The following is a 143,186-nucleotide window of genomic DNA, read 5'->3' as shown; positions in this document are numbered from 1 at the left end:
TTTTGATTAAGTTGCAGCAGACGATCTGATTTCTCCCGCCAGATAATGAACCGTAAAAGTTCCACCATTTCTACGTTTCAGTTGTATTGACAATTGACACTGACGCGTATTTTATTCTTCCTTCGGTTCATCTAATGTCCGAAATTTTCCAGTCTATCTATCTCAAGATGTTCTTAACTGTAGCTAATTAAAATATTGAATTGATTCTTCAATTCTTTCAAACATACAGTATGGTTTTAATGAATTGCTATTTCAGACGAACAATATGATTTTTTTTAATGATGTACAAAATTATTTTAGAATAGAAATGATTGCAGTAATTAAAATTTAGGCAACAGACGAATTTGAAAATAAGACTTGTGCCCCATCAACAGAAGAGTAAAAAAAAAACCCCTGTTTATATTTTATCATTTCTAAGAGATATTTCGTCTTGCTGTCACATTCTGTAAATTCTTTGAAGTTCCAGTAAAATACAGGTTTGGTATGGAACCTTTCAATTTTGCAAATTTTTCTGTTTTTTCTGTCATACGTTTTAATTATGAATCATAACTCGTGTCAGCTTCATTAACAAGGGGCTAACAAAACTGTTTGACAAAATTACGACTTTTTAATGTTTCAATGTAAGTTTAAAATGTACCCCCGAAAAAACCCCCCAAATCTGCCAGGTAAGTATATACCGCAATAAATAACCATCGAACAAGGTTGACGAACATGGCTGTTGTTGGAGAGTACCGTAGTAGTATCCGGAATAAATCAATGTCACGAGTCTCGTTGTTGTAATCGTCCTGTTTTACACATGTACATTGCGTTGGCAGGTATTGTGTCAGAAATTAGTACTATGTTAACAGACTGGGTCCCATAAATCACGTGAAATATATTTCATTAATATCGTGGGAAATAATTAGGAGTAAATTTACAGGCCTAAAATTTGAATTCTAAATTTTGAATTGCGAACTGCGTTCAAGAACACAGTTCGCTTTTCCATTGCAAATAAGCCAGAATCTCAAAAAGTTGAAATGATTACTTCACCATATTTTCAAGGTGGTAATTAATGGTATATCACCAGTAGATGACCCTGAAAATTTCAGGCCACAAATATGAATTCTAAATTTTGAATTGCGAACTGCGTTCACCATATTTTCAGGGTGGTAATGGTATACCAAGCATATTGATAGATTGAAGACACGTCTTAGTGGTTGACAAAGAAATTATATACATTGCTTTTTCAGATTGTTGTGTCTGAGATTCTACCCAACCTGAAACTAGTACTATGTTGGAACCACATCAAAAGGGATCTTATTTGTACCCTCAATGATCTGATCGTGTATTCTTGCCAGTTGGAACAGCTACTACAAGCAGAGGACGAAAATAAATTTGATGCTATATATACATGTACTCAGAATTTTCTGGAATGTGGAATTTGCCTGTTTTCGTCCATCTCAGCGAAATAAAAGAAGTTCTGAAGACTAGAACCTGTAAATAGGCGCTTAATTTGAAGAGTACGAAATACGTGATCTGTTCTCAGGTACAAACAACATCTGCGAGAGATTTAAACGCCACTACTAAAAGACTTGGAACCATTTTAACAAGACCTTCGACCTTCGGAAGAATGTAACACTCTTTTTATTGCGTCAAAACAAGTCAAATCTTATGCTTATTGACACATGTATTACTATGTTGTATTATAATATTATATATAATTTATTAGACCCTTGACATCACAATTTAATGCAAATATGCAAGTGTACCTCATGTACCATTGTATATGTTAATGGTTTGAGAGAATTGAGATAAATTGAAATTGAGTTGATATTTGTGTGTATGGGGGGGGGGGTATAAAACAATCAGCATGTTGGCGTTCCCACGACCATTGTCACATCTGAGTAAAGATATATGACGTCTACTTATATATAGCATGGAATTGCCTTAACGTGCAAACACAACTTAGGAAATAATGTCTGTTAAAGAAAATTTATGGGAATGTATTCATACAGTGCGTATATCAATTTATTCGCTAGCTTACTTGTATTTGTTGTTCTTTTAGCATGTTGCAATTCAAATATGGAGTTAATTTACGGGAATCTAAGTAGTAAAGCTAGCAAATCCTAATGTCGAAACCCTTGATTAGGTCCATCAGCCTCCTGTTCATTTAGAGACTCATTGAGTGATGTTGTTAAAAATTTTAGGTCATTTTTTAAGGAATAAGGAATCATTTTTTTAGTATTATTAGGTGATAATTTCGGTCGGGGCGTAGTCAAATCCAATAAAGCCCAAATGGCTTTAAGATAGATTTGAAAACGCTCCGACCGAAATTAACACCTCATGATATTCGAAGAATGAGTCCTTATTACTTATATTTATATTATTTCCAGTTCATACACATTATTTTAAACCACTATTTTTTTAATGTAGCACATGCTATGTATTACTACGCGGCGCAGCCAATACCGTTTTTCGGTACCGGTAATGCTATTCTGCTAGACATGCCCATTTTTTGTCACTCATGTTTTATGAAGTTATTAGGTTTTTATGTTTCAAAATTGATTCGTAATGTTATCACAGACAAATACAGTTTAATGTGACTAAAAATCTCAAAGCAAGAAAATAATCGCAAATAATCGAAAGAAAACGCAACCAACACCCTTAAGAATGGAATTTTTACGATCTGTTTTTTTTTTCTTTTTCAGTTGTTGTTCAGGGTATTTATGGCCCAGAATGTTACGGCTAGCTGTTATGCTTTCCATACTGAGGTAGCCTACTGCATTTAAGGTGGCTCACTTCACCCTGAATATTTTCTTAAATCAGCAGAGAAATACTTGATTATTATAGATATCATTATGGAAAAGAAGTATATAAGTCTAATAGGCAAAAAATGTGCAATTTTGGATGAAAAATTACATTTTCAAAACTTTAATTCAGTTAACATGAACAAAAGCTCTAGGCGGATTCGAACTCATGATCTGCGGTTCAGAAGCCCAATACTTTTTTTTTCCGGTACCCCAAAGAAACAACCTGCTTGTATCTTAACCTCTGTACCACCCAGGGTCAATTCTCTCACATATTGATGTTGAAATTTGTTGTGTGCTAATCGTAAACTTTGAACTTGTATGTTGTCTGAACTTTGAATTTGAGCTGCATGTTTGTGTTTGTATGCATATGATTATGGAATTTGGCGGTCCATTGCCCATATTCATTTTTATTTGACTTGATATTTGTTGTTCTTGTACTTCACTGTGCTCACAATATCACTACGTTAACAATTGAAAAAAATATCATATCGACCCTTTGTCTTTGTTACACTTTTCCAAAATAAATGAAATATATTGTAATTAATCTTACGTTGAAAAAAAAAAGATTCCAGGGAATCTAATATTTAATAGACACATGTCTTACTTTAGGGTAGTGAAAGTAAAATGTGTGATATGAAGTGCAAGATTTTGCCTCTGTTAATAAATATATATCATCTACAAAAATATTTACTTATGATGAAATCAACTTTACATTGCAAGTCCATTCTGTTACACTTGTTTACTTTCAGTATATATATATATAGTACTTGTCTTTAAAATGACAGTTGTTATTTATCAACAATACATAATTTCAAGGTGAGGACTTCGCAAGTCGGACATTTTGTTCAAACCTTTTTAATGTCATGTTTATTATAATTTGCAATTATTTATGTTAAAAAAATTAAAAACCAAACAAATAAACATTATTTCGATTTCCTGAAATTGCAATGTGAGAGTAAGGCAGTGAAAAAAGTTGTTTTCAATACATAATGATTATCTTGGAAGAGGCATATACAAGGTAAAAATTCATACGTTTATTCATAGGCATAACAAATGTAAGTAGCAAAGCTTTGTCTATGTATATGCATTTTAAAAAAATGGTTTATTCAAACCTAGACAAGCATTAAAATTTTTATTTTCTTTTTTCCAGCTAGCTAAAATTAGGATTTTCACACCTGAGAGGTCATATGTGTATATCTGTGACTCTTTTCCTCTACAGTATAGGAACAGAATGGATCGTAAACTCTTAGCTAGTAAAGATGGTGTATAGTCTGTTTTAGACTTACTACCTGTAATTATCACCTGAGATGTTTAATTTCATTGTAACACATTTCATGAACATGTAAATGAATACATGTATTTAAAAAAAAAATATTCAGTTTGATATAAAATCGGACCAAGCAGCTATACAGAATATATACTTGTACTCGAATCATTGAGGAAAATGATTCCCCTGGAAAATTTTCTAGATCCGCGCAAAGCATATGATTTGATAAAACATCTCGGTACATGACCAAAATGATTACTATGTGGAAAAATGAACGCTTTTATAATACAATTACAGATTTAAAAAAAAAAATTAAGTTCACAAAACACCACAATTTAACTCGAAGACTAAGAATGAATGATTTCAGTTGAATCAATGATTAATGCAGTTGTAAATCGTAATATACTCCAGAAGCTCCTCTACATTTTTTTCACTGTTAACGGTTTTCAAATATAATTACTCATACGAAATTTAAACAAGTACATTTCCAGTGTCTTTGACTTAATGGACAGGTCTTCCTCCGTGATCAAGTGATACAATGTTTCAGGCAGAGGAGAAATAACGTCAAGAAGGCCATGAAATGCTCCATCTGTGGTCCGGAAGAACTTGGACAGTCAGTTCCTTGACAATACAAAGTCTCTGTAAATATAACATTTTCATTTTAATATCAGAACACACAGTCCGACGTTTTGTGTAACAACAGTGCAGACAGTATTTTTTTTCGTTTTTAAATGAACCTTAAATTAATGAGGAGTATCGATATTTATTTATTGAAGAAATGTTGAAAAAAAAAATTATTTCATGACATTTAAAGGGGCATGATCACGATTTTCGTCAAATTCTATTTTTCTATTTTTATTATTAATAATGCTTTAGAAATGCATGTCTAATGATCAAATGAAATTTGAGTGTCAGTCTTTAAGTTTTAAGCAAGATACAGAGCTCACAATTCAGTACCATGTAAACAAGGCTCGTGCCTTGTTTTTGTTTACAAAGGTTCAAATTACCAATTAAAAACCCTTTTCAAGCTGATTTTTCTATCTTCATCTTCATTTTAAGCATAGATAAACAGTTCCTAACGTTTAACACATTCATTTTAGGTCTAAATTTGAAATTTTTACTTCAACATTCAAAATGTATACAAAAGCTATGTTTTCATGTCATAGAATTGTAAGCTCTGTAACTCGCTTTTAACTCAACCAATGACACTTAAATTTTGTTTGCCTATTATGAATGCCTCACTGAAGCATTGTAGTTATTCAAATCGGAAAAATAATTTTCGACCAAAATCGTGACCATGTCACTTTAATGACATTTTTTCAAGAACAAGTTAAGGGGGGGGGGGTTATAAATGTTTTAAAAGGTGAAGAAACAACAGACATGAATCGAAAATTTAAAGAAAAAAGTCAGTGAACCATCGAAAACAAAATATGCCATATGCCAAGAAGCCAAGAATTTTCAAATTGTGTTAAAATTCTTATTTTTTTAAATTGGTATTTCTTTGTAAAAATGCCATTTTTATGAGTTTATCAATAAAAATAACAACAGTATTAATGTGTTTCTAACATAATACTTGATAAATATTTATAAATTGTTTTACTTGAAATATCTATTTTGAACTACAATAATAAAAAAAAATTCCGAAAAAGTGTTATGAAAATGAGGGTATGCATATTGTGAAGTTTCAGTAAGAAAAAAAAAGTAGTTAAGAAATACTTGTTATGATTTTATTTATAACAATTACAATTGCCTCATCATTTATTTCTGCAAAAGATAGTATTTTTTTAAAAAATGAGATTAAACTGAACACTATATGAATTAGGCAAAAATAATATTTTTGAATTACGTGGATCCTGAGGTGTGTTATATTTTTATTAACCTCCATCAAACAGAAGCACTTGTGTTGCCGGTAATATAATAATATAATAATACATATAGTAATTTAATGATTCGGAATGTACAATGGAATTTTCAATTGGTTTGCTTACCATTGACGTATAAAATACCAGTCTTCTGATCGCATATATAATTGGATTGTCCTTCAGGTGTCAGACTGCAATAGTATTCTCCACCATCCACTTCTGATATATTTCGAATCAACAACATATATGAAATTTTGTTCTCGTTTGTAAGAGTCTGAACATCGTATTTTCCCAGTCCTGCTTTCTCACTTGATAACATCTCTGAATTAAAAAATTCCACCTTATGCCCAGCAGCATATACTCAGTATATATTTTCCATCTTATTTGATAAAATAACAGACTATGTTCAAAATGGTACAAACATAACGGTATAAACAAAACAATTGAACCAACGAGTTTTAACAACTGTATTTAAAAAAGAAATTGCCAGTTTAACGATAATATTAACCCAAGGTTGTAGAATGGACTCTTAACCTGCATAGTTTCTCCACCGAAAAAAGGAACCAGTGTAAATTCTTCCCCTTCGGGAAAAAAAGCTCCAGCAAATCATTTCCATTCAAAATAATAATTAGTATGACTTTCCCCTCGGAAAAATGCACCCTAGTTTATATCTCCGTTCTGTTTCTGGATTGCATCGAAATTTCATATATTTTTACAGCCAGGGTATAAAAAAATTTGAGCTGATAAATAATGCATCTTTTGCTTATACTTGGAAATATATGAAACACCAAAGCGCTATAAAATGTACATTTGCATTGATTATGTATCTGTCTCTTTCAGTCTCCATTGAAATCTCTCTTTTCTCTATAAGATGCGTTTACCGCCTGATTTCCAGTAAAATAGGTGATAATAAGAACGTGCAAAAATACACATGTAGTTATAAATTACGGTTATGCTTTAAACTGTGGAATCATTTAAATTCGTGAGGGTCAATTTTGTGGTTTATGTGTTTTTTGCTTATTCGTGGTGATGTAATTACATGGGACATGCGTCGGTTTTCAGTTTCAGAAAGGAAGATAACTCTTTCTTAATTTGTTTTTGTTGAGAATGTAAATCGGTGGGGCGGAGGAAGGGCTACCCACAAATACAAGGAAAATCAAGTAAGCCACCATGAATTCTTAAGATTTCATAGTATGCCGAAATGTCTCTCAAAGAACTAAGACCATATTGCAAACGTAAAGTTACATGAAGGAACAATCCAAAAGATACGATTTTCTAGTAGAAAAAAAAACTATACGGGGGAAAAGTCTATGCTACAACATCGGCTCAAAATTATTTGTTACATCGGCTGATAAATGCAAACAAATCACACAATAAGAACAGCAACTGAAAAATGATTTAAAAATTTTTTTTCCAGTTAATTATTCATCATAAACAAAGAAGTCAATACTTAAAACACGTAATTTTACAATGTATAATATGTTTAATTTAATACACTAGATGCTTTGCATGTGTTGCCTATTTTGTGATCGCTTGATATCTTTGGCAACGTCAGAAAACGAAAGCAAGGAACTGTATTAGGTTTCCCAATAATGATTAAAAGTTTTAAGCTTTACAATCTACGTGTATTTGTTTTTGTTGCTTTGACTTTTTGAAGCATGATCTTACAGACATTGATCTATAACAATGTTTTAATTGGACAGAAAGATGTTCCTCATTAACCGTTTCATTAATGCAGGACTATTTTAGTTGAAGCATTCTGTATAAGACACAATTTTGACTTGAAGTATTTCAAAGACCATCAATCGAAGAAAAATAAGTTGATCAAACTGATATTATTCAGCACAATTTTGGGATAATACTTTAATTCCTAAGTATATTTTAAACTGTTCATGGATCTATGAGACTTTAAGAAGGAAATACCGACAATTTACCAGGCCATTATATAAATAGTGCCTGTCTGGGAGGATAACAGTTGAAATTGACACCCCGAGGAAACCATTGTCAACCGACGTTTTTGTTATACTGAATCATAGTGAATGTCTTAAATTTAAAGAAAACACCACTGCTTTTATATAGGAATAACGTGAATTCTAAGGCGAACCGTACGCGCATGATTTTCGCCCATGTAACAATTCGTAATGTTACCCGTTGCTAAGTGCGTTGCTAACGCTGAGGGTAATAGAACAGATTATGAACTGCGTCTAAACCATCAGATTTCAGTATTTAACATGAAAGTATAACAGTAATTACTAATGAACGTAGGAGTGACATTTTCTTTTTAATACAATTTATTTTGAGCTTTTGATAGTTAAGTAACAAAAATTTCCTACGTAGCCTTACCTTGATCAATAATCGTTTCATTCTCACTTATCAGTACCGGATTTCCAGTTTCATTTACCCTAGCTTTTGACCATTGCACCTTAAGAAATTATATAATTTGCATTTTATATTTGTAAAAACATTTAAGCTGCATTTAATTATCAATCAAAATATATAAACTGTTACTATTTACATTCATAAGACTTTGTCTTGATTATCAAGCAAACACACACACACACACACACACATACACACACAAACACACACACACACACACACACACACACACACACACACACACACACACACACACACATATATATATATATATATATATATATATATATATATATATATATATATATATATATATATATATATATATATATATATATCTCAGGGATGGGGTCAATCACAATGGAAAGTAATTAATAAATTACAATTACTTCCTTAAATTCTTCAATTAAATAACCATTACCATTACAAGAGTTTTCAAATGTAATTAATTAAATTACAATTACTTTGCAAATGTAATTAATTAAATTACAAATAACATTTTGAACTATGATTTATCTACAATACATAAACATTTAAGGAGGTATGTCTAAAATGTGAATACAATTTTGTCATAATCAAAATACTTTCACTGTTTGAGAATTTTCTAACTACTTTGATAAAAAAAAAAAAAAAACAATTTTTGGAAAGAAAAAACATAAATTTGGTTTTATTGTTTAGTTCAAAACGCAGGTACATTGTACCGGTAGTCACAATATGGAGGGGTCTCATACCACCTTAATATTCAATAAACATTTAAAAGTCATATGCCCTAACCTACACCTACAGTACAGGCAACGCGGATCCCGTATTGGCCCGCGTTACCGTCACGGTATTTTTATCGTTCCCGCGATACACCATCGCGGTTTTTGATCGCGGTATGGATTGCGACCGTGATGACACCACGACGGTGTAATTTACCGTTATTCCTGCTGCTGCTTGTTCTTGTTACTTTACCTGTACTGTACATTACAGGCAATGCGGGTCGCGTAAATCCACGTCAAATATGCGACTTCAGATTTAAGCATAACAGCTGCATTGTAAATAAATTGTGGTTCATATTAATATAAAATTAATAAATAATATTCATGAAATAGAATTTCGTGAAATTGGAAACTACATTTGAATTACAACATAACACAACATTACGCGAATAAATTATGTGATGTGTAAATAAGAACACACATCTTTGTATTTGACGTGCTTATTTCAGTTATTATTTCTATTAGTTGTTAATTCTGTTTTTAGAACACTCTTAAAATTAAATATTTCATCGTATCAATGCAGAGCAATTTCATCTTCTCATTTTATAAGTTGACACGCATAGCGCCGTAAACTGTCAGTACATGTGTATGTTTTAAATTGAGAAATGAACAAATGTCGGGAATCAACTATCAAATATTTTTTTCCATTCAATAATAAAATTATCATTCAAATATAAAGTTGGTGCTGCTTTAAAGCGCCTTGAATAATAACGTGTCAGTATGCGTTCTTGTGTATACATATAAAGTTTAAGTCACGGTCATTTTCTGTGTATACATGTAGTGATTAACAAATTAAAGGGTAGAAGACGACATGCCCTTGAGGGTTTTCACACCTATTCACGACAAAAGAAAAAGTTTAAATCGCGTACGCCTTCGTCTAATCGCTCAACACCTTACAGAAGAGGGGAGAGAGAGAGAGAGAGAGAGAGAGAGAGAGAGAGAGAGAGAGAGAGAGAGAGAGAGAGAGAGAGGTGGGGCGTTTAGGAGTAATTTAACGTACACTTATGTGAAATATAGTAATATTCAATTCTAAATATTCATAAAATTAGTATTCATAAAAGAATATGGTACACTGTGATTGCATCCATCATGCAATTTCAGATTTGAGTCCACGTGCTGCACCTGTCAATCAAATCAGCCCGCTAGTTCTACCACGTGTTCCCTCCATGACAAAGTTTCGTTAGTTTTATTTTTAATAAAGAAAATAAGAAGTATATCTAACAGTTAAGTTTTTACAATGTTCGTGATGCTTGATTTACTGTGTTTAGAAAGTTTAATTCGTTGTGTTTTTTCTCTCTCTCGTTTACTTAATAATGGAGATTTTTTGCGGGAAGGAACATCTTAAACACGTTTAACTGTTAAAGAACGCAGTAAAATGAATCAATTATTTAATATAACTATTAGTAAAATTGTTTGATATACATGTAGAATTCTTCTTGGTCAATCGTTACACAGATTATCTACCTGCCTCATTCCTGTGTATTCTGTGCGTTCAAGCGTAGAGTGATTTCCTGTCAGTGCGATAGTTTCACACCTTTGTGTAAAACAATAGGGACTAAAGTCAAATAAAGTTAACTTTGACAGACATAAAACTTTGAGGTGAGTGGGGGGGGGGGGGGAGAGGTTAGGTTACGAAAACGGGTTTACATATGTGTAGTAGCTTTATATACAATAAAATTACAAGCACACATAAAATGATATCAATAAATTTACTGAAATGTTTAAATGTTTTTTATCGGCATGAAATATCAACAGCAAAACTTTCAAAACATGTTCCTAATTCGTTTGAAATGTGTAAGAACATAGGAATACGGTTTAACAACATTTCATTCTCAAAATAAATTATCTAGTTATTCTGTTTAGAGAGAGAGAGAGAGAGAGAGAGAGAGAGAGAGAGAGAGAGGGGGGGGGGGCTCGGTCGCGAGCGAACGCTAACCTCCGTCACGGCGGGTAGCTGGTACACCATCACGACAACATGACAAGGGATACCCACAATATCTTTCGATTACATAATTTTATGCAACTCTGGGTATCTCTAATGCTCCGTACTCTCTATTTGTTAGAGATACACGTTCATTTGATTTTTCGCATTACGATGGGGCGTATTCGACACGATTTGAAGCTGGAGATAGTTAGAATGCATCGGAGCGGTACTTCTGTAGCTGGGATTCGTGGACGACTTATCTCCATGGGACACATTAAATATTCAAGTCAGACTGAGTATTGAAGAACACACGGCTTCGCACTTGAAGATTGTCGTCGCAAACGTAACGCACTAGAAAGTGGGAATCCTCGCGCAATGACAAACGTCGAGCCAAACTTAAAGTAACGCAACACAAAATCGCTAAAACGTGAATACACAAAAAATGTTCTTTACACGTAGAAGACCTTGAAAGAAATGAACCGAACGTGCTAAAAATACCGGGTTGCTAATCATAGGAAGCCCTGATTTTGAATCACTTGCTCATCATTAGTTGACACGCATGGACTTCAACAACAAACAATACAAATGTAAGCGGACCATTTAATTGTTAAGAAAACACAATCACACTGCGTACACATTCATAATTTTAAAATCATTTCATGATAATTTTTATTTTAACGACCTTCTTGAAATATGATAATGGAATCGAAAATATTTTATTTGCGACTGCTGCACAAGTATTAAATTAAATACTATAAGAATATATTTAATAGATATGGAATAAAAAAAAATTATTAAAAAAGATTACAAGTATTTTGATTATAATCTCTGTCAAAATCTGGTTAAATATCGTCATTAAATATAAATTAACATGTAATTCATTTGTCATTCGGGGAGATAACTCCCGCTTGTATACGATACTTTTTCATCGATAATTTTACCGTGACGGGGACAGGTAGATGATCAGTTCACCGTGATGGGAACGCGGGATACCTGTCTCACCTGGCCGATCACCTCGATGTGTTTATACCGTGACGGGGCGCGGGAAACACGGGATCCGCGTTGCCTGTACTGTATCATGTCAACTCAAGTATTTCCTGCATGCAAAACTATTAAATGAAAACTTTCTCTTTTGCATTTTTATACACTTTTTTTGTTTTCTTTATAAATACAATGCCAAAGTACAGGTTAATCTCAGGCAGAGGGCATACTATAATTGTTATCAAAACACAATTCACACCTATTGTTCTCTACCTAATTATCAAATGTTTGCAAGCAGGGAACACACCCTGTGGACATGTTTGGCATCTTAAACTGAAAACCCATTTGAAGCCATGCGTTTTAGCTCTATGTATTTTAGGCTGCATGACTTGATAGTTTATATACATGTAACACTGATTTTGTTAGTAAATTAAACAATGATGTTTTAATCTAACTCGATGATAATTGACACACTAATTTTTCTAATAAGAAGGAAAATAAGTATTTTTTATAAGAAAAAAGAGATCAAACAAATCATCAAATACATGTACTTAGTTAAATTTGGGAAACTGTTAATTAAATATTGAATCACTGAAAAAATTAATTTGGAAAAATATTTAGTATGATATATATAATAATAGTTTAACTACTCTTCCTAACTTGATCGTGTACCATTGATAGTGTGGGGAACAATGGGTAGTGGACAGCTTCATATTTATATGTACATCAGTGTGTAATTGAAAGTAATTGAAAAGTAATTGGAATTACATGCCTTTTTTGAAAGTAATTGATTAAATTACCTTTACATGTAATTGAAAATTTGGCCAATTACACATTACTTTCAATTACATCAAAATTTGTAATTAATTACACTCAATTACCATTACAAATTACCATTACCCCATCCCTGATATATATATATATATATATATATATATATATATATATATATATATATATATATATATATATATATATATATATATATGCCTGAGTAAGTAAGTGAATGCGTACAAAACACGTAGACCAATTAAGGTAAGATAAATAACTTAATATGGTCTTTACTATAAAAGGAAAGAGTTTCTAATATTTTGATATTAAGATATGCATGAAGTTTCCACACAGTCGAAGTGATAATAATATCACGTGACGATATCAGAATAATCACATTAATCAAATTGGACCATTTTTTCCCGCAGCAACGGAAGCAGGGTCAGGTCTTTTTCCTTCTCTTAAAGACTTAAAAACCATGGCCTTACTCATGTGCCATTGATATTTTTCATGAGATATCAGTTTCAATTCTATGAAATGTGATAAAACACACAAAGTCATTCAATTTATCTACTAAACTGAAGTAAATAAGGACATTAAAATCAAAATTAACATTACCAACACACAATACCTCTAACTTTCTGAAATTCAATTTTTTCTTTATTATATTCTAATCTTCTAGCAATAACACATTCCTGGTTTTAAAATATTATGAAGACTTAACAAATATATACAAAAGGACAAGGGAGTACAAAAGGACAAGGGAGTGTATATATATATATATATATATATATATATATATATATATATATATATATATATATATATATATATATATATATATATATATATATATATATAAAATAAGAGAAAATCCACAGGAGATCATGTTAAGAACAATTTTGAATCTATTTAACCTAAGGATACTTTCACGCAAGTTACATCTTATCTGGCGAATAAGTATTTGAGAAGACTTTAAAAGATTTTGCTCCATACAATCCTATGAAAAATACGACCCAACAATAACTATGGGAAGCATTTGTATAAATTTTAATTTCTCCTACATGAGGATGCTGTTACACAAGGTACAGTGTCTGTGGCCAAATGGTGTAAAAGACCATGTTTGAAAAATACCAAGAAATTTTCAATAATTCTTAATTATCTCCTCTGCAAAAACGACGCAGCTCTTCGTTGAAAACAAACCAATAAACCAATAAAGTTGAAATATACCAAGCAGTTCTAAAAAGTAAGTGAAAGATGTAATAAGTTTACGGATGGACAAACTGACAGAAAGACCGAGGCCGGACAAAAGATGTTTAGGAAAGCTTAATTGAGCTTTCAACTTAGGTAAGGTAAAAAGGTGGTAAAATTGTAATTTGTTTTTAAGGTCATATTTAATATACATTTTCTAAAATCAACGGTTCTTATGTTTATTTACGAAATTATTGTTTAAAAATGCTAAGTAATTTCATACGCCTACAGTTATTTGAAGTATAAAAACTTGATATATTTTCTTACGCCAGTGTTTCACCCAAAATATAATACTTGTTAGATTCTATCTATTCATTCATATTATAATAATGGAAATGTTTTCAAATACACCTTCAGATAATCATTAGTGAAAAAAACAGGTTTTTATTAGATTAGCTACTTACAACGTTACAATATCTATTCTTCAGCACTGTGCAGTTCAAATAGCCGGTTTCACCTTTCTGCTTCATTTCAGGTAAAATTTCATCTATGTATAAAACATTTATTAAAACCTATTTAAACGAATCCCTATACTATCAAAAATATGTTGCCACTTCAGAATACCTGTATCCAAAATCTGAAATGATTATATACAATCATAACTATGAATAATATTTGACACTACTTGAGGTTTAGAGGATATACAGGCATGTTTTCAAAACTATATACTTGACCAATTTACATGTTTGAAATTCAACTCTTCAACTATTCTCTGTAAAGTTGATCACTTTAAACTTAGTCATTTGTATTTCATGACATTACTGTGACTCCTGATGGTCATTGAAATCAGTGGCAATGTTTAGCTGCCATTCGACGGGAAATCGATTCGAATACGTGCAATACCGATTAAAGTAAAGCATCTAGTTTTCATGTACGCTCCTTTTTACGATGATTACAAAGAGTGACGTAATGACTTGTTTGAGGTTTTTTTCTCTATATGCACAAGTGGAAAATATTTATGTATAAAGAAATGATTGCGTGTCTTAAACGTCATTCCAGTCACTGTAGGTAAGCACAAGTTCCAGAAAAAGTTTGTATAGGGACATTAATACTAATGAGAAATAGACTTCTTTCAGACAATCTTATAAATAAATATATTTATAAGAAGTGGAATACGGCTCCTAGTACATTGACAAACAGAAGGCCTTGGGGTCACATCGTCATCTGACCAACAATAGCAAACTGATATTACTCTGATCAAACAGCTTTAATTAATCATATTTAAAAATTTCCCTACAATGAAGCAGATATTTTCTTTTTGGCTCATTTTTCAACATCGTTTTCCCAATAAGGGTGAACAAATGATTTTCCTCTATATATTCTTGTGTAAAATTGTGGCATTGTGGGTCCACCTCACCTCCAAAGTTAATTTTTAAAACAAACTTGATAGCACTAGCTGAGAATGCTTCCTCATAGGTTTTAACTCTACTGGTCAAATGGAAAATAGCATCCCCAACCCTACCTCCAAGGATCATAATTGGAACAAAGTGTGAATCTACACTTAACTAGGAACACTTTCACACAAGTTTTAACTTTTCTGGCCAAATGGTTTTTGAGAGGGAGATTTTAAGAGACGTCTCCAAAATATTTGCATATAAAATGTTCGCCACCATTATGGCGCACTCTCAACCCTGTAATCATTTGAACAAACTTGAATCTACAATCTGGAGATGTTTTAACATAAATTACAACTTTTCTGACCAAATATTTTTTGGGAGGGATATTTTTTTTTTAGAAATTTTCCCTATGCAATAGTATGTCAAAATCCTACCCCATTATGGCCTCACCCTTCTTATGGGGATAATAGTTTGAACAAATTTGAATCTACACTACCTGGAAAGCTTCCACATAAGTTTCAATTTAACTGGCCACTTGGTATTTGAGGAGAAGAGTTTTGGTAAAACGATAATTTTTTTTATTATTTCCCTTATTACATGTATATCCCTTTATAAAGGGCTTGGCCCTTCATTTGAACAAACTTGTATCCTCTTGCCCCGGGGATTCTTTATGTTAAGTTTGTTTTAAACTGGCTTTATGGTTCTGGAGAAAATGAAAATGCGTAATGTTTACAACGACGTCATCGACATAAGACAAAGGACAAATTTTGATCTGAAAAGCTTACTAAAATCAATGTTTGAATTCTTTTTAATTTTTCATGTGTATAATCTACGATATATGTATCCTAATAAAATCCATTTTGCCCAAGATAAAACAAAAATGTTAAAAATATACATATATCATTATTTACAGTACTGTTCTACTGTTAACATTGAATTTCAAAAGGCATATATTGAAAAATTGCAATAATTCTACTTTGTTGTAAGATCTTTCATAGTCGTTATTTATGAAGGGGAATGGATATAGCCATATATATCATTGAAATATATAAATAACGCTAAATTTATGTCACTTCTTTACATGTATGAGATATTATTTGTCTGTTGTGGAGATCAATCAACTCTCAAATTGAGTAAAACACGACTAAGATTTTTCGTGAAATTCAAACGTTAAACACTACATTTCTCATTTTACAAAATTAAACTCAGATATTTGACCTTAGGTATTAACTTCTTAATGTGGTTGCATTAATTAAGATTTTCTGATAGCCTATTTTTGGAATCTGTAGATAAAACATTCTTCAAAATGATAAAAAAAACAGTATTCATCCACACAATTATGGCGTATCTAATTTGACCTCTCTACACTGAAAAGGCATTTTTGGCCTATTGACATTTCTCGCACGTATTTTAAAGTGGTGGAAAAATTACATCAAATATTTTGCTTTTAATAAATACACAATGGTTGTTCTTAATATTAGGAAATAAGAAAAAATTATGTACCCAAGTAAGGACAGTTAAATCCCTGACACTCCATCGTCTCTGAAAAAGGAAAGATATTCATATTATAAGTAAACAAGCTGTAATATATTCTATTAGAAAATTATTATTTAATGAAAGTGTTGTACAACATGTCCATGTCCATGTCTCTAAACTAGCAAAACTTGAAACAGTTAATTCTATAAAACAGATTATACACTGGAATATGTTCAGAAGTTTACTCTAGCTATCAAAACTTTTAATAACATACATTTTAGGTGAAAATCTTCAATTGCCGTAGAATTATTTACTTTGATTAAAAATGTCACTTCTTTTATTTCACAGTTAAAGAATAAAGTTGTAAATACTAAAACCAACAAAATAATGATATAATGATATAATTATATCTGAGTGCATATATTCCTTGGAATCAAGATCTCTCAAAATATCTGCAGTGTGTAACATAATATAAAATTGCAGTCAACATTTTATCATGCTTACCAAATAAGACAATGGTTGTTTTTCCTTCACCATATTCATTGGTACCCACACAATAGTAGTTTGTGTAGTATGTGGCCTGAACGTACTTTACCAAGAGTGTGTATAAAAACTCATAGTTTTGCAGCAGACTGCTAAACTGCTTGGTGATGTCATATTTATCGTCATCATCTATTTCAGTAAGTGTTCCATTCTCTGACTCTTTCATCCATTTCGCACTTGGTTGAGGATAACCTATCAATCATCATGATCTTTAATATCTTCAATGTATTATAAAACAGTCTTAACTCTTACGTAGAAATTATTGGCAAGTGATATATTTTTGCACATATAAACATTTGAGTTAAAATATTTTTTCATACCTGCAACTATACACTCCAGTGTAGCATTAAACGTTCTGTTCTTAGCCTGACCTATCATTGATTGTACAGACCTACATGAGGGCTTCAAAAAGACGATGAGCTCCACTTTGAAGGTGTCTGGGGGTTCTACATTATTGTCAGCTTCACAGATGTAGTTCCCTCTGTCATGTCTCTGAATATCAGTCAGATTTAACTGAAAGTCCATTCAAAGATTGTATAAACAAATCACCACTCAAAGTTGTCGGAGCAGAATTCTTGTGTGGATCTGTGGGGAGTGGGGGGGGGGGGGTGAATGCAAATTCTAAAAATTTTCATAGTAAAAGTACTTGAAATAGTCCCTGGAGCCCTCTGTATTAACACATGTTAGTAATGATCGAAAGTTCAACAAGCATAATATCGAGACTGGACTAAAATCCCCTTCGAAATAACTCTGTTTTTACCCTTGACTGGAACACCCCAGTAGATAATTCCTCCCCGTTTTCTCTCTTCCAGGTTATGTTTGGGTAGGGGTTGCCGTGAGCCTCGCATGTCAACTGCAGAGAAGATCCAATTTCTTTTTCATAAATGGAGGTGATATTGGGCTGGATCTGAGGAGCAGCTGCGTTATAAAGAAAACCATAAAAGCTGTTTGATATCATTTAAAGTTTAAATCCTGCGGGGTTCATATTGGAACAAACGTTTATCTACACTACACTAAGGAAGCTTTCATATAAGTTTCAACATTTCTCTCCGAATAGATTGTGACCGGAAGATTTTTAGAGATTTTTCTAAAGTATTCCTTCGTAAAAATTTGACCTCCATTTTGGCCCCACTATATTTCCTGGAATGGATTTAAACAATACTGAATCTACACTATTTTGAGACACTTTAACATAAATTTTAATATTACTAGCCGAATGGTGTTTGAAAGGCAATTATTCAGAGATCTTCCCTTTACATTTCTAAGTAAATATTCGACCCCATTGTGGCCTCACCCTTCTCTTGGGGATAAGTTTTTTTTTTAAATTGAATCTACACTACCTGGGAAAGCCTCATTATCAGTTTCAAACTTACTGGCCAACCGGTATTTTAGGAAAAGAATTTTTAAAAGGTCAATATTTTTTAAATTAATTTTCCTTATGATGCATTCTTTATGTAGGGCTTATCGTTTCATTCGAACAAACTTGAATTCTCTTGTTCCAGAAATTCTTAGTGCAAAATTGTTTTGAAATTAGCCCAGTGGTTCTGGAGAAATGAAAATGCGAAAAGTTTACGTCAACCAAGCCAACGGCAATACCAATAACAAGAGATAACGGAAAATTTTGATTCAAAAAGCTCATTACATTCTTCGGCACAGGTTAGCTAGAATAATTAGATTTTGGAATTCTATTCAATTTTTCATGTACATAACCTTTGATATATGTACCCTCATGAAATTCATTTTGCCCGAGATAAAACAACATTGTTGGCGATACATATTATTATTTACGATAGCGTTACACTGTCAACATTCAATTTATAAAATAAAATGCATGTGTTGTTATCTAGGTAACATTTTTTTTACTTGAATTTTTTAAAATTGCAATAATTCCACAAGATCTTTAATAATCGTTAATTATGAAGTTTAATAGATCTAGTCTATGGATATTATTAAAACAAATGATGCTGTATCTATGCAACTTTTATACATATATGAGATTTTATTTTTTGTTTTTTAGGTTATAAAAACATATTTTTTCTCAAATTGAGTAAAACAAAAGCAAGATTCTGTGTGAAATATAAAAGTTAAACACTACATTTCTCATATGACAAAAACTCAAATATCTAACTCAGAGATTTGACTTCATGTATTAATTCTTAATGTTGTATTAACTAAAAAAATTGGAATATGTAAGACACTTTTCAAAATTGCAAATAAAAAATGTCAGTATTAACTCGCTCAGTTATAAAGCATCTACATGTAATTTGACCCATTTACTCTGAAAATACAGTTTTGACCAACTGACATATCTAATATGTATTTTTTAAGTGTTGGGAAAATTACATCAAATATTTTTCTTTAAGTTTAATTATACATAACGGTCACTTTGAATTTAAGAAATAAGAAAAAAACTTCTGTACTCAAATAAGGACAGAGAAGTCCCTGGCACTGCCTCGTTTCTGAAAAAAGAAAAAGATTGTTCAATTCATAAATTCATATTATAAGTAAACAAGCTATTTAATATTTTACTATAAAAATATTATTTTGTGAGAGTTGTAGAGTATTTCAAATAATGCGTTGAACTAGCAAAACTTGAAAAAAATCAACTTCTAAAACAAATGGCTAAACACTGGAATATTGAGAGAAGTTCACTTTATAGTCTGTCCCAAGATATATTATGCTGCATATTTGGACGAGTTTTAATTAGAAATAAACATACATGTAAAAGAAGCGTTATTGAAATTGATGAAAGGGAAAATTTCCAAGATAACCTCATTCACATATTATCAATTTGCCCTCGTAAAAATTCACAGGAACAAAAACAGATTTCCTACGTAGATTTATACATGTACATGTAATGGGAAATGAAAACATCTTCCCTCCATTCGAAAGCCACTCGGCATACCTCGCACAATTTTTAACGTTATTAGCTGGATACCGCCATCTCTTTAACAAATGGAAATCTCCGTAGAATTTTTACATTTTTTTTTACTCGTGTATTGAAACCTGACAAGCTAGAGGAAGCTTTTCAAAGGGGAAATTTTGGGAATTTTTCATACTTTTGAGTGAACATCGTCTGAACCAAGAGGTATTTATTAATATCGAATAATGTAAGAAAATTTGCGGCAAAAATCTTAGGGACAGACTATAGCTAACAGAACAAACATTTACTTTATGTACAAACATCAAACTGATCAGGACATAGAAATCATTTACTTTTATCAAAAAATATTACCTTCTTATATTCACAAATATTGAAGGATAAAGTTGTAAATACTATAACCCACAAAATAATGATATAAATGTTTCATGAACAAATACTCCTTAAAAACCTAACAAACATCTGCAGAGTTGCACATAGTACACTTATAGCTTTTTGTTTTCTTATTGCAGTAAAAATTGTATCATGCTAGCCTTACCAAATAAAGAAATGGTTGTTTCTCCGTCACCATATTTATTGGTACCCACACAATAGTAGTTTGTGTAGTCTGTGGCCTGAACGTTCTTCACCAAGAGTGTGTACCAAAACTCATCATTCTGTAGCTGGCTGCTAAACTGCTTGGTGATATCATATTTGTCATCATCATCTATTTCAATGAGTTTTCCATTCTCTGTTTCTTTCATCCATTTCATACTTGGTTGAGGATAACCTGTCAATCACCAAGAAAATCTTTAATATATCTTCAATGTGTACAGAACAGTCTTAACTCTTAGCAATTACTGACAAGTGATATATATTTTGCATATATATATACTATATGAAATAAAATATTTTTTCATACCTGCAACAATACACTCCAGTTTAGCATTAAACCTTCTGTTCTTAGCCTGACCCACCGCTGATTGCACAGGCCTACATGAGGGCTGAAAAAAGACGATGACCTCCACTTTGAAGCTGTCAGGGGGTTTTACATTATTGTCAGCTACACAGATGTAGTTCCCTCTGTCATTTCTCTGAATATCAGTCAGATTTAACGTTGCCCCCTGAAAAGGTTGTATAACCAAAACACCCCTTAAAAACCTGAAAACCTTTACAAGACAAATAAACATCGCGGCAAATTATCAAATCCCTAATTCCTTTCGGGGGGGGGGGGGGATGGGGGTTTTAAGAAGTTTGCATTTATCCTAAAAATCTAACAGTCCAATTTGACCATTAATTTCATTATTTTCACTTTCAGTATTTACATGCTCCGAAATAAGTGGGGACCAAGTATCTGATAATTCAGGTTTTTAATGTGAATCAAAGAAAAAAAATATTTGTTTGCTGCGAGAAAAAGTGGGAGGGGACAGCCCCCCCCCCCTTTTTGCTACGAGCCTGCAATTATTGAGTATACACACGAGCAAGTGTATCTGAGCAGTTAAACCAGTCGGAAATTAACCAATCGAGACAGTATACATGTATCTCAAATCGTTAAAAAATATAATAGTTTTGATAGCATTATAATTGGAGAATTAAAAGATGAATGAAATGGGAAAATCTGATGGTTTGTGTAAATTTGATTATGTGTATTCTTTCATTTATTCAAATATGCTACAAATGTATGTGTTTTTGTATAACTTTTATGACTATATGTATCCATATATGTTAGACGCACCCTGGTCTATATTACTCGGCAAGAAATAATTATTATCATTATTATATATGTGCATTTGTTTAACCAGAGGCTATTGTCAATATTATCAATTATCGATTAGTCGTATTACGGGGATTGGGGCCTATATTTCTATCTTAAATGAGGGTACTTATCACATTCTTGGATTTTATTTGATATCACTTTTACTTACTCATCTTCTCCGTGCCCCGGAGGACTCATGAGGCCGTTTTATTTGATATTGTTTCATATCTTTTACGGTTTGTTTTGTTTTGTTTTGTTTTTGTGTTTTTTTGTTGTTGTGTTTTTGTTTTTGTTTTTTTGCAATGATGTTATTTACACAAAATATATCATTATACTTTCATGTTTAATACTGGAATTTTATTGGTTTTGACGCAGTTTAGAATCCGTTCTATTACCCTCAACGTTAGCAACACATTTTGCAACGGGTAACACAACGAATTGTTACATGCGCGTAAATTATGCTCATACGGTTCGCCGTTGAATTCACGTTATTACTAAAGGATCTTTAAATTTAAGATATTTAGTATTATGAAATAAATAGTGCCTGTTTGGGAGGTTCGCGTCAGTTTACAATGGTTTTCTCCGGGTGTCAATTTCAACTCTTACATCAATACCTGATCAAAAGCTAATAAGCATAATATCGAGACTTGACGAAATTAGAACCCTTTCCCTGGTTTTACCCTTGACTGAAACCCTCCAGTAGGTAGTTCCTGACCGTCCTCTCTCTTCCAGGTTATGTTTGGGTAGGGGTTGCCATGGGACTCGCATGTCAGCTGAAGAGAAGATCCAATTTCTTTTTCATAAATGGAGTTTATACTGGGCTGGATCTGCGGAGCAGCTGGATTAAAAAACATTACAAGCAGTTTAAAATTTATTAAAATTTAAACATAAACAAAATAATTTCAATTTACATTAATATGTACGTGTATACCGATATATTGTTTCCTGGTGAAAGCAGGATTTGTTTATTATCTGTTTTGAACTGTAAATAGCCATGCAAACAAATTTGTGATTAATAAGAATGAAATTTTTGTCACGTTTCTTTAATCGTACTTTATAAAGACTGCCTTCATCTTGCTAAACAGTGTGCATTAATCAATTCAAAATTTCTAAAGTTCATGTATAGACTTACTTTGTACTGTTAATTTTCCGATCTTCTTTGGCCATTCCGGCCACTGTACTCCTTGAATTCTTATCGTGCACAAATAATCGCCAACATCCTCCTCTGTTAAATATCGAATCACCAACATGTACGTGACTCTCCGTCCATTTATACGACTCTCCATATCATATTTACGCAGCCCCGAATCCTCATTTATCACAGTATTACCTGTAAAGAGAATATGATATTGACAGAGCATTAGTGTTGTATGTGTAAACTTGGGTATGATATCGTACATACAAACATTTTCAGAATCAATTTTATTCTTTACAAGCCCCCCCCCCCTCCCCCGAACTGTCAATCCAAGTGTCCTTTACAAAAATTTAGATTATTGATAATCAAAATTTGTACATGTCATGTACAAATTTTGATTATCAATAATCTAAATTTTTGTAAAGGACACAAGGTTAACCTGTAAATCATGCATTTTACATGTAGCTACCGGTACAGCCAGTCCTCGATGAAATTTTTCACAATCTATGCTGCACTGTTTGCATTAATTATGGGGGAAACACTTAGAAATGGTAAAGAATGAACTGCGTGGTAAATTTTCTACCAGTACCATTTATTTTTTAAAAAATGAAAGCATGCTGATTATAAATTTATTATGCATGTGAAAAACATTGATCATGCACAGTTTAAACGTTTAGTTTCCCAATTTATAGACATATTTTATTATTTATGACAGTGGAAGTACATTCAATATATTGCAGTTCCCCCCTGGCCATAGAAAATGAGATACATGACTGTCTGTCCAAAGAAAAATAATACTATAAAGAGACTTCTCTCTCATATGACTCACTTTGTTTGAATATTGCCAGAGCCTTATTCTGATTTTTGAAGTAGAGAATATTATGTCGTTATAACAAACGATAAAATTGATACACACTGATTTTGCTGGATCAGTAAATATCTATCATCAATTAAAGACCTATATAATATACACATAATTCATAAAAAATGTTTTTAGAAATTTTTGCTAAAACTTGGCATGGAAATTGATTATTTGAAGATAATAAACAAATATTTATAGTTGAACTATTATTTATTTATAATTTCAATACAGTATGAAGTTGAACACATGTAGTGGCGATAGTTGACCACATGTAGTGACGATAAAAGTAATATCTAAGTTAAAGTTTGAAAAAGCTTGCTTTACTGGTGGCTTCAAATGCCAGTACATAATGAACACAACAACAGATGTTAAACAATTTTGTAGTAATCAAGTAGGGGTCACATCTGAAAAACTTGAGATTTGGTATGAAATAAGATACTTTTAGGACAAAATTGGAGTTAATTTTTTATTAACTTCTATGATTTACATTAAGCTAAATATGCCAAAATATATTGATAGAAATATGAAAATATTGTTCAAAGATCCTTTTTAGATTATCATGAATATATTGGAATACAAAAACTATCTAGAAGTTTGGTCTACGCTGAAAATTATGAAGCTAAAGTAACAGTACTCTAAAACTTCCGCCACAAAATATAGTTCCTTACTTAACTCTGTAAAAATGTAATTTTTGTTTAAACAATTTTATTCAAAAAAGTTTAATTGGCATTTTAAAATATAAATATACTACAAAAATTATTATGTGATGCAGAATTATCAGACTAGAGGTGACCCAAAATGGCTACCCAAAACCTAAAGAGCGAACCTCTTTTACAGTAAGAATTAAGATAAAATTATTCTTCTATAAATAAAAATCGTATTAAAATGCAAATGATTATTATACAAACAAAACATTCAATATGGGTATACCTTGATTTTCAAGACAATGGTATGATGTAGCAATGAAAAAAACTAATTTCCATTCTATGTAAATTTACTTGCTCATCACAAACTTTTTATGGGCATAAAAATTCGCATTACCTTGATACACAATTTTGTCATCTTCACTGAGCAAAATAGGATTTCCACCATTTACCGTTTCCACTTTGGACCACTGCACCCTTACAATGTAGAAATGATGTAAATATCAGCATTGTTAATGATGCGCAGCAGTTTTTTTTAATAAACCATAAGATTATGGACAATTTTTAAATAGTTACAGGGCTCTATAGACTTTTAACTTTCATTTTATTCATCAAAGGAGAGCAATATTAGCCAAGGCAAGGGTCAATTCATAATTAATTTTTAGAGTTAAATATAATATATTCCTATGTAGATTATGGTCAAAATTTTTTTTATTCTACTGACTGAATCAAAGATGGTCAAGACACAAGTTAAAGACTGTCTAGTCAAAGTCATTTTTTGAATACCTTACTAGAATCTGACGTCACAACATGTACAACTGTAGCATGCAGTTATTGTGATTGATGTCAGCTGTAACATCGTTATTCCACAAGTTTGTATAATAAATAAATAAATACACCGCTTATGTAATAATAATTTATTATTAGGTAAGTGTTGTATTTTCTTTTATTATGAGAAAAATATGTAACGTCAGGTGTACTAACAGGCAAGCGGTGTATTTTTTTTTATATTGAAGAAAAGATATATACTAGTATAACGTCAGGTGCCTGTGCGTTATTTACGTCATCGTGCAGAATCTGACTGTATGATGTTTTGGCTCTGCGCAATACCAGTGTATATTTACATTTTCCAGTGGCTTTGCCTGTGATAACACTACGTATCGATTTTGTACTATAAAACCCAAAATACAAGTGACGCCAAATTGAAGCGCCAGCGGGGTTTGCTTATTTATATTTAAATATCTAATCGCACAATGGCTAAAATTATATAAATATAAGCAATAAGGAATCATTCTTTGAGTATTATGAGGTGATAATTTCGGTCGGGGCGTGATCAAATCTATCTTAAAGCCCTTCGGGCTTTATTGGATTTGATTACGCCCCGACCAAAATTATCACCTCATAATACTCTAAGAATGATTCCTTATTCCTTGTATATTGTCTATAAAATAATAAATACACAGATAAATCTCCAACTTAACATTAGCCAAACCTGTTAAAGAGTTTCAGATTAACTAAAATTATGTGGAGATTATTGTTCTCAGATTAAACACCTTGTGAAATGTTCATTAAAATTCTATTAGGTTCGCGTTTCTAAACTACCCACATGTTAGACGAAAAGTAATACGGTACCACAAGAAGAACTTTAATAACATAACAATTTTTCTTGTTTACACTTAATGTCTCCAATCAGTGCGATAACAAATGTGGTTCAAGGAAGAAACAAATCTATTGCAGTTATTTGCAGCAGTATCCTCGCAGATTCATCTGGAAATTATCATTGCATTTTAGAATATAAACCAGATGCAATTTATATGTTATATTATGCTATATTGTTAATGTCTTATGATTCATTTAGAAACGTATTTTATTTTCAAAATAAACAAAATATTAAGTGAGATTTAAGCAGATTTCCTATACACATAGTTTGAAATATGCTTTGTTTATTTCATTTAAGCAAAAAAGTCTAACATTTTTCTACATTAAACTGACTCTGGAAGACAATACCACCGGTATTGCACAGGCAGGCGCTGGTTATGACACATGAAATGTACATTTTGAAAGGTAAGCTGAGGAATCGAACCCTGGCCCTAAGTGTTTCTAGTTATGGACTTTACCACTGAGCTAAAACCCAGACCAATAGCAATGACCTAAACTATACATGCATACTTAATGTCTAAAACATTTTCAATTCACCAATTCAATATCTTTCACTAATAAACAGCCGTACTCTGGTGTAAATTTTTATGTCGCTAAATCAAATAAATATAATGAAGACAAACCTACCACAGACTCAGAACCTTTGTTCACCACGGTACAGTTCAAATACCCTTTCTGGGTCTTCTGTTTTACCTCGGGTAAAATTTCATCCACAATATCTGGTCGTTGTGCTCCAACTGGAAAAAAAACACAATTATTTTTATAAATGTGAAATGGTATACTATATTTTTAAGTGCCTTATACAATAATGCATGCCATAGTGAAGCGTGTCCTATTTCCCCAAATTCCGATATTTCTTCCTCATTTCGTATTGCTATGTATGTATACAATCTTATGGTCTTTTGACCGTGTAAATGCGATTGAAAAGTTTGTTCTTACATTGATAGCTATGTGTCGGAAAACAGGGAAGCATCATGAAACAAATTTAACTTCATTAAGACGGTTGCGTAGTGGGTCAAAGGTAATAAAAAAATAATTTACATGCATCAGTTTAATTTGTCCCTTCAATATCATCTCTTGAATATACCCGTGATGTTTTACTTCCTGCGTAGTTTTTTTTCCACCGAAAAAAAAGAGCAGTACCGCAGTCGCGAAAGGGTCTCTTGCTTTTTATTTTTGTGTGAAGATTGAAAGTAATTTATTTTTTTTTTAATTTTCTCGTTTTATTTTTTTTTTCTAAAAAATCAGTAAGACTTCTTTTTGATTAAATGATTCTTATTTGATTTTTTTAATTTATTATTTTACAAGGTGTTTTTAACGCATAATTCATTTTAGTGAGCGTTTGTGGATAGAGATGGAAGAGGGGTGGGGTCATGTTTAAAAAAAAAAAACAAGCAAATACTATATATTTACATTTTCCAGTGTCTTTGACTGTGATAACACCACGTATCGATTTTGTACTATATAACCCGTAACTTTAAATGACCAAATTGATCAAATTTACCATAAAGCCCTTCTGGCCTTATTGGGTTTGATCACGCCCCGACCAAAATTATCACCTCATAATACTCAAAGAATGATTCCTTATTCCTTAAATAATTTATAGTTTATCTACACTATGCTTCAATCAGCCCCAAAAAGAAAATAAAAGCAGATATTCTATTCGCATACAGTCAAAACAGGAATAGTTCTGGAGAGGTTGTAGTTAAACAAATTAGTCAACAACAGCGACAACGAATCGACCGATGCTGATGACAACAGACAACGGACAAATTTGGATCAGAAAAGCTTCCTTAAGCCTCTGGCTCCGATAAGCTAATATTGTTGTGCATAAATATTATATTTGACACACACTTCACATTAATGAAAACATTTTGCAGTTGCCTTTAGCAATAGTTCCAAATCAAAAACACTTAAGATTTGAAAAATTATCATTGAGAAAAAAACCCAGAGCCGTTGAAATATTGCTGCCTGAATTGTTATTGCGACAGGTTGTACCTAATTTAAATATTTCAGTCATTTCGTCTTCGAAATTTTTTTTTTGTTGGCGGATAAACAGTTATTTTTACCTGATTATTACTGCTATATGTCTTTCAGAGCATCGTCGTTTCCACTGACAACTAACAACAGTCTGGAAGCACCGAGAAGGGGGAGGGGGTTATAAATCCGGAAATTGTCATGCTGTCAAGCAAAGGCCTAGGTCTCGGGTCGCAACCAGAGGTCAAGATCGCTAAATCGTTCTTAACATTTTGAGAGTGAGATGGAAATGAACAGGTAGTTCACACGGGTACAGTAAAATTACATTTTCGTTTTCTATGATTACTTTGAAAAGAAATTGATTATTTTCATGAACTTATTAAATTTGACTTACCATAAATCAATAATATTCCGATAAAAAATAGTAAGCTTAAAGTACACATCTTGCAGTTGCTTCGCGATTTTGAAAATCGACCAGAGGAAAAAAAATTCGAATATTTTAGTCAAGTCTGATTGAATTACCAGCATTTTTAGGAAGGTCTATTATTTTGTGTTTTTTTAAAGACGCATATTCCAACAACTGCGTCTTAGGTTTGTTTTCCTTTTGTAGTCCTGGTATGCAGTCACCCATAGCAAGAACAGATCTCGAGAAGAAGAAAAAAATAGGGTTCGTATTTAGGAGTAGTTTGGTTTACAATCAAGATGGCTTTAATGAAATGAACTAGTAAATGTGTTACTTTATTATGTACTTCAATTTGATCCCGAGATTAATTATGTTCTTGTTTTAACAAACTGCATACATTTTATCATATATTCTCTCTATCTTGAGTCGATATGGTTTTTAGCTCACCTGAGCTGAAAGCTCAAGTGAGCTGTTCTGATCACATTTTGTCTGTCGTCCGTCTGTCCGTCCGTCCGTCTGTCCGTAAACTTTTCACATTTTCAACATCTTCTCAAGAACTACTGGGCCAATTTCACAAATCATCCTTAGGCAAAGAGGATTCAAAGTTGTGAAAATTAAGGGGCCACACCCGTTTTCAAGGGGAGATAATTAGGTATTAATGAAAAATTTCGAGAAATTTTCAAAAATCTTCTTCTCACGAACCATAAAGCCAGGAAATCTGAAACTTGTGTGGATGCATCCTCAGGTAGTGTAGATTCAAAGTTGTGAAATTCATGACCCCCGGGGGGTAGGGTGGGGCCACAATGGGGGCTCGAAGTTTTACATAGGAATATATAGAGTAAATCTTTAAAAATCTTCTTCTCAGAAACTAATCAGCCAGGAAAGCTGAAACTTGTGTGGAAGCATCCTCAAGAAGTGTAGATTTAAAGTTGTGAAAATCATGAACCCCAGGGGTAGGTTGGGGCCACAATGGGGGGGGGTCAAAGTTTTATATAGGAATATATAGAGTAAATCTTTAAAAATCTTCTTCTCAGAAACTAATCAGCTAGGAAAGCTGAAACTTGTGTGGAAGCATCCTCAGGTAGTGTAGATTCAAAGTTGTGAAAATCATGACCCCCGGGGGTAGGGTGGGGCCACAATTGGGGCTCGAAGTTTTACATAGTAATATATAGAGAGAATCTTTAAAAATCTTCTTCTCAGAAACTAATCAGCCAGGAAAGCTGAAACTTGTGTGAAAGGATCCCCAGGTAGTGTAGATTCAAAGTTGTGAAAATCATGATCCCTGGGGGTAGGGTGGGGCACAATGGAGGGTCGAAGTTTTACATAGGAATATATAGAGTAAATCTTTAAAAATCTTCTTCTCAGAAACTAATCAGCCAGGAAAGCTGAAACTTGTGTGGAAGCATTCCCACGTAATGTAGATTCAAAGTTGTGAAAATCATGACCCCCGGGGATAGGGTGGGGCCACAATGGGGCTCGAAGTTTTACATAGGAATATATAGAGTAAATCTTTAAACTTTATATCCCATACATAAACAATTATTAAGAATCTTTTTGAGAACTGCAATACTCATAATGTGATATGACTATAAAATCAGCCTGTTAGAAAACGGACTAATGATTATAAACATAAGAATATCCAGGGGGTAAAATGGATTTTATTTATACAGGATCTACATGTATTATTGTACATTGTCCAGATAGTTTGTATTATGACTCCATTAAGCTGATTTTATCATACCTATTGTTCCTCAGGTGAGCGATGTGGCCCATGGGCCTCTTGTTTTAATAAACTGTTTTACTGAAAGGCTTGGTGTTTTTTTTCTTCTGTTAATTAAACTGGTCACATATAGCGAATATTGCAGAAAAAAATTACAACTAGTGTAATCCGCTTCACTTTCACATTTCGTATAAAATACTTAATAATGCATTTAACTGTTTATAGTTGCACCCAATTCTCTTATTTTGAAATAGGAGACGCATGACAATTGTCTTCATAGGCAATCGGACTTTTTATACATAGAAGTAGTCTATTCTATCAAGGTGAACACCTTGCACAATTTTTCAACATATTCATCCCGATACTTGCATGTTGTTTGTGATGCAAAAGTCTTGTAGTCATTTATATTTAAAGGAGATACATTTTACAATTATTGCTGTTTTTAAGGTCAATACAATGATTTAGATGATTGGCTCATATCCAACTATGTTGAAAAAACCCAGAACGTTATATTAACCTGCAATAGACCTAGGAGGTCAATATAAAATTTGAATTTCTCTACATATGAGTAAAAATAGATCTTCCAGTGAAATATCGCGTTTCTCAATTTGTCCGGTTATGGCTTCATACTAAAATCTTCGCTTGATAACTATGGAACGCCATAGCTGCCTTAAGGTCAATTTCATATTATATGAACTGGTATTTTATTTATATGCAATAGTAATATCATTATATGCAGTGGTAACATCATTATATGCAGTACTAACATCATTATATGCAGTGCTTACATCATTATATACTATTATTTCACCATTATATTCAGGGGTAAAATCTTTATATGAAGTGGTAACATTATTACGTTATGTCGTAATATCATAATGTGCAGTAGTTTATTCATTATATGCTATGAATAAATCTTTATATGATATGATAAACTCATTTCATACAGAGCTAAACTCATAATGAACTATTGTTCAATCGTTATGTTATATGGTACACTCTTCATGTGCTGTTGCAAAATCCTTTTATGCAGTGCAACTTCTTGACATTAGGTGATAAGTTCATTATATGCAGTACTAACATCATGTTATGGTGTATTAAAACCATTATGTATGGTGGTAAAACCTTTATGTATTGTGGTGAAAGCTTTACATGCAATTGTAAATCCTTTATATGATGTGACAATTTTATAATATGCCGTTGTTGAGTCATTATATTATGAGGTCAGTTCTTTACATGATTTAATCATTTCATTATATGGAGTGGTAACTTCTTTATATGCAGTCGTAACTCTTTATGATGAGGTTGTAAACTGGTTCTCGCTGAAAAGTTTTAATGGGGAAGGGGTCCAGTTTTATTTTGAAAGAGATGCCGCGCGGCGTTCATTGTGACGATGCACATTTCCTGGTCAACTTGTCGTTTGTTTTGAAGAGAGAGAGAGAGAGAGAGAGAGAGAGAGAGAGAGAGAGAGAGTTTATCTGTCCTTTCACATCGATATCATAATATCAATCATTGAACCCATTTTGTGTGAAAAATCGAATGTATTATTAGTAGAGTATGCTTTTAATTTAAGAGTAAAACAAATTACAAAAAATGAAGCAAGCGTTTTAAAATCAAAGCCGAAAGACCTTTGTTTCAATGTACCAGGTAGATGCTACTCATCGCTGATTAATGCCTCCAACACAAAAGGAATAGACAAATTTTTATTCATAGACATAAATAAAAATTATTTTTCATTTTTCTTAAAATTAATTTGATTTTTAAGAAATAATAAAGAAATTGGTTGGTCTTAACCTCTTTTTATGATTGTTTCATCCACTGTATAAAATTTAAGCTCACCGGGCATGTATATTTGTATTTTAAATTCTACAAAGAAGGTGTTGCAGTTCCTGTGCTATTTTCCATAAAGCTGTTGCAGATATCTTCATATCATTTAATAGGACCATTTTATACGCAGATCAATACAAAATTTTCGGTGGGGGGGGGGGGGGGTGCGATGAATACTGAAGTTTGCCGAAGGGGTGGGGGGAGGTGGGTCCGAGGCAAAGGACTATGTGCGGTATGGTCAAATATCTGCTCCCAATTTCAACCAATTTTTAAATAGTACCGTATGAAAATGAAATCTTCACAAATCATTGTAAAAAGGATGCCTATAACTTTAATCTTGGTTTTAGTCATCATTGCTCACTCGCTGTTTATCTATGACGTCACTTAAATGACCTAATTCCCGCAAATTTGCAAACAAATGAAGATATTCTCATTTTTGCTCTATATTTTGCATTCGGAAGTATAGAGCGCAGGTCTGCTCAAGTGCGATTTTAACATATGTTTTTCTTCAGATAGTTATACATATTATACTAAAAAATGGTACTTGAGCAAGCCTGCGCTCGATGTTTCCCAGTCGAAAAACCATCGGAAAACACCCATATTTTGCTACAAAACATCAATTTATCAAAATAATGCAATATTCATGACGTCTTTTCCACATTATGACGTCACTGTGGTGATAATCTTTTACACCTTTATTTCCAATAGGATTTTAACTATCTTTCACCTTATTTTAAAGCTCTTTCTAAAACTTTGATTTTGGGGGGGCAAAAATGGCATAAAACCGCTCTTGGTCCTTTTTGGAAATTTCATGGAAATTTTAATTTTTCTGGGGCGGGGTCCTCCCCGCGATCCACCCCACCCCCGTTCAAGACCCCCATGCATTAAACAAATTGTAAAATGGTTTCACTGAAAAATGTGACTGGTTTCATGGCAAATCCGATTTTTGTTTCAAAGAGGCATATTTTTAAAGATTGAACTTCGAAAGAAAACCTCCGAAGTTAAAGAACGGTGTTTAAATCTTAGCAAACTTCATCGTGTCTAGTATAGCCGAGTGGTTACGCAGGATGTCCGAATGATCACCGAGACTAACTTCTTGGTATTTTTTAAATTAATTTTTGAAAAGGTAATACCCCTATTCCCATTCTTTTGAAAATAAATGATGTCGGGATAAATAAGTTTCAAAACGCTTGTCATTGTAATATTTTACATGTGTGCTGATTTTTTCAACGTTACTGACTTTGTTCACATTATAAACATTTGTAGCTGCAGATCTGTAGCTCTCTGGTTGAAAAAATTCGGATTTCAACCAGAGAGCTACAGATCTGCAGCTAAAACATTTGCTGCTGAACGAGGAAGTAACGCATTAATCGATAAAGTTCATGTATTTTTTTTTTGTAAAATATGTCGTTTTCAAAATATATATACATATTGTTCGACATCGTTAAAAGCAAGCCGTGCAATAATGTATGAATCAGCAAAATACGGATAAGTTTGTTCCAAGCACCACGGTTTATATGGATGCTATTAAAATTATTTTAAATAACATTCAAGAGCAAAGTAACTCCTCAATTTAAACGTTTTTGAAGAGACAGAATTAGATTTATTAATTCAAAAAGTTCCAAAGAATTACATATTTAAAACACGATAGCAAGTAGAAATCAAATTGTTCTATGTTAATATCAAGATACATAAAGTGATCTTCCTAACTGTATGCGCGGATCTAGAAGCAGAGGGGGGTATTAAATTTCTACAAAGTACAACCATTATATTTTTGAAATTTATTTTACTTTTAAAATTAAACGCTTACTCTTCTAAAAATTCATTCGATTTATCACACATCGATGTATCAAGAACAGAGAATATCTCTCTCTCTCTCTCTCTCTCTCTCTCTCTCTCTCTCTCTCTCTCTCTCTCTCCCTCTCTCTCTCTCTCTTCAAAACAAACGACAAGTTGACCAGGAAATGTGCATCGTCACAATGAACGCCGCGCGGCATCTTTTTCAAAATAAAACTGGACCTCTTCCCCATTAAAACTTTTCAGCGAGAACCAGTTTACAACCTCATCATAAAGAGTTACGACTGCATAAGTTACCACTCCATATAATGAAATGATCACATCATGTAAAGAACTGACCTCATAATATTATGACTCAACAACGGCATATTATAAAATTGTCACATCATATAAAGGATTTACAATTGCATGTAAAGCTTTCACCACAATACATAAAGGTTTTACCACCATACATAATGGTTTAAATACACCATAACATGATGTTAGTACTGCATATAATGAACTTATCACCTAATGTCAAGAAGTTGCACTGCATAAAAGGATTTTGCAACAGCACATGAAGAGTGTACCATATAACATAACGATTGAACAATAGTTCATTATGAGTTTAGCTCTGTATGAAATGAGTTTATCATATCATATAAAGATTTATTCATAGCATATAATGGATAAACTACTGCACATTATGATCTTACGACATAACGTAATAATGTTACCACTTCATATAAAGATTTTACCCCTGAATATAATGGTGAAATAACAGTATATAATGATGTTAGCACTGCATATAATGATTTTAGCACTGCATATAATGATATTACTATTGCATATAAAAAATATACCAGTTCATATAATATGAAATTGACCTTAAGGCAGCTATGGCATTCCATAGATAACACTCACTATGATATGTCTGTATCAGTTCGTTGCTGAATCATATAATAAAAAAATCATTGCTGTTTATTCGATCATTGCAATGATTTAGCTACCCGAGAAGTACAATATTCACCGAGCCTATGCTAGGTCAAACTTCACTTGGTACCGACATGATTATCCGGCGCAGTGTTTAATTGTGAATACGAGTGACTATACTATTCTGATAACAACTAGAAGCGGGGTATTGAATGCATTCCGTTTATTTGAAAAGATAAGCATAGGTATAGTTTTTATGCTAAGGTCAAGATCTAGTAAATGATTCCAAACCCCACCGTCACCAACTTTCCTCAGGTCGCCACTCAGTCTTAAGTCTGAGTTTTTACCTCAAATTCATGCACTTTTCATTTAAGAATATGAGTTGTGGACTGAGTTGCATGTTTTGACAATTTTTTTTTCCTATAACTCTTATGACGTCATTACTTTTCGTACTTAACGGCTTTAAAGAAATCACGTAAAAGAATGAAACATTTTCTTGACATTCTATATTTAATTTAAAAACGGAAAAAGAAATCCCGAACCTATATTTAATTTGACATCATTTCAAAGACGTGGCCAGGAAATTGTTAATGCCGATTTGGAGACTCTGTAGGCATTGTACATGTATATTTATTTCATTGGTCAAATTATTTAAAACTATTATTTATTCTATATATTTTATTTAAAATCATTAAAAACATAATTTTTGGCGTTTACCAAAACTTAACGCACTATCAAACAAAGCTATTGTTGAAATAATTTATATACTTCATTAAATTGTAGGCACCTTAAAGTTTCATGACTAGATCTTGACCTTAACGCTAAATATTAGTATAGTTTATTCCTTTCAAAGATAAAACGTATTCAATAGCAAGAATAGTAAGGAGTTGTGTCCCATCGGATCACGGCAGACTCGGGCATCCAGTCCCTTGACAGTCCAATGTTTCTGAAAATCAAAGAATGAGCAGTCAGAAAGTCTAAAGCACTATATTGCCTATTGAATTTTTGAACGTCATCAATATGTTGTAGTTTTATTTTCAGAATGAGTATTCACGTTTGTTGAAGAAACTGATGGCACGAATTGTGTATATTATAAAGGAAATATTATCTTCTGTTGTCAGGGCTTATTACGTTCCTTACACAATGATTATGTTTAAGTAAGACTTATGTTAGCCATTCATTGTAATACAAATACTATGAGAATGACAGAAGAAACATCACTTGCCAATTAATGTGATATTTGCAGATCCAATCCCGTAAACGTTATCTGCTACGCAAATATAGTCTCCGTAATCGTTGGCCTGAACATACTTAACTTTAAGAACTGACCAAAAAGTATTTCTCTCCAACTGAATACCATATTGTTTGGTGATTTCGTATTTATCATATTCTTCAATTTCAAGTCTGCCGTGCTCTGTTTCCATTATCCATTTCACACTTGGTTCGGGGTAACCTGTGGATTAGACAATAACATAAAGATTTTATTAAGAAGTCATCATCTTAAAAAGGAAAATTCACACAAATTAACCATCAGATCTACCTAATATTTAAGATATGATATGTTTAGCTATATAAAGTATTATTTAATAAAAATCCATATAATTTACCTTTCAGATTTAGGTATTTATTTTCCCGTATTTCTATATGGAGCACTTTTTGTAAAGGAGGTCAATACAGTTTAAAAATGGCCACGCCAATCGAGACCTCTTAATCTTTGTGCATTATTTAACGAACATGTACAATAAGAAAGAAAATGTATTTTTATTTTTTTTTTACCTTCAACTACACACACCATTTTAGCATTAAACCTTCTGTTTTGTGCTTGACCGACAACAGAATGCAATGGTGTACAGGAGGGTGGAAAATAAACATTAATGTCCACTTCATGTCTTGCCGACGGACTGATGCCGTTGTCAGCGACACAGGTATATATTCCCCTGTCATTTTTTTGTATATTAGTCAGAGTTAACTGTGTTCCCTAAAAATGAAATTGTATAGGTTGATAAAATTTATAACTTACACTACTTCGTATTCCTTTCCACGGAAAATGGAATGATCAATATTCAACTCGTTAAGTCGCTTTGCAATAGATTGTATTTAAGATCATTACCCTGTGTTTGTACCCAGATGCATATTCCCACGTGATGTTTGGATGCGGGAATCCACTGGCCTCGCATGTTATATTGAGTGAAGATCCCAAGTCAACATTTTGAACAGAAGGCATCTGATTCACTTGTATCTCTGGAGGAGCTATATAAAATAGTCCATATTGAATTCATCACAAAGGGGTAAAATATTATCGAGTTGAGATTAAGAATATGAAAGTCAATGTTATTCGGAGTAATTACTTTGATTCAATTGATCATGTATTTGTCTCACAAATGGGGAGGGGAGGGGTATATTGTATACCCTTTTTGCTGGATTGTACAAATCATAATTGAGATAAACAATCATTTTTTATTTTGCTAATAGTGAAGGTAATATCATAAAATTCCATACTATTTGGCAAACATCCATTTTGTCCTATTCTCTTATATTTTTCACAAATAAATAAATGGTGCATTTTTATAATGCCACTAGACTTTGACCCGTGCATGCACGGGTTGACATTTCATTTCAAATATTTACATAACAAAGCGATAAGCATACAATAATGCTACTTATTTCACTACACTCTCCTTAGTTAGAATAATCTAACTGTGTCTCGGGAAGGCCCTCACCACAGTTATAATGCCTCCCATATACCCGTAATGTAACAGAAAATTGCAGAATCGCTCCAAAACGATTTTGGAGAAAATTAATGAGGTTGCATTGAAAATAACATTCAAATTAATCATAATAACCTTTTTGAGACAGTCACTGTAAATACCTTTCATCTAAAAATTTAATCCATATAATGGAAGAATTCAATACTTTTTCACCGCAGTACACGTATTTTCTTTGCTACAGAGTCAAACGGAACGCATTCAATCGTAAAACCGGGTTCGTAGGACATTTATCATTTTAACTATAAAACCTTCCATCTTCACTCTCCTAAATTTCATGTGAATTTTATGCATGGAATCAAATTTTTTTTTTTTTTTTTTGGTCATCACGATGACAAAAGTAAGTATTAAGTTGATTTGTATATTATGATATTTCATGATATTCTCTCATTACAAATCAAAAATATATATGAACAGAATATTAAACAGATTTCCCATGAACATTTACACGTATTTGTATTATCGTTTCTAAATGTGATATTGTGGAAACATATTAAAATTAAGATCCCGTGAGCGTGAATGTATTGCGCTTGCGCAAGATTGTAAAATCCAAAAAATCCAGATGATTTACGTGATTTTTTTTAAGGAATTTACGTTGATTATTGATAAGCGAAGCTTAATTGAGAAAAAAATATAAACAAACTGGTAACCTTCAAGTACCAATGATGTTTAGAATTTTTAAAACAAAAGACAGTACTTTTCCAATTTATCGGTATTAAAGCCCCAAAATTTGAGTCTATTATTTTAATATAGTAGTATACATGTAGATGTGCATTCCATACCTTTATATAACATAACCCAATATTTCCAATTCATTACTACGCTGAATAATTATAAGGTCATGTTCGTTTTACTTACTTTTCACAGAGAGAAAAGTGGATTTTTCAGGCCAAGCAGAGTTGTCGACTCCATACTTTTTCACAGTACAACTATAAATGCCCATGTCAACTACAGTCAGGTCTCGAATCACCAACATGAATGTAAATCTGGATCCATTGGTATTTACTTGTACACTCAGGTGTGGATCTATAAAACGTAATAACAAATATTATATATATATATATATATATATATATATATATATATATATATATATATATATATATATATATATATATATATAAACACGTGATACTGTTTCATGTATCTAAAGTATGAACGGAAACTATAGTGTTTTAGGCAACAAAAATATTAAACCGATAATAATCATTCAGAATTGGGTTCGTTTGCTTTTTTATTACAGATGTGTTAAGTTAAAAGGGCAGTAAGAAACCAAATAATTTTTGTAATACTTTGTTGCATTTCAGTAAAGATATTATTGATTCTTGTATCAATAGAGTTTAGGAACATTTGTAAAACAAAATTTATGTAACAACGAGAGAATTATTAATGTAACATCGTGACTGTCCAAAATATATGATTGCGCCCACGAGAAAAGGGTGCTTTTGACATTTTTAACAAAACAGAGAAACAACGTCACAAACAAATGACGTTGCGTCATAACGTCGTCTGAAAAGCGTAAAATTTATGAAGCGTCATTTTCATCGCTTATAGTTTTTATACCTTTTTTAAAATTTATTTTCACTTTTTCTCGAATCATCTCTTATTATACTTTATTTGCACACAAATTTGATTGACTACATGTATTTCTATTTTTCCCGATATTAGCTCAATGTTCCAAATTGGCTACATGTATGTTTTTTTGCTATTAATTTGCAATTGATTTTAGGTGTCTGTTTCACCTTTTTACATCACAAATAAAAAAATATAATCTTATTTTAAAGATAGGAAATAATTATTCAGACGACATACTGTAGATTCCTTATTGTACCTAATTCCGCGATTCAGCAGTTTCCACCAAATCGCGAATGCCGAATTTTTATATTAGGAATAAGGAATCATTCTTTGAGTATTATGAGGTGATCATTTTGGTCGAGGCGTGATCAAATCCAATAAAGCCAGAAGGGCTTTATGATAGATTTGATCACGCCCGACCGAAATTATCACTTCATAATATTCCTTATTACTTATATTTATATAATTTTAGGCCATCGTACGATTAAATCTTTAAATATAAATAAGCAAACCCCGCCGCCGCCTCAATTTGACACCATTTGTATTAGTGGTTATATAGTACAAAATCGATACGTAGTGTTATCACAGACAAAGACACTGGATAATGTAAATACATGTATTATAGTTGAATGTAGGTTACAATTGTCAAAAAAAGCCAGATTTTAAAATTCGCGAGATGCGCTTCTCCCGATATTTATTCTTCGTGTTTAAATAGGAATCTACGCTAAAAGTGTGTTCATTAAGAAAGCAAAAAAAGAAAAAAAACCCTAACAAATACATGTACATGTATCGTCTTTATTCAGCAAGTACCGTTGCCAGTATTGTTTTAACGATGTACGACTTTTTAATTTATGCTGCATATACATATTCTATAAACTTTTTTTCCTAAATTATTTTTTGATAGATTATTAAAAATGCAGTAACTAGAAACATGTCTGGTTGAACAAGCTGAAAAGAAGACAGTAAAAAATCTGTTTTTAAAAAAAACCCGATGAAATGTCTGCAGTTCTGCACATATCTCGCCGATCCGGTACATGCGCGGATCCAGAAAATTTTTCCAGGGGGGGGGGGGTCCGAAGGATAATTGTGTTTGCCAGGGGGGGTCCGAGGCATATTTTCGCGATAATTTTACTATGTAAATTTAATAAATTTTCATTTTCCGGGGGGGGGGGGGGTCGGGACCCCCCCGACCCCCCCCTCTAGATCCGCGCATGCGGTAAATACTTGTATTGTTTAATTTGTCCTAAGTTTAAATAGTATGTGCTTGTGTTTCCTCACACAATCTTAATGTTTAGTAAACCGCTGCATTTACATGTACAAAATGAATCTGATATGCCATTAAAAAACCCCACAATTTCTTGTTTTTATTCTATTAGGCCGAGTCTTATTATTTCTACTCCATGTATTTTGATGAAATTTCCTGCATGAAGTTTTACTGTTATATAAATTGTTCTTAGATAAAAAAAAAATTAGTGACCCCGATTTCCTGTGTTGTCTTGAATGTTATCAATTTTTTTTAGAAGGCCCTATTGGAATTTGTTGAAGATGCGCTAAATCTCACTTTTTGCGCATATTTTTTGTATCTTTGTCCATGATTTCTTTTCGACCGATCGATTTAATATTATATAATCAACTTTGTTCTATGCACTCCCTTACCGTCATTAATTATGTTGGCGTCTTCACTTAAATTAATCAAATAATCGCTTTCATCATAGCTTCTCCCGTGTCTTGCCCACATGACCTTTAGAAAAGATATGATTACATGAATTTGATGTTACCAGTGTTATTTATTCCATTATCTTTGCACAAAATACATTTTTAATTGTTCAGAAAATATGCTTTAAAGCTACAACTTTGATTTTATACATAAATTGGATATATATGATAAGGTTTAACTTTTTGTTATACTTGTGACGTTACATGGGAATATTTCATATTTTAAATAAGTTTTTTGTTAGAGAGTTTTGAATTTGTTCGCTTTTAGGAAAAATCATTTTTTTGGATTTCCCAAAAAAAATGGAACAAAAACAAAAGAAATACAATAGTTAACTTTGTTATGGCTTGTAACAGTGTGCGTACAAGTATATCCAATAAGTTAAATGCCGGAAAAAAAACAACAGCAATACGATAAAATTAATTAAAGGGGCAATTAAAATTAATTCCTTGCGTTTAATTTGGTATCCACAGTTTTCCTATGTTAAGATTCGACACCCCCCTTTTCAATTGTTGCCCCACCCTACCACCGATTTGAACAAACTTAAATCTACATTACCCGAGGATGCTTTCATGTACGATAAAACAAACATTGACTACGTTTTGCGACGTGAAATATATGTCTGTAGTCTTTCGAAATCTTAGTACATAATCAAATCTGCCATAAAGTTGTCTAATTTATCTAATGAGATATCCAATGTTTTTAATGCTTAAATTGTTTACTTACGACTGTATCATAACCCTTGTTGGCCACTGTGCAGTTTAAATACGCTGTCTCTCCTTCTTTCTTTATATCAGGTAAAATGTCACCAACAATTTCAGGTAGCGCCGATACTTAATGAAAGTAAATGTTCAATAAACATGTGTCATGAACCGTTAAAAATATGAACGTATTCTGATACATTTCAAATACCTAGAGTAAGTAGAAATCATATCTAGAGGGTTTACGTCGCATGAAATATCACATCTGACAAATTAGATCAAACAATAGAATTCCTTGTCAAATGCATATTGAGGGATTTATATCAGAAGCATTACTTGAATGGCTCCAAAGTACTAGTATGAAGGTTAACTTCGTAAATCTACTTTACTGAAATATCAACTCTTCCAAAGAAAAAGTAGGTTATTGAAATGGTGAAAAAGGCGGGCGGTCGGTTGGCAAAAAGCAACCCCTTTTGAACGGATAACTCCTCCTAGAGTTTTCAAAGAATACATGTATATTTAATCATTTTAATGATGTAAAATTAAAGACCACAATGACTTTTTCTTACCTTCAGTGAAACCTACAATCCCCGGTTTCAGAAGCTCTGTGATAAAAAAGATAATATTTATTTAACATTTCAGTTCATTCTTTGTGGTTTCTTTTATACTGTTTCGTTGCCATTAAATAACTTAAGTTAAAATGGTTCCAAACCCAAAGGTCCCGCCTTTTATTTTTACTTTTACATTGAAGTTTAAGAGCATTCAGAAATATATATTTCTATCAGTAATTTTCAGTACTTTCAATAGCACTTCAAATGTAGAATCATCACTAAATGTGTTCATATAATATAAAAAAATCATGAATGTATAATTTAGAACTTAATTAAAATCCTTAAAATTTTAAATCGTTTTGTATTACAAATTTAATTAAACTAATATCATTTATTAATTAAAGTATATACTAAAATAATAAAAAAAAAACTGATTAAAAATCATAAAAACAAATGATTAAACCTTGGTTGTATCATATTTGTTTTAGTTTTGCATTCGTTTATTTCCAATTCTTTATTCTTTAAACAAACAACAAAACAAATGTATGTACCATGCACATCCCTCATCTGAGCAAAAATGTCAAACTTACTGTTTAATCGGATAGAAGCTTCGGCTCTGCCATGACTGTTATCACCTCTACAAACATAGTTATCGAATCCCACGAATTCTACTTTCTTGACCAGAAGCGTGGACAAAATGAATTCTTTGACGTTGATGTCCTTTTCAGTGATGTCATATTGATCATCGTCCAGGATTTCAATCAGATCTCCATTTTCGGACTCTTTCATCCACTTTATTGCTGGTGGCGGATTTCCTTTAATTAGAAAGAACACCAATTTATTACTTTCTTTTTAAATTAAAGATATCCAGCGGCATTTTTAATTTTATTTTCAAATGTATAAATGTGCTTTTTTCAAGTTTTACAATTGAACATGTGTCTATGAGGCTGATTCATTGATATAAGAAAAGATGATAAGAATATTAAGAATTTACAATCCGTCGAAATAAGAAGAACAAAGAAGATGGGTGGATAAGGCGTGTAAAATGCCCATGCAAGGTCGGACAAGATACTGAAAAATTAAAATATCAAATCCATCTGATATTTCTTAAAGTATCATTTAAAACAATATATATATATATATATATATATATATATATATATATATATATATATATATATATATATATATATATATATAATTTAACATATCATTGATTTTAAACCTATAAATATGTTCAATACCGGGAATATGTTGACTCAAACAGACGTACGAGGGTTGTTCGGAAATTATTGAGACATTTTCTCTTATTCTTTAAGTAAAAAAGACAAACTCTTGAAATTTTACCAAAACGTAAATCAGGATAGAGTTTATCGATATGAAAAATTTCTTGTTCATGGCATGAATAGATCATTCCTAGTAAGCTGACCAACGTGCCTTCGTCCTGTAACCCGGCGCAACCGCAAACTTTTCGCAACGTCATTTTAACGCTTCTTATTGCTCCCGTGTTTTAAACACCTTACAAATGAACTGAAATAAGAATTATTCTTTATTTCTCATCTTTTGTTTTAATTTCAAGAAGTCATCATTTACATTTTCTCTCATTCTTGTTTTTTTTAGAGAAAAAATCGAGTTATTTTTACCCGAAAGTCTAATTACTGTGAATGTCTCCTGCAGTCATTTTTTACATATTTTAGAACTGTTGACAACAGTTAGTGTGTCAAAAGTTGTTAATTAATCCCTTTGGCCTAACTCTAGTTAAACAATCAGTGAAAAAAAATATGATGAACTGAAGTTCTATACCTTGTCTTGTCATCGTATAGTTTTTTTTACGCAATTGCGTGGCTTTAAAAGGTCTTCTTCTGAGATTTCCACCAGTTTAATGGTTTTCGTTGCGCCGCTGTGACGTCAAAATTCAATGTAAAGTCGTTGTCAGATTTTTATTGTTTGGTAAATATATGTGTACCATATCCGTATTTCAACTCAAACATCAGTGAAACTTAATCAACAGTTAGTCGCAAAGAATAGCAAAATGAACATATTTAATTTGATTTCTTTTGTCATTAACTGTAATTCTACGGACACTTATAATGTAGATTGTTTAAGTTGTTTAATCTCCGAGTTCATGGCTGCGCCGGGTACCCCGACCACCGACTTGTTTATCTTCTGTCGTGAACAAAATATTAAATATTCTTTTAATATTACTTTGTTTTATTATTTGTTGGTGTTTCGTCAATGTCTATGCCAATTTTCACCAAAATTCGTCACTTAGAAAAGAAAATAATCGATTTGTCTCAATAATTTCCGAACAACCCTCGTATACGTATCAAGACCTGCAAATAGTGTCATTTTTTTTAGAAATTTAAGGCATTTTCTTATATAGAGTGGGTCTGTGATCCATATTTTTCTCATAGCCTAAATAAGGTTTAATGGAAAACAAACCGATTTCAATCAACAAAAACGTGGAGAGGTGACCCACTATACATTAAAAAAATTATTTTGTATCCCAACATTTGAACGTTTTAAAAAATAATACAAGTCCGTAAATTCGAGGCCAAAGTGATACATAGTATTTAAACAGCTTACTTTGTTGTGTCTGAAATGGCTCAGTGGTTAGAGCACCCGACATAAGTAAACCTTATATATCCAGGGTTTTTATGTTATGGGTTCGATACCAGAGAAATTTAAGACAAAAATTTTTCTTATCTTTTGTTAAATATATTAAAAACTGAATATAGTTAGAAATTGTGCTTTTGCAAATTTGAATTAAAATATATTTCAATAGATTTGTATTGTATTTTACGACTAAACTGAATGGGTATTTGCGCTATCTTATCCCCCCCTCCCCAATCTTCTTTTTATCAGATAGTTTGCTAGGTGACATTTGGGAGAAAACATGAAAAGACAAACCTATAAGAACTCGTAAGACTCAAGAACCTCTCTTATACAACATGTACGCTTTTGGTGTCTACCATGTACTGTATATGTAAACACAAGAAAATTCAACATTGTTGCCAATATATTTTGATAACAATAAAACACACATTTCAAAGAGTTTGGCCAGTTCCATTTCAGGTGGGGGTTTTTGGCCAGATTTGCAAAACTTATAACATTTATATCTATTCTCCGGAAGGGGGGGGGGTCGGACACATACAATGTATATTTTGTGCGGTAATTTTGAATTTATCCAATCTATCAAGTTAATGTTAAAGTAATGATTCACCGTTATTTTCATTTTATTTCAAACAGCGTTTTATCTGATCGAAACCTTTCAAGTAAAAAAGTTATTGCACAAATTACACGTGTTCAAGTCCAATCAAGTCAAAAATTATTATTATCGCAGCCGAGTATTAAATGGATGTAGAAAAACTAAATTCCTATTTTATTTCAAATTTTTTTACATACATTTACTTCCAAAAAATGTTGGATGGATTCCATGATAATTCTTTTTTATATGCAAATGTAAGATGCCAAAAAACAGGTGGGGTGGGGGGGGGGGGGCAGTCCATCTTGCCCCCCCCCCCCCGCCCCCCCCCCCCCCCCCAAATGCTATGTGCCTGTTGTGCATGCAAATTCGACTGATAGTACATGTACATTAACCGTATTTTTTTTACCTGTAATAATACATTGAAGTTTTGCGCTCAGTCCTCTGTATGTAAATTGATCTACTACTGGGTTTATTGGTTTGCAGGTAGGTTCAGGGTCAATTGTTACAGGAACCGCTGTATAATGTTAAAATATCAGCAAGTATAATGAAGAAATTCCAGTATATAACGAAGAAATATTGGCATATAATGAAGAAATGCCAGCATACAATGAAAACTTAATCTCATACTATATAACATGTCAAATCTATCAAAAAGCCCAAAGCCCTCTGGGCTTTGTTGGATTTTCAAGATCATGCCCTGACTATAATGGGGAGATCATAATATCCAAAGAATTATTCCTTACACCTTAAATACTGGCAAAATAATTATTGTCAATTTGTAATTTTTCCTTGGTATTTAACAATGAATATTGCACACATCTTCCTAATTCACAGTTTGGCTGAGTATTTCTTGATTTTCTTACAGCTGCTCTTATAGGAAATTTTATATAGGCCTACATGTAAGTTACTCTTTATCCATCTATTTAACTTTGTCGCTTACTAAAAAATATTTACATTTTCTAGTGTCTTTCTCTGTGATAACACTGCATATCAATTTTGTACTATAGAACTCATGACTTCAAATGACGCCAAATTGACGCCACCGGGGTTTGCTTATTTATATTTAAATATTTAATCATACGATTGTTTAAAATTATATAAATATAAGTAATATGGAATCATTCTTTGAATATTATGAGGTTATAATTTCGGTCGGGGCGTGATCAAATCTATCATAAAGCTCTTCGGGCTTTATTGGATTTGATCACGCCCCGGCAATAATTATCACCTCATAATACTCAAAGAATGATCCATTATTCCTTAAAAAACTCTCTGCACCGTTGTATTTTATGCATGTAAATAAATAATTAAAAACATGTCGCTTTGGCGGTCTCTCTGCTACTTTTAGTGGAACCTTTTAGTAAATTGTAATCAAGCTTATTAATTAAATGTCATAAAACTAAGTCAGATACATGTACTAATATGTTGGCCACTGCCACTTAAATGAATTTCATTAATACTTACACTGCACTGTCAAATTACCAGTCTTTCTAGGGTAGTACTGTTCGAAATTTCTCATTTCAACGATTTCTAAAACGCACATGTATTCGCCAGCATCCGCCTTTTCGAGGTATTTGATCTCCAGCGTGTACGTGCTTTTGTCTCCAACATTGCGTATCTTTACAGCGTATTTATACTCATCTGTGCAATAAAAAAGAAAATAGCATTTGATCCTATACGTTTCAATTGTGAAATGAGAATATATTTCATAATGAGTTTATCGCATGAATTACATTTAAATTCATATTTTAAAAAATCTCCCCTCCCCCTGACTTTTGTGTGGGAGCCTGTAAAAATTATAAAGAAATTAAGAAAACTATCATTACAATAGAAGAGAATCATGTAGGTGTGTCGTGCTACCACCCCCCCCCCCCCCCCCCCCCCCCCCCCCCCCGCCGGTGTTTCATTTTTTTTTCGTCCGACTGCTAAAACATATAAATATATATTAAATCTAAAGAATATATATGAAAAAATGCTGAATAAATCGAAGTTAATATAGATTTGGATTTGTTAGTTTGTGCTTATTTGCTGTTGAATTTTGAACCGGTTTCATGATCAAAATTCCACGATGCTGGTCAATTTTCAACGGATTGGGGTCTTAATTCAACGCCGTTGGTCTCAATATTCAACGATCAAAAATGACCCCCGGGTCAACTTTCAACCCGGGTCACAATTCTTCGTTACGCCGGCAGCTAGTAGTCATTAAGGAAATACAATTTATTTATTTTTTTCAAATGAAGAACATCTGTTTTACTATCTAGAGTGTAACATCAGGTCAAATAAAAAATAACGTTCTAACAGTTTTTACTTAGAATTCATTATATTTAATCATCGCCGTGTGCAACCAGATGTAGATATACTAACTTGATAGACAGGATGAAATTGAATTAAATAAATCGTAATTGCATGATGCATATCAGAGAGATATACGCGTAGATACCGGTCATTATTTTCAATGCCACATGTCAGAACATTAAATGTCATAAATGTGTCTTATTTTCCCCCTCTAGTGTTGCAACCTGTGTGAAATTTTGATGTTTAAATCGCTCTCATAGGTTTAGGATATAGAATGACATTTGGAAGATTTAAGTAAGGAATAACATTTTTATGTCATCGCTTATAATACAAACGTATTATCATATGATGAGCTTTGAATAGAGAACATGTAACAATTTATTTATTGTTACCCGTTGCCAAGTGTGTTGCTAACGCTGAGAGTAATAGAAAACTGCGCCCAAACCAATTAGATTTCAGTATTTAACATGAAAGTATAATAATAAGATTTTTATTACCCCAAATGACAACTTCTTCATCACTGATTATAGACATAGATGGATGAATTGGAATCCTTGTTGGCACTTTTCTCCATTGTACCTAGAAAAAAGTTTGGAACAGAAATTCTTACAAGGCGTTAATCATTTTAATAATAATCAGAATATCTTTTTATAGAATTAGTTTCAATGTTATATGATATAGCCAGCTATACAATCATATGATATGCATTGCTTTATATACTGTATACAGGGTTATTTTCGCTCCCGTTTTATTTTTGCCCCTTTCGCCCTTGTTGTTAGCGGGCGAATTTAAGACTTGGCGAATTCTGATGTCTTCAATTATTTTTCTTTAAACACAAATGTGTCTTGGCGAATTCAAGACGGGGCGAAACCGTTGTAAGTGTAGAAGGGCGAAAATTACACGGGGCGAAAATAACCCTGTACACAGTATTCATGTTTATTTACATTTATTTCTTTATCCATAATTTATTACTATGTAGCATTTTTGACGTGTTTAAACCCAGTAAATAACGAACACAATAAACAATAAAAAAAGAGTAGTCTGATAAGAAACTAGTGAAAATCAAAAGGCCACAGTGCTTACCCTAGAGGTTGGAAAATTTTTTACCACTGTGCAGTTCAAATTAGCTGTTTGAAAAATCTGTTTTACTTCCGGATTGATTTCTTCCACAATGCCCAAGCCCGGAAATTCCTGCTGTGTGTTAACTTAAATAGGAAGGCATATCAAAGTGAGACATGTTACTTTTATTATACTTCATTATAATCATTCTATATAACGCGTTATCTGATTGGTTCTAGACAATCACGTGTCAGGGCAATAAATTTAAACTTTACATTTTCCTGTCAAAGTCATTTTTTTTTTTAGCATATTCCATCCCTTTTGAAAGCCACGTGAATTTTCATTTCATGCGTATGAAGAATCACGAGGGTGAGCATACATGTACGATGTAATCATAAATGAAATGTAATGATTAATTCTAAAAATATCGTTTTAAACCCATTATTAGCAGAAAACTGACATAGAAAGAAAGCGATGATCATTCACTACAGATGTATGTTATTGCTGTGCAATAGCTGAAAACGATTAGAACTCGATGTATTCAAAATTACAACCTGTGGTTTGTTATGATAAACAATTTATTACATGAACGTCCGTGAAATATGGGGATTTATTCCTCCCAAAAATCATATTTCCCGAGGGCAACATGATTTTCCCGGAGGGAACGTGAAAATATGATGCTTAGTTAACAGCATAATTATCTTAAGCAGGCTCACTACACCTCGAAAGAGTTTCCCAAGTCAGTAGAACATTACTTGATGGCGAATTCGCACTCGTGATCTACGCTTCACAAGCCCAATACTTTCACCACTCGGCAGTGATGATATACAACGCACTTTGAAAAATTACGCACTTTGAAAAAAATTTCAAAGTGCGTTAATTTTTGGACCAAGTCAACGCACTTTGAAAAAAAATATTTTTTTTTTCAAAGTGCGTTGATATCGTCGATACTTCATTGCTTAGCAACTGCATTTTCCTTTTTTGAGTATGCAGCAAATTTTACTCTTGTCTGGTACACTGGGCTATGCCTTAACGAATATGATTTATATATATATGAATAATGGAGATCAATGTATAATACATTTCAACTGGCTTATTGCAAATATGGTGTAAAAAAGGATACCTTAGTTCTGTTTATCAAAAACAATATTATCTTTTAGAAGATCAGTGCGAGAAAATTAACACACATCCTAATGCTTGTTTTTTAAGTTTAAAATAATTAAGTGATCGTTAATGTTAATTATATTCTTTTATTGAAGTGATTTATTTGATTAGAATACGAAAAGAGGGTTATTGATGAAACACATAGATTCTTTAACATACTAATAGAGAAATTATTGTTCGGCCAGCCAGTTTTCTCAATAACACTGCATGTACTTATACAGAGCATATTTCTTTTTCCGATCTTAAATGTTTACCCAAAGTTGTTGAATATCACATGTTTTTGAAGGAAAAATGAGGGGTAGGCGACCTTCTTCTTGTAATCAATTAAATGATGCACTGGTATTTGACCTGTATCTTTGGTTAACCTCCACCCCGCCCCCATCCCCGTTCTAAATACGGTAAATTAGATTCACAAGTGTTAATAAATCATCATACTATCAACAAATTAGAAATTCAGTTCCAGAATTTGTGATATAAAAATATTTTTTCAAAGTGCGCTAAGAGTGTTGATACTATAAAATGTTGATGCACCTTCATAAAAAATTTCAAAGTGGGTTAACTTGGTCCAAAACTTAATGCACTTTGCAAAAAATTTTCAAAGTGCGTTGATTTTGTCTAAAAAAAATTTCAAAGTGCGTAATTTTTTCAAAGTACGTTGCCACAAACCAATTCGATTGATGCAAACAATTTAACAAAACATTTAAACCGCCATCCGGTGATGTTGTGTCTTCAGAAGTAGAAAATATTGATGAATAAGCTACCCAAAGTTTCACGATAACATTACAGAATCATAAAGATTATAATTATTAATTATTCTGCAGTATTATATGGTTTGATTGTACAAAGTGTTCATTTCTGTAAGGTTTCCATGAGCTAGATGACGCGAAGTGAATACGGAGAACGGAGTTAGTAAAAAGCTACAGAAAGCAATGGAAATAAACTGTGAACGATTGGAGCAGGCAATAGAATGTTGAAACAAGTAGTAGACGAAAGTTGTATGCAGAAACAATATCGCTTCGTTTACAGTATTTTTGCAGCATATGTAATATGGTAGAAGAGAGCGATCAAGTAAAGTAAATTCACAATAGTGACAAAACCTATGAGGGAAGATGAGATTGAATATTATCACTTCAATCTACAATTCAAGTGAACTAAAAAAAAAAGAGAAAATGGTATGATGAAAATTGCTCATGTAATGGAGGGGGTATCGATAAGAGCAAGCATTGGCAGACAGAAGGGGTAAGTGGTACTTTCATTGAGAAAATGCAGTAAAAGCGTGTGTAAAAGTCATGCACGGATCCAAAAAATTTCCCCCGGGGGTGGGAGGTGGAGATGATAGTTGTGTTTGCAGACAGGGTGGGGGGGGGGGGGGGGGGGTGGTGGTGGTCCAGGCCTAATCTCGGTACCTTTGCTATGATAATTTTAAAAGAAATTTAAATTTCCCCTGGGTGCGACTCCCTTTCCTCCAGATTCGAGCATGAGGAATGATATGGGCAGAAAGAAATATCACAAATTCGAGGTAATTCTTCAGAACATGAATTTTATTCATTCTCAAGATGTATGCAAGAGAAAATAAAATCTAAAACTGTACAGGGTCTCAAAGAACCAAAGAGTACACAAAATGAGTATTTGTAGATAATGAGATGGTCTTCTTGGCAAAATACTTCTTTTACTTTTAGAAAACTAAAATAAAAATATATCAAACTTACCAAGTACAGGAAATAGCGCAATTGCTACAAGAATCAAAGTGCTTATCATCTTCGAGTATCTTCAAGTTCCTTCTGGTTTAGTTTAAAGGATTCTTCAAGGTTTCAGACGCAGGTCAGAACCCATGTACAGAGCTGGGTTGGTCGTTCTCCAAAGCATTAACCAAATCCTATTAATACATGTACAATGCACCACGTGATCAGTTTATCCAATATTACTTCTGCACTGCATGTAAACATATATTTTGTCCATACAATTTTACACATTATAACAACCTTGGTTTATAAAAGCGCATTAAAATACTAGGTCCATCTGCGATTTTTCCTGGAAATGCAAGCCATTACTAAATGTCATCCATTTAATGAGAATTAAATGAAATTGATAATTGCCTATATCCTTGATATTCATCATACACGCGAGCTTTATTACAACCGGCGAAGTATTTAGCAATAAATCAAAAGACCATCTGTTAAAATATGGCTTATTTTCTATAAACTGATACGGTAGTTATTTTATTATCATTTCAAATCACAGAGAACAAAGTAACATCACTTTATGTTATATTGTACAGAGCAACCCAGTTTCATATGTCCTTTCTCTATTTTAGCTCACCTGAGGAAATAGGTCAAATGAGCTTTTTCAGGAAAAAATGGACCATTTTCAATCTTAGCTTGCACTAACAACCTCTTATGGAAAAGGACATTAATTGTTAAAAGAAAATGAGGTGTGGGTGGTTTATTTTACACAGAGAGAGAGAGAGAGAGAGAGAGAGAGAGAGAGAGAGACTCGAATATAACGTACACGAAATAGAATGTAGCGAATAACAGCTATAACGAATTCTTATTCAGATTCCGGCAAAATTCTTAACCTTTAGAAAATTATCGTATACCGGCTATAACATATATGATTTTAAAATCTTCGCTATCAAAGTTTTAACGTATTTTAACGTCTTTTATCATTCATATAACGAATGTTTTCCACAACAAATTACATTCGAGTTACATGAAACTTTAAGATGCATATCTTAAATATTCAAACATAACCATCAACTACACCGGAATTGCTCATATCAACCCCAAAATAATCTTCATTAGGTAATTCCAAATTCTACAACAACAAAAAAACACAAAACAAAAAATGAGCAAACAAAGGTATCGCCCCGTCTTGAATTTGTTACACAATTGTTTTTAAAGTAAAAAAGCTAACAACTAGAGCGAAAGCGGGGCGAAAATGAAACGGGACGAATATTACCTTGTATACAGTGACAGACTGGGGCCAGAGCTTAGCGTTACAGAAATAGTTTATACATTAGAAACACTTGAAACACTTTGCAGCTTCGTTATCATAAGCTCGAAAATTTAAATATGTTTTTGGTAGTTGATTTTAATCAACTCTCCTATGCAGTTACTCTGACAAACCGAAAGTGAAACAGTGTTTGGAATAAAGCACAAATCATCGCCGCTGACAAGAATTAGTTCTTGAGAATAATTGATAAATTCGAAATAATGTATGCTAAAGCATTGTTTTTCAAGGAAACATATTTATAAATACTTTGAAAATAGTCAGATTTTAAATGGTACGAGCAATGTAGATATTTTTTGTAGTTGTATGTATTCTTACGCCAGAGTTCAATATAATCTCGTTCAACTCGACGCTCGGCTGTCTCCGTAAATCTCCGACAAGCAGAGAGTCTCTCTTGCTTGTCGGAGATTAACGGCGATAGTCGAGCGTTTGGTTGAACGAGACGAAAGTTCAATATTGCTTGGATCCATAAATTTTCCAGAAATATTTCTATCACTGATATAGTTTGATTGAATCTATTCTATCTTTAAATATTACTTAACATGATTCATATGGGGTTTTATCAACATTCTTGTGTCGAACAAGTCCGTAAATTCATATTATAAAATTGTGCGTAATTCAAATACAGATTAGAAACTACCTGTACTTGTCATGAAAAATAACATATCATTGATTTTAAAATAAATAACCATTGATAAAATGAACTCTCCGTCAGTTCTTCGGTACTTTGATTTATCTTTAGTGAAGAAATGAATCTTGCATAAAAAGCATTTTGTTTCATTTCCACGAGAACAGGTCGAAAATACTTGGGCTTTATATAAACACGATTCAAAGGCATGTGTAGTGTGACCTATAAAATAACTATTATGATCTTCTTTCAGATACACTATTATGATATAATACTACTTAAATTGATGTCTGCCTGAAATCATTACAGCACTTTGAGCTACAATTCTCATGTCGGAATATTTTATTGTAACATTGTAATTTACCATTTAATCCCCCCCCCCCTCCGGAAAAAAATTTGGTTCATAATCTTTTGATGGTACAAAAGTATATTTTCATGGAAAAGGCTATTTAGAGGCTTTGTTTGAAGCAAAATTACATTGTTGTGGTCCTGTGCAAAACGTCTAGATATACTCTATATTACTGAAACTTTTTCTTCTGATAGATATTGATATTTGTTTTAATACTTTTAGTCATAAAGGTTTAGGTTACGTGCAAAGTCATCACATTTTTTTTTTGGGGGGGGGGGCAAAAAATAAGATTCTGAATTTAAACACAGCTGATATTGCTCTAAATATAATGTAGATAATTTGTTCGTTCATGTTTGTATGGTGTACGGAAAGATCATATAATAAAATTTGTGTGAAAAACTATGGAATTTATTGATTAAAAACAGGTGTTCGATAAATATACACAAATACATCAGAGTCTTAAAATGGAAGAGTCTTATTCCTTATATGGTTAGCTGTTAGATATGTTTAAATTAAACACTGTTGAGAGAAAAATCGCAATGATTCCCAAGATAAAAGCTCTAAAAGATTCTTTTGTTCTGTTGATAATGCGTGGCAAAATGGGAAAATTTCATAACAGGTTTTTAAACTTTTTAAGAGCAAAAGTAAATTAATTGAAACACCAGAATAAAATATGATTCTTTGTCTGTAAATTTACGTTTGCATGCCTTGCGCAGAGCTGAGAAACTTAACATTAACACCAATATTACTTCATATGAATTTTTAATTTATATTTTTTTTTATCATCATACAACCGACCACCTTTTTGCGACCGATGATAAATATTGACTTGTGTTATCTCTTACCCGGCCACAATCGTCATGTCATTGTCATTTTAATCGGACGATGTTTGATAGCCTGTTGTTTTTATTTTGATAGTGATGTTGTTTTTCCATGAAGCTTATCAACTCGGCATAGCTGCTAAATTTTGAAACCTTTGAATCTTGACATAGTCTTAATATATATTTAAACATATATTTCAACGCACATTTCAGATATCTAAGGATTGAGGACCTCTTTGATATAAGCAGTAAAGACTGTAGTCAAAGAAGATTGGTGAATAAGGCGTGTAAAATGCCCATATGAGGAATGGTTAGATACTGCCAAATTAAAATATCATTAAATCTAATAATTTTTTTCAAAAATAATTAAAAACAATGTATAAGTAACGTAACATCGGTTTGTAACCCTTAGATATATTAAATACTTGAAATAGGTTTATTAAAACTGGCGTATGTGTGTCAAAACCTCCAAATTATGTCATTTTTATAACTTTAATGCCTTTTCTTTTGTAGAGTGGGTCTGAGCTCCATATATTTGTCATAGTCTTAATGCGGTTTAAATGGAATTTAAACCGATTTTAATCAACAAAAATGTGGAGAGATGACCCACTATACTTCAAAAATGTCATTTTGTAGCCCAACAATTGAACGTTTTAGAAAAATAATAGAAGTCCGTAAATTTGTGGCCAACGTCTCATTTAGCATTTAAACAACGCAATTTGTTGTGAATGAAATGGCTCAGTGTTTAGAGCAATAGACATTAGGTAACTTTATAGAACTTGGGTTTTTATGTTGTGGGTTCGATACCACCAAAACTTTAGGATATTTTTTTTCTCATCTTTTTTTTTTGAAATATTTCAAACTGAATATAGTTAGAAATTACCGTTTTCTAAACTTGTATTATAACATATCAAATATATTTAATTGAAAAAAATGTTAAATTTGAAATTGTATTTTACGACTAAGCCAAATGGGCAGTTGCGCCATCTTATCCCCCGATCTTCTTTTTTATCACTTGGAAAGGACTTTTCAAAAGACAAAAAAATATTTTGGATTGAGAAGCATATTAGAACCATTTTAACAGGAACTTGGATTTTGAGTAGTTGGTCAAACAGCCTTGGTTCTTTGATATCAACAAGATTTGTCTGGCTTTTGAGCTAAGACTACGCAATCGGTGCATACTAGTATTTCTCTTGAAACCAGCGTCATTTTTATCTTGTTTTGACGCAAGAAATAGATGTTAAATCATACCGAAAGTCCAATGTCTTGTTTAAATGGTTCTAGTATAGCCTTGGATTTGAAGAATTATTTGTTTGCTGAATTCATGGGTATCTATCTAAGTATATGTCATAGCTGAAGAACTGTAAACTGTCGTCGGCAAATTTTTTACATGTATGTCTTTATCTTCTCTTATCACTCATTGTGAAGATAGAAACAAAGTGGCAGGGGAAATCCAGTACTCATTGTCGAAATAACTATAATCGGATCGTGCAAAATACAGCTCTGTTTTGTTTTTGAGTGTTGATTTAGCAAACAATCGGTTTTTCTAACCTATGCATGATCACACTTCTTCTTAGGCCAAATGACCAATACTCCTGATAGGTTTTATAAAGAGTACCTCTTGCATCGGAAAAATAAAAAAAAAATCATCAATTTTGTTTTTCTTTTCATTAACCAAAATGTTTACAGCAAACATGTAACAGTGGATATATGGTACCTTTTGCGTTCTGCTTTGGAACTTATGAACCCGGAAGATTGGTCCTTATGATCTTATCCTCATTTATCACCAAAAATTGATAAAAATGCAAAAATGGTTCGAGAACGGGATACCGCCTTTTAAGATAATCTCGAGTGTTTTCTGCCAAATTCAAGAAATAAATGTTGGAAAAACCAACAATTTCAAGATGACAACGGAACGATGTCTTCGCGCCGATCTCATCTCGACACAAAAAGATTTTACAAGAAGGATACCCGTCATTAGATAACCAGACACTAGGATACACCATGTCGGGCGTTCTCTGGGTTCTGACTTTGGGGGCATTGGTTGCCGGTTGCTGGGCCGTGGATCAGACCCGACAGCCCGGGGCCCTGGGGGCCTCTGTGGTCGAGTCGGTGGTCAGCCTCATTAGGGAGTCCTGTCTTTTCGCAGACGACAAACGTTTTCTCCGACGTCTGGCCTACGTGCAGTCAAGAGACGGGACGGATCCCAAGACCTACGGCAGGAGTAATTATCATGGCGGAATCTGGCAGGTAGGTCCCAACTGAAACATGACTATTCCGGGTACTAGTGTATGACTGTATGTGGCTTCTTCTTTTTTTACTTAAGGTAGTACAAACATTCGTAAAATTGGCTATTTGAAATACATGTACTTTCTCAAATGCATGAAATAGTGGCTCAATATTTTATAAAAGTTAATTTTAATCCAGTATCTTAAGAACGAAATGTAAATCATACCCATCATTTACTGGAAGCATAAAAAAATCGAGGTACAGCGTTTTTTGATAAAATCGATACCTACATTTGAATGATCTTCCTTTGATCTTTGTTCAATTTAGCCTTATATCATATAAAAACGTGTAACTTTTGGGATTTTTTTTTCAAGTAAAAACCTAAAATTTGGACACAGAATTATCACAGGTGTTTATGCTTGATGCACATCAAATTTGTAGGTCATATCAAAAGGTCAAAAGTCAAATATGATGACGTAATCTGGGAGTTTCAATTTTCACCTCTGTCAAATATTTAACTTTAAGTTACCAGTTACAATACATTTCAGTGTCTTTAAGTAACAGAAACCCCTCCTGTATAAAAAGAAGTATTATAATAAACATTAGTAATATCTACAAAAGTAACTTATTGGCATTGCAATAGCTAACAATGACTGTTCCATTTTTAGATCCACTGAAATGAGGTCACAATGGTAGGATTAGGGCGATATGGGCCAAAATTGTTAGGCTAGATCTATTTTACAGTTAACATGGTTAAAATATTTACAGGTTTCACTCCAATAATACATGTAATGATAGGAAAATTTTTGCTTTTCTGTTGTTGTTTTTTTTTTTGCTACCTTAAAACAATTCAGGTAAAACATATATAAAATATATTTCATTGAATCCCTCTTCAAAGTTGACTTTTATAAGAGTGAGATATCCGAGGATTCACAGAGCGAAAAAAAATGAAGGATGGGAGAAATCATATTCTACATCATTGATGCATTACAAATCCTAAAGTAAACTCGTTTGCAATATTTTTTTTATAAATTTGCAAAGCTTTTGAAAATTCGTTATATGTTTATTTCAATACATGTGTACTAGGTGGACCAAGATAAGTTCCGGGAAACCCAAACGACATCTGGACTGCAGAACGAGAAGAACATAATCAGAAACACGTTCGGAATCAACTGGGACTACGTCACGTGGTCGGATCTTCGGAAACCCTTGTACTCGGGTATTGCTGCCGCACTGTATACTAAGCTGCATAGTGTAGTGGCTTGGAGGATAGAGGACCAAGCAAATACCTATGAAAGCTTGTTTCAGTCATCTGGGGGCCACAATTTCACAAATTTGGCTCAGCTTCTCGACCAAGGTATTTTTTGTTCTTATTTCTATTTCTCGCGAGATTTGAAACGTTTTCCATTGTTTGGTAAAATTGAAAAAACAAGAAACTACTGCTTAAGCTTACTCATTAAATTTTAGGTTGCCATGGAAATGAAGCAATCGATTTAGTTTTTGTTGTTGACAGTTCCAATTCCCTATCGAGTGACGATTTCACCAGAGCGAAATATTTCATGAGTAACGTTGTTGACGCTTTCAATATTGCGTCGGACAAAACGCGTGTTTCGGTTATTACATATTCCAATTCGCCCCGGATTGAATTTCACCTGAGTGCACACACATCGAAAACTCCGCTGAAAAACGCAATTCAACACTTGCCTTTCCATCCCGGATCTACAAACACGGCGGCTGCTTTACAATCGGTAATAAACAGCGTTTTTACGTACAGTCGTCCCAATGCAGCAAAAGTTGTCATCGTCATTACAGACGGGCAGTCTGATGACGTCATCAACACCCAACACGCTGCTGATAACGCTAAAAGTGGCGGCGTCATAATGTTTTCTGTCGGCGTAGGTTCAAGGATTGACACCAGTGAGCTCAACTACATGGCCTCCACGCCGTCTTGTACCCATGTGTTCACCGTGTCAGGCTATGACGAAATACGGGCACTCAAAGAAGAACTCATTCAGAGTTCTTGTCGAGGTAATACACGTTAAATCATTAACATTTTAAAATGTCTAAAATCTACTTAGCAAAAGACACGTGAGTAACTGCTGTCATTATAATAATATGCTCTCTATTTTTGAACAGCTCCCGTTTACATAAACAGCACATTTAGCTGTGTCATAGAGAAATGTCCACCACTGGCTGTTTTGACGTCGATTCCGGGAGTCACATTGGAGGTATGTGGCTAGTAATTCTAATACATCAAACACTGGTACTTTGAAAAATGTTTTCAAAGAGCGGTCAATTTGGTACTAAATCAACGTACTTTGAAAAAATAAATTTTAAAATGCGTTAAATGGGACCAAGTTTACGCTATGACTTTACATCCCAATTATTTTTATTATCGAGACTCTTAAGGTGGTATGGGACACATCCATGTTGTGACGTAATATTTATCAAAATTAACAACAAAATCAAGTAAACATTATAAATAAAATAAGAAAAAAAAAAGAAACTCTTTTCTTTGGAAGTTTTTTTAATTGCTTCCCAAAGAGTAATATCGGTTCATTTAATATAAATTACTGTATAATGTAGGCACAAATCCTGGTTTTTAAAGCGTCGAGCTAATCTAGCGATCGTCTGGATTGGCAATCGTCCAAAAATTCATGCACTGCACCGCCTTTTAAATGCGCACAAAAAAATAAGTTCCTTAAAGTATTAAACGTATTACAAGATTTTTATTCCATTTATTCAACTACATTGTGTACAAAAAATCCAACCTTGCCTCCCTGGTTATTGATAACTCTTTGCATAAGTATAAATTTGCCCATTCAAGAATGGCGGATGAATACAAAAGGTGTAAACATTACTAAATATTATTTTAGTTTATCGATTACATTTTAACTGGAGACCGTGCCCGATAGAAATAAAATTTGATATGTAAATTTATTTGTTATCGGGCACGGCCTCCAAAATGAATATAAGCGATAAACGTCTCTAGTGATTTTGTTGCAATAAATAAACACGATAATGCAGTCGGTTTGGTCGAGCAAAAAATAGCACGTGTTGTGGATTTGTTTGTAAACAACCATACCAAAGGGAATTGAAATAAATAAAAGTATGTTTTATTATTATAATTAGAGACACACTGTAATCAATGTATTCACCTTGAAAATTGTTCAAAGACTGTTTAAAGCAGAAAGAAAATACATATATAATTTTTTTTTAACTTTGAAATTTCTTTAATTTTTGTAACTATGATGAGTTATTGTATTATAAACGCATCACAACATATTATATATGGAAATATAGTGATTTTTGTTTTTAAAGAACGCAAAACATAATTCATTTACTTTTTTTATTCTAATATGTATTATTTGATATACGACTATTATACTCTGTCCCAAGATATTTTGGATTCACATTTGGCTTAATTGCTTGATATTTATAAATACCTCAGGATTCAAACGATGTTCATTCAAAAGTATGAAAAATTTCCAAGATTTCTCAGTCAAAACGCCCCTGTTAGCTTAGCAGGTTTCAATACAATGCTAAAAAATGTGATGTCTACGGAGATTTTGTATTGCAGCAAGCCCGGATGATAACGTTGAAATATTGCGCGATGTATTCCGAGTGTATTCCGAATGGAGAAAAGATGTAAACATTCCCCATTATAAATCTCATTAAGGAATCTGTTTTCGTTCCTGTGAATTTTTTCGAGTGAAAGATGATAATGTGTCAATGAAATTATCTTGGAAAATATCCCTTTCAACTATTTTAATTGCACTTCTTTCACAGGTAAGTGTATTTTTATTAAAAATCGTCCAAATGTGCTGCATAAATATCTTGGGACAGACTATGATACAAAAAATCAAATTATTGATATCATTTTATCAATCTATCTAAAAAAGAAAATGTCAGCTCGACGCCTTTGTGGCCGTTCCGCCTTTGATTTTAAGTTGAATGGGTAGCACTAATCTAAGCAATGTTTAAATAAAAAAGTTATACGATTCTTATCGGGGGAGCTAGTGATATTATTCGCTCTGCTTGAATTGCTTATTATCTTTATATTTTTTCAACCACCCTCGCCACTTGCTGCCTTGTGGCTATCAAGATTCATAATAGATGTACTCAGCAGAACAGTATCACGCCTTTAGATAATGCATGTAAATTATGTAATTATTTCATGCTACCGGAAGAGAGATAACTCTATTCTTAACACATATGACTAGAGTAATTAAAACATTCTATGTTGCAATCAAACTATTATTCTAAACTTGGGATTCCAAATTTAGAAGAAACCTTGACTTGTATCCCTTTTTACAACCAAACGTGATTTTGGATACACTCCTCATCCCCCCCCCCCCCCCCACCACACACACACACACACACACACACACACACACACACACACACACTTCCCATATTCGACCAGCGGTATCATTAGTTAAGCATTTTACTTAAATGATGTATCCATAACATTTCCTGTTTAATAAAATATAAAAAGAGATTTTACATTATAGCAAATTTAGAATATGATACCGGTATACAGAAGAGGGATTTAAAAAATCGTTTGAGTTTAAATGGCAGTGAGGTATTTTGTGAATATATATATACATGTTTGTATTTTAAAGAAGAGAGTATATCTTGTAATTCTTAACAGTATTGCAAATTGGCCTGCATATAGAATTAATAACTTTGTTCTAACAGCAAAGTTATGAAAACTCTATGGGTTTATTTTTCATCAGACAAACATGACTTGCGGGGTGGGAAACATCTACACAGCCTTCAACAACGCATACCCCGGGGAGAGCTACTACGAGACCATCAACTCCGTGTCCCCCGGGAACCCCACCTCCGTATTCCACAACTCCTCCGTGGACCAGACCCTGTTCATCAACCTAGTGGACGCCCTCAAGAACCAGGCTACCGACAGCACGGGCTGTACCATCACCATCACCCCCTTCCACGGGGACCACACAGACCACAGTAAGTGGGGGATCGGGTCACTGGGAAAAATGTACTGTATATGTACTTAGGGACTGTGTCATTTAGATCTATTTGGGGGGACAATCTTATTTCTTTTCTTTTTCTTCTTACAGCCGTCAAGTGCTACGTAGATGGAATAAGAATTGAATGCCCGGATAATTGCAAAGGTATGCTTGCTACATGTATTTGATATACTTTTTAGCGCTTGTGGTTTATGGGGCAAAGTGGTACATTTGTAACCATTATTATATGTATTGTATGCATGCTTCACAACTATGACAATCTTATATTTTTACATAGAGAAATGGAACTTCCCCAATCCTTGTACCAAAGATAACCTGGAAAAGGGGGTCTTGAAATTTCCCCATCCCACGGACGTCACAAAATACCTTATGTGTGATTTGTCAGGGAAGCTCTACATCGTACAATGTCCTCAGTTCGAGTCGTACTACCAATCCTGCCAGCAATGTGTCGGCAACACCTCATCGTCTTGTATAGTTGGCAAGAAGAACTCTACGGATTCTTCCCCATGCACGCTCGCAAATCTCCAGGCTGGACGTTTCTTTTTCACCTATCAGGCGGACAACACCAAGTTTATCCATTGTGACGTGTGGGGTAAGGCCTGGCTCATGTCATGTCCGGGGGGTGAGGTCTGGGACCAGAACATTCTTACCTGTCTGACTTCCGGTTCCGGAACTCAGTCGGGGTCGACTCCATTTTCTCCGATCGTCCGTCCGCCATCTTCCACCAACTATGGCGGCGATGAGGTTAACGGTTTCCTCTGCTGTCCGACATGTCCTCGCTTTTCACCTCCTTGTACGCATGACAAAATAAGCGCGGGAAAGCTGTTTCATGGCATCGCTGGAGATCGGCACCATTACATCCAGTGTGACCTCACCGGAAGGATGTATTGTCCAATGAGCTGCGCACCGGAAGCAGATGGGTCTCTTGATTACTTCAACTACTTGTCGCAGACATGCGTGGACGGGGCTTTGTCTGGAATTGTCGGTTGATTAAAACATTTATGCAGGGGGTTTTTTTTCTTGCTCGCCTCAATGACATATATTTTATTATTTTCATGCTTTGTAAAAAAAAAAACACGAATAAATGCTGACGATTGTAAACTTATATGCTAATTAGACGTGAGATTTATAATTCATCGAGTTGTTAACAAATAAACATTTTCTGTGAATTTTTTCCTTATTTTACCGCTACAATTTAAAGTTTGATTTTAATTTTGATCAATTCCAAGATTTAGAATCTTCTTCAAAATTTGGATATTCATATTGTCCCATATGGTTTCTTTTATAGGTTCCTGTGATATTTGTTCAGATAACGATTTAGAAATGAAAATATTTTACGAGTATGTGTAAAATGCAAGAAATAATATTTTTGACTGAAAAAAATTGTAAAATATGACCTTTTGACACGAATGATATCAACAACAATGTTGACAGAATATAACCAAAACTTCAGCCAGTTTAAGTAGAATGTTTTATTTCTGATTAAATAAGAATTATTCTTTAAGATTAAAAGCATTTTAATACTAACGTTTGTTTAACAGTTCTAAAATAAATCGAGTCGTGTTGAGACGCGTACACATACGTATTAATTTTGTAAACATGTGAGAACTTGAATATTATTCATACCTTACGCCAAAATTTGATTTTAACTTTGGAACTCTTTTTATTTCATCGCTCTTGAATACATGTTATTTTCAAAATAAGATTTTGGTGTGTACTGTAAACCCCTTTTTCACGGTGGCTGCGTTACAGCTTTTCTGTAGGGCGAATTGACATGCTTATTTTAGATAACTAAATAAGGAAATATGACGTGAGGCAGGTGATTCGGCAATATTTATCAATTTGCCCTGCAAAAGAACTGTGTCACATTTTGCATTCTGTGTATATAACACATCGTTTCACATTTTAAAAACATATTTTTAACATACTGATATTAATTTTTATCATCATTATGGAAGTGTCATTTTGAAGTCACACGACGCTATGCAAGTGCAACGTTATAAGCAAAAATCGAAAATTACGCTCACATTATTCGGTTTGACGGTTAAACACTTGGAATAATAGTTTATTTTAATTCTTAATCACATTTGCAGACAATGAAAAATATAAATGAATTAATATTTCTGAAACAAGTACCCTCATAAATTCAACGCTGTGTGCAAACAAGTTTTGCTAACACCTAACGCACTTTACTCAAGGATGTTCGATTGTCGTGGCCATATTATGACTGTATTGGTCTCCTAAAGAAGAAGGACTCTATACAAAAATTAAAAAGATAGGAAAACATTCAAATTTAACATCAATCTTCCAAATTTTTTTTTACTAAAAAAAATAGTTTATAGGTAAACAAATCATATCTGAACTGAGGTTTTTGGTGGATCTGATGATTAATTTGTTGACCATTGAGCCTTCTTAATTAATTTGCACACACAGTTGTAATTATGATTTTAAAATGTTTTTAAAAAGATTTATTGCTTTTAAATTTTGAATTTAGATATTTTAAACTATCAATGAAATTATCAATGTATTTTACGGAAGAAATCTACTGTTTTACTATTTAATTGAATAAGAAAAAAGATTACATGGAAGTTTTAAGACTTGCATAAAAAATATTTTCTGTATACTAGTACGTACTTCCGCATTTTGGTATAATATTATCTAACTGATTGAATATCGGGAAGCGAAAAGCATGAATAATTTAATTGGAATTTGAAATCTTAACTCAAAGCTAATTTCTAATTTCGTCTTATACGTAAATCAAAACAAAGACATGTAAACTAATTTAAGAACCTGCTAACGTTATCAAAAAATGCATGTAATTCATAAATCGTATTGCAGTCCTTTATCAAGGAAGTATTTGTATAAATAATTACAAGTATCATATGCCTCGTCTTATCGATTCATAAAACCAGCTAAGTTTTGGAAGCAATTTTTCTCATGAAAAATGTGTTAGACGTTTATCAAAAACAGATTTCCTGCGAAGCGATCTTTAAACTGCTTTTTTTTAGTCCATGCCGCAAATTCATGAGAGTCCATAGAGAATAAAATTGTAAACGTTATTCTAAGCGGAGGATATTATGACGTCATGTGTCTCCTTATTTGCCGCGTTGATATTTGTTTACGTCGTCGCCAAGACATTTCACAAATAATGTAGGAAATATGAGTTTATTTTCCGATGGCGTTGTCCACCAAGATATATCACGGACGTCAAACTGCAGCTTTGAAAATAGAATATCAAGATGGACGTGCATGTTGGAAAAACAACCAGACGGGGACAGCGAATTTATAGGTATTTGTTCTAACCAGCAGTGTAGACCGGAAACAAACTTGAAAACTAAAGTGAACATAAAACAGGATAAAGCTCTCTGTGCGAAATTGCCAATACAATCTGACGATCCTCGCCAATCAATTTGTAAGTATTGTCCGGAAGTTTTAAAAGAGACATCGAAAAGTCGCTTCTATTCGTCGGTTAATGGTCATAACACAGACGTTGATTTGGTGAGCAAACTCAACTCTCAATGGGTGAATCTTGTGAAAATTCCGATAGAATTACGGGGTAGCGTCACTTCCGGTAACGAGATCCAAGGTTTCATCGGGTTGCTGCAGAAACAAATAAAGGGAATAGAATCGTTTTCACCCGTGTTGAGCAAATCAGAACATTCATTAGAGCAGAAGGACGAAGAGATTCGGAGGAAACTCCAGGAAAGAAAGGAGGAGGAAGAAAATCAGAAGAGGATTCAGGAGAAGAAAGAAGAGGAGCTTCAGAGACAAGCAGAAGAGGAAAAGGAGGCGTCTTTGGAATCGATAGAGAGGAGAAAAGCGACAAAAGCGTTGAAATCCAGTAGAGATCTCGAATTACAGAGGGGCCTTACAAAAAGACAGAGAAAGCGGCAACTAGTAAATGAAGACTCTGAAATCGCTGTGGGTCAACAAGGGAGAGTTTCTTTAGAGGTCAACCATACTATCACCGAGTCGCACCAGTTGCTACACGTGAAGACGATCATCGGCCTGCTCCATTCCATCATTGATGTCATTCTCTTCGCCATGTCGGGCTCTTTAGTGTTCGATTTAAACGATGCAGAAATTTGGAAAGGTGTGGAAAAGTTCGACGATGTGCAATCTTGATTTTAATTTAATCAAATTTTTCAATAAATTATATCATATTCTATATATGCATACTTTTTGTTTATGTTATAGGTTTTGCAATAAGATGCAAAGAACTTGAGTCACAACTGGGGATTTTGACGAGTAATTTTCTTGAAAAGAAAATAGCGGAGAAATTGTCAAGAAAACAGAAGCGTGAGGACAACGTTCTCGATTTGATAGCTTCCTTCGAGGAGCGCCCGGTAAGGCTTATATCAATTACACATTGTGATTGTGTTCTTTCCTCTAAAATTTTTTATTTTGATATGAGTGTCTGATTTATATGGATTTTTTTTCTTTTTTCTTCTTTTTTTTTGGGGGGGGGGGGGGGGAGGGGGGGGGGGGGGGAGAGGGGAGGGGATGTTAATTTTTTTTCTGTTTTTATTGTTTGTTTTGACAAATTCTCTTTGAATGTATTTCATTCTGTACAAGATCTTCATCGATGAAATCATATTTTTTTGGGACAAGAACGCAGTTACAAGACCGTTTTGTTTCCTATAAAAAAAAATATATAGGTACAAGTTCATACCACTGAGTACATGTTTTTCAAACAGTTGACATGATGTTAAAGCAACATAATAAGCAACAATAACTTATATAGCTATTCTTAAAAACAATTAAACAAATTTGACAAAAATAATGAACATTTTTTTCTAATAAAAATAAAATAGAATTTACAGGCAATAGTGAATATAGGGTTATTTACATTAAAACTGCTAGAAAAAATATGAATTGGTCACTGCAAGCTTATACATGTTAATGATGTCTTTGTGAAACAAATTTTAAACATGTTACGAATATTAAAAAACAATGAATTCGGGAAATAAACAACTCTCGAGATTATATATTAATGCAAATTTCATTTTTCATAAATATTGTTTGCGAATTCCACAATGCACTCTTCTTTATTTTTTATTTCGATTAGAAAATATTGTTAAGTAAATTGACGGTAATAAATTGTTCACGTTCAACTTTACCAAAAGTAATGTTTCTGCAATCTCTGTATATGCAGGGACAAAGCATCGGAGGTGGGGGTGGTGGGTGGGTGGGAGGGGCGAGGGGACACAACCTGCCCCCCCCCCTTCACTTTTTCTAGCAACAAACTTTTTTTTAAATTTACATATAAAAAAGTAAATTAAAATGGAGTTGCCCCCCCCCCCCCTCCTAATTTTTTGGTTGCATGAAAAGAATTTGAATACAGAGGAAGGAAATAACAGTAAAATTGAGGTAATATTAAATTATAGGTACGCTATGCTCTGACCCCCCCCCCCCCCCCCACCCACGGATTAGGATTTTAATTATTTTGAGGAATTGGGTTTATTATTTTTTTTTTTTTTGCTTGTCAAGATTTTTTGAATGTGTTTACCCCCCCCCCCCACCCTTATTTTAAAAAAGGATGCTACGTGCCTGATATGTATATGTAAATGACTGTACAATATCTGGGGGGTTTATTATATGATTGTTAATTGTTCCTTGCTAACATTAGACCAAGTCCAAAGTAAGGAAATTACGGAAAGCCACGGAAGTCTTGGTGGAAAATGAGCGACAACTCGGCCTGATCCAGGGAGAAATTATTTTCATAAAAGATATCACCTTGATTTCTGAATCCCTCAGAGATCTGTTTAACTTTATGGATGCCGAGTTATCAAAGTAACGTATATTCATGCACCCAAGATTTTTGAATACTTTAGATGAACAATTATATATAATTAAAACAGTGTTTGAAGTGTTAGATTGGTTTATTAACATGTAGATAATTATTGTTCCTGCGTTTTGATTTTGACAGATGTGAAAAGGGATCAAAGTCAACAAGAGTCAAGAGTGGCAGAATAAAAAGAAGTAGAGAGATTCGGGATGAGAGTGCCTCCAACGAGAACCAAGCTGCGGGTAGAAAACGACCGGAACAGGCAGGGCCGTCATCAAAGGGGGTGAAAGCAGGAGAAACCCAGGAAAAACCCCAAGGAGACGATCCCTCTCCCTCAAAATCAAAGGATGAAAAAGCAAAGGATGAAAAACCGAAGGATGAAAAAGCAAAGGAAGAAAAAGCAAAGAATGAAAAACCAAAGGATGAAAAATCAAAAGGTGGACCATCCACAAGTGGAAAATCACCAGAAAAGGGAGACATCAAAGACCAGATGGTTCAAGCCATTCAAGGGAAAGTGGGCGAGATAGGGGAACAGTTAGGAGGGCAGGTCAAGCAAATGGGGGACCGGGTTTTTCAGGGTTTGTTTCAGAAAGCCAAAGACTTGACAAATCTGAATATAAACAATGGAACAGGTGCTATGGACGATGTAGATGATTTGTATCATGAATCTAACAGCCTGTCGTCCACTGACGACGACTCTGATAGTGAGTTAAGTTGTTCTGGGGATTCCAGTGAAAAAACAAACAACGTCAGAGGAACAAACATTCTCAACTTAATGCACACAATGCGAAGACTTTTTAAGCGCAAAGGGAAGCGGAAGGGAGAACTGCCAGCGGGCGGTAAGCCCGAGGAATGCTTGGAATTTTCATCGCAGATAACCAATGAGATCATGATAGATGAAGATTCGTCGGCAGATGATGACGACATCTCGGACATCACAACCAATTCTGAAGAATCGGAGGAGAGAGCAGGAACATCTAAATGGCGCCAAAAACAGCAGACGAAAATGCCAATATCTGAAACTGAGACTGAAAAAAGTGATGATATTTCTAGTGCTAATAATGTAGATCTGTCTACGCATTCCAGGAAAAGAAACCAAAGTACAAAGTACAATAGCAAAAAACACAAAGTTAAGAGTCGGGTATCTTCCGTGTCCGAAAGTTATTCCGATTCGGAGACAAACGCTGAAGTTTCAAAAATAGATGATGCTACATTGCACCCACGGGTAAAACAAACCACCCGTAGCCCCAAGTCAAAATGGCAAGCTGTCACCAGGGATCACAGGAGAGCCTTTTCCCCTTCAAATGATCGCAGAAAACAAACCACCCGTAGTCCCAAGTCAAACTGGCAGGCTGTCACCAGGGATCACAGGAGAGCCTTTTTCCCTTCAAATGATCGCAGAAATGATTATCAATCATCACAGCCAAGAGGACAATCTATACACGTAGGCGGGCCGAGGTTATCATTTAACATAGGGGACGTTGGGGTGAAGTTTTCTCCCGATGGAAAGTACATCGGAAAGGAGCAGGGTTCATCTAAACAAAACAAAACAGAGCAACCATTCTCAAAAGAGAGCAGTCCTGCGGATCAACAGGTTAATACGGCCGGAAGTGGAATGTTTCCGAGGCTGAAACAGTTGTCATTTTATGAAAAGCCGGAAATACAAAATACGATGACTTTTGAAGAAGATGGGTCTGCCTCGAGTTCAAGTGTGGAAGAAGTCATCTTATCTCCTTCCAAAGACGCCGTAGAGTTCGTCACGTCGTCTCTATCTGATTCCAGTATTTACACCAAACCTGTGTTCGAGGAAATTCGGGAAACGGAAAAGGAGGACAAAGCGGAAAAAACAGAAGAAACGGAAGAAAATGTGGCACCAGTTATAGCCGTGGAAGATCCGTTACCGACAAGGGTGGGAAGGGTGGCTAAGAAGGCCGCAATGTACACTTGTACAATGATCTCTCTTGGTCTAGGATCGTGGTCCATTCATCAGTCGTATAAATGTTACTCTGAGTGCAGGCTGGACTGTTTTGATATGTCCGGATTTGACAAGCTTCTGGAATTACGACATTTGTAGATTGTGTTGTTGTTATTTATATAAAGGGTATGGAAACTGACATATGGCAAACTCAGTAGAGAAATGTTGTGTTACATAACAATAGAATTTAGACGTGAACGTGTTGATTGTCCATTATTGTTTCTTAAATATTTCATAATTGTATTCTATCATGTAATTGGAATACCAAATTTTACACAATATACATTAAGTGCAATGATGACATTCTACATAAAACAGTTCTTTTATTGTGTGAACTGCTGAACATGTACATATTGAGAGCAATTCAAACTCGGTATGTCGTAACAGTAGATGGATGTACAAAAAAGTAGACACTTAAGTTTTACTTAACTCAAGTTCTAGTTAAAGAATCTGCTACTGTAACCGTTCTCTTAATTTATGTTTTTAGATTTTAATGTCTTTTGTTGTATGTTTATTAAAACGTTTTTTTTAAAACCAAAAACAGAATGATGTGCTTTGTGACCCGAGTCATTCCGTTCTTGTATAGTTGTTTGATCCATACAAATATTGAAATAATGTTTTAACTGCGTTTGTTCTTTGATCTATTATAGAAAGTATTTTGTTGTTTTTGGGTTTTTTTTTTTTTTTTGATAACTTGGTTTAATTGTTTGAACATAAACAATTAGAAAAATGATCATGCTTATGTTTAACTTTTTAAAATTTATTTTGGAGAAGGGTGGGGCCTGGAGTATTGTTCTTTTAAAAAAAATTTAGTCGTTTTCATTGTTGACATCGTATAAAAGATTAAATAAATAAAACAAGCAGTTCGTGCATTTTGTACTTCCTAAGGGAAGAGTAATTGCCTTAGTGGTTTTAAAACAGTGTGTCACAAGCTAGCATTAGCAACAATCATAAAATATTCATCAATTTACATGAGAATGAGGAATTTCTTGGATTTAATTCAGAATTATTATGTTTGATTTCTTTTCAAAAGTGCAACCCAATGGTGAACAATCTCAGTAGGATTTAATAGTAGTTTAATTTTTTATTTGATTTTAACAATTTACGTAAGAAATCAAGATACAATCGCTAACCCAACAACCCCACCCCAAACTCCATATGTCCTACCATACAATCACATGTGCTGCGAGAGTTAATTAATGTGCACATGCATAATTTATCCTACAATAATCAATATCGAAAAAACAATTATTAAGCACTAACCAATCAATGTTAGATAGCCTAAGCCTAATCTCAATGAATATGCAGAACGACCGAAAGACGGGCCGATATCGTAGTGTCGTCACTTTAAAACAGTGTGAATAAAGTTTCCAGAAACAAGACAAAGGGTCCAACGTCTATTGTTCGTTTTTTCCTGAAGTTAATGGCGGCGGATTTGAGCGCGAAACACATCCCAGGTAATAATGGTGTAGACCTTTAAATTGTTTGGGTATGAATTTGGCTCTTGTTTACCTTTAGAATAAAAACCTTTACAGGATTACGTTGAGCTTGATCGATATTATTGATCCGAACCTAACAAGACAGGTATGCATTTTAAATTATGTAAAGAAACTATAGGAAACGAGTTAAGGTAAGCATATTTTGGAATCACTCGTACCGGACTTCATAACTATTTTGTTCAACGTAGCATTCAACTCTTTTAATGATATCTTGAGAGAATTAATCTTGTTAAAAGTGCATAATTTGTAAACCTAATTTTTATAAAGTAAATTGAAATATTCCTGTCCAAATGCTGTACATACTATTGGTTGTAAATATACGCTGACTCCATAATCTATAATCTATAGGAAACATTTAAAATATATGTATTAACAATTGAATACAGTAAATTACTTTAAGTCAAAAATATTTATTTCGAAAGGTTACATGCTCAGCTGTGCTCTACATGACAGAGGCACAGAGGAATGAGAAAATTCGGGCGGGATAATGACGGCGATCGATGTTGCCACCCGACATCGTCAGGTCACCATCTTACAATGCATGGTTGCAAAGGACGAGGACGAAATCATATGGACGCTATCCATGAACAAAGACATCATGAAAAAGGAAATAGGATTCGGTAAATACCTGACATCATAGATTCCATGTATTTGCATTTCTATAAATGAAAAAAAATTGTTCTGCATCAATGCATGAAATATTGTGTTTGATCTTTTACAGAGTACGAAAGTCGTAATCGAATGTGTATTTGTGGACAAATGTTCGAGAAACTACGCCACAATAATCACATATTTCACATCGAAAAGTTATCGGGATGGGTATTAGAAGGACGGTGTCCGCACGTTGAGCAGACGACAGACAACGTTCCGCAACATGCAGCAACTACGTTTTTGCACTGCGCATGTGCTCTAGGGAAGTTAAGAGTCATCAAATTTCTAGTTCATGAACACGACTGCTCTTTAAACGAACCAACGAAAGCGACATTATTTGCTCCGATTCATTTTGCAATCTACAACAAAGATATAAAATTATTTAATTTTTTGATCTCAAAGAAAATTAATGTTAACGTCTGCTGCAGAGGAGAAGAAAGATATTCAGCTTTAATGTTAGCAGTTTTGGAAAATGCTGATGAAATCGTCAAGATGTTGTTGAAAATGGAAAGTCTGCAAAAGAATTTTGTAAACTCGTACCAAAAGGGCGCATTGTGTTGCGCAGTAGAAATGAACAACAAGAGAATGGTCCAACTTCTAACAGACAATGGCGTCATGGCAACTCCAGGAACTCTGTATCGGGCCGATATCTATGGTGATGATTACATCACTGGGCGCGTGCTCCAGACACGTGATGCTGATTTTTATACCCCACAACAGCAACATACTCTGATTTACTCAGCTGTTGTTAAAGGTAAGTACATGTACACCTATAATATAAGTAAAGCCAAGTCCGAAACATCTGTTAAACGACAGAGATTTCGGAAACGGCTTGGCTTTTTTTAGCGATTTTGTAGCTGCAGGACTGTAGCTCCCGGTCTGAAAAAATTCGGATGGACGACTTGGGAGCTACAGTGCCTCCCATAGTAAAAAAAACTGCAATTTACGGCGCACAAAAAATTGCGCTATTTTTGGACTGATTAATCTCAATTCCGAACACATTCTGTACAAATATTTGATTCCAAAAATTTCCTCGGACAATTTACTACATATATCGTCACTTTACTTGCCTCTGATATTCTTTTAAACACCATCACCAGCCCCGTAAAATGAAGTGGTGCAGTTTGTTTACATGACGTAAATTAATACACTTTATTTCCGGAGGTCGGTTAATTAGCATGTTTCAGAGAAAGTCTGAGGCAAGTAAAGTAACAATATCAGTAGTAAATTGTCTGAAGAATTTAATGGTACTAATTGTTTTCACAGAATTTGTGTGAAAATAAGGTTAATCAGTCCAAAACTAGCGCAATTTTTTGTGCGCCGTAAATTGCAGTTTTTTTTACTATGGGAGGCACTGTAGCTCCCAGGTCGTCCATCCGAATTTTTTCAGACCGGGATCTACAGACCTGCAGCTAGCGATTTTGATACTTGGCATGCCAGAATTGTCAAATATCAAAGTCGTGAACATTAATTATTTCGGACTATTGGAAAGCCTAGACTTCCACTATTTGATCGATCATTTCTTTTAGGCAAAGTGAATTCTTTGAAGCTACTTTTAAAACATGGCTTTCAACTCAATCATCGCCCTGAGTATCTATGTCCCGTGGAGGAGGATCCATTATTCCACGCCACTCTGCAAAATAACCCTGATATGGTTCGCGTTTTGTTAGATCATAAAGCTGATATTAGCAGAAAAATATACGGCACGACGTCGTACGATTTGGCGAGAATTTTAGATTTAAAAGATGTTTGTGTCATCTTGAAGAACGAACTAGAGAGAAAGCATCTACTTGTGAAAGCAGAACTGCAGACAGATTCTAGCCCCTTCATGACGATTTTAACCCTTGCAGGAGTGAATAAGAAGGAATTCATATCCAAGCTTGTTTTGAAAGGACTTGACATCAACGATACTGCAGGTCATGGGTTCAACCCATTGCACGAGTCCATAAACCGCGAAGACGAGGCAATGGTAAAGCACCTGTTGCAGTGTGGGGCGGATCCTAACAGACAGAGCGCCGAGCCCGGATATATGACCCCGCTACACATAGCCATCATCAAAGGTAACCTAAATCTCGTGAAGATGCTGCTCAGTTTAAACGTCAAGATGGAGGTTGACCGTCCCGTTCTTGTTTTATGGGGGTCAGACACTTACTATACGGACTGGATTGCGGACCCTAAGATTATGCCACGTCATCGCTCGTCGTTATGTGACGCAGTGTGCCGGAACTTCGTCACCATCGCTCACTTCCTGTTGGAGGCGGGAAACGATATTGCTGAGGAAGACCCCGAGAGCATTAAATTCATCATTAAACATACGAAAAGTGAGAGTATTCGTAGACAGTTACTAGATCACATGCAAACACCTCGTAGTTTAGGGGTTCTATGTAGGAATTACCTAAGACGCATGCAAAGACATGACATACAGGAGTTTGTGGAGAAGCAGGAACTTCCGCATTCGTTAAAGCAGTCTCTATTGTTACAAGACTCTATAGAACCTTCGCTGTTTGTTAAAAGAGATAATAAATATGTTACTTGTTAGTCTTTTTTCTTTTCTTACCTATTTAATTAAATTTTAGAGTTTTTATTTCAACAGATAAAAAATTTAAAACCTCAGACAGCGTCCGCATTTCAAAACTAGTTTTGCAAAGTCCAAGGTCTAAAACCTGTCTTTTAGTGAAAAAAAATGAGAGAAAAAGTGAGGCGCTTGTCTTATAGGTTGATGACTCACCAAACATTATTGATATTTCATTGAAAAGAGTGCTATTCCAGTGTCATTAATTCTTCTGGAGGGAGACAGTGGAGAATATATTTAATGCCCGTTGTTCTAAATATTACGCAGCATTTATTCAGGTTGTATAGCAGTTTTAAACTATGAAAGCCTACATGATCCAGTTCTAACCAGTTTATCGATTTGGTCGAAACCTTCAGCAACCTAAGAAAAATCACGGACTGCATGACACAATCATAATGATGTCAGAATGATCATAATTATGGTTGCAGAAAATATCTACATACCCTGCTAACGCGGGTCATACATTTTTTTTATGCAATATTAAAATTCAGCGAATTGATATGCATTTAATCAGCTGCGTTAAAAAAAATTACACTCGGTCTTACTGTCCTCCAAATAGGATATCCACTTTCTAAAGAACCTGGGTTTTTTTAAGCAGTGACATTATACAGTGTTTTAAAAGTAGGTATATTCTTTGTCGTCTTATACCTTCAGGTTCGCAAAATGACATGCACGTGTAATTTGAGCAATATACATGTTGGCATCGTCATGAATTTTAGCATCGGGATCAATTACCTGTGTCTATTATGAACTTAAATGAAATGATGTTACCCTATATCTTAATTCATACATATATATACCGAAGAGAAGATTACTCATTCAACTAATGTTACATAGCCGATGGGCTCCCTTTTCTGTATACTAGTAGGTAAAAAGCAGTGACAATATTTAATGCTAAGTAGGTATATTCTTTTTCGCCTTTTTTCAATTTTTTTTATTTGATAGGACCTCAAAATACAGTTTAAATGTTTAGGAGAAAAGTCATCTGTTGAAATGACTTGCTGTAAAGTTTTCGATAATCATCTACCCTTGAAGCAACTTTTGCAAATGCAATGCATGAAAAGTGACATAGATAAATACATTAATTTTCTTTACATTTTGAAAAAGGAAAAAATGGATTTTTAAAAAGCAAAGTCATACCAATACATAATTTTTAGAGCTAAAAATGCATGTATGTTATTTTTTATGATTATTTTGATTTGACAAAATAGGAATAAAAAGTAGGTGTTTGCTGAGCAGTTTGATTGTTGTCACTGTTTATTGGTCACGCAAAAGTAAAAATTTATCAATATCATAGCCAGAAAATGAAGGTTAAGTTTTTGTTTTGATTTTTGTTTTGTTTGTTTTTTTGTTCTGTTTTGTTTTTGCTTTTGGTTTTGTTTGTTTTGTGGTTTTTTTGTGTTTTTTTGTGGGTTTTTTTAGGGGGGGGGGTTGTTGTTGTTGTTGTTGTTGTTGTTTTGATTTGGTGTGAAGGGGAAAAAGATATGTCATATGTATTTTTCCAGTACATATAAATTAACCAGCAACCTGCATCTTTAAAGTGTTGCCTGAAAAGAACTGAGACGATATGTAAGTTATCAGAAGGAACGTTACTTTGATCAAGAGACCTTGCAAAATGTTAATTACGACGCGCTCCTGTACACACATACGTGTATTCCTTACAAAATCTGAAAATAACAAGTTTTGGTTGTTGTTGTTGTTGTTTTTTAACGTTAACAGAAAGTAAATATTTGAATTATCTAGAACAGATCTGGGGATTAAAAAAAGAGTCATTCCATTCCATAATGCGACTTTACAGCGAATTGCCTGCACTTCCAGATAATGTGATAATATATTTTATGCACATGTACAGCTGCTAGATTAAATATTTAGTTCAGATTGATATTCCACACCTCCAATATCTAAAAGTGAAGAAATGGTCCATGCTTATACTATTATGTGTTTTGTTTAAAAATGGAAATTGAACTAATTATTTATTTGTTGAAACTTTGAGTAAACAAGACTACTTCTTGTATATTAAAACATTAGTAACTTTACATCTATTTAATTAAATAGTGTGCTTTGCATGCATAAATCATGTGTAATTCTTGTTAATAATGTCAGATGGTCATGAGTTGGAATCTGATCGAGCTATTAAATTTGATTTTTATCTAATCCCTAAGTTAAGCCCCCATCCCACCCCTTATACTACCAAACAAGCACAGAAAATTTTAAATTAATTTGTCTTATACTGGTTAACACACTTGTACAAACTATATTTTTATAGATCTGACCATAATTTCCCGATTTTAGGGCCAAATTCTCGATTTTGACACGAAGCTTTGGGTACAAAATAATATGAATAATAATTTAATTAAGGATACCAGTTCTAAGATTAACACTTATATTATGTTAGCGCACTTTTATCGCGAAATTCCTAAAACGGTTACTCGGAGGAATCATTCTTTGAATATTACGAGGTGATAATTTTGGTCGGAACGTGATCAAATCCAATAAAGCCCGAAGAGCTTTATGATAGATTTGATCACGCCCCGACCGAAATTATCACCTTATAATATTAAAAAAATGATTCCTTATTACTTATATTTATATCATTTTAAGCCATCGTACGATTTAAATATAAATAAGCAAACCCCGCTGGCGCCTCAATTTGGCGTCATTCATTTTGTATTATGGTTTATATAGTACAAAATCGATACGTAGTGTTATCACAGGCAAAGACACTAGAAAATGTAAATATATATGTATACTTTGTATTTTCGAGGCTTTTTCTCGTGATAGCGACATTATTCTCTCGCGCTATTACGAGATATTTTTTTTTTCTGATGATTCGATAAATATTTGTTTAGACGTGATTCTTCTGAATAATAATTGGATAATTTCATTCTTGGATATATATGCAATATGCAGCAACTGTCAAAAATCGCCGAGTAATTCGGAATACCTCAAACATCCCCGTAAATGTATTTTTTAAATGTCAATCTATGGGTGAATTACACCTTGCGGAAACCAGCCATAATTTACGACAAACATAAAATCTGAAGATCTATTTCACATAAACTAACTTCATGTTTACTTAGATCAGCACTCTAATGATCTAACTTTTAAAATGCTCAAACAATTTTTACATTACAATGTACATGATATTTAGATAAGACATCAAAATGACATCATTGTTTAACTTACTCCAAACTCCTCAGAACATTGATGGCTTAATACCTCAAATTAGAAATATCGTCCAACCCCCCCCCCCCCCCCTATCACTTGACGGTTTTAGAGAAAGTTAGCGATGTTGTGTCAACAAGGCCGGGTATATTCTACAAGCACATGCTGATAAAAACAGGTGTTTTTGCTTGTAGAGTCAGTCAGTGATTCGCCCTGGAGACATGTGGGTGCGTTGCCGTGAGGATCTTGGGTGGGTTGTCTGTACCAAGGAAAGGTGGAGAGGATTTTCCGAAATTACTCTCCCGAAGATGAGTTTATAATTTGTTGCCTTTCATTGGAATCGAACGTTACTATTTCTTTCATCAAGGTAAAATCTGTTTATATATATATTTATTTTTAAAATGACATGGAAAATTTATTTTTATACAATAATAATAATAATAATAATGCATGGACTTTGAACTCTTTTATTTTTTACCTTTGTTAGTCTTGAAATAGTATATAAAGATTAAAAATGTGAATGGAATTTAAAGCAAGGGAATAATATTAGTTGGCAAAACTTATCTGATAAAAAAATGTAATAAAAATATTTAAAATATTCTACATTTTTGAAGATGGTTAATATACGTATTGCCAGTAACGAACGAGGCCAAAAATGTTTCAGTTTTATGACCATATCATTTATTCTGTGTCTCAATGAAAATAAGGGCACGGGGGAAATTTACATGAAAAAAATTTACATTTTTAAATCAGATAGCTCTAGATGCTGTTTCTTTGATTGCCCCAGCAGGCCCTACCTTCCAAGCCTTACTCGACTGAAGAATGCATTATAATGCCATTATTCAGATTTTTTTTTTAAATTGTTACAGTTGCTTACATCTACCGATCTTGGGCATAAACATTTTTTAAAAAACCCCAGTCCTCTTTTTAAAAAGAAAATAAATCGCGACAAACCGTGGAATGCATTTTGAGAGTTAAATCAATAGAGACTGAGATTTGTAGCCACGGGTTTTGTTTTGCGGTCTCTGCATTTAGTGATTTGGGTATACAATTGTATGCAGGGTGTCTTAATATTGGGACACGATTCTAAGTAATGCAGTGGGTCCATATCTTTAGAGATGATTAAGTTTGGGTTAATGTGGATAACGAACTTCAGCGGAGGTTTACTTAACTACATGAAATGATTAACGCTTGGTATTTGCATGACATTGTACATGCAACTTTTAAAACGGCGTAGAACACCACCATTATCAACTTTCCTTATCAAAACTCTCATCCTCAAATTCGAGATTTTACCTCAAAATCATCTAAAATTTTACCTAAATTTGATTTTATTCCATTTTTATAAAGGAAATCTGAGATTTTATCTCAAATTTATGCACATGGATGTACCTCTCTCTCTCTCTCTCTCTCTCTCTCTCTCTCTCTCTCTCTCTCTCTCTCTCTCTCTCTCTCTATATATATATGCAGAGATGAAGTGAAAGACTTCAAGGTGTTGGAGACGGCGGGTCCAAGCGACTTTGTGGTTCAGTAGAGGGGAGAATTGATATTGGGTGATGCATATTACTACAATGCTAATCTTATGTTTGAGAGAAAAAACCCTATTAAATGGGTGTTGTATTTCCCCTCTACTTAAAAGTTGAATGGTGTGAAAATGTATGAATGAATATATACAATTCACAAAAAAAATGATATCGGGTTTTTTTTAAAGTGAGCATACACAGAGTGTATATAATTTTTTTCTTACAAGACCCCATCCATTTGATTTTAATTTTACTTACAATCTGTTAGAATTATGACATAATAACTTTTTTAAAAATTATTTTTACTCATTTTATATCTGAATTTTTAAAAGTGATATTCAGAATATGGATTGTCGCCAAAACTTTCCTCTGTATTCGACGGTACAACGGCAATGGTCTACTGAGATCTTCTATAAGGGGGCCATTTTGAACTGAGATGATAGGCTTATACGAGAGTCGTAACCTTTTAATCAATGAAAGAGGACATTGTAAATTAAAGTTTTCAGTCCTCAAACTTCTGCTATCTTTTTATGCTAGGCAAAGAGAGAGGAAAATTTAATGTTTATGTTTCCGAGTTCAAAAGATAAATCATAATAAGTAAACAAGCGCAAGGGTTATAAAAGTTGTATAGACTATGATAAATGATGGATTTGTTGTGAGATTTACGTTCATTTATTATAACTGGAATTCTGTATATGTTCAGGACCATTTAAATTGAAAAAAAAATGAAGTGCCGTTTGTCGCTATAAAAAATCATTCGTGTGTGGATGTAAAGCATATTCATTCTAATACTACTAGTAGTTCGTCATTTTATATTTCTTACGCGTACATGTAGATCATTTGACTCATACCTGAATTCCTCACAAATTTTATAGTTATTTACAAGCAAGATACCAGTAAATGTTCGTAGTCATACATTGACTAGTAGATGAAGATGAATATGGGATGGAGGGGGAAGGGGTCCGTATCAAAAACTCACTAAGCACCCGTGTCCCACTTAGAATGTAATCTATTTTTATTCAGGTTAATTGAAGCACTCTTACTGAGCGATTTTTCGGGTTTATTTTACCGCAGATTGAATTAAGTTCACAATTTTAGATTAAGAAATTTCACGCCTCTGCTCAAAAGAATGTTTAAAAAGGTTGCCTTGAGTAGGGACGCATAAAGAAATGGGGGAGATTTCTGTCAACAGATGACTATTGCTAAGATCAATCTAAATAAATCATCAGATTCGCTCAAAGTACAGGTGCAGAAAGACTTAACAACGCCGAGGTTCCGAAAATGACGAATCGCTGTGCATTGGCTGCACGAATCTTTCAGCGATTTATAACGCCTTGCTTTCCACAGACTGAAAAAGAAATACATGTTAACAAAATATGAAAAAGGTCATTGTCAAAAAGTTCGAATCATTCCTAAATCTCCAAGCACAAACGGATTTAATGTTAATTTAAAACGATATCTGGAGTATTTTCTAGCTTCATGCAGGTAATGGTAAAGTATCGACTAATTTATCACAACGAAATCTACGCTGATATCTGCTCACAGTGTTTAAAGATTTACCTGTTATGAGATATGAAACCAGGTAGAAATCTTACCTAAAAATAGAATTGTGTCCGCAGTAATTTATTTAACTGGATGAGCCTGGATTAGAATTGTATCTACAGTTTGTTTTTTGGGGTTTTTTTTTTTTTTTATTTAGCTGGATGAGCCACTATGAAAATTTGTTTAATTTAACTTGATCAGTTCAAACACCAAATTGAAGTTCTAGTTTATCATCAAATTAGCAGAAGAATGCCAATAGGATTTTGTCTAATAGAAAACTTACTTTTGATCTGTAATGGTACAGAAACTGATTTATAATAATGACTCCATTATGTATAATGAAATTCACCTAAAAACCAATGGACCATCGCGTTCGTTAAATTAAGGTTGCCTCGTATCCCAAACGTATGTACAAATGTAGCTACAGATTAGGATAAGCGTAGGCAGGGAGCGACATATTTGTCTGATTAAAAACTCAGGTATTACCATTAATAATAATAATGCTAATCGAAAAAATCCTGTGTAGTTGATGGATCATCGAAAAAGATTTTTTTTTTCCAAAATAAAACTCGTGCGACGTAGCTGATTGATGGGTGAAAAGAAATATTTTCATATCTGGTTTATAAAATAGACAATGAAATTGCACAAAAAGATTTCTTCTATTGGATATGGGATAATACTGAGGGGGCTCCAGGTTGTGCAGATGACATAATAAAGTGTTAACCCACGTAGCTTATTAAAACCGGATTTAAATACCTGTCATTCATTTTCTCAGGTCATCGCCGACTTGGGTATTACTAGAGACCAGTCGAGGTAATGTATGCAGATAATTCTCAATTAAACTAAATAAAACGCATCGGAGTAGATGAAAACAAATTGAATGATTTCTAGATTTTTAAAGTAGTATGATGTGGTTAAATAAATGACTTTTTTTAGCAAAAATATCTTTTTCATTTAGTTTACAATAATAATGGAGAAAGTGTGTTTAAAATTTATAATTACGAACTTATTTTTAAAATATCGGTATAATAAAACAGTTTCCGCTCTTTTCCTGTAATGTCATCATGCTACTGAATTTTATGAGTAGTAAACAAGTTTTTGTTTAAAAGTAAAATAACTGCAACACGTGTCTTTGTAGAAATCATGAAGACATGCGTGTTGACATGGTTCTTGTTCGTCATTTCCGGGTTAACCAGTAGCACCCCCACGACAACACTGACCCCTGGGCAGCAGGCGCCCCCCATCGCACCACCAAATCGATGCGTCATAACTCTGCAAGACGAAACTTTCGCAAAGTTTCTGGACGATCCTAAAGTTGTTCTCACAGAGTTTAATTTTCAGCTGTTTAATTATTCCAATGACCCTTTAAAGACGGATCAGACCTACAACTACAAACCATGGCGGTGGCATCGAACACGCACGCAACATGGCCGCACGTTGTTAATGCTCTCTTTCCATTATGACGTTCTGTCCATGTCTATTTTGACCATTGGTGTAGAACACCATAATGTTGTGTTAATTGACCGTCCGTTTGGATGCTTTTACAATCTCACTGCTTCCGGGAGAATCCAACTGATCCGTGACCTAATTTTAGACAACTTCCGCCTAGAAGAAAAGTCCGGCACCAAAATACAATTTGAGACACGAACAGAAAGGACAGTGTACGTCTGTAACGAGGTCGTGAAGGACAACGATGGCTATGCGGAGTTTATCAACCGCTGCTGTAATCAAAACCCCGACAATAGCATCACATGCAGCGACGAAGTTCAACAGGGCTGGATACTACTGCTGCACATGTGCATTACGTTGGTTAAGGTGATGGTGTTTTTCTTTGCACCGCTGATTATGCCGGCCCAGATGTACAACGCCTCCTATGTAGCCGCGGAGTATGCCGTGAAGCTTTCCAAAGAGCTCAAGCTCAAAATGTTTGTGACTGAGAGTACTCAGACTTCCGTCAGATACAAAAAGAGGCTGACGCTGGAAGACATAGCCGATTGGAGGCGGTTCCGTGAGAAATTAGAGGAATGCCCGATGGATGAAATCGTTCCTATCAGTGTACCCGAGCTAAGAGTCACAGTAAAAGGAAAGAGGATCATCCCTGACAACGACCCACCGACCGGGATCTTCAGGACCTTGTACGACAACCTTATCCGTTGTAAAATCAAACGACTGGACCCTTTCACGGAATGTTGCGACTTGAGCGTGTATGCATCCCTTGAACCCATGATCAAAGCCAAGTGCACGTGGCACATGTGTGTACAAACCCTTGTTAAGGTGCTACTCCTGTTACTTATTCCACTTCCATTCTACGTACGCGTTATCATCTATTACTTCTTTGAAGAAGACGAAGTGATGTTTCGGAAACGTGTGATAGATAACTTGGGACTGAAGAAAGAGTTTGACTTCTACAAAGGAAACGTTATCCAGTATTTTTCTCCCACACACGGCGTTTTTATTGCCACCTATGTGTTCTATTTTCTCTCTGGGGTAATCCTGGGATTTTCCGACGAATCCGTCAGGGAAAAACTGAAAGCAATAGCGAGAGACGCTTTGCAGGATATGGCCAACGTGTCGCGAACAAGTGTTTTGCAAGTTTTGTTGCGCATTGGTTTGTGGCCTTTCAAGAAATGTGGACTTATTGCTATAATCGTTGCACCTTTGTATTCATTCATCGCTTTTCCTGTGTGTGCAGTGATCTTTGTTCTTTATTGCATTCCCACTTTGTATCTATCATATAGACTTATATTTCATGCCCGAAAAAAGTTTGATGACGATACATGTAATTATGAATCAGAACCCGAAAAACCTTTAAGCAAGAAAAAAGAAAAACTTAAAAAGGTCCAGAAAAAGTTGTCTAAAATTGATAAAAGCATGCATAACCGCCTAGCTCACATGAATGAAACAAACAACAACGCCGCTGCGTGGGGTCAAGGGAAGTTCAACGCAGTCCGTCGCTTCTTGATTCAGTGGATCGTGGGTCTGTTCTGTCTAGCAGTCCTTTACGCCATCATCCTGATCATCGTGGAAGCGGTGGGTTTGATTGTAGAGGTTATGGCTTTCACGATGATGGGGATTATCATCAACGCTGGAAGTACCCTTCGTTACGTTTCAATGGCGCTTCTAGTGATCGTATACATGCACGACTGTTACAATAATGTGTACGAGAGTTATCTCACCTTTGACAAGAGCGTCGTGGAAGACATTATGGACAGAGTGGAAGATCTGAAGACGGTCGCTAGTTTGCCCTCCAACATGCAAGAAAATGTGGCGTTTCAGGTGAAACCGGTTGAAGCGGTGGATGAAATCCCAACTACTCTGACATTTGAAAAGAAGGATCCTTCATGGAAGATCGGTCATTTGTTATTGTTTCTGGATTCTTGCGACACTCCCAGAATTCCTCTCCGGTTATTCCAGAAAGTTTGTGAAATCCGAGTCCATGGTGCGCCAGGACCAGTATATATAAATCTCCTAAGCGCAACCGGAAAATTCCTCATTATTGTTGTTTTTCTTTTCTTTGTTATGATCGTTGTCATGGCATTCGGTAATGTCCACCAAGTTTCGTCGACCAATCAGACTTTAGCGACCCTAGCTGGAGGATTTGTGCCGATGCTCTTGAAAAATGTTCTTCCAAGAAAATCCGTGAAACTCAACTTAAAGACGCTAAGTTTCAAAGGGCAGATTGATGAAATAATCTGCGACTTTAAACAAAATTGGCCTATTTATGACTTTGTTTTCAAGAGAGAGGATGAGGTCGAATCTGAGCCCGAAGAGGAAGACGATATAGGGGGCAAAGAAAGAAAACAAAGTTTAGGAAATGTAGTTGACGACCCAGAAGGTGAAAAGGCAAATCCCGCAGACGACAAAGGAAAAGTCAACGACAAACTAGAAAAATACATGAAAGAGGGACGCGAGAAGAAGCTCTACACGGAAAAACGGCAGAAAGGACTAAATGGCATCATAAAGGAAAATACTGAAAACAATTTAAGTGTGGAAGAAGCTTCTCGTCGATTATCCGTTGTGGATGACAATTTTGTTGATCTTTTTATTGACCTTAGTGTGGCTGATACTTCTATACCGTGGCAGATCTACGGCTCTGCAGAAAGTCTTCAGTCAGCCTCCATGTTACCGCCCGACTACGAAATGGAGGTGAAAGCTCCGCCATCGATTCCAGAAATCAGGGTAGATGCCTATCCTTGAGATGACTGCACAAAACAATGTATTGTATTTCAAAGTACATCTCCTTTGTATATAAATGTTAAGTTGTTCAATGATGTGGATTTTTTTTTTCAATGCATCGCGTATCTTACACAGTCACACTTGAACACATCGAATAAAAAATATATTAACCTGACTGATCTCAACAGAACTAAATTCACGTTTCATGTTTAAAAATAAATATAATAGATTCTACGAAGTCGTCTCTTTGATTTTGTATTACTAGAAAGTCTGAATTTATTTCAAGTCTCAATCAGTGAAGTATATCCAGAAATTATCAAAGCTTTTTGGTAAATTAAATGTCAAGATAACAATCTTCTCTAAAAGAAGGAAATACGTTGAAAACAAGTCCCTATAAATCAATAAATAGCACTGATTGATTGTCAAATATCGAGATCTAAGGCAAAACAGGATGTGTTTTGAAAAAAAAAAGGCCCAGGTCCCAAGAAAACAAAGTCCCATGGAAGCAAAGAACGGGAGCGTACAAAGCCTGTTAAATTCCCCGCATTCAGAATGTGATAAATACACAAATCACTTGCAAGCAATTTTGTTTCATGTGGAAATGGCATGGTTATGGTAAACATGGAAAGATATCAGTCACATGAACTTCACGTAGTAATATCATATAACAAAAATTAGTGCAAGAAAATTCCAGGTGAAATACATGCGATTAACCTTTTCACGCCAAAAAATATTTATATGGAAAGATCACTAGCGAGAACGTCAGAAAAAAGTTTCTCACAAAAATTAAGGCAAAAATATTTCTTGTAAAATATATGCGATTGCTCTTTTTCATGGGAGAAAATTTCGCATAAAATGCGCGAATGCTCAGATTACATAAAAATAAACGCAAGAAACAAATTGGCTATGAAACATTAAGAAAGTATCTTTACACGATATATTCCTCATTAAGAGGTCTCCTCATTTATGTAGCAACAGAGATTAATTTTTATGACTTCACTCCTTTTTAACTTTCTTCTGAAAGTAGTATTCCTTTCTACATTGCGTGCATGGATCCTATTCATTTTTTAGGGGGGTCAGAGGGATATATTTGTTTGCAAGAGTTGGTCTGATGCATATCTTTAATTTCACAATAAGACTTTAATAAAAAGTTGGAATTTTCGCGATGGTCTGATGCATATTTTTAATTTCACAATAAGACTTTAATAAAAAGTTGGAATTTTCGAGAATTGAGAGGGGATCCCCCAATCCAATCTGCAATGCATTACAGTTTACATCATGCGATCTTGGTATATACTATCGATGCAACTTGATAAGTATAATTAACAAAAGTTGTGGGGTTGTAGTTGAGATTTTTTTCATTAAAAGCCTAATAAAGAATTTAGTCTCGGTCAATTTTAATGATGCAGTTTTAGAAAGAAATACAGACATGGTTATCAACAGTGATGAGTTTTGAGCATGAAGAAAAACGGACTTTACCAGTTTGACAACGGTTCCTATATATGTATTTGTGGCAAATTTGAAAATTGAACAAACAAACAATCCAGAATTTTAGTGATCTAAACCTTTTATTCTATACAGTTTCACAACACAGATTTAAAGCTGATCCTTGTGACAACCTTGAGAATTTCCATGAATAGACAAATTGAATTGATCCCTATGATTTTGAAATGTTTTATTCTGAATTACTTTGAAATATATAATTTCACTTGAAGATTAAATGTGTCACAAATATAATAATATAAAGTGAAAAATTGTAGAAAACAATTATTCAAGTATCTCTATTGGAAAGTAATAAATACACCATTTGTCTTCCAGTGACCTTGAACTTGCTCAAATGATCAAAGTTCAAGGTCAGGACATACTTTCAGGCCACAGAAAATCTTTGTGTATAGTTTTAGGTTCTAATCATTTTTTCATTACAATATATGGCCTAGACAAGAATTATGCATTTTTTAGTATTCTTGCACTGGCTCAAATGACCTTAAACAAGGTCATGGCACGCCATCAGGCCATGAGCAATCTTTGTGTGAAGTAGGAACTTACAGTGTGTTCCCATAAGAAAGGTATAGAGCAGACAAGAATTATGCACTTTTACTTCCATCGACCTTGAACTTGCGTGAATGACCTCGGATCAAAACCATGGCACATCCTTATGTTTGTGTGAAGTGGAAATTTCCAATTTTTCTCCATAAGACAGGTATAAACCACACACAAATAATGCACTTCTACTTCCAGTGACCATGAACTTGCCTAAATGATCTTAAGTCAAAATCTTGAAACACCATCAGGTTATATACAATCTTTGTGTAAAGTAATAGATTGTAATGTAACTCCATATTATAGATATGAACTGTACACAACTGCATCAACTAATGGACATGTGATTCATATATATCCTCCCAAATTTTGTTTGCAGGGGGTGTAAAAAACCATTATCATTACATGTACTATGTTTTATCAATGAAATCTACATTCCTGTGTACACTGTAAAATATGCAATAGTGGTAATGATTTAACAATAAGTAATCTGTATTATTTTGATATCAAAATACACTAGTATTACAAATCACTACACCCACTCCTATAAATTCAAAGTTTGGGATTCATCCATGTCAAATATAATTATGTGTAATTGTACTTAAAATTAAATGGTTTGAATCAATTGATAGTCATATGAATGAGCAAACTTGCATCGCACAATCCTCATATACTCAACAAACATACTACATTTACATGTATGGGTACAATTGCCCCAATGTAATTTTCATCACAATGTTAAAGCAAGTAATCTGTAGTTTGATTTGGTAATATATCTTTATTGAAAACAAATCAACCATCAAATACCAATAATAAATGATACAAACTACCAAAATGTTCCATTTTGAATCGTATGCAAGATTAACATACTAAAAACATTTTAAGCTTTTAATAAAAAATATCATTGAACAATCAAAAATGAAATCATAAACACTTGAACTTTATGACGGCTTATTAACAACCATAACGAGGTTAAATCAGTACAATTTAAAAAGTCTCAAAGGGTTGGTTAGAAATGTAAATGAATTGGAAATGAAAACTCACAAGTTTTAAAAAAAAATGTAAGGATAAAAGCATTGTTCAACATTTCAAGTAGGTAAAGGCAGTTTACAAAAAAACATCTAAGGACTTTGTGTATTATGCTATACATCGTATGTGCCAAAGTAAACATTACAAACAATTAGTAAGAATACCTAGCCACTAACGTTATTAATGTATGCAGTTTATTATTTAAAAAAAACACATCTACTGTAACAACAATTCAAGAATTCCATACATCGTGATGAAGATCCAAATTTGATGTAAAATACCAACTACAAGTACTTTATATACCAGTATATTATCATATATAGAAAGAGATGATACACTGTCAGTATGAGAATACAAATATTTCAGAATAATGCCGCTCACACTTATGTTCATAATGCATGTTTCGATCATCTTGAGTTCTGAATAATTCCATGACTTTAAACCTGCAAAAATTTAAAAAGATATAGTGTATTGATTTCACATGTTAAAACTTTATTCAAATGCTTTGCATTCTAAACAAATCAACATTATTTTTCTTAAAAGTTATTTCATAACTACTGTTAAAAATTAAATATATTATGGTTTAGTCAACCTCTTGTCTACCATTCTTAAAGGAATTAAAAAATATATATATTCAAAGTTACTGTAAACATTGACTGATTTTTAACTCACCATTGGTGCCCCTAATTCTACTCGTCATGTACAGAAATAAGGAATAATAGTACATGTACTCAATAATAACAATAATTCATACAAAAATAAAATGTGACCTCTTGTGAATTGATACAAATATTTAGCACGATCCATTGTGAGGTCATTAAAAGTTACAAACAGTTATTGAGTTATGAACCTACCGTGGGTCCCCCTTCTCCTCCCGGTGGTTTGCCCCCGAACTTGGTGGCCATCTTGTTAATGAGGGCCTGAACCTTGGGGTTGTCCTGGTACTTCATCATGTTCTGAGGGTTCTGGCTGATGTCCTGGAATGCTGCAGCCACCTCAGGGTCCTGTCCAATCATATGACAGCATTAACATCAAATGTCTTTTCTGTATATTCCTTATTTTACGAGTATTTAATTCTGCGATTCAACTGTTTTGCATCAAATTGCAAGAATATAAAATCATAAGCGCCAAATTTTTATCACAGTTTCATTTAGTTTACATCTTTCCGAAGAATAAAAGTGGCATTTTAAAATCTATGAGATGTGCTTTTTGCGATTTTACACAGATATTAATTCCAGGCGTTTACGGTAATACGAATCTACAGTACTTGATGTTATACTGTAAAGCATCTAACCACAGCATTAACATTACAGTCTATGCTCCACATACTGTAGTCTAAAATTAACAGTCTATGCTCCACATACTGTAGTCTAAAATTAACAATCTATGCTCCACATACTGTAGTTTAACATTACCAGGTCTTTGCTTAGCCTACTTAGTTTAATGATAATATTAACAGTCACATGCTGTGGTTTAACATCAACAGTATATTGCACATGAACTGTCGTTTCATCAAACACTAGGTTTATGACCAATAACTTGCACATTAACTTAACACATTAACATAACTTCCACATTAAACTGTGGTCCATATACAGTGCACTAACTTGAGCATTAATTCAATTTGATCTTGCCATTCTAAAAAAAGCCATAAAAGAGCAGAAAAAAGAAAATGACTGCTTACTCCGAAAGCTTGCACAATTTCTGGATCATTCAATATATTTCCCAAGTTTGGCATTCCTGTTGATATTAAGAAAAAGATTTTGAGTTTTGGGCAAAATAAACATTAAAAACAAGATATCTGTGAGCCAATGCTCACTAGTGATACCCCCGCTCTGATGTGAATATGCAAAATAAGCAAAGTCGACATTTAACAGAAAGCTGGCATCCGATTGGTACAGAAATATATCCCACAATATGGCATGCCTAAACAAATAGTGTTAAAATTTCAAGCATCTGCGATAAATAGCTGCTGACAAATCTTTGAGGAAAATTTGTTTGAAAATTTTGGCTGAAATAAACAAAGTACTCATTTAACAGGAAGATGATGTCTGATTGGTACAAAAATATACCCCACAATACGGCATGCCTTAACAAACACTGTGTAAAAATTTCAAGCATCTCCGATAAATAGCTGCTGAGAAATCTTTGACGAAAATTTGTTTGAAAATTTTGGCAAAAAATAAACAAAGTACTCATTTAACAGGAAGATGGCATCCGATTGGTACAAAAATAAATCCCACAATATGGCATGCTTTAACAAACACTGTGTAAAAATTTCAAGCATCTCCGATAAATAGCTGCTGAGAAATTTTTGACGAAAATTTGTTTGAAAATTTTGCCAAAAAATAAACAAAGTACTCATTTAACAGGAAGATGACGTCCGATTGGTACAAAAATATATCCCACAATATGGCATGCCTTAACAAACACTGTGTTAAAATTTCAAGCATCTGCGATAAATAGTTGCTGAGATAAATGCGACAGAAATTTTTGTTACGGACGGACGGACAGACAGACAGACAGACAGACAGACAGACAGACAGACAGACAGACAGACAGACGGACGGACGGACGGACGGACGGACGGACGGACGGACAGACAGACAGACAGACAGACACACAAGGGTAAAACAGTATACCCCCTCTCCTTCGGAGCGGGGGTATAATAATTACTGACATTGCTTACTGCAAACCAATTAATCTCAATTCAAGTTGAGAGAATATTGGTTGATATCAATATAATCAAGTGTACAATATAGAAAATTCAAAAAATATACAAGATAAAAATGTAAGAGCATTCTTTATGGTCAAGATACATCATGAACATATCATTTTATCAGGCAATTTGCAGTATTCAGTAATGAAATGCAAGTTTAAAAGTTGCTGAAGAGTTTAGAAAGCTTTGTTTTAACCATCTTAGTTTATCATAACCTAAAACTAGCTATCATTGTGTGTTCTGAATTTTGCTCAGTTTGTTCAATAGTTTGATTATCAAGTTAGTACTAGAAGAAATCTCAAAGTTGATTTACCTCCCATGCCTCCTGGCATTCCGCCCATTCCACCTGGCATTCCGCCCATGCCTCCTGGCATACCACCCATGCCTCCTGGCATTCCGCCCATGCCTCCTGGCATACCACCCATGCCCCCTGGCATACCGCCCATGCCTCCAGGCATACCACCCATGCCCCCTGGCATTCCACCCATGCCTCCAGGCATTCCACCCATGCCTCCTGGGAATCCCCCTGGGAATCCTCCTGGAAAACCTCCAAATCCCCCACCGCCACTGCTTGTACTCTCCTGCTGACAGACAGGTATGTAATATGTAAGATTACATATCAACAAGCTAAAACTTTCAATACAGATGATGAAAGAGAAACCCTAGAAAACTTTGGGAATAAAGAATAGTTCTTACTGCTTTCGCTCTTTCATATTCCTCCTTTGCTTTTCTCATCCTCTCCTTCCTGGCCTTTATTTCCTTTTCTTCCCTTTTCCTTTCATATTTCCTGTTATGTTCCATTATTTTCTTCGCCTGCATTTAATCAGTTTCAATCAACACTTATTTTACAGACTGATATTGACATTTTCTAGTCAATTCTGCTGTCCCCGATCATTTATTTTCAGTTGAAATGCATGCATGAATTATATGTAATTGTAAAACAATTTTCAAGACACATTAACCCATTCAAATATCAGACACTCACATTAGGAGAAACTTCATGCAGCCATTCATTGGCCAAGTCATCGAAATCTAACTTGCAAGCCATAGTCAAGTCATGGTAGGCTTCCTCCCACTTTCCAAGCAATCTACACAGAGAGATAGACTTACATGTAGTTCAAAAGTAAAATTATTCATTTTTAAATCATACATCACCTATGTACTCACTACATGAATCTTGATAGAATAATGCAACCATTTTCAATAACATTATGTAATTATCAGGACCTTTTTGCTCTTATATTTTCTGCATCTTTTTCAGTTAATGTGGAGTTTTGCAGGTGTCTGATCATGATAACCGACAACTATTTGCAACCTCTAAATATATGCATGTTCAAAATCTGCTACATCAGAAGAACTAGTACAGAAATATGCTTACTGCTGGGCTCTCCCCCTCCACTTGTAAGGCTGGGCGGAGTCAGGGTTGAGTTGAATAGCTTTAGAACAATCGTGGATAGCTTTATTTGGTTTCTTCTGTTTGATAAAAATGCTACAATGGAGACAAAGAATTAAGTTACCATATTTCAAAATCAATTGTTTATATTCAACAAAATGCTGTGTATGAAGTTGTGCAACTGTGTATTTAAAGAAAAATAAATATGGTTACAGTTGATTCCCTGTTTTACATGAGTTATTATTTTTGCAATTCAACCGTTTTACATCAAATCACTAGAATATAAAATCGCGAAATCTAAATTCTTATCATAGCCTCATTTAGTAACATTTGTCCCCCCCAAAAAAGGCGAGATTTTGAAAACTGCGAGAGATGCTTTTCACAATTTTATGCGCATATTAATTCTTCGCATTTAAATAGGAATCTACAGTACCCATAATTAAGGTTATTGAATATCTGAAAGCCTACCTGGCTCGTTTTGCGTAGAGTAGAGCAGAGTGGGGATTGATCATGATGGCCTCAGTAAACAGTTTCATTGCTTCATCAAAATTACCTACAATATAAAATTCACGGTCAAGATAAAATCTTCTGGTCTTAAAGAATAGATACTTTGTAAATCAAATCATAAGCAAATGATTAAAAGACCCTGAACACTCCTAAAGTGGATAACATGTGATTTTCGTATTATGTAAAGAGCAAAAAATCTCACTGAAACTGTATTGTATCATGTGAGAAGTGTACCGTTCTGTGCAACAAACATATCTTGTTAACTGTATCGTTTGTGAGAATCATATATCTGGTGTAGTACATGAAGTGCATTTCAGGGTCTGTGTAAAAAAAAATTATAGAAGAAAAAACCAACTTGATTTCTAAACCCCCCCCCACTGACCTACCTTCTGAGAAAGCAGCCATGGCAGCTGACCTCTTTTCATCAGCTGAGTCCATCATTTCCTCCGTGACCTCCTTTGACTCATCCCCGTCCTCAGGCAGGTCTTTGTCATTGTCTTCTATCACACCTGTATTATCCAGCTCTGAAATCATAAGCAACAAAAACTTCAATTTTTCTCTATATCTGACATGATAGAATGAAAAATGTCCATTCTAACACAAAAACCAAAAAAAAAAAAAAAAAATTAACAAAAAAGGTTGTATAGGTCAATACAAACATAACTTTTTTTGAAATTGTTAACATTCAGTAGGTTCTTGACTTTACTTTTCAAGACAGGTGAAGAAAAGGCTGAGTAAATTTTTTTTAATTTTTACTGAAAGTTTCTATCTATTCTGTAAAGGCAAGGTATTTGCATTGTACAATTGTTAAATTATCTGAATCTAATAAGCAACAAGTTTTGAAAATATGATTTAAATTGATAAAAATATCTTTGATCAGTCCTCTGGTATTGTTTTGTTTACCTAGGTCACTCTCCTCACTCTCTGGTTCTGGCTCCGGTTCTGGTTTTGGTTCTGGTTTCTTTTCAGCTTTTTCCTCTGGTTGTGGTTCCTGAAATAATGGAAGCAACTTCAGATATTATCTTGTATTAGTTCTAGACTATAGACATACATGCATATTGAATGACAATTACAAATAGTTCAAAAACAAATTGTGATATAATGTAACTCTTGAATCAATACATTCAAGCATTTTTAATTTACTTGGATCTACAAATATCAAAGTTAAAGATATCTTTTCATTTTTTAAGTTATTTTGATTTTTTAAAATATAGTTATCAGCCAAAAAAGATAAAGTTTAAAAATGTTATGACTGTATGCATACACATACTGTGACATACATCATAAAGACCAACTCTCTTCTAAGAGAGATAACTCACTTCCATTCCTTCAATTCATGTAAAACTTTGTATTACATTGTTGGCTGAAATTTTATTTCAATTCAATTCCATATTGAATATTTCTATCTAATCAAATTTTACTAGAGAAAACAAAAGGATATGTGCTATATCTCATACCTTTGGTTCTTCTGGTTCATTGGGAGGTGGGACTGTGGCACCCATACTGAAAAGATAACACAGATTTATAGTGAACAAATCATTAAAAAAATTGGTCAGTTTTCAAGTCATTATCTAGATACCAACAATACCGAATATATTTATTATCATATGTTGCTAACTACAAGAGGTAAATATTTCTTAAAAAGTATCAATAATGACATTTTAGCTGTATCTTTGTGTCATTACAGTTTTTAAACAAGAGGTTTGTGCCGAGTAGTTATAAAACCTTTCTTCTCTACTCCGGTAAGGTGCCACCTACCTCTCAAGCCAATCTTTGAAGAACTTGAGTTCCTTCTCATGTAACACATCAGGGTCTTTCTGGCATAAAGCAACAAAGTCCTTCAACAGCTGGAGCTGTTGCATCATTTGACTCATTTTGACTGTGGGTTAGACTGAAAAATTAAATCAAAAATCAAATCTCAAATCAGAAGTAAATAGAAAAGGTTCATAGGCTGCTGTAACTTGCATGACCAAAACTGTAGCAAAATATGAAGAGATCATGGAGTTTAAAAATAGAATGCTAAGTTAAAAAGTACATGGTTATGTCAGAATACTTTCCAACAGTGTCCAATTGATTAACCTACGCAGGTCATTAAGACGGTCGGGACATCCCCCTCCCTCCCCTGTCAAAAAATAATGTCAACTATTCACATTTAATTATATACACATAGTAATGTCAGCAAAAATGGGCATTTGAACCCTCTCTGTAAACAAATTATCACACTTTGGGAAAATTTCTGGATATGCATCTGTGTTTTCTATAGAAAGGAGTCATTTGAAATTAAATTGACCATTTGGTAGATTAATTAAAACAGAGGTACTACATTTATACAGGCGTTGACCATCACCCACTAAATGGTGGGTGTGTCGAACTGATTGATGAATTCCCCTACACCCTTTCCTTATACAGTTATAAGAAACCTCTGTCTGAAACAAAACGCAAAAAGTGATTGTGCAGCATGCTGGAAACTGAAAGTAACTTATGTGCATGCCCTCAACATTTACTGATTAAGGTAAAAAATTTAACAATAGACGTCATCGAATGTTGCATCTGCAAAGAAAAGTTGGACTGTACAGTATCTCAAAAACTCACAAAAATTAATTATGACAGTGCTGTTCTAATAAAACAACAACAGCGTCCTTTTTTATAGTGCAGGCACGCGTTTCCTTTGCAGAAATTTCCAGATAATATGGAAGCTTATTCGGGAAAATAACACGTGGAACGCTATTTGTTTCTATTTCTAACAGCTATAGTTCTCCATTCATACAATATTCTCACTTAAAATATAATGAATTGGTTTTTCCTGTGGTTTAAGATAACAATTAATAAATCATGTAATAAATATGTCTACAAACACACTTTTAAACATCACCATTTTGTTGACAACATTGCACCGAACACTCCACCGTAGATTTTTTTTTTTTATAAATATTAACTTGTTCGTAAAACTCTCTTTTGCCAAAAGTACAAAAGTAAGTATACATGTATCTTCGTTGTTATGACTTACTCCTTGATATATATTATATCATATATTGTCATCGATTGCAATTGATTCATGAAATCTTTTCACCAAATAAACATACCAGTTAAAATGAATTGCATGGAGAATATTGAACATTGAATAAATTATGCTCTTCAATGTGGGTATACTGTATACAATAGAGGAAATTCGAACGAGTAGTCATATTGGTAGCATGGGCCGATGGGGGTTGTCTTCATTACTTCATTGCGTGTTAGTTGTTTTTGCATTCCATACAAAAAAGTTAGATAGACCTACTGACGGACTAGCCGGAGAACGAACCCAGCCCCCCCCCTGAATCTCTATAGTCAGACTCCGGTGCTCAACCAAATAAGCTATCAGTTACAGTACCAGCTCGCAAGGTGCTTAAATATTCGAGCCATTCTGACCGTCACATTCCCCCCTTTCCATGATTAAATGATATTCGCCCTCAAAGATACACCCCAAACTCTTTCCATGGCAGGAGATAACCTGTCGGTTCCAGGGGATTATTTCTCCTCAAGTAAAATATTACATGGATATTACATGTAACGTTATATTTCAGAGGACCATTACAACTTGACGTTATTCCATCCACTCATAGTTCTCCCTTCATAAACTTTGCTCTGGCAGTTATTTATATAGTTACATGTATATACCTCATGAAGTAATTAAGTTGCTGGTGGTTTAATGGTTTTGACCCACCCATCGCCAGTCTGTCCGTCTTGTATGTTTGTTGTGCAACTCATCTAAAACCACTGCACAGAATATCAAAAAACTTTGTAATAACTGTGCAATTCTAGTTCTCTTTTTTGGCTTGGAATTTTGGCCCTTATAAATTTAGAACCTTTTGTTTTAAAAGACATACATGGAAGTTTGATGTGATGATTTTTTGGAATTATGCCCAGGCATTATTTATTTTGTATATTTTTTGAACTTGCTCACTTTTTCTTTCATTTCACCTGCATACTTTTATTAGCATTTAATTCCATTGTTTGTATCATTATGAATGTTAGTACAAATCTTGGTTTTAGTCCCAGTGGCAATGCTAATTCATAATGTAGTGTCAATCCCACTGTCAGTAGTCTCAATGTTAATTCCACTCTCAATGTAAATCCCAATCTTAGTGTGAATCTTGCTTTCAATGCTGATCCGAGTCATAATATTAATCTCAATGTCTATTCTTATTCAAATCTTATTGTCATTCCTAATGCTCATGCTGGTCCATATAGTATGGTAAATCCTGCTCTCAATGCTGATCCCAGTCATTGTGTTAATCCCAATGTGAATTCTCATTCAAATCTCGGTGTCAATCCCAATGTTAATACTTGTCCATATTGAAGTGTTAATCCCACTCTCAATGCTGATCCCAGTCACAGTGTTAATCTCGATGCTCATTCAAATTTTAAAGTCAATCCCTATAGATTCAAATGCTGATTTTGGTCTCAGCTTCAATGCTGATTATGATATTAGTTTCAATCCCAGTATAAACCTTAATGTCAATGGGAGGAAAAAATAGTGGGCTACACAAAAATTTGCCCCATGATTCCATTGTCACGAAGTCTTATCAATGTGTGTGTGTGTGTGTGTGTGTGTGTGTGTGTGTGTGTGTGTCTATATATATATATATATATATATATATATATATATATATATATATATATATATATATATATATATATATATATATATATATATATATATATATATATATATATATATATATATATATATATAATTTTTTTTTTTTTTTTAAAGAAATAAACAACGTTATTTAGTGAACATGGCGTTATGAATAGCAATTGCTCTGTTGGCATATTCCATGATGCGCGCTAGAGCATCATGGAAAATATGCCAGCAGAGTAGTTGCTATTCATAACGCCATGTTCACTAAATAATCGTTGTTTATTTACTTATATTTGCATTTTACCACTCGAAAATACCCTGTATTAGCCTAAACCTTGACATTTAGCTATTGCATCAAAAATAAACATTCAGACTGTAATGTATCTTTTTAATTCACATAGATTTGTTAACAGAATCAATGATATGTTATAACAGTCATTCCTCTGATATTACTTATTAGGTTTGTTACTGACTGTTTACAGAAATTTGTGGGGTAGGTAAAGTCCATAGAAGGCGAGGCCGCCTCGGCTTCTATGGACTTTACCGACCCCACAAATTTCTGTAAACAGTCAGTAACAAACCTAATAAGTGTTTTGTTTTGTCGAGGACCTAAAGTTTGATATGTAAACAACAAAAGACAATACATAACAATTAAATTCATAGGCTTATTCTCTAATTTTGTACCTTTCTCGTCAGTCGTCTGTGCAAACCTGGATGTCATTGTACATGTATATATAGGATCGTTTTATTACGTCACGGACAAAGGGGGGTCACTCTAAATATTTCGGGGCTTAAAAATTAAAGGTATGGTTGAACGTTTGTGTAAAAAATCAGCTCAAATAACGTTACGTACGCCATATTGCCGTATAAATTTTGACGCCCGCCGTGTAAAGAAATTTATAAGGCGATCACGTGACGCGATTCATCCAATGACGTCGAGACATTCTAGTCTGAGGCAAAACAAAATGTTATTATAAGACATGTTTTAATCATATACATCAATTTTATGGAGTTGGAGAAAAAAACATGATGTATCGTTATAGTGGTTTAAATCTATAACGTCATGGAAAGGTATATGACGTCACATTTTTATGACATCATAGTATACAGACAGAGCAATTGCGATTATAGAAAAATAATTGCAGTTCCTCCGTATGGACTTACAGTGGGAAAGAACAATGGATATGCAAATATATATATATATATATATATACACACACTGGTATGCATCTTACAATGTATGTTCCATCAAGGCTAAATAATGCAATGATAAGCACTTCTATACTAAGGTAATTTAAAATACACATATATATGTTATTGTGGTTACTAAAATGTACAAATGTTCTATGTTAATTTTTGTTTACAGGCCAAGACTAAAAAACGAGACATGTCAACCATGGAAGCTTACGACAGAGGATGTTGATTTGAATTTGGTTTAAGTAACTCTTTTCATGATGGCTTTACAAAGTAAGTTTATTGAAATTTCACGTAGGTTTGATTTTGTTTGTTTGATTTTATTGATTGATATTTTTCCTAATCCCTGTAATGAATTCTCTGTTTCAGTTTTCACTCTTCAGAAATATTTCAGAATTTCTTTTGTATTTTAAATACCACAGAGTTATTCCCCTTAGATTTTTCATAATATTTTGGGATTATTTTGAAATGTTTTTTTTTCTATCAAAGTTACATTAATAATGAACATTCATAATACTAATACAGTTTGAAAAAAAAATCTATTGAGAACAGATTACAGTAAAACTCGTTTAGTACAAATACGGATATAGCAAATTCTCGGATATAAGTTTTTTTGAGTCCCCGGTAAAATTCTAAACAAATCTTTGCAAATTTTTACGGCTATTATGAATTCAGATATAATGAGTTTATAGATATAGCGAATTGATTTTGAGTCCCGTAGAAGTGAATAATAATGGAATTTAACACTTTTATAAAGAATTTCTTTACAATTTAAAATGTTTGCACTACCATTTAAAATAATAGTATCAATGAATTTATTTTCATATAAATTTTTCAATTCACAATCCGATTATTAAAGGTATCAAAGTAATGCATTTTTATTTTAAGCCCCAATTAGCAAAAATTATAGTCTGGTAAAAGAGTACATGTATATAGAGAAATCGCTATCATTACTGGTTATTCGTTATCATTAAGAATTCCTTATACGTAAATAACGAATTACGGATATAACGAAGTAAATCCATTGGTCCCTTGGACTTCGCTATAACCGAGTTTTACTGTAATAAACTTACAAATGAGTGAATGTTGATAGTTTTTTCTCATTGCTCCTTTTTTCCTTTGAATAGAAGGATTCCGTTCCCTTTCCATTTTCAAGAATCACTTTAGAAGGATTTCCACCAGCTATCTTTCACCAAAACTTGAAGGACTTTCAAAGGATCCATCAGATATAACAGTAGAAGAATACAAAACTAGAAGGAAGAATTTGATAAAACTGTGTTTGGATAGTGAACCTTGGAGAACTTCTCGTAACCTCCTCCTCTGTGTCCCAGCTGCGCCCCCGGCATACTATAGCGACCAAATTCTCTACCCCTTCCGACAGAATACAGACTTCAACTATCTCTGTGGCTATCCAAAGCCAAACTGTGTTTTAATCTTGTTCACTGAATCAGGAAAAGAAGAGAATTTCAAATCGATTTTGTTTGTTCCTCAACCTTTTGAGCATCAGAGAATCTGGGACGGTGAATTTGAGGGTGAAGACAGTATAGCAAGATCAACAGGAGTTGATGAAGTGAAGTTCACAAAAGACATTGCTAGTTTCCTGTCTACTTTTGTGACAGATAATAGTAAATTTTCTCTGTGGTATAACTACCAAAAGGCTGTAAATCCAGATTTTCATAAATCAGTGATGGCCGATTTTTTGCGGCAGGGAAAGTACAAGAAACTTGAGAGCTGTGATCTCTTCGTTCAGTCGCTTCGAGTAGTAAAATCGCCAGGTGAAATCGCTCTCATAAGGAAAAGTATGGAGATAACAAAGGCAGCGTTTGCTGCTGTTGATCACATGATTGATGAATGGCAGTCAAAGAGGTCAAAGGTCAGCAGTTTGGTCTCGCACAGAAAAATATTAAATGTGAATTTTCTGACTACCGGTATTATATACTGGTATCATTTTGTAAAGAAGTTTCCAAATTTTTGTAGCTTTATTATTTGAATGAATTTATACATATTTTGATACATTAATTAAACATATCTGTTCTTTTCCTGAGAGTTAAAAAAAGTCTTAAAATAGAAATGATCGTCCATCCTTTTTCAGCTTCCAAGCATTTGTCTCAATTGTTAGACAGAGTTGTTTTGAACTTTGTATCAAATACTGAGAATATATATATACTGGTAAATTAATCTTTTTTCAGAACAGTCCTTTGTTTGAGTATGAAATTCAAGCAGTAATGGAATATGTCTGCCAGTTGAATGGAGGGCGACTAGCGTATATTCCTGTTATTGCAGGTAATTTTTAGTGAGGCCAAATCTTTTATAAGGCAAAAAAAAAAAACACCGGTAATGTATTGGTTCTTTGGCTCCTCAGGTCAAAGGCTTCAATATTATATTATTGCCATTTTAAAAAGGGGAATAACTCATTTTTCAATTTTAAGTTAAAATTTACCAGTATTCCCCTTTGCAAACCTTTCCTAAAAAATCAAATTATAGAAAAACCTGCCGATTGCATTTTTAATTTTTTGGAAATTTTTGGCACAACAAACAAAACTCATTTTTGTATGCCTAACTACCCCTCTATTCCAATAGGGCATTATCAATATATTGGATGCATATGGTATTACTTCTTCTAGTTCTTATTACACAAAAATCCATCTAAACACTCCGAGCCCAAAACTAATGTCCTTCACTGCCTATAATTTTATTACAGCCTCTAAATTTCTTTTTAATAAAGTAATTACATGTAAGCTTTTGTTTAATTGTAGGAGGCAACAGAGGAACCACGATACACTATGTACAAAACAACAACAAGATAGACCCTAGAGAGCTTCTGCTGATAGATGCTGGCTGTGAATACAAGGGATATACCACGGATATCACGAGGGTCCTCAATTTTTCAAGTACTGTGGTAGAGCATTAAAATAGTGTGGCAAAAATAAAGAGGGCATTTTGTTTTGCATCTCTCAGTCAATAGACCAAGTTTTCTGACCTATATCTCTTGGAACTCTTTGCAAGAAATATAGATGTCAAAAATTGGTGCAAAACTTGAAACATTGGTGCCACTTAGGGAGTAGAAGACCCCTCTTCATTTTCATTTCATTAGGTCAAACAGTTTGATTAAGTGTTGCCTACTCAATTTCTTGAGAATCTTTGAAAGGACATCAAACTTGACACACTGGTACCCCTATTGATTTTGAGGTCAAATGTTAATAGGTCAAGGGTTAAACTACTTTGGATGTAAAATATATACCGGTATTGTCATAAAAAAAAGTTACAAAATTCTTGGAAAAAGGTTGACTTATTTCAATTTTGCCACAAGTCAGCATAAACATTGTATGTATCAAAAGCATTTCTTGTTTTTTTGGGGGAAAAATTTTGTAGTAAATAAGATAAAGCATATGTCAAAGACCACCATGTCATTGCTGAGTAATTTTTGAGTTTCCTAATATCTCCACAGATTTGACCTATGAGCAGAAGGTCATCATTGGACTTGTACAACTCGTACAGGAGGCATGTATCCAGATGTGTACACCACAATACAGCCTGAATGACATCTACAGGAGGATGATAACAATCATCGGGGAATACCTCCAAGTCATGGGGTTCTTGGACTTAAAACTTGAGGGGAAGCAGTTTGATAGGGTTAATATGAGCTATTTAAATAATTTTTTTTTCTCCCTTGGCATTTTTTTATAACATGCAAATGTACATACATGTATTTGAACAACATTAACATTAATATACTGGTATGCTGGATATATGTTTATCATATTTTGATTTTTTTCATTCAAATATACCGGGTATGTTGTGTATCCCTTTAACCAGGTTTCAAATGAATAAATTAGACTTTTTTTTTATCTAAAGCCTGTGGCTCTATTGACATTGTGTTATCTTTCAAAATATTAATATTTTGGAAATATGTTTATGGAGAGTTTTATCATTTTTTGTAGGGGGCTGACAGGTTCTGTCCTCATCATGTAGGCCATTATCTTGGAATGGATCTTCATGATACACCATTAGTATCGAAGGAAAAAAAGTTACAGCCAGGCACTGTGTTAACCATAGAACCAGGTGAGGTGGTTACAAGCTCTTGTGGAAATCAAACATCATTTTATACACTTACTAATTGTATTAATAGTAAAATATAATCAAAGAGAGAGAGAGAGAGAGAGAGAGAGAGAGAGTTGTAGCAGATATTTATATACACATGTATATGTTACATTTAAAATCAACCAAAAGGAAAAAGAAATGTCAAACTCATCAATTTTCTGTGGGAATATACTCTTTGGATGCTATCCCCAACACATGCATGTATATGATTTTACTGTATCACAGTGTATTGTGTCAATTAATTTGATTTATACCATTTTCATCAATTTATTGTGTCTTATTCTGAATAAAAATTGTTCTGTTTATTTTAGGTTTATATTTGCGACCAGAGTACATCCCAGAAAATCTTTCTTTATTCAAAGGAATAGCTGTGAGATTAGAAGAAAACATTTTGGTGACAGAAAAAGACCCAATTAATTTGTCGGAAAAAGTGTCTCCACGTGAAAAGAGCTTTCTAGCTCGAGACGCAGATGAATGTATGATTGATGAAAAAGCTCAAAGAATAATTGCAAAACTTATTTCTAATACTGGAATAAAGTGAAATGAATTTTTGATTTTTCTTTCTTCTTCTATTTGTTTGATAATGAAAGGCATGTTGAACTACATGCAGAAAGGAACACTTGTCTTGTAAAAATGAAAATTGTTTGAACATATATGTACAATTCTACATATGTACCAGGTACATGTACTGAGGCTATCTTGTTATTTTTTGTCCCCCGCCGCAATGCGGAGCGGGGACATAGAAATGCCGGGCGTCCGTCCATGGGTCTTTGTGTCCGTGCGTCCGTCCGTCACACTTTTTTGTAAGCGCTCTCATGCCTACAAATTTTGACAGATTTTCATTACATTTATACCAAATGTTTATACACCTATTATTTTGGTCAAGTTCGGAAATCAGCATTGGTCGATATTTTTTGTTGGAGTTATGGGACTCTGACCACAATAATGACTCCGTTTTATCCAAAAATTGACCTTGTAAGCGCTCTCATGCCTACAAATTTTGACGGATTTTCATTAAATTTATACCAAAAGTTTATACCACTATTACCTTGGTCAAGTTCGAAAATCAGCATTGGTCGATTGACTCGATACTAGTATACTGCTTGACCGGCGGGGGACCCAGGAATTCTATTCTTGTTAATTTAAGGATTGTGCAACCTTTTTTTTGGGGGGGGGGATATTTTTAAAAAAGACAATGCATTGATCTGATGATTTGAAATTACCTTTGCTTTTTTCAATGGGGAACTACTGTAAAATAAAAAACATTCTACATTTTTTATTTTGATCAACCATTATAAACCAGTACTTAATGTTACAGTACTTCCATTTATTTAAGAAATAAACAGCAAGTTGAAAAGTTCACTTGGATATGAACTTGGTTGGTCAATGATCAAGTGATCAAATCCTGTGAAGCCCGAAAGGCTTGTCTGAAGATTTTGAGCATTTAACTTGCTGATTTTTACTTACCAAATGAACCAAATTATTTACATTGCTGTCATACTATAAGTGTGTGGGGTACTAGGTAGTCATTGTGACATCATTAAAAAGCTTGTGCAAAATTGAACACTCTTGCTTTTCTATAGGTTCATCAAAGAAAATATTTTTGCAACTGTAAATAGTGCAAATTACTAAACGTTACAAGTTACAAAAAAAGTTTCAAAATGAAATTCTTTGACCAGTCCTTAAGTATGCCCAGATGTACCCTCTGTGCAAGTTTAGTGAAGTTAGGACTAGCAGGTATGATTGTGGTTTCTAATAATTACATACTGTGGTTTCATCAATATTCGTTGAACACCAATTTTCGTGGATCTCGTTATATTAATCCACGAAATTTAATGTTCATTGAAGTACAATTTCTATTAACATTTTGTATTGATAGGATCATTGACTACAAATTTATGTGTCCTTGAAACTGTGATTTTCACTTTATACCCGAAAATTGATGCCCACGAATATTAATGAAACCACAGTAAATGGAATTGCACTCATGTGCAATGTAGAGAAATTTCATGGAACAAAATCCTTTACATGTATTTCTATGATTTTTTATTCAACAACAGAACCTTTTTCATCCTGATATCTGGAGAGTTTATACAACAAAACCTTTAAAAAAATCAATTCCATTTTTGATTTTATTTCATTTTTCAATTTGTATGTACAAAATTATAGCATATGACAGAATGGTTTCTTCCCCCATATACATATTTTTCCGTCTCTTGTTTTTCCACTTAGTCATCAAGTCACATATTGCAAAGGGACAGCACAAGCAGGATTTGTTATCCTCACTAGATATTTACAGTCAATAGAATACATCCACAGTCTCTTATCAATATCGCAAATGAGGCTTCTCTTTTGCCATGTACCTGAAAGAGTTTTAACAAGAAATCATCAATATGAGTGGTTATTAGTATTTGTGAAAGTAAAATTACCTCTTGATACAGTGTCAAGCCATTATTTGATTTGGATTGTATAGACAGCACAGTGTGTTTATTTACTGTAAGTCGTTTTAATTCCACGGTGTTAAAAATTTCACTATTTCTATTAAAGTACCAATCGCGATGGTTTTAATTTCACGCTGCTTAAAAATCAATTCATCAGAATATAAGCATTGAAACGTTTTTGAAAACTAATGATAGTATTCATGATTGGTTTAATTTCGCGGGAAATATTAAATCACGAACATAGTGAAATTAAAACCATCGTGATTATTTGCCAATCTACAGTGTTTAAAAATTTCAACGAAGTGTGTAGATGCAGCATTGATACAGCAGTGAATGAAAGACAATGGCCAACCAGTAAATACATACTTGTCCAACACTTCCCAAAACATGTTGAGTGTGGCTCTGTCAAGATGGCGCCTCATGCGGTCCAGATTTAACACTGTAACTGCCCACTTGGATACGTTGGCTTCTAAAGGCAGTTCTGCCCACTTCAAATGAAATGCTTTGACTGCAAAATAATTTTTTCATTTTTAAATGTTGATAAGCAATACCTTTGCCTTTCATATTTTCTGATAAAATTTCATCAAATAACTGATAGTATACATGTACATGTATACAGAATACATGTAGAGAAAGAGGATTTTACATGATTTTTCCACATTTCATGGTAACTTATGAAGTTTAATTTTGAGTACTATTGTGAAAGGAAATAAACTAGCAACACATAATATTTACGAAATAGGACAGAGTACCGGTATTAAAAAGAGAGTTCCAAGCAAGGAATAAAATTTCAAACAGAGACATCAATCATTATTTTCATATCTCCACCACACAAAATCATACATTGCACAAACATACAGAAGTCCATCAACACTGACACTGTTTAAAATACCATTAACAAGCATAAGATTTTACCTTTTGAGAATATTTCCACTGGGTTACCATTCCAAGGCCAGTTTTTAAACTGCCACGCTGGACCCTGTACAAAAACTGCTACAACCCTTTCCCTGGAAAGTATCGAAAGAGCAGACTGTAAAATATGCACCAATCCAGTAAGAGTTAATCATATAAAGTGTTGACTGTTTTGAAGCATTACCAGTCGTCTTGAGAGAGTTTGAGGGGATTATCAATGACACGGTATGGCACAGTTAGTCCCCCTGACTTTCTTCTCTGGATCAAGACTTCATTGTCTCGTTTGGTGCCCTGCGCCTTCTTCTCGTCCGTGCTCACAAATCTGTTCAAGGAAATTACAGAAAACTCTTAATACATGTACAAACATTCAGATAATGATGTTTCAATATAAATACTTCAAAACTTTATTATATAGGTAAAATTTCATGTGAGGTGTTAAATACTACAAAAAAATTTGTTAGTGAAATTCTCATGTACCTTAGATCTTGAAGTACGTCTTTTGCATTGAACATGGTGATAAGTGATGTAGTTGCTGCTGGGATGATAATAATAGGTGTTCTGGAGCCTGTAAATAATCAATAGAAAGCATGGAAAAACCATACTAAACTTATGTTGGGTAAAAACTCTCTTCTCTCATGCTCATTTTCTAAGGGACATACATGTAATTGTTGAACACAATTACAATGTATTACTCCCGTGCGACACACCAAAAACTTTTGTTCATGAATTTTTTTGTAATTTACGTACACCAGCAAACTATAAATACATGAACATTTTAATTTGGCATTTTTCTGGCATTAGGTTGTGTTTTTGAGGATACAGATGATAAAGAATATTTTCTTATCATATTGCCTTTGGTTCTGTGTTAACCAAGCTAAAAATACACCATAATTAAATTCTTTCACGATCAAAATGTCCGATAGTGAAAATAAATTTTACATCCCTGTACATGTAAGAGGCAATTTTGAAAAAAAAAATAATCTGACTATTTAAAATTATCAAAACCAAAAGTAAACGTACGTTACAAAATGCCATGCTTTTTTCTAATTGGGTAGTTTAAGATCATACCTTTTTTCTGATTGGGTGGCGGCCGGGCCTGTGAGACTGGCCTTGACATTGGCTGGGGTTGCGGTCTTTGAGGTTCGGGGCGTTTCTTCTGTGAGGGTCCACCCTCCGTCACAAACTTGAGGGTCATCTTGTGGTAAGATCTGTTGGTATCAATCTGGAATTCTCCAGTGTCTGCAATTAGAATTTCAACATTAGTCATCTTAATTAAACTATCAAACACATGCAGTTCATGCTTAAGTGCTTAAAGTAAAAACGTCCTCAAGTGATACTTTCAAAACCTGATTTTAATACATGTTAATCTTGACTTGTGCAATTCCATTTTTTCCCCATATGCTTAATCTTATCACACTTTAAAATGTAGTAAATGCACAACACTAAAACTCTAGAGCATTTCCAACCCACTGCACATACATATAGATAACTTCTTCATTTGCTTTAGCATGAAAAAATAGATACCTTCTTTGCTTTTGAAAGACTCTTGGTTGTATCTGTTGTATCCAGCAACTGGCTGGGGAGGTTTAGCTGGAGCCTACAACATAGGCAAGAGTGTGGTCACATACAGCAATGCATATAAGAAGAAACCATATTACATTACTTTTCTGGGGTGGGTGGGGGTTGGGGATTTCAACCAATAATCAATTATCTATTTACAAACCCATCATGGTTTTTTATTCTGAACTATATTACAACCATACAAACCAAAAGCCCACAACACCGACTATTTCATCCAAAATTAAATTTACAGATAAACATATTCATGCAAATTTTATTTATCCCATACCATGAATTCCTATCAAAATCAACACTCTAAAAATATTTCTATCATTTCTTTTAAATCTTTAAATTGTTTTTAAACACTGATTCATTAACATGTTGTTTACCCTTCAATAAATGTAAAACAACTTTCTTATTGAATGGCCTTTATAGTGTATGAAACCAACAAAACCAGGTGGTACCTACACTATGACTACACAACATGAACCTACCACTGAGGGAGTATGGGGAGCTGGATGATGTTTCTGGGTGCCTTCCTCTCGGGCTTTTATTGACTGTAGAATTCCAAAGATGTTCTTTGCAAATTGCTGGAAAAATCATGTTTCTTTACAAAATCCATTGGAATAAACACATCATAGATGAAGAAACTTCAAATAGACTGAAGACACAATGTATACATATAGATTTTAAGCTTGTGAATTAGTATAATAGTGATATACATTTACATTGTATTGTGATTGAGTACCATCAATATCTAGAGGCTAAATGTTTACTAGTAATTTTACTTTCCCTTCTCAAAAAGTAAAATAAATAGTAAAAAAAAATTCTATAAACATTTTATGTAGTAACTTCTGTCAAGAAAGGAAAATCTCATCACATACTTTTCCTTGACTCTGTAAAATTGTGGTTCTTGTTCGCCATAACCGCTCTCTGCTGACGATGTCTCTGGTTACATCTACTTCAGCGTCGACGAAGCTCCTCTGCTCCAGCGCCCCCGTCTGTATGTCATTTTCATCCACTTTGATCATTGTTCGCTTTTTGGCCAACCTTTTAGCTTTGATGGCTGCAATCTTTTCAAGAGGCATGGCCTCTGGTAGAGATGAAGACCTTTAATATGATGCAAGAATACTTTACTCATACAATGAAAGTATAAGTCTATCAAATTTCAAGATGAAGTACAATTACCTGACGTATGAAACATACACTGTGTACAAATGCTTTTTATCCAGATATTTTTGGATCATTTACATGCTGGTTCTTTAAATTTCCAATAAAGAACATCTGACTAAATATCTTTTTAAATATAGTTCAATTTTCTTATAAATAAATAAGACTTGAATTTGTTCCTTACGCTAAAGCTGCTTGAAGGACTGCGGTTTCCCTTGGTGCATCGATTTTGTTGATCCAGTTCAACCTTGCTTCTTGTACTTGTTTTTCCTTATCAAATGAGATGTGATTTTACTTAACCAATTTTTCAGGTCTATTCTGTCAATTTAGTATTTATCACAAAGACTAACATTTAGGAAGAAACAAAAATCAGTTATTTCATGGTGCACAAAATGTCTACAATGTCTTTTTTACTAAACAACATTTTATTACTGCAAAATTACCTCTAATCTGGGTTTCTTTTTGTCGCCTTCATGTGTATCTGTTGCTCCTCTCTTGGCTTTTAAAAGAGCATAAGATGACTTTTAAAATCAAGTCATAGATCCTCTTTTATGAAAAAAGTTTTCCTCTTTTTTCTATTACAATGTTTTACCTTGTGGAGGCTTTTGTAAGGGGATTTCAAGAGGAGCACTTTTGTCAATGTTGGTTGAAGAAGTTGTTTCCCCATTAAGGTAGGACAGTAAATCTTTTCTGTCTGGACGACGAACAACTGGTACGCCTTTAGCCTGCAAAACAAAATTTTGAATGAATACTCCCTAGTCATTGCAAATGTTTTAACACAGACTCCTCTAATTTTGTCTACAACTGAAAGCCGTTTTCCAGTTATTTCTATAAAACATTATTCCTTTATATTTACATTGGAATTTTCAATTTTCATCAAAACAAACTTTTGATTGAGAGAGAAATTTAAAAGATTCAATCTTTTAAGTTATTAGTGATGTTTTCATCTTCACTTTATATGCCTTTGGTATTCTTTTAAACTTGTTCCTAACCCACCCAATAATTGATATAATGTGGTTTGTTCACATGTAAAAATAGCGACTCTTGATCTACACATGAATTGAACATACTTCATTTTCTGTGTTCAATGAACTGTTTTTAAAAAGTCAGAAGCAAGTAAAGTAATTGGAAATATTTGAAGAATTTTTTGGTTTAAACAACATTCAACAAAATCTGCATAAGTAAATAAGATTAAAACAACCAAAACTAGTGCTGGTTTTAGCACAAGGTAAATTGCAATTCTGTTTGTATGTGTGAAACTGTAGCTCTGCGGCATATCAGCATGGATTAATCCATGGTGCTACAGATCTGCAGACAAATAGGTGTACAAAAGAAAATGTGTAATTAATGTATTTCAACAGCATATTCTGTCAAAACTAATTATTCATATCCATTTCACTTACCGCAGCTTCTCTGACGTATAGGGCATGCTGAAGTTGCACATTTTTCAACAGGAACAGAATGCAATCGAGTGTGTAGTACTCTTTGGGAATTCCATCTTTACCCGTTCTTATGAAATAAAAATAAGCATGATAAATACAAAGTAATGACGATGCGTTTTAGGTTGAATTACATTTTAATTAGGCCTACAGCACACTTTTCCCCAAGCATGCTTTCTGTTTTACTAAAAAAAATTTGCGATGCAGATATTCCAAATAAACATTCAGCTCCGTAACACATTGCCAACCTTTTCTTACCCATATATGACGTAGTTCGTCTTAACAGTCTTTGGCCAAGCAAGTTCTCCAAATATGACCTGATCATCTTCTTCTTTTATTTCTTTTTTGTTGATGTTGTACTGTCTCAAATTGCTCAAAACATCAGCCATATTTTATGTTTAACCGGAAGTGATTTTATAGTCTCTACCTTGATCAAATGTTTACATCTTAATATTCCATTTTCTTCGTTTATTTTTAAATCCGATGATATAGAAAGATGAAAAATGACTTACTTTTTGTGCCGAGCTCAATGCATAAATTTGATATAAATGTAAAACGTCTTTTGAGATTATAAATCAAGATGGCTGCGCCCAGAGTATTGGTGTTAGAGTCAGAAGCCGACGTATCATCTAAGCTTTGTGACCTTGTTATAGAGAAAGCAAACTCAGCTATTGAAAGAGATGGGAAATTTACGGTTGGATTATCGGGTAATTTGGAAATTTAAGCATAAATATACATAGAAGCACCTGCTTTTTAAAAATGGGAAGAGTTCTAATGCTTGTCTCCCGAGCCCGATGTTAATTACATCATAAACTGCAACATTCCTTGAAATGTAACTTAATTTAAACTTACTTTTCACATAAATTCAACTTGTGCCTATTGTCAAAGGGTGTGAAGTGATCTTGAATAAATTTTTAGGTCAAGTGTCAAGGTCACATTGGATAACACAAAAATCCTTTTCAAGAGCATATATATACACGTAAACTCTCTACTTAGCCCTATTTGGCCTATACTTCACATCAGCAGATCTTTCAAATTTTGGGTTATTGGTGTGCAATGACTATATTGAACCAAGTCAGTGTGAAGGTCATAGCAGATCTCTTTTTAATTAGTTTTAGGCCATAGATTATTTCCCATTCACTTAATAATCATTTCTCAGAAATGTTTGAAAGATGTCTCACAAAAATGCCTGTAGTTTTTGTAAGGGGTAATAGGATTGTAGTAGATATTCTATGCCAGCTGGAAAATTTCTATGTTAACCATAGGTCAAGGTCAAAGCAAAATTCTCTAAAATGCTTTTATTCTTTTGACCATTATTTAAGCGGGGCCCTTTGAGATGGTCCCTATCTCAACGTTGTCCAGCTGACATATAAGTTGGACAAGTTCATTGCTTATGGCATGTGTTTTCCCCATTTTGTTTACAATGAAACTTATGACTAAGCAACATATTTAAGATAATAAAGAAGACCTTCTAAATTTTCATTATTTTTTATATGAAGGAGGGAGCATGGCCAAGTTTCTGTGCAATGGTTTACCCAGCAGGACAACAGACTGGAGTAAATGGAGAGTGTTTTTCTGTGATGAGAGACATGTACCATTCACAGATCCAGAATGTACATACACCATCTACAAATCAAAGTTAGTGGACAATGGAGGACCACTTCCAGGGGAAAACATCTTCCCAATCAACCCTGATCTCTCTGGTAACTTTTTATACTTGCAATCTAGAATATATGTCAATACGTGATGGGGAGAAGCGAAATGGAGGAGATTTTTACGATTTCCTATAACATGTACCGGTAGTCATTTATTCTTAATTCAGCGGTTTCAAATTATCTGCCAAAGAAATAGCAGCAAGCTAATTTTTGTACTTGTACGTCACAAGCACACTTCCTCTCCTTGAAGCAATTCATTGACAAATTGCATGTATTATCAATCTTGTGTTGAAAATTCCACATTGTACTTGCCCCCTCCTTATTTTACAGTGGAGGAAGCAGCCCAGGCTTACAAGGAGAAGATCCTGGAGGTGTTTGGAGGAGTGGACCTCCCAAAATTCCATCTGCTGTTGCTAGGAATGGGACCAGATGGACACACCTGCTCCTTGTTCCCTGGGCATCCTCTTCTTAAGGTCAGCAAGATAAAATGCTGTTCAAGTACCATAATTCACATGTATTTAAATGTTACATTGTTGTTTTGTCAGTGTTATGTCCTTAGATAAGGCACTTTTTCAGCATGCTCTTAATTGACTGGCTGCAGTGGTTTACTGCTTCTGTTTGGAGTAAACCTTCTACAAACTTACCATGTATGTCATATTCAGGGAGCGTCAATGTTTCTTATCATTTTAAACCTCTAAATCTCAAAATATTGAGCTATTTCATAATTTCTGATTCATGTTTACAGATGTTGAATTTCCAGATGTTTTGCTTCGCCCGCAAGTTTGTAATATACATGTACTTCTTGTATTAGAATTTCTTGTCAAAAGGTCAAGATGTACACATTTACCTATATCAATTCAAATGACAGCTATACTGTAAATTCCTAATTAAACGCCAGGTATAAAATATCCGCAGAAAATCGCGAGAAGCCCATCTCGCAAATTTTAAAATTTCGCTTTTTATTTTCAGACATATGTAAACTACATGAAACTACTATAAAATTTTGGCATTTGCAATTTTATGTTCTCGCGATTTGATGGAAAACCGCTGAATCGCGGAATTAAGTACATGTACTCATGTAAAATAAGGAATCTACAGTATCATATCAAATGACACTTTCACCTATTTCAAATGATAGCTATACCTACCGGTATATCAAATATATCAAATGTAAGCTGTACCAATTTCAAATGCACATGCAACATTGTATACCTAGTCAATGTTTTTAATTACAGGTAACTAAGGATATAATTTCTCCCATCAGTGATTCCCCGAAACCTCCTCCTAAAAGAGTGACCATGACCTTTCCAATGATCAATAACTGTGAATGTGCCATATTCGCCTCTTGTGGGGGAGGCAAGGCGGAGATTGTAAAGGTATGTTTTCTTTTGAGGTACAATGTAATAGAGATGAAAGGGAGACGACTCTCAGTGGGGGAAAATACTAGAATTCCTTTTATTGTTGAACTTTGCTCCACAAGGTCCATTTTTTATCATCATTCATTTGATGATGTATGACCATCAAAATTTATGAAAATTAAGCAGAGGTTGGTTGCACTTCAAATCACAAGTTTTTTTAATATACATATACAGCATAACGAATTACAGCAAAGTATGTCGGATGAAAAACTTTGATATGTTATACATGAACCGATAAATGTTATTTAAAGACCCAATAATGTCTTTGGGTCATTAAAATTAGTTCATTGCAAGTATGAATTCACTATAACTTATTATGTGTGATAGCTGTATCTGCTGTAACTGTGTTATAATTTGTCTAATAAAGTACACAGGTATAATCGGTACTCAATATGATAAAATAGCGACAGATAAGGACATATGAGTAATGTTAAATAACATCACAATTAATTATTTCAATTAATTTTGGTGTATATTTAGAGGGTGCTGGAGTCGGACGGCGGGGAACCACTGCCTGCCGCCAGGGTCAAACCCACCCAAGGAGAACTGATCTGGATTTTGGACAAAGCTGCCGCCTCTCAACTCAAAGCCCAGTCCAACATCTAAGTGGATTGTCTTTCTTCTGGAAGTCCACTTAAGTATATAGTGCTCTCAATTAACTTGCAAAATTCAATATATATGTCTCTATCAAAAATGAAAAAGGTTTCCTGGGGCAATTACTGGTATGCATATTTTGATGACTTTCAGTTTTTTTCAGTACAAGAGCATTCCATGCATTTATGGACAGTGTTTTGTACATGTGAATACTAACTGTTTTTTTTACAGTCATGTACATGAGGTATCTACAGTTTATGATTATAATTTGTGTTTAATGTATAATTTTGTATTTAAAGAAAAGAGCAAAGAAACTGAAAATCTTAATATATCTATTTTTATCATCTGTTACTTTATTTTTACATGTATACAATATGCATTGAGTAAACTGTCTAATCTTTACATTCATGTATTTCATAAGCAGAGTACCGGTATATTCTATAAACTTTTCTTATCTCACTCTCTGTTTTTGGAAAATGCATTCAAAATGTATCTTATTTATACATTTGTATATGATTTGATTTCTAATAAAAGATTATTATATAGTATATATTACATGATAATCATTATCATTAAATGTACTTATTATTTTTTATTTACAAGTTTAGGGTGACTGCACACACATTGACAGTCTTTGGTGGGAGTATCAACCATATTAAACAATAAAGTTCAAAGATTTTCTGCACACATAAGGCATCCATGAGAGGCCCCCTTTTTATAAACATTGATGTAAATATTTAAACAATAAAATGCTTTGTTTGATGATTCATTCGGGACATGAAGGTAGCGACATTGCAGAAAAAACGCGGGTTATGTAAATTTTTTCTGCAATGATCGGTACCTTCGTCACCCGCATGAATCATTGAAGAAAGCATTTTATTGTTTATATTAACATCTTTTTTTTAACTTATTAATGAATTGACTATAAAAAGTAAGTAAAATTCACTTAAATACTGTTAATGTACCTAAGTTCATTAGCTAAAAGAAACAGCCAAAACGATAAACAGGGCATGTCAATTTCTGTCCTGTCAGTTTCAGCTGTTGTAGATTTCGACCAATCGATAAACAGGGCATGTAAATTTCAGTCTGGCTGTGTTTATATAGCTATGAATTTACTATAAGTTTCTGAATGATATAGAGGGAATAATACTTCTAACTTGGTAGATGTAAATATAGAGTAATGAAAAAAGATTATCATAGTTAATGGTATACCCAAAGTTACACCAGAGACATTCAAGGCTTCTTGCCAAAAGTCTATTTGATGGGATTAGCAACTTTTTAAATTTAAATCCATTGATGTTACTTTATTTGAGATGTTTTTCTAAGCTCTGCCAGAAAGGACTCTGTTTAGGTGAAATATGACCCAATAGGTCAAAGGTGAGAAAGTAATAACTATACAAAGATTCCACCCAGACATCTGTTGACCTTGATTTCAGACTTTAAAATAGGTCCAAATTTACTTATAAACACCCTGTAACTATAGGCACTCTGTGGATGAAGTTTAACCTAAACAGGACAAGGGAAAAGAAAATATATTGAACATGTGTATTGACAGACAGACCAATTACCGTTAGGCTTCATGTTGTGGGGGTCCTTTAAAGTTAATATGTAAATGACTACAGAAATTTTATATCTGGCAATTCATAAAACACAGATAATTTACTTCTTTTAAGCTTAAAAGACTTGGATTCAATCCTTGGTATGCTTGTCAAATGACTTTAAGTACATGCATGTAAAACAAAATTTGTTTTTCAGTGGATCAGGCACTAGACTATTCTCCAGAGGATTATGATGTTTGAAATCTTGGGGATTGTAAAAAAAATAAAAATGGATTTTTGAAAAACATATTTCTCCCCCAAACTGTGATTTTTTTTTTAACTATATACACTTCGTTTTTTACTAAGTAAATACACAGGAGAGAATTATTAGTTTCAAAGATCATAGCAGTTTGATCTGATTTGATTTTCATTCTTTCATTGTTTCACTCTTGAGTACAAAATAACTTGACATGGTCATAAGTGTTTGAATTTTTTAATGTTATTTTTACTGATGCATATACAGTCATAACAAGTTAGTTCACTTTAACTATTACATACTAATTATCAAGTGTTCGTCTACATGTATTTCTAAACTTTGGTCAATAAATACACTATGATGCCTTGAGAAGAAACAAACGTTTTAAGGTACATGTACAATAGAGTTTAAAGTAGAGCTAGAGATTTTTTTCCTAAGAAAATAACTTTCCCTTTGAATAATTTATCCAAACACTAATACCTCAGCATCCGTAGCTGATACATGGATATGTCATGCAAAGACTTGCTTTCAAAATAGAAAATCTTAAATAGGTATGTTTATAATCCTGTCGCGCTGTACAAACACACATTCATAACAACTATTAAACAACAATCTGCTTGGCAGACAAAACACATCACAGCATTGTAAATCATAACCACATACTTGTGAACTCAATAACAAAAACAACTGATTTTTAAATGCACCACATATTTTTCACACCAATTTAGCAAACTTTCACTCTGAAATTACAAACACTCTGTGAAGCACTCAACATTCACACATCAGTGACCAAAATTTTTCTTCTTTCTTTTTTTCATACATATATTCTCATAAACTTGAAATTGCAGCGAAGTTAAAAAGCACCTTTAACTTTCAACAATTTTTACACATGTTCTATTGTAAGCCATTTATAACCCCTCGTTCCTGAGTTTCAGATCATTGTTCAACTATAATTTTTAAAATGGCACTACAGTATTAACAGAAAAATAAGACAATAAATACTAGTATGGTATTCCAAGATTCTCTTTCCAGAATGAATTCCATTGTTTGAAATTCCTGCATGTAGATAAACCATTCAAGAGCACTGGTTCTTTATATGCATGAATTTCTTTGATAGGTGTAGTTTTTTTTTATATCCTTGATACATGTATCACAATTCTAAAACTGCAGCCTTTTTATAAGTCCACCTGTAGAATAGTAAATATCTTTACATGTACCAATATGCAAAAAATATCTATGCTGTTACTGCAAAATTATCTTGAAAAATATTTCAATTGGGAATTTGGTAAATATCAAAGATTTATATATTTGGAATTGAAGAAAGCTGAACATTTTTGTTTCTGGAAGAAAAAATATCTAAACAAACACAAAAGAAAAATTATTTAAATCATACATTGGGGGTGTCGAAATATTCAGGGCACTATAGCATATGACTTATAATAATGACGAGGAGATGAAGCTAGGATACACTTATTATTCAGGATGATTAAAACCAAACTTGAATGAAAATTAACAAAGACTGTGATATTTTACCTCCTTGTGCTTGTATTTTCCTTTTGAGTGACATGTTCTCCTCTTTCTGAGGTACGATCTTATTACTGTTAGGTCGAGGTAGCTGGGTACCTGGGGTAGGTCCAGGTTTGTTGCTGAAGTACTCCATCTTTAGAGCCTTTAATGATAAACAACTGAACATGTTATCTCAAAGACATTCCCATCAGTATCACAAAATATATCAGTCTATCAAAAGTTTCACTTTAGCCAAAGTACATTTAATCTATTTTTATACGAAATCATAGTAGAAAAGTTTAACAATGTGCAAATCTATTTCAAATAGTTAGTTTTTGATAACTTCCTGTTTTGCCATCCTCAGCAGTGATTCATTGCCTTCATAATCCCATTGAAGCAGTTTCTGACTTCAAGATTCCTTGTTATAATGCCATTTTAAAGGTTCATGAGAATGTAAACTCATGCTTATACAATAAAATAATGCTTTCATAAAGATTTTGATTCATAATTTGATGAGGATGTTAACTCATGTGTGAGGGGTACCCACCAAATCTACAGAAATTAAGTCCCCACAAATTTCACTGATTCCACAGTACATGCCATTGTACGTGTACAAACCTCAGTAGATGTGCATCGCTGTATGGGGTCCATCTTGAGCATCTCTGCCAATACGTCAAGGAGATCGTCTGATGCTGCTATGAATATTTCTTTCAGGGGTGTTCCAGGAAAAGACTTGAATTCTATGAAGTCAGGTAATGCTTTGATTTTCTTCAATTGAGAAAATGTAATGCATATAAAAATACATGCAACTATATTAAACGTCTTCATTCAATCAACACAAGGTTGTTAAATACAGCTCATAACAAAAGCCTCTACCCCTGCATTTCATAATTGTTGAGTTACTGAATAGACACAGTCACACTTAAGTAAGACTAGCAGAATGACCCTAAACAGTTGTACAGGATATCTTCTAGTTGGTCATGTACATGTGGCTTACTTTTCTAGGAGCTGGGCATCAATCAATGCTTTAATTTTCCTTTATAAGATTTAAATTATCCTATGCTAGATTTAAATTAAAGTTTAACATGCAAGCAAATGAATTGACTCTTGAGTTAAAAATTAATGAACTATAATGAATGCTAACTAAACAAAACAGTATATTCTAAAGATCATTTGACCATAATACTATGTCAATGTAAATGAAGACATTTATTGATTGTATAGGAGAGAGTATTTAGTGGACTTTTATATGTCCTGCAATAATCTGCCAAATATTTTGACAAGTACCGGTAGTGATATTTTGACCCTCTCTCCCTCTTTATTAAGATATTGAAGACTACTTACTGGCCAATCTTTCTCAGTAGGTGTCCCCAACACTTGAAATATTCTACTCAGTTGATCTAAATCTGACTCGCCAGGAAGAAATGGCACCTTGAAAGATAAAATATCCCTCTAGAATCTGTTACTTCATCAATTTATAAGAAAGTTTAAAATGTATCTTAATTCTTTGAATTCATCAGCTAGTAAAAGTGGTACAGTGTATGTGGGCTTACTCTGAGTAATAGTTCGGCTAGAATACAGCCCACAGCCCACATATCTACTCCTGTTCCATACTGACGGGCACCAAACAAAAGTTCAGGACATCTGTACCATCTGTCAACATAATTTGTCAAAAGAAAATTCTCAAAAATTAAAAATTATCGGCATCACATTGTGGAATTTACAAATGAACAAGCCGTGTAGCCATAAAAGTTGATCTCACTTTTGGTCTCGGTCTAACTTTTCATTCCTTTGTAAAAGTGAGACTGAGACCAACAGTGAGCTTGTCTAAACTGCACGGCCTTTGGGCCATATTCACATTTTATCTTGTAATCATTTTTTTTAAATAGAACAACAATATAGCCAGGTTTATCATTAAACTGATAATTTTCTACAAACTAAGACTAATTAATTTTTTTTACATCACCTTGTGACCACCTGATGTGTATAGACTCTATTTGGTGATCCAAAGAATTTTGCTAATCCAAAATCTCCTATCTTTAAAATTCCGTTATCATTGATCAGCAAGTTGTTAGGCTTTAAATCCTGAAAATGGTTCAGAAAAACACATCATAACTTTAAAAATAAAAAACGCTGCAAACTACGGTTTTGAGTCCAAATGAATCACTGATGATGAACATAACATTATAATCAGTGATTTTTTTTTTTTAATGAATCTAATATACATGATAGTAGAATTTATCATGATTTCAAACATTTTTTTGTGATAGAATTTTCTGTGTTAGGGATGATACTGCAAAATTAAAGCAAAAATACATGCACATGTAATATCCCACAGGAAGATCAAATTCCGAATTTTTTATTTCACCTTAAACTGAATTAGTTTTATAGCACTATAAAATTGGAAGCCACTTTGTGCAGAAAATGAAATATTCCATTTAAAAAACCCTAATTTATTAATAGTGTGACAATATTCATATTGATCTGTGAAGTTGGCAATGTTTTTATAAGGATCCAATGCTTTATCGTAACAGTGCCTGAATGGTCTATTCATTGCAACTTGAGTGCAGAAGATTCTAGGACACTCAGAAGTAGAACATTAAGAGGGTCATGACTATTATAAGGCCATATTAATCTCCTTTAATTAAAGAGCTCCATAAAAAGATGGAGAACAATATTCAATTTTTATTCATAACATATTTCAGTTTATTCTTTTCTAATACATGTAAATAGTTTATGGCCAAACTTATTATGTGCAAATTTTCGGCAGATCTGATGGTTAATTTTGTGACCACCTAGCCTACTTAAAATACATGCAAAAAATATGCCTACCCTATGAAGTATAAAATATGCCTGCCCTGTGAAGTATAAAATATGCCTGCCCTGTGAAGTATAAAATATGTCTACCCTGTGAAGTATAAAATATGTCTACCCTGTGAAGTATAAAATATATCTACCCTGTGAAGTTAAAAATATGCATACCCTGTGAAGTATAAAATATGCTTACCCTGTGAAGTATAAAATGTAAATGAAGATATTCCAATCCCTGAAGTGTCTGCAGAACATAGGATTTCACATGGCCCGGGGTCATTACAATGTTTTGGTCTTTTATGATGATCTGCATCAAAAGAAGAAATCTTATCACAAACAGTTTGGATATTCATTTTAAAATAAGAAATTGGTAAAAAAAAAAAAAATTCAGAGCATGTTTGGGTATGCATTTCTTTTTTAAACATACATGTAAAATAAATTGTGATCAAATTTATATTACATTGTGCTTAAATAAAGAACCTGATGATAATTAACTCTTAATTAATGTGGAAAATTCAAAACACTGATTATCCATACCAATATACAATACATGTGCCATATTTTTTAGACATATATGTATGTGAAGAGAATATTCATAATTCGTTCATAGCTAAAACTGTATTTTATAAGCCTAAAAAATTATAAAATGTGTTTGATAGCAAGTTTTTGCAAATACAACCAATTTGAAGTTACCTCTAAATCAGTTTCCATAAAATCAAATACTAAGTTAACATTGGAACGATGTCCTAGTCCAAATACATCTTGAAGCTGAAAATAAATTCATGCATTATTTTGTCATCAATACAATAATTAACTCACAAAAGAACATATTACATGAACTCACAAGTATCAAAGCAGCATTGTTAGCAATTTACTGGTAAATTTACTCACTTATTGCAGTTCAAATTAAGGTACCTTATACATTACTCATTCAATAACTGTTTGTAACACTTTGTTTCACTAGCTAGATCAAAAGTATAAACTAATTTGATGATCGAGTATCAATCTGCATGCATGGTCTTACATTTAAATTTGGTACAATTTATTGTTAATCATACAGCAAATTTGTCGTAATTTCTGTTCCTAGTGATAGAAAAATTGAATTATATGTAGTAAATTCAATAGCTACAGAATTTACACTCATACAAATTGGCTCAGAACAGATTACACTTTTTCATAAACTGTGAAGCGGTTTATTAAGCATAAAATGTCTAACCCAGTTTATACTTGTTTGAATTCTGTAACTATTTAATTTATTCCTATCATATATACATTGATTTTCACTTAATACAATTACATCCAACAAAAAAACCTTTGAACTATGAATTAGTTTGTTATTGGGATCTACTGTAAACGTATCCATGGTATTATACTGGGTATATTGTGTGTATAATATTTGGAGGGAAATATATTTTTTTCACAAGTTGGCAGGTATTCCTGAATGTTCCTCTTCTTATTAATAAATGCATGGCATCTGGTAATGTAATTGATTTAGTGGAAGCCGCATCTTGCAAAAAACATTAATTAGCATACACAGCCTAATATGATACGTTTACAGTACCCAGTAAGTTTCAAATTGATTTTCAACAGATAGAGATGGACAGCCAGACACAGAGAAAAACATTAAGTCTCTTCTGGTGTTACCAGCTGTAGACTAATCAGAAATTGAGTTACCCCTATAATATGTTTATGATGAAGATCTTGTAGTAGTTTAATTTCACGTAAAGCAGTTCTGTTAATGCCATCAGCAGCTTCAGCTCTGGTGCCAACTTTAATCTAAAATAGTGACATTAAAACAATTTTGAATGACATGACATCATGGTACATGTACATGTATTACAAAAGAAGGCAATGGTAATAATTGAAATCTCAACAAAACAACTACAATACTTTGGAATCATTTATTTTTGTGGAGCCAATTTTCGTGGAAGTGGGTTTTTTGCTTATTCATCGGGATGTAATTTTGTGGATGCATAGGTTTCAGTGTCAGTAGGATAACTAATTTTATATAATTAGTATTCGTCAAGGACGTAAATTCCTGGATGGGGGCTATCCACAAATACCATGAAAATGAGCCTCACAAATTCTAATGATTCCACAGCATTCAAAATTTAGCACTCTTAGAAGTTTAAACCACCCACAAGTACAATGTACTCCATCTTACAAGGACAGTTGGAAATATGGAATATTCCTCGTAGATTCTGGTGTTTCCAAGAAAATACAAAAATATTGTTTATGGTTATTTTTAAACATTAAACCAATGTCATACCTTCTTAACTGCTACAATATTGCCCGTTTTGAGATCTTTTGCTTTGTAAACCGTTGCAAACTGGAAAAAAGGTAATGCCGTAAGAGATATAGAAGATATGGCCAGAAATTAGTCCTGACTTTTACCCCATTTCATTTGTAATCAGTAACAAGGCACTGTTTTCTGGTGACAAAAAAAAATATATATGACAAAACTGATTTTCTTTCTGCTGGATGGTTTAATTTCATCCAGTAACAATGGTTACAGCTATATTTTATTGGTGACAAAAGGTAACAGAGGTGACAAGCATTTTTCTGTTTAGCAGGTGGTCTTATTTTATTTGGTTACAATGGTTACAATGGTAACAGCTATAATCCATTGGTGACAAGGTAAAATAGGTGACAAGCCTTTTTCTGTTTAGCAGGAGGTCTTATTTTATTTGGTTACAATGGTAACAGCTATATATATTCTCTTGGTGACATAGGGTAACAGTGGTGACACTCATTTTCATGATTCACAGGGGGTCTTTTTTGAATTGGTTACATTGGTGACAAGAGACCTGTAACATACATGACAAGCCTTTTTCTGTTTAACAGAGGGTCTTATTTTATTTGGTTACAATGGTTACAGCTATATTCTCTTGATGACATAGGGTAACAGTGGTGACAGTCATTTTCATGATTTACAGCTTTTCATGATTTACAGCGGGTCTTTTTTAAATTGGTTACATTGGTAACATTGGTTACAATGGTTACCTAACCCTAAACTAACCCTAACCCTAAACTAACCCCTAACCCTAACCTAAACCTAACTCTGTTTTGTAACTAATGTTACCAGTAACCACTGTAACCTGTCACAAGTACATCAAAGTTTGAAAATCATTCATAATCAAACACTGTTACCAATGTAACCAATGTTACTGGTTACAAATAGAAAGGGGTAAAAGTCAGGACTAATTTCTGGCCATATATGAAGAGATATAGCAACAAAATAGTCATACTCAAGGTATTTGCTACTATACTGTATCATTATAATACATATGTACAGGTGTAAAATGATGAGAGAAATAATGAGAAAAAAAATTAACATATTGAATGTACAAGTTGAATCTCGTCATTTGAGATGAACAAAAATATTTGATACTGAATCGGTTGTCATAGAACAATACATCAAAATAAAGTAAATATATATCAACAACAAAGATTCCATTCATTTATCGTCGTTTTATAACAGACGCACCTGTCCTTCGCCTAAAAACTCTATTTTTTCATACCGCCGTGACTTATCTTCCATCATTTTGAAAAAAATCAATGTTGAAACGCAACGTTAATAAGAAATTTAAAAATATCGTTATTATAAACACACATCAAACCTAGATGAAAAGAGTACTTAGGTATGTCGTTCTAATAGTTTTCGAGATGTATAATTTATATATTCCCTTCACAAGTTAAATGTTTATTACCAATAAAATTACAAAGTTTTCATCTTATTTTAATACATTTTTTTATAAATTGAACCCCTTCATTGTATGAAGGTCAATATACAGTTTTGGGTACTGTACGAAGAGATCACTCAGGCGTGACGATGTCAACAAACCCCCATGGATTCTTTGAAGAAGTCATGCCAAATTCTTAACCCTTTCCTTAATGTGTTTGCGCCTGTCATGTTGACATCACTCAAACAAAATTGCAAAGTCTCATCTCAACATCAGAACCCACGCAGATTTTGTTTTGTCGAAATGAACATAGAAAAGAAAAATTTTTATCTGCGATATTGTGCTAGGAGACCGAAAATATTAAGCACAAACCTAACAGATCAAGTAACAAGATATGCATCCTCGCAATTCCCAAAAGGTCTTCATGACGATAAATCAAAGAAAATTACAAATATGCAAAAAGGTATGTAAAAACTTTGTGAGAAAGCGTACATCTACTCTGTGACATATACTTCTGCAAATACTTGTTTGCCTTCTGAGATACATCTTTTGCATATGATAGAACCATTTTAACAAGACCTTGGACTTTCAGTTTGGCGTAGCCATCTCTTCCTTGCGTCAAAACAAATTAAAAATGACGCGGTTTCAAGCGAAATATGCATCAATTGCATAGTCTTAGCTCAAAAGCCAGACAAATCTTGTTGATTTCAAAGAGCCATGACTGAGTGGCTATAACAATGAAATAGACAGGCATACGTCACATTGCTGTTTGACACAACTACCCAAAGTCCAAGCTCTTGTTAAAATGGTTCTAATTCATACTTATATTTTGACAGCAGATAAATTCGTATTGACACGGTTGTCGTATGATATATATAAATCATAGCAAACTAAGTAAAGGTATATGTAATCAAGTTTCATGCACGGGGGATATTCCTTTTATTTTGCTTTAGTCATCACTGTTCATTGGATGTCAGATTGAGTCAGTGACACTCTTCCATCCGTTAAAGAGTGCTTATCAGCATTTACCATCGTCACATCATGAGGTACATTTTTATAATACAGCATGATTATGCTATTTTACCCTCCCTCTCTCTATATATATAAATTCATTTACAACCTTTAATTGCACCATCCCGTTATAATAATTTTACAATTGTCTCTTGTTACGTCACAAAATATCAGGGGCATACTGTATTTGCACTGTCATTCTGTCTGTCTCTCTCTTTGTAAAATTTTATTTTTGCTTTAGGCCCAGTGCAGTTAATTTTTGAATGAAAATTAATTTTCAAATCCCTTTGAAAAATAAAATTAAATAAATTTTATTTAATTATTTTTAAGGTTCAATTTTAACAGGGAAGTAGTTTTAAGCAAAAAAAAAATCTTTTGAAATAATCAAGATTCATCAACGCTGCAATTTTGACTGTAGACGTCAGGGAAATATTTTCAATCTCGACGAATCTCGCAGAGATTATAGAAATTTCTTCTTCTTTTTTTCATTTTTGTTTTTTAAACGCTTTCGCAATGCATTTCTATTGGTCAACCAAAAGAGGTAGCGCACTTCGTATACAATTTCGCCCACAATATAGCCCTTCTGCAAACATCAGATGTTTTCAATATTATACAATATTTAGTTAAAATATATTCAAAGAAATGCAAATCACACAATTGCCATGTTAAAAGAGTCCTAATAATCGTACATGACATCATTAAAATTTTAAGTATTGTAAAATAGTTAGTATGCAATAAAAAGTTTGATATTTGACTATTTGAACCACTTCAAACCAAAGAAATCCGGTTAAAAGTATGTTCAACGGGTATTGTAATTACACGTTTACATTGAAATTATTCTGTTTTAACGTGGTCCTCGTACTGAAAATTAGACATTTGAATTTGTGACTTTTTAAAACAATTATGTATATAGCCGCACATATTGAAAAGACATCCAATGAAAGTGTTATATGTATATGCGTGGCCTAGTGGTAACGCGTATAGGTGTTTTTGGTTTTGGGTTGCTTGATCGATTTCATCCAGTAGTATTTTATTTCTTTTTCACTTAAAGCATGACAAGATTACACGTATCTAATCTGCTGGATTTTGTTTCAAATTCTCTTGTTTAATTCTGAATAAGAGTACACCCAGTATAAACAGATCTCTTCAAAGACCCTAATATACTTTATACTTTTTATATTCTATACTATACAGGAGAGGGCGTTATAAGTTTACAGAATTTATGTCCGATCCTATAGTATATACCATCTTAACAATAAAATATATTCAAACAAAAAAAACCCACCAACTTTATATCCACTTATCCACAACCATTCATTGCATTTTGCTGGAAGTTATCACGGTTCAGAATATCAGATGACTTAAGTTTATACACAGAGTTCTATGTATTCATTTTCGATGCAGGTTTCCTGAATTGATAACAAATCACTGATTATATAGGCACCATTATAAAATCAGTACCTACACCGTAGGTTTCGGAAAATCATAAAACGATAGGTACATGTAACTGTATCTGTTTTTAGTAACATTTACTTTCCGGTCAAACACGGGTGTAGGCTAAATAATGGGAAAAGGCACTTTACTTTTTAGCTCACCTGAGCTAAAAGCTCAAGTGAGCTATTCTGATCACATTTTGTCTGTCGTCTGTCTGTCCGTCTGTCCGTAAACTTTTCACATTTTCAACATCTTCTCAAGAACTACTTGGCCAATTTCAACCAAACTTGGCACAAATCATCCTTAGGCAAATGGGATTCAAAGTTGTGGAAATTAAGGGCCACACCCGTTTTCAAGGGGAGATAATTAGAAATTAATGAATTTTTTTTAGAAATTTTCAAAAATCTTCTTCTCAAGAACCAGAAAGCCAGGAAAGCTGAAACTTGTGTGGAAGCATCCTCAGGTAGTGTAGATTCAAAGTTGTGAAATTCATGACCCCCGGGGGTAGGGTGGGGCCACAATGGGGGGTCGAAGTTTTACATAGGAATATATAGAGTAAATCTTTAAAAATCTTCTTCTCAGAAACTAAACAGCCAGGAAAGCTGAAACTTGTGTGGAAGCATCCTCAGGTAGCGTAGATTCAAAGTTGTGAAATTCATGACCCTCGGTGGTAGGGTGGGGCCACAATGGGGGGTCGAAGTTTTACATAGGAATATATAGAGTAAATCTTTAAAAATCTTCTTCTCAGAAACTAAACAGCCAGGAAAGCTGAAACTTGTGTGGAAGCATCCTCAGGTAGTGTAGATTCAAAGTTGTGAAATTCATGACCCCGGGGTAGGGTGGGGCCCCAATGGGGGGGGGGGGTCGACGTTTTACATAGGAATATATAGAGTAAATCTTTAAAAATCATCTGCTCAGAAACTAATCAGCCAGGAAAGCTGAAACTTGTGTTGAAGCATCCTCAGGTAGTGTAGATTCAAAGTTGTGAAAATCATGATCCCTGGGGGTAGGGTGAGGCCACATTGGGGGGGGGGGATGTTAAAATTTTACATAGAAATATATAGAGTAAAACTTTGAAAATCTTCTTCTCAGAAACTAATCAGGCAGGAAAGGTGAAACTGTTGTGGAAGCATCCTCAGGTAGTGTAGATTCAAAGTTGTGAAAATCATGATCCCTGGGGGTAGGGTGGGGCACAATGGGGGGGGGGGGTCGAAGTTTTACATAGGAATATATAGAGTAAATCTTTAAAAATCTTCTTCTCAGAAACTAATCAGCCAGATGATTCTTTATAATTGTTAAAACTTTGGCTCCAGGACAATTCTTCGGCCTCACAAGAAGGTTCAGAGTTTGATGTAGCGAAATATCCCATATATAAACAATTGTAAAGGATCTTTTTGAGAACTGCAATACTCAACATGTGATATGACTATAAAATTGAAGCAGGCAGCTATTTTTTCATTAGAATCTTTTTGTATTACTGTATTGAGTTATTGCCCTTGATTTATTGATTCTTGATTATTTTAATAAATGCATCCACTGTTAACCAATTATTGTGATGATTATTTTTATACAATAATAAATATTCACTGTATATAAGTTGTTCTGCATAAGAAGTTTTGGGTAAGGCCGGATTAGTTTGTTTATTTTTGATTTCCAATTTTTAGATACTATGAATTATTTTAGGCCGGCACATGTATAGGGACAGTGTCTATTGCATTGTGATGAGTGACTGTTTGGGGTTAAACTTGAACAGGTATGGATAGATAGAGTGTGTGAATATATCTAATCTACGTGTTTTCTAATCTTCGATACGAGTGCGGTCATTCCTGCCCTGTATCGCATTAATACAAGTGTGCAGTCATATCTGCTTGTATGGGCAGTGGTTGTGTTGGAGCACTAATGTATGGTCATCCCTGCTGGTGTTCAGGCCTTTCTAGCGCAAGTGTGCGGCACTCCCTGGTTGCGTTAGGTTGAGCTTTTGGCGCAAGTGTGCGGTCATCCCTGCTTGCGTAAACGTTGGTACCTGTTGAGTTGCGTAGGTGTGCGGTCATCCCTGCCTGCGTAACGGTGAGTCCCTATATATGTGCAGGAGCGGTGATTAAAGTCTGCTCTTGTAAATATTGGCAGCAATCAGGGCTATCCGAGTTCCAAGGGGGAAAAATGGATTTTATTTATACAGGATCTACATGTATTATTGTACATTGTCCAGATAGTTTGTATTATGACTCCATTAAGCTGATTTTATCATACCTATTGTTCCTCAGGTGAGCGATGTGGCCCATGGGCCTCTTGTTTTAACTTACCAGCATCCTATCACGCTTTCGCGTCCACTAAAGGTGGCATGGGGCACCTCGATGTTCATCTTCGCAAGCCAAGGGTTTACGATCCACCCTGCTCCTCTTCAACGAACAGAGTGGATCGTAAACCCTTGGCTTGCAAAGATGCTCCATGTTGCGACGAACTAGTAATAGCTTTCCAAAAAGCTGGCCTGACTAATCAAATTTATTCAATGGAAGCATGCATATTCCAATTAGGCTATGTTATCAGAAATGAATTTTAATTTTCGCTGCTGATCATAAATTTATAAACGGAACGTGCCAATTTAAGACGAAATGTCAGTCTTTTCTTCGATCTATAGAACATGTACATATCACTTGAAATTCATTTATTTTATTAATTCAATTTCTTTAGGAATGTTCACATATCATATAAAAGCATGTAAGCTTGAAAGCTGTATAGTAAATAGTGGGTTTTTTTAAATTGTATTTGTTATATCAAGATGCAAAATCAACTGAAAGACATTGTTTTTAAAAATTCCAACCATATGAAATATGAAAGGCTATACAAACACGTATTGTTTATGAATGTGTGTGGGCAGCTTCATCAAAATCATCTTGACAAGCAATTAAAAAAGGGCGAATTCTCAAATTCGTGGGAAAAAAAACCCTAACTGTAACTTCAATTCAATTAGAATTCCTTATTTGCAGGTTCATTTATTGCATACAAAAGTGGAGGGGGGGGGGGGGCAAATCCATGATAGTTCCATTTATCATATAAAGTTAAGAAAAGTGCCAGCCAAAAAATATGGGGAGGGGGACGCATGATCATTACGGACTCGTCAACTAATCGGTGCGCAAAAACTATGAATGAGACATTATGGCGCGAAATCCTGCTATTACCGTTCACGCAACGAATGAACTCATCCATTGGCAGAGATCCATGGGAAGGGGGTCAGATGAATTGTTTAACATTTGTTTTGTAACAGCTACATACATGTATATTATACGTTGGATCGGATGCTTTGGAAGAAATCTAACGAATTAAGAAACACACTTGATTAGTAATTGTTAAATGTGGTAATGTACATTTAGTAAGACACGCGAGTCAAATTATGATCCCTTTATAATATTAATGAAATCGCCAAACTGAACGAAAATCGGGCCAAACCCCGCTTCGGCGATTTAGTTCCTCCAGTAAACATTCCAGCTGTATAAAAATATATTTGTTTTAATCCAAACTGATGACTCTCTTGTAAGAAAGATAATCCAACACCAATCGTAATAGACAATATGTTACAACTTGTTGTTGCGATGAGGAATGCTGATTTATTTTAAAATCAGGATTACACACGTGCACTGCATGGTGAAACGTCCCTCTTGCTCGCTGTTGTTATTACATGCCATATAACATTTTCATCAATTGTGCATGTTAATGCTGACATCTTAAACATGCATCGGTTAATCTTTTTGTGAAATATCATGATATTGCTTGTCGTTTCGGAGAATGCAACTTAATTTTAAACCTTAGATATGCCTGACGTCTTGACGTCAGGCAATAAATTAAACTGTATAATCAAGCGTGACATGGTGTACACATTGCCTGTGCACATTGTAAATTTATAAATAGTTTCTTTTCCAAACAAATTCACATAACAGCGTAGCGCAGTGGTTTCACCTCGAATCTGTAAGTCATGAATTCGTATCTCGTTGGATATTTTAACATTTTTACCTTTCCAATTATTTTTAACGTCTTTTTGGTCATCGTCGGAAACCGTCGGTTGATAACGCGTCGTTCCCGGTAATGGAGAGAGGAACGACGCGTAATTAACCTTGGGTTTCCGACGATGATTATTGGTTAAATTTGCAAAATTTGAAAGTTCTAAACCGGTGAAAAGTATTTTAATTATAATGTACTTTAATCCGCATTTAAGGGGCATTATCAGGTCACGATTTTGGTCAAATTCTATTTTTCTGTTTTTATTATATACAATGCTTTAGGAATACATTTCTAATGATAAAATGAAAATTGAGAGTCAGTGCTAGAGTTATAAACTTAAGCAATATACAGAGCTAACAAGTCTTTGTCAGGTAAACAAGGACCGTGCCCTGATTTTGTTTATGTAGGTTCAAAATACCAATAAAAAATCGTTTTCAAGCTGGTTTGTCTATCTTCTAATTTGTTTCAAGCATTAATAAACAGTACATAATGTTTAACTCATTCATTTTAGGACTAAGACAGGAATTTTCACTTAAAATTTAAATGTAAAAATTTCCAGCTCTGTAACTCACTTATAACTCAACGACTGCATGACAATTATTTCAAACAGAGGCATTTACAGACTGGGCCGGTATGTAAAAAAAAATTATTGGAAATTATATTTAAACATCTAAATGCGTTTGAATTAAATTGTATATTTTGCAGGAAAGTTCTAACTTATGATGACCCCCCCCCCCCCCCCCGACCCCCTCCCCCCCCCCCCCCCCCATTTATCCCTTTTAAAAACATTGATAATTAAAAACGGCAAGTATTGCATTTACTAAACTGCCAAGATCTCAAATACATAGTTTATTAATTCTTGATGCTGATATTATTATCCAAAGTCAGTTAAAGTACATCAATAATGAAATCGTAATTGGCATGTATACGGTGAGGTTAAATGGATAAAACTGATCACAAAGTTACAAAGATATGAAAAATTTAATGATTCACAGACAATAACTTTCCATGTTTACATTAAATTGTGATTAAAATTACGCAATCATGCACACAATGCCGCTTATTCCCAAACCTTTGTTATAAATGTACAAATGTACAAAAACTAAATTCCACAGTAAGAAGAAGTAAAAATGACAGTCTGTTGGTTATGATCGCAAAATCTAATTTTAAGTTTTTAGAGATTTATTTAAATCGATTGCTTTAAAACATTAACATGATGAAAACATGCGAAAGCAAAATTGCTATCTATAGCTAGTAAGATTTTATTGGTTAAAAGTTCTTACTTGGATCGAACCAGCTGAATTCTTTATGCCAATTTGATGCATTGAGCCATGCATGGCACGCTAATCAAAGATCAAATGCCATATAACATTTTGACCACCATTTTCGACCTTATGCACAGGTGCATCGTATCCGCTCTACACTCTATGACATATATATAAATAATTTATATATATGTCATAGAGTGTAGAGCGGATACGATGCCCCTGTGCCTTATGCGATATATTTCTTTAAAGTTTAATTGTTATATTATATGAAACCACGTCAGGAAGGAAGTCAACCAGGGGGGGGGGGCAGCGTAATGTCAAAATTTACAACATCACAGTTACCAGTATCCCACATGTTGTCAAATTTTGTTACATACTGAATAACTTTGAATTCTGAACCCACACAAATTCTCGACAACATTTACTATTTTGGGACACCGTTACTATTCATCCTTCGGGCCCCCAATCTCAGGTATGAGGAAGCAAAGCCGGTTTAGAGACATAAAACATTGAGAAACGAGCATTTTATTTTTTTTTTACGTTTTTAACATTTCGATCTAATTTTTTATTTTTTTTAACATCCCTAATTTGTTGGCAATTTGTTATCAACCAAATGCTGTATTTTGCTGATAAGCTATGTAAAAAAAAATTGCTAGCCTGTGCATGTATAGTACACTGAGTTGTTGATATTATTATTGTTAATAAATTCGCTAAATAAAATTAACCGAAAGCATACTCAATGTGTTTCCGCAACATGTATCTACGTTAAGTTACAGATTTTTAAGTCGTTTGTTTAGGAAAAAATAAGAAAAGAGGGAAACCAACTAAAAAGACAAGCCAAGAAGATAGTGGAAAGAAGATGGCCCGGAGAAAGCGGGAATCACCAAATTACTTCCTAGCTATTCAGATCACCGAGGATGAGGTAAGGGTTTGTGCTATATGCAGTATGTGGTTTGAATTTTCATGAAATTCTGACTTAAAGGCGTGCTGTGTGGTTAATGCTAGTTAGAACTTATATACATTATTACATCAAACAGATTTTTACCTTTTAATCGGCTGTAAGACTGATCGAGCGCAATGCACGGATTTATTCAACGTATGCGACACATCAAACAATTGTCATATTCTAAAAACGTCGTCCTAATATCAAAGTTAATGGCCACGGTATCTTTTCTACTCAAACTTATATTCTCTGAACCAATACATCCTTACGCAATGGCATAGTCACACCTTACCGGATAACGCTAATAAATGGAGACGTTTAACCAAAATAAAGACAACAATTTCGATTGTACATTGACGAAGGTCCATCGGTCTCACCGGTCTTGGAGGTTCTCGAGATCCATATAAAACGGGATACTGAAAATGCTCCGTTCAAGCGATGGTCAAATGACGAACCTGTTCGTTCCAGTGACGAACTATGAGCAGTTTGGTTCAATAAACGAAGGAGCAACACATGAGAAACTTTTGAAACGAGACGGTAGACTAACTGGTTGTGTACCGGTTACTAGTACTCCAAAGCCAATATGTATTCTTTACACGGCCGGTCATGATCCCTTTGGGAATCGGGTTCAACGGACATAAACGGATGACAACGACAGTATACTGGCTATCCAGTACAGTGAAAAACCATATTAGTTCCAAACAAATCGCATTCAAATGTATAGGCGGACACCTTGGTCCGGTGGTGTCTAAACTCTCTGCTGGATCTGTCGAACTAAAACGGATCAAGAAATACATGAAAACGGTGACGAATTGATTGAAAAAATTGTCATCCGTTGACCGTACTGTAGCGCGTGACTAGGACTTGTGTCCTAGACACATGTGGCTTCTTTCTAGCAGCATACCAGTTGTAATCGGTTGCCGGACAGCCCGATTTTGCTTTTATTCCTTCCTTTTTTTGCATCTTACTTTAAAAATTTATCCCTAAATGAATAATTAAAATAAGGTCAGTTGAGCAGACTTAAAGTAAAGTGGTCATTCACGCACGCTGTTCAATTTGTTTGCTGAACCTGGCAAACGCAATCAACGTCATGACGTCATAAGGAAATCAATCCATGCTATAACATACCAAATGTATAAAAAGACCGAAATAATCCAGTGTCCAATGTTAAACAAAATTGAGATAAGCTAGCATCTTATTTAAGCGTAATGAATAATAGTCAATAATATTTTATTTTGAATCTGAAATTTCCTAAAAATGAAAAAAAATTTGGAGACAGAAAGAAGTCAAGAATTAACAGAATAACGAGTCTTCCGAGAATTGAATGCAGATAGTCCTGATTTAATCACTAGATAGCACTCCTGTCTGAAATTATTATTCACAAAACTATAGACGATTGAGTTCGTGGACATACTGAGCATGTACGATCTAATAAACAGCTGATAAATGTTCTTCTGTGGTCTAGTGAGTCTTAGATACAACCCGGGGGACGTGTACCTAAGAATAACGATGACGCAATAAGGCAGAAACGTCAGTATGTACACAGCGGTCACAACACATAGCATCACCAGGGTCTTCCTTGTACCAGAACGAGGCCCAAACCTCATACTCTCATTGGATAAGGACTCAAACCTCAACTTTCTTCTGGAACACTGACTTAATCTTGAACCGGTAGATGGCGCTCTGGTCGTTCTTTTTCGCGAGAACGAGTTTCTAAATGATTGTTGCCCTTTCTCAGTTGGTGATATTTTCGCTGGTACTACTTGGTCACTATAATAGCTACTACTACGATTGCTTCCCGAATTAAAAGAACTGCTTGACTGTAGTTTGTTTTGGACTCTCGGGGTTCTGGGACTATCAACAAACACGTCATCTTCGAGATTTTCGTCTATGTCTGTCAGTGCGTTCTGTGCTTTGATTCTACAGCTAGAACAGCTGAAATTGTTTTTAGTATTGCAGCAACACGAGTCTATTGAACACCTTTTAAATGAGATCGAGGAAGCAAACCTTCCACTACGGCGAAATCTAAAGGAATTTCTACGACTCTGGTGAATGGAACAACCAATCATTGAGTAAATTACTATCAAAACAATGTCTACAACAAGAGTAGACACAATTAAGTAGATTCCATGCCAGAAAGGTTTAATGGATTTTTGGTTTAAAATGTAATCGTCGTCTATGAGACAGGTTTTTGAGAGGATACCATGGTGAACATTGGTATATGTTCCAAAAAGAAACAAAGCCGGCCAAGTCGTTAGAACAGCAATAACGAAAGAGAAAGCAAGGTAAATTTTACATCGCGTGATTCCAAATAATGATCTTTTAAACGTGTATCTGATGCCAAATAATCGGTCCAACGCAATGCCGAGCAGGATCATAGTAGAAAAACAATTCAGATGATATGTCAGCCAACGGGAGATTTTGCAGAGAATTGGGTAGTCAAACGATGTGATATTCACCAACAACGCAATCTCGAAAGGCATCGTAGACAGACAGTTCAACAGGTCGACCCAAGCAAGAGTCAATATGAATAAAGTAGACACTTTGCGTTTCCTCTCCCATTTCCGGTTGTAGACGCAGCAGGTTAGGATATTTCCGGTTACTCCGAGGGGCAGAAGAAGAGAGACATAAACCAGGGACGGCAAAAGCTCGGAGTGAAGTACGCTGACGAATTCTTTCTTCTGCAGTGATTCAGTACTTGTATTCAGGATGCCGACCCTTGAAACCTCTTCGTCTGGCCTATTTGACGAGGGATTCACGCTCAGATTCATTGTTTAATTTTGTCTACAAACAAGGAATGTTTATCAATATAGATAAATCATTTTGCAAGAGTTTATTTTTTCACAATCAGATTTATTGTTTTGTGTTCTAAAGTTTTAGAGTGGATCATTTTAATTTACTTAAGATCATAGTTTTTCACAATTTTACTTGTAGATTCGAAATCTTTACTAAAATAATATTCTAATAAGCAGAATTATGCCTATGCTATGCAGAGAGAAAAAAAACCCAAAGATCAATTATCTAAAATAATAATCTTGAAATGGATGGACTTTTTGTAATTTTCTCCAATTTTATAGCCCCTATGCAACATTAAAAACATACAGAGCACATTTATCTATATGTATGAATATTGCTTAACCAAATTTTTCTTTACGCATAGCAATTAAGACATGGACACAAATAACAGTATACTTTAGATGAAGCATAAGTGATTTGTTAAATGAATACGTACATTTTTAGAGAAAAGTTTTTTATATTAAATAATTTATAACTGTTGTGATTAATATCTTACTTGAGTGAAGCGACTCTCTTCCTATAGCAGTAAGGTACCATCATCTGTCATTCTTATAGTTTTCATTAGAAGGTCAACAATGACGGTTTAACGTATTTAGCTAGTTGACTTCCGTTCAACGCCTCTTTTATTAGAAAATCACGCGTTTCAATTTACAGTGAAAAGGGGGAAAACCAGATGTTAAATGAAGTACTAGACTATTTTCGGCCATAACTGTAACAGGACCTTAAAATTTCAATGTTCGAAAGCACTGTAAACATTTTTTTAAATTTTTGAATACTTCATATAATGCGCTGCTATGAAAACGGTTTAAGTCCAGATATTTAACTTGTACGGTGGCCCGAGGATTTCGAACATTGACGTCATGCAGTTGACAAAAGATTTAATATAGAGGTCACGACAAGCACCCTTACTGGTTTTGTTTGCAAAGGTACCCCACTGAAATCCCGGTTTTAACGAAAAATGGAGTCTAATACATTTCTTCAATTTCGCAGACAACTGTTTGAAGATTACATTGTTGCGTACATTTGTAATTTTCATCTAAAGCGTCTCAAACCAAGACCTACAGTCTGCATTACTCTGGGATAATACCGTACATATTAGTCGTAATTCGCGACGATGGGTGCAACTGAGATATTAAAAAAAACAACGTTACATACCAAAATTGCTAGGTTTGATGTTGCAAATTATAACCTGTTGGAAGTTCTGACTCTTTGCAAACGTGTGCATTAAATTATGTTTTTCTTCAGACAATACATCAGAGGGCATGATCATTTTTTTTTACATATATACTTGAATTTAAAACTTTGGAATAAAAAGTCTGTAATCAATTGTATTGTAATTTATATATCCCCTAATTTGGCGAAGCAGTAGACATGGGTTTTGGTCACGAAATCCCCCCCCCCCCCCCCAAAAAAGAAAGAATAGTAAAAGATTGCGATGTAAAGCTCTATGCAATGAAGTATCTTTGGATTTCTTTAATGTTAAAAAAAAACATTTAAAAAAAAATAATAAAGGTTCTTTGGGCTGTTGTTTTCCTAATTATACCCCCCGCAAACGAAGTTTGGGGGGTATGTAGGAATCACCTTGTCCGTCTGTCCGTCCGTCTGAGCAATTGTGTCCGGTCCATATCTTTCTTATGGAGAAACATTGGAAGTTCTTTATTCACACAAAGGTTGCTTATAACCTAAGGGTGTGTCATGACCTTGACCCAAGGTCATTCGGGCAAGGTCAAGGTCACTGGCAGAAAAAATACAAAATTCGTGTCCGGTCCATATCTTTCTTATGGAGAATTATTGGAAGTTCTTACTTCACACAAAGATTGCTTATAACCTAAGGGTGTGTCATGACCTTGACCCAAGGTCATTTGGGCAAGGTCAAGGTCACTGGCAGAAAAAATACAAAAAATTGTGTCCGGTCCATATCTTTCTTATGGAGGAACATTGGAAGTTCTTAATTCACACAAAGATTGCTTATGACCTAAGGGTGTGTCACGACCTTGACCCAAGGTCATTTGGGCAAATCAAGGTCGTGGGGAAAAGTAGTGCAAAATTCGTGTCCGGTCATTATCTTTCTGATGGAGAAGCATTGAATGTTCTAACTTCACACAAATATTGCTTATGACCAAAGGGTGTGTCATGACCTTGACCCAAGGTCATTTGGGCAAGGTCAAGGTCACTGGCAGAAAAAGTGCAAAATTCGTGTTCGGTCATTATCTTTCTTATGGAGAAGCATTGAATGTTCTTACTTCACACAAATATTGCTTATGACCAACAGTTTTAAAAAAAATAGAGCAGTTGTTATTTATGGAAAATGGACGATGAAATAGATTCATCCAATATTTTCTATAATTGGAAAAATACATGCATTATGATTTTTTTCTTAGCGGGGGGTATCAATTGTGAGCTTGCTCACAGTACCTCTAGTTAGTATTTGCAGATGGTCGTTATATTTTAACTTTTTCCAGCTTTTGTGTTTTTAAAACGGGTGAAATGGTTTAAAAATTTCCAGGCCAAGGTTGACGATCTGCAGCCAGCGGCGTGTACAGCGAAATCCACAGGAAATGAGAACTGTGACAAAGATAAACAGACTTTGAAATTTAAATCTCCGGTTCAATACTTGTTTACTGTCAAAAATGACCTCGAAATACCCATTGTATCAGTACGTGTCCCAAAGGTTTATCACGTGAAAGAATATGACAGAGAAAAAAAAAGATGTAATGCTTGTGTTTTAAAATTAGTTTAATTTTAATTAAGCATTGAATGCCTATTTTTGGATGACGTCGGTCCTTTAACACACCAAGCGGTGCAGTCAAATTGAATGCCGCGCGTTTGTATTTTTCCATAAATAATCAGAAATCAAAGTCCTAGATTATGCACACCTCTGATATATGTACAATAAATCTGCAAAAGAACAACTTCGTATCTTGAAAACTGTAGAAGGAGTTATCTGTACCATTGGGGTACCCTATATGCAATAATTTGCCAAAAATGACTAAGTTCAACAGCTGGTATTTTTTTCATAAATAATCAGAAATCAAAATCCCAGCAATATGCACACCTTTGATATATACACAATTGGTCTGCTAAAGAACAACTTCCTATCTTGGAATTGATGGAGGAGTTATCCGTTTAAAAAAGGGCACACTTTTTGCAGCCACCATCCTGGCCGCCCGCCCGCCCGCCATTTTACCATTTCAATAACCGGATTTTTCCTTTGGAAAAACCCGGTTAAAAATGGATAGATTTTTAAGCTAAGATATTGGTATTTTTATTCTTTTATTCGTTTATTCTTAACTATGGTTAATGCCCGAAAATACCCGGTATCATATTCAAAATTTTAAGGTAGACCTGATCAGTAATCTGTTGATCCTTTAGATGCCTCCTTAAACTTTGTGGCGGTATGTTAGGGTACTTATTGATCTTTTAAAATTGAACAAAATTGGTCTCCTGACAATTTGAATTCAATCAAAGATATCATTGTGCTCAGATTTTATGTTAAGATACTTAATATAGTTCTGTTTCGCCAGGGTGTAAGGAGGAGACAATTTTTAGGTGGCATTACCAGTAATTTGGGTGATAGGACAAATAAGCAATCGTTAAAAGATGGCTTAACTATTGAAACTATATTTGCAGATCAAACGAAATGTGAGGGAGATTCAGGAGATCATATTAGCGAAGGAAGAGAACCTATCCACGGCGATGATCGGGATAGACACCCTTCATCTTACACTGGGTGTCTACTCTCTGGAGGATGGATTTAGTATTATACAGTAACTAACTAACTAACCAATTATCAAACTAACTCAGTCTCTCTCTCTCTCTCTCTCTCTCTCTCTCTCTCTCTCCTCTCTCTCTCTCTCTCTCTCTCTCTCTCTCAAGTTATTTCCATTTATCCTAGGATTAAGAGAGCCTTGGACAAGTTTCACAGCCAGTTGAAGGCGGCGGATTTCGTTCCTCCATGTCTCAAAGTGTCTACATTAGGGCATTTTAACCATAAAGTTCTGTATGCGTCACTGGAAGAGAACCAGGGTCTTGAAGAACTCAACACGCTTGTCAGTAAGTACTTAGAGATATCATATCGGTGATTTCTGTGTGAAATGCAACTCACAAGTGCATACGTACACAAGTATACACAGCCATCATAATGTAAACACCGGCCAAATATTAGTATGTATACTATATAGAATTATAACATTTTGAGCCTATATGAAAATTATACTAAGTTTCAAAAATACATGACTATTTCTAGTCAGAAAATACAACAAATTCATTTATAAGCAATAATCATAAGTCTGTCTACTAATATAGAAAAATACACGTATTTGTGAAATAAGCATAGAGTTGTCCCGTCCCACTGCCAATGTTGCATCATTGCTGAATGTACAAATTGTATTTAGTAACGTATCAAATCAGTCAATATTACCAGTATCAGTTGATTCTATTCACTATTCCTTACAGATGGCGTTAGAACATCGCTGGAGAACGACGGCGTATTTACTGCAGACGATAGGTATACGCCCCATGTGACCATCAGCAAAATGTCCAAAGACCTGTATAGGCTTCGAAAATTAGGTACATTGTTGTCATAAACTATAATGTACGTCTGGTAGTAAAACTAAATATTGCTTTTGTAGACCAAGATTATAACAATGATGGCTGTTTTAATATTTCTGTTTTAAAATGACGATTTCAAAATCGAATTATTGGCTTGACCGGACCGATTAAGTGCTTGGTCGGGTTGCAGTCAATAAGTAAGGAAAGTGTGCAATTGAGAAAAAAAAAGACCGACACAAATTTCATTATATGAAACATGAAAATTTAATGTACGTTATACAAAATCGCATTTTAAATGAGAAGAAGAATAATGACATTACCAAGTCGTTGTGATACTCTACGAATTATTTGTATTAAATTGTAACAGCGAGACCAATGTCAAAAACGTATCTATTTCCCCCAACGTTATGTTCGATTTTTGTACAGAAATCAGTTGACTAGGGTTTTATTTTACAACATTTAAATTTTTGAGTATCTTTTCCTGTAATGTGTCAATTTTGTTGTATGCAGTCTAATAAATTCAAATGACGTATAACTGGGGCACAAACGGGGTTTGCTTATTCATATTAACATAATAAATCGTACAATTACTGAAAATTATAGAAATATAATTTACGAGGAATCATTCTTAGAATATTATGAGGTGATAATTTCGGTCGGGGTGTGATCAAATCTATCATAAAGTCCTTTGGGCTTTATTGGATTTGACCACGCCCCGACCGAAATTATCACCTCGTAATACTCAGAGAATGATTCTTTATTCCTTAAGTCTATAGTAGCAAATTAATCTATAAAGAATGAACTAAATAGCTACCCAATAGCTCAAATTAAAAAGGGTAGCTATTGAATTCATTCCATAAATAAACGGGACTGTGAAAAAATACATGATTGCATGATTAATAAACATTAACATGTAAAAGGATTTTCAACAATGAACATGCATAGTTATACATTTATATATTTTAGATTCCTAATTAAACGCGAGGAATTAATATTCGCGTAAAATCGCGAAAATCACGTTTCGCGAATTCTAAAATGACGCTTTTGGATTTTTTTTTCGGAGAAATGTTAACTAAAGGAAACAATGGTGAGAATTCGGCTTTCGCAATTTTATGTTCTTGCGATTTGATGCAAAACGGTGGAAACGAGGAATTAACTACACGCGTAAAGTAAGGAATCTACGGTATATGAATGAATGATGAAAGTTATTATCTCATTTAGGCATTTTTGTCTCTAATTATAGTTTGTTCTTGACGTAAACGCCCACTGAGTGTTTCCATGAATTAAGAATTCCGTAGGTGTCAAAACGGAAACACAACCTTAAAGAACTCCATAACCACAAGCTTTCATAGAAGTGCATTTTGTTGCAGTTCATTTTTCAGATAAGCGAAAATGTGCAAAAATGCGGTGAACATTTGACCTTTGACACACTCGAATACTAGACTCCGTATATCCATGCTATTGTTATTTGTGTTTACATCCATGTATATACTAAGTGGATGTAAACACAAAAGCTTACAAAATAATACAACTGATGATACCATAAACTAGTATGTATGGCAGACATTACATGATTTGAATAAAATTTAACAGATTCATAACTAGGAGGTGTTTTTTTTCCTATAGGTGTGAGCAGAATCGATCCCTCCCATTATCAAGAAAAGCGAACCGCTTACTTCGGACAACAAGTTGTGAAAAGTATCCAACTCTGTGCAATGAACGTACCCAAAACCGAGTCTGGGTATTATTACGTGGAGCATGAGATCATGTTCTCCTAGGGTAGGGATACCCCTTACAGCAGCTTGCTGAAGGCAGCTCAACTGGCAGCTAGCCAAGCCATTGTGTGAACTTGGTGCTATTTCTATTTTTGTTAAATATTTGTACAAAAGGTGTATGTCATTTTTGATATTATATAATTGGACAATAAATATTATGTATTATTTAACTTTAAATTATTGCAACAATGATTTCGACAAATTTTTTACTAATACTAAGTATTTATATGTGAATTAATTTTATTCACACTGTCACTAGTTATTTACATGTAACAATAAAACTGTTATAAATCTGAGGTTTTTGTTTGTACAAGGAGTCAAGGACAGTTAACATGGGCCTTGGTACTCACAAACACTCGTTGTTTTTCACTTACATTGAGTAAAATATAAAATATTTAAACTTTTATTCACTGTCATACTTTATCATTCAAATGGCGTGATGATAAATTGATCGTTATTTTTAATGTAACTATAGATAAATGCGCATCGAGTCTTCACTTCTAAATACTAACAGGGTGGATCATTGAGAGGCCATTGTATGGTGGACGTCTAGAAAGTTTTTTTAAAAAACTTTTATTATTTAAACATGATTATATTTTTATTTAATTTTTAGAGATTTCATTTTTAGCTCACCTGAGCTGAAAGCTCAAGTGAGCTATTCTGATCACATTTTGTCCGTCGTCCGTCTGTCCGTCCGTCTGTCCGTCTGTCCGTCTGTCTGTCCGTCTGTAAACTTTTTACATTTTGAACTTCTTCTCTAAAACCGCTTATCCAATTTCAACCAAATTTGGCACAAAGCATCCTTATGTGAGGGCGAATATAAATTGCAAAAATAAAAGTCCGATCTGTATTCAAAGCGGAGAAAACCTTGAAACTGTAGAAAAAGGGGGGTGCATTTTTAAAAATCTTCTTCTCAAGAACTACTGATTCCAATTCAACGTAGTTTAGCATAAATTATCCTTATGGGAAGGAAAATATAAATTGCAAAAATTAAGTGCTAATTCTGTGTCAAATTTGAGTTATTACGAAAATAATAATAAAGGAAATGGGTGTTTCAATCAGTTTAATAGCTTCGGGTTCGGCATCCGGTAATCCGGCATCCGGTAAAATGGGTAGGCAAGACTTGGTCTGGGCAAAACAAAGATTGGCAGATATTAATCTGCCAATCTCATTAAAATATCAGGATATTTGATGGACTAGTATATTTGTATTCGCTGTAAATATTGCTGCAAAATAATGCGTATTTGGAATTGACGATTGTCGATCTGCCTTGGCTTTTATTTTGCCACGGCCCGGGTTTGCATACCCATTTTACCTAGACTCGTATTCCATACATCTAAAACGAGGTTCTTTGTTTAAAGCAGCCATGACATTATAAGAAAAAGGGTCGATCTGACTATGATGAATTTGCTTGTTGTGCAACAGTTCGCGTATGAAGGGAAATTTTTGAAACATGCAAAATATATCGTTGCCGATTTTGTGAAGTAAATTGAGGCTAAATATTTCAATGCGTTGACAGTTTTCACACATGACGTTGGTGTTAGCTTGTTCCGATTTTCGTTTCGTTTTCGTTATTCCTGCTTGTAACCTGGGAACAATCGTCTGTATTATTTCGTGATTTTTACGTATCAAATCAAACAGAGACTTTGGTAAATCAAACAGTTAACTGTTTACCTGCGCAAATTAAGCAAAATCTGATGTATCAAAAAATAATGAAATACAATTCATTCTACCGGTAATTCGATCGGCATTATCTTTTGCGTAATGGTAGATTAATGCGATAGGTTTTGTTGCGATGCTCGGCATTTTCTCGAGTTTATTCAATTTAAATAAAGTTTGACATTGCTGACGGAAATATGTAGGTATATACATGTATCTATATGATTCATTTCGAAAAAATAAATTGTGTTCTTTATTTGTTATAGTGAATGTTTCTTGTGTTTAATTGTTTTCAATTTCTATTTACT

The 143,186-nt window shown here is 33.9% G+C and overlaps 12 protein-coding genes across 16 annotated transcripts; 6 read left to right on the top strand and 6 right to left on the bottom strand.

Annotated features, from left to right (window-relative positions):
- Positions 1-3,613: 3,613 nt before the first annotated feature.
- Positions 3,614-28,937, bottom strand: LOC128155909 (lachesin-like). 3 transcript variants are annotated; one of them, XM_052817794.1, is made up of 16 exons: positions 28,629-28,937; positions 26,886-26,994; positions 24,996-25,075; positions 23,090-23,287; positions 22,638-22,795; positions 21,124-21,325; positions 20,761-20,991; positions 19,762-19,800; positions 18,102-18,259; positions 17,662-17,854; positions 17,303-17,533; positions 16,826-16,864; positions 14,390-14,472; positions 8,262-8,340; positions 6,045-6,239; positions 3,614-4,695 (listed from the first exon to the last, which is right to left on the bottom strand). In XM_052817794.1, exons 1-16 carry the CDS (start codon positions 28,675-28,677, stop codon positions 4,583-4,585), a joined length of 2,157 nt encoding a protein of 718 aa, XP_052673754.1. In that variant the 5' UTR covers positions 28,678-28,937; the 3' UTR covers positions 3,614-4,582. The 3 variants fall into 3 exon arrangements, 2 of the variants coding, with proteins under 2 accessions (XP_052673754.1, XP_052673755.1); XR_008239660.1 differs by lacking the exons at positions 3,614-4,695; positions 14,390-14,472 and having other exon boundaries at positions 6,104-6,239; XM_052817795.1 differs by lacking the exons at positions 6,045-6,239; positions 8,262-8,340; positions 14,390-14,472.
- Positions 28,938-34,871: 5,934 nt separating this feature from the next.
- Positions 34,872-51,836, bottom strand: LOC128191251 (lachesin-like). The gene is made up of 14 exons (XM_052863339.1): positions 51,635-51,836; positions 48,786-48,907; positions 48,200-48,281; positions 46,872-47,048; positions 45,814-45,921; positions 42,790-43,014; positions 42,218-42,253; positions 41,674-41,780; positions 40,890-40,974; positions 38,517-38,684; positions 37,004-37,143; positions 36,670-36,871; positions 36,119-36,346; positions 34,872-35,839 (listed from the first exon to the last, which is right to left on the bottom strand). The coding sequence occupies exons 1-14, from the start codon at positions 51,681-51,683 to the stop codon at positions 35,796-35,798; spliced, it is 1,773 nt and encodes a 590-aa protein (XP_052719299.1). The 5' UTR covers positions 51,684-51,836; the 3' UTR covers positions 34,872-35,795.
- Positions 51,837-56,689: 4,853 nt separating this feature from the next.
- Positions 56,690-63,133, top strand: LOC128156666 (uncharacterized). Its single transcript, XM_052818893.1, has 7 exons — positions 56,690-56,982; positions 58,048-58,318; positions 58,429-58,989; positions 59,098-59,189; positions 61,701-61,941; positions 62,055-62,108; positions 62,242-63,133. Exons 1-7 carry the CDS (start codon positions 56,737-56,739, stop codon positions 62,952-62,954), a joined length of 2,178 nt encoding a protein of 725 aa, XP_052674853.1. The 5' UTR covers positions 56,690-56,736; the 3' UTR covers positions 62,955-63,133.
- Positions 63,134-65,062: 1,929 nt separating this feature from the next.
- On the top strand, positions 65,063-70,579 carry LOC128155857 (myosin-2 heavy chain-like). The gene is made up of 4 exons (XM_052817735.1): positions 65,063-66,057; positions 66,162-66,310; positions 67,594-67,757; positions 67,894-70,579. The coding sequence occupies exons 1-4, from the start codon at positions 65,124-65,126 to the stop codon at positions 69,824-69,826; spliced, it is 3,180 nt and encodes a 1,059-aa protein (XP_052673695.1). The 5' UTR covers positions 65,063-65,123; the 3' UTR covers positions 69,827-70,579.
- Positions 70,580-71,252: 673 nt separating this feature from the next.
- Positions 71,253-85,089, top strand: LOC128155650 (uncharacterized). The gene is given in 8 exon segments (XM_052817462.1): positions 71,253-71,357; positions 71,649-71,846; positions 71,948-72,631; positions 73,407-74,170; positions 77,809-77,888; positions 81,455-81,471; positions 81,474-81,492; positions 81,789-85,089. Coding segments are annotated over 7 exon segments (4,785 nt in total). The 5' UTR covers positions 71,253-71,357; positions 71,649-71,713; the 3' UTR covers positions 84,877-85,089.
- A 2,564-nt stretch (positions 85,090-87,653) lies between these two features.
- LOC128193235 (hsc70-interacting protein-like) lies at positions 87,654-95,269 on the bottom strand. Of its 3 annotated transcripts, XM_052866581.1 has the most exons (13): positions 95,136-95,269; positions 94,302-94,434; positions 94,001-94,046; positions 93,447-93,534; positions 92,930-93,067; positions 92,505-92,589; positions 92,022-92,132; positions 91,629-91,731; positions 91,340-91,456; positions 90,957-91,227; positions 89,609-89,664; positions 88,779-88,928; positions 87,654-88,367 (listed from the first exon to the last, which is right to left on the bottom strand). In XM_052866581.1, exons 2-13 carry the CDS (start codon positions 94,415-94,417, stop codon positions 88,362-88,364), a joined length of 1,287 nt encoding a protein of 428 aa, XP_052722541.1. In that variant the 5' UTR covers positions 94,418-94,434; positions 95,136-95,269; the 3' UTR covers positions 87,654-88,361. The 3 variants fall into 3 exon arrangements, with proteins under 3 accessions (XP_052722541.1, XP_052722539.1, XP_052722540.1); XM_052866579.1 differs by lacking the exon at positions 87,654-88,367 and having other exon boundaries at positions 88,752-88,928; XM_052866580.1 differs by lacking the exon at positions 87,654-88,367 and having other exon boundaries at positions 88,752-88,928; positions 90,957-91,224.
- Positions 95,270-95,487: 218 nt separating this feature from the next.
- Positions 95,488-103,014, top strand: LOC128193234 (xaa-Pro aminopeptidase 3-like). The gene is made up of 8 exons (XM_052866578.1): positions 95,488-95,515; positions 98,534-98,634; positions 99,489-100,234; positions 100,551-100,644; positions 101,118-101,252; positions 101,810-101,994; positions 102,303-102,423; positions 102,774-103,014. The coding sequence occupies exons 2-8, from the start codon at positions 98,619-98,621 to the stop codon at positions 103,001-103,003; spliced, it is 1,527 nt and encodes a 508-aa protein (XP_052722538.1). The 5' UTR covers positions 95,488-95,515; positions 98,534-98,618; the 3' UTR covers positions 103,004-103,014.
- A 1,561-nt stretch (positions 103,015-104,575) lies between these two features.
- Positions 104,576-110,403, bottom strand: LOC128156423 (parafibromin-like). The gene is made up of 14 exons (XM_052818573.1): positions 110,243-110,403; positions 109,949-110,054; positions 109,138-109,270; positions 108,989-109,044; positions 108,730-108,815; positions 108,260-108,485; positions 107,870-107,965; positions 107,340-107,412; positions 106,884-107,054; positions 106,293-106,380; positions 106,000-106,137; positions 105,819-105,910; positions 105,270-105,411; positions 104,576-104,825 (listed from the first exon to the last, which is right to left on the bottom strand). The coding sequence occupies exons 1-14, from the start codon at positions 110,371-110,373 to the stop codon at positions 104,789-104,791; spliced, it is 1,575 nt and encodes a 524-aa protein (XP_052674533.1). The 5' UTR covers positions 110,374-110,403; the 3' UTR covers positions 104,576-104,788.
- Positions 110,404-110,437: 34 nt separating this feature from the next.
- LOC128156424 (6-phosphogluconolactonase-like) lies at positions 110,438-114,156 on the top strand. The gene is made up of 5 exons (XM_052818574.1): positions 110,438-110,691; positions 111,484-111,687; positions 111,970-112,112; positions 112,875-113,015; positions 113,538-114,156. The coding sequence occupies exons 1-5, from the start codon at positions 110,565-110,567 to the stop codon at positions 113,661-113,663; spliced, it is 741 nt and encodes a 246-aa protein (XP_052674534.1). The 5' UTR covers positions 110,438-110,564; the 3' UTR covers positions 113,664-114,156.
- A 1,509-nt stretch (positions 114,157-115,665) lies between these two features.
- Positions 115,666-123,348, bottom strand: LOC128157056 (cyclin-dependent kinase 7-like). The gene is made up of 11 exons (XM_052819411.1): positions 123,250-123,348; positions 122,032-122,091; positions 121,437-121,538; positions 120,456-120,530; positions 119,959-120,069; positions 118,918-119,036; positions 118,505-118,604; positions 118,296-118,382; positions 117,570-117,719; positions 116,979-117,114; positions 115,666-116,632 (listed from the first exon to the last, which is right to left on the bottom strand). The coding sequence occupies exons 1-11, from the start codon at positions 123,304-123,306 to the stop codon at positions 116,604-116,606; spliced, it is 1,026 nt and encodes a 341-aa protein (XP_052675371.1). The 5' UTR covers positions 123,307-123,348; the 3' UTR covers positions 115,666-116,603.
- A 217-nt stretch (positions 123,349-123,565) lies between these two features.
- LOC128155206 (A-kinase anchor protein 7-like) lies at positions 123,566-141,515 on the top strand. The gene is made up of 6 exons (XM_052816804.1): positions 123,566-123,908; positions 131,952-132,076; positions 138,524-138,660; positions 138,789-138,946; positions 139,349-139,462; positions 141,071-141,515. Exons 1-6 carry the CDS (start codon positions 123,611-123,613, stop codon positions 141,220-141,222), a joined length of 984 nt encoding a protein of 327 aa, XP_052672764.1. The 5' UTR covers positions 123,566-123,610; the 3' UTR covers positions 141,223-141,515.
- Positions 133,163-136,252, bottom strand: LOC128155205 (uncharacterized). Its single transcript, XM_052816803.1, has 2 exons — positions 135,390-136,252; positions 133,163-134,881 (listed from the first exon to the last, which is right to left on the bottom strand). The coding sequence occupies exon 2, from the start codon at positions 134,866-134,868 to the stop codon at positions 133,384-133,386; it is 1,485 nt and encodes a 494-aa protein (XP_052672763.1). The 5' UTR covers positions 134,869-134,881; positions 135,390-136,252; the 3' UTR covers positions 133,163-133,383.
- Positions 141,516-143,186: the final 1,671 nt, after the last annotated feature.

This window comes from Crassostrea angulata, chromosome 7 (genome assembly GCF_025612915.1).
Source record: "Crassostrea angulata isolate pt1a10 chromosome 7, ASM2561291v2, whole genome shotgun sequence".
Taxonomy (NCBI): domain Eukaryota; kingdom Metazoa; phylum Mollusca; class Bivalvia; order Ostreida; family Ostreidae; genus Magallana; species Magallana angulata.
This window is presented reverse-complemented; position numbering and strand designations above follow the sequence as displayed.

Excerpts from the sequence above, each read along its gene's own strand:
- LOC128157056 (XM_052819411.1), bottom strand. The coding sequence starts at position 123,306 with ATGATGGAAGATAAGTCACGGCGGTATGAAAAAATAGAGTTTTTAGGC. Across the intron at positions 120,531-121,436 it reads ATCATAAACATATTATAGGG|CTTCAAGATGTATTTGGACT; the intron begins GTAACTCAATTT and ends ATTTATTTTCAG. Across the intron at positions 119,037-119,958 it reads TACATTTTATACTTCACAGG|GATTTAAAGCCTAACAACTT; the intron begins GTAAGCATATTT and ends AACCATTTTCAG.
- LOC128193235 (XM_052866579.1), bottom strand. The coding sequence starts at position 94,417 with ATGAGTCAAATGATGCAACAGCTCCAGCTGTTGAAGGACTTTGTTGCT. Across the intron at positions 91,732-92,021 it reads TGGAGGGGGAGAGCCCAGCA|ATTGCTTGGAAAGTGGGAGG; the intron begins GTAAGCATATTT and ends CTCTCTGTGTAG. Across the intron at positions 89,665-90,956 it reads AATGCCAGGAGGCATGGGAG|GAATGCCAAACTTGGGAAAT; the intron begins GTAAATCAACTT and ends TAATATCAACAG.
- LOC128155857 (XM_052817735.1), top strand. The coding sequence starts at position 65,124 with ATGAGTTTATTTTCCGATGGCGTTGTCCACCAAGATATATCACGGACG. Across the intron at positions 66,311-67,593 it reads CTTCCTTCGAGGAGCGCCCG|ACCAAGTCCAAAGTAAGGAA; the intron begins GTAAGGCTTATA and ends TGCTAACATTAG. Across the intron at positions 67,758-67,893 it reads ATGGATGCCGAGTTATCAAA|ATGTGAAAAGGGATCAAAGT; the intron begins GTAACGTATATT and ends TGATTTTGACAG.
- LOC128156424 (XM_052818574.1), top strand. The coding sequence starts at position 110,565 with ATGGCTGCGCCCAGAGTATTGGTGTTAGAGTCAGAAGCCGACGTATCA. Across the intron at positions 110,692-111,483 it reads ATTTACGGTTGGATTATCGG|GAGGGAGCATGGCCAAGTTT; the intron begins GTAATTTGGAAA and ends TTTTATATGAAG. Across the intron at positions 112,113-112,874 it reads CTGGGCATCCTCTTCTTAAG|GTAACTAAGGATATAATTTC; the intron begins GTCAGCAAGATA and ends TTTTAATTACAG.
- LOC128193234 (XM_052866578.1), top strand. Across the intron at positions 100,645-101,117 it reads GTATATTCCTGTTATTGCAG|GAGGCAACAGAGGAACCACG; the intron begins GTAATTTTTAGT and ends GTTTAATTGTAG. Across the intron at positions 102,424-102,773 it reads TGTGTTAACCATAGAACCAG|GTTTATATTTGCGACCAGAG; the intron begins GTGAGGTGGTTA and ends TGTTTATTTTAG.
- LOC128155205 (XM_052816803.1), bottom strand. The coding sequence starts at position 134,868 with ATGAATCTGAGCGTGAATCCCTCGTCAAATAGGCCAGACGAAGAGGTT.
- LOC128156666 (XM_052818893.1), top strand. The coding sequence starts at position 56,737 with ATGTCGGGCGTTCTCTGGGTTCTGACTTTGGGGGCATTGGTTGCCGGT. Across the intron at positions 58,319-58,428 it reads GGCTCAGCTTCTCGACCAAG|GTTGCCATGGAAATGAAGCA; the intron begins GTATTTTTTGTT and ends ATTAAATTTTAG. Across the intron at positions 59,190-61,700 it reads TTCCGGGAGTCACATTGGAG|ACAAACATGACTTGCGGGGT; the intron begins GTATGTGGCTAG and ends ATTTTTCATCAG.
- LOC128156423 (XM_052818573.1), bottom strand. The coding sequence starts at position 110,373 with ATGGCTGATGTTTTGAGCAATTTGAGACAGTACAACATCAACAAAAAA. Across the intron at positions 110,055-110,242 it reads ACGAACTACGTCATATATGG|AACGGGTAAAGATGGAATTC; the intron begins GTAAGAAAAGGT and ends TTATTTCATAAG. Across the intron at positions 107,966-108,259 it reads TTTTACAGAGTCAAGGAAAA|CAATTTGCAAAGAACATCTT; the intron begins GTATGTGATGAG and ends TGATTTTTCCAG.
- LOC128155909 (XM_052817794.1), bottom strand. The coding sequence starts at position 28,677 with ATGTGTACTTTAAGCTTACTATTTTTTATCGGAATATTATTGATTTAT. Across the intron at positions 8,341-14,389 it reads AGAATAGATATTGTAACGTT|GTGCAATGGTCAAAAGCTAG; the intron begins GTAAGTAGCTAA and ends TAATTTCTTAAG. Across the intron at positions 4,696-6,044 it reads TGGTATTTTATACGTCAATG|AGACTTTGTATTGTCAAGGA; the intron begins GTAAGCAAACCA and ends TTATATTTACAG.
- LOC128155206 (XM_052816804.1), top strand. The coding sequence starts at position 123,611 with ATGGATTCTTTGAAGAAGTCATGCCAAATTCTTAACCCTTTCCTTAAT. Across the intron at positions 138,947-139,348 it reads AGAACTCAACACGCTTGTCA|ATGGCGTTAGAACATCGCTG; the intron begins GTAAGTACTTAG and ends TATTCCTTACAG. Across the intron at positions 139,463-141,070 it reads GTATAGGCTTCGAAAATTAG|GTGTGAGCAGAATCGATCCC; the intron begins GTACATTGTTGT and ends TTTTTCCTATAG.
- LOC128191251 (XM_052863339.1), bottom strand. The coding sequence starts at position 51,683 with ATGATAAGCACTTTGATTCTTGTAGCAATTGCGCTATTTCCTGTACTT. Across the intron at positions 48,282-48,785 it reads AAAATTTTCCAACCTCTAGG|GTACAATGGAGAAAAGTGCC; the intron begins GTAAGCACTGTG and ends ACTTTTTTCTAG. Across the intron at positions 42,254-42,789 it reads AGCTTCTATCCGATTAAACA|AGCTTCTGAAACCGGGGATT; the intron begins GTAAGTTTGACA and ends TTTTTATCACAG.